The sequence below is a fragment of the Nelumbo nucifera genome, chromosome 4 (assembly GCF_055504915.1).
Source record: "Nelumbo nucifera cultivar China Antique chromosome 4, China Antique-T2T, whole genome shotgun sequence".
Taxonomy (NCBI): Eukaryota; Viridiplantae; Streptophyta; class Magnoliopsida; order Proteales; family Nelumbonaceae; genus Nelumbo; species Nelumbo nucifera.
Genome location: NC_142652.1, coordinates 6,240,463 through 6,358,215, shown reverse-complemented (window position 1 = coordinate 6,358,215; position 117,753 = coordinate 6,240,463). Strand labels below are relative to the sequence as shown.

Sequence of the window (117,753 nt, the reverse complement as noted above, 5' to 3'; positions counted from 1 at the left end):
TTATAATTTTTATTAAAGATGACAAACAATCCAAAAGTAGTCAATATACAATTTTGTTAAACTAGGCATGGGTACGCCTTTGTATTGATGTGTATCGGACCGTATCCACTAATACAGAGGCATATCAGATTGATACACACAACTTGTGAAATGAAGTATCTTGTATTTATGACCATAGAAACTAATACGATACATCCCATATCGAGAATAATATATCGATACCTTAATCCTTGATTGCAACTCTCTACCAACAAGATCTCACACCACACATCCCATACATGATGAATCCCAATTTCATGGTGAGATGTGTGGTGTTACATCAAAGTTGGTAGTGGGTTGGAAGGTGTTTTATTGGCAAAAGATCCAAACTCCATTGGGAGATGTTTATAATACACGGTTGATATGTTATGTCTTACGTGGGGCGTGTTCTTTGGGACTTTAATATTAACTTTAAATCTTGGGGGACAATTCAATAAACGTTTCTGGAACTATCATTAGAGATATTCCGAATACACGGTTGAAATGTGCTGTGGGACGTTTTTGAGGTGGGGGCGCATATGTGCCACAATTCGGCCATGCCATTTGCCTAGAGAACCGCACAACGCTCCATGATGGATGTTTGGTGCCTTGGGGCTTGTGGCTTAGATTTCTGAAGTGGACTGAACTATAAAAACCCCAACTTTATAATCCAAGCCTACGGCGGAATAGATTCTCTCTATACGTCTAGACCCTTACACTGTTGGATTGTAATATTTGTTCCAGTCACCGAAGATCTCCGATCCACTTATGAATTTCTTTGTGTCCAAACTATGGAATTCCAACGTATCGGATTCGGAGGATGGATCCGGAATGGCTTGAAATAGACGCCCGAGAGCGCCTCCCAAGTATTGTGGGACGCGCTCTGGGGAGAGCCAATGCGAACTCATGGATGAGATGGTCTGTCCATTCGACGACGAAAATGAGGTGGCAGCATTTTGAAGCTATTCTTCTGAAAGATTCCTAGGTCTCTCAGCGGAGCACAAATCACGAGCGACGAGCCGTCAGTCATGTAACAAACTCGGAGGACACTAATGATGGCACCGACACGCATTAACTATCAACGTGTCTTAATTTTGAGACTACAGCAGATCCAGTCTCCAGCACCTGATTGAGTCCCATCTAATCAACTAAACATCAGGATAATCGGCCAATGATATGCTACGTCATCTGTAAAGTTGGCTTTTGAAATTTTCTATGGAGAAATACGAATACATTCGATGCAGAATTCTATAAACCACGTCCTGCCCGCTAATTTGACATCAATTCACGGTCTCCGATCTAAATGTGCTGTATGATTGCATATATTAATTGATGCTGCGAAACGGGTGCACCAAATAAAACCACTTGCTTATTTAGGGACGTTATTTAAGGCAAATGCGAGCTGGAAACGCTGCAAACTTAAATTGCCATGTAATTTCTAGTGGCTGAGTTTTTCATTTGTCGTGTGAGAGTGACACACTTTTTCCTTTAATGAGCGAGTAGGCAGGAATGCCAAATTTTGCTCCCCGGCTGGGTATTTATCCTTCTCCTAGAAGATTCCGAACTGATTTAATTTTAGGGTAAATCTTTTAAATTACCCTTATGATTTAATTAATTGAATTAGTGTCCCTTTATAGTTCAAAAAGTGACTGATGCTATTTTTATAGTTTCTGACAATTGATTAATTCTATTCTTATCATTACATCCGTCAATTTTTAAAACTCAATTTTACCCTTATCATCTTCTTCCTTTCATGAGCAGCAAAACCGAATTAGTTAATCCTTAGCTAGTGGGGGCGATTACCCTCTCCACCTCCAGCCCCTTCATTTGAGTTGTAACGATGATGGTGGAACAACGACGTACCATGAAATAGTAGCGGACTTCGGATCATCCGAATACTCCCCGGAATAATCTCCATGTGAATGCTCACAAGATTATTCGTCTTGGATGGTTGTTTGGATTGGTGGTCACTCTGGTGAGGGCGGTTCTTTCCCATTAGAACACAATACCTGATCGCAGAGAATCCATTCAAGGCTGTGAAGTTAGTGCGGTATTTGATAACAATAGCGCTGATGTTCAGAACGCCATGGAATCTGACGAAGGAGGGGCGGCAAATCTGGAGAGCGAAGAAGGAGGGAACGTTGGAGGAGAGACAATTGGCAATGAGAAAATGGATGATGCCAATGAGAGTATCTTTTAGGTAGCCAACGGCGTAAGTGTCAATACAAACGACAAAGGTGTCGATGGAGAGGAAAGCGGAGGAGACGCAAAAGATGAACTTGTCATTCCAGGTGGGGTTTTCGCAACACGGTCCACATGGGTGTGGAGCTTGGTGGCGGAGTCAACCCTGGCAATAATGTAAGTCCGCATGCGTCAGATGTTAGCAATGGGGGCTTGAGGCCTTGAGCGGAGATCAAGTTAATCTCTAGGAGATGAGTTTCTGATTCTGTAATTTGGCCCGACCTCATGACAGGGGGACATGTGGGCGTGACCCCGCATAAGCAACAATTCGACATGCTCAGATCGACACGTGGGCATGACTCTGGTACCCTAAACTAAAGCCACTTCGAGCTAAGGTCGTCTCGGAACCAGATCGCGATAAGCGAAACCAAGTTCGTTGTAAATCATGCCCGGAACGATGAATCACCTCGGTCCAAGGGCATTTCATCATTCGTGTCAAGGCAGACCTAAGGAGCGCAAGCTCGAGGAGCTCGCTACCAGTCAGCCCACCATCGAACAGCTCGGTATCCTATGGGCGACTTGCCTACCGTTCAGACCTCCAAATGGCAACCTCGAGGAGCACACCACAGTACTCTGTATCTTATAGGACCGTACCTCGTACGGTCACATTAGTTCACCAACTCCCCGGTTCTGACGGGAAGGGACAATATTACCGTTTGACGGCGTATGACAGTATTACCGTTTGACAACGCGTGACAGTATTACCGTTGGACGGCGTTTCGCCCACCTAACACAAAAACAAATCCCGTCACAGTTGGGGTCTGGTACTGTTCCACCGACCCGCATGAACCCTAGTATATAAAGACTCCGCCCCCCCCGGGGCGAGGTACATTCTATTCTCATAGTTGTGTGTGTAATCTCTAGCTCTCTCATTGTTATCATCTTCAAGCTCTCCCAACTATTTCTGTGCTCTAACTTAGGCTTCGGAGTATCCTCATCGGGTGAGCCATTCCGGATCTCTGACTCATTTCTTTCAAGAAACCGAGTTTTCATCGTTGTTGGCAGCCATACCATATCCAGCAGGGAGCAGCTGGATTACGCCACATCACATGGCATGCTGCTCTTCTCTTTCTGGACCTTCTCTTCTTCTTTATTTCTATATTTCTATCTCTCCTCTCTTCTGATGATGAAAGTGAGATTTAGACAAATGTTGGTAAGGAACTAAGGATTGGGTTCAATAAAGAAGAAATCAAGAAACGGAGAAGGGCATGACGTAGAAGAAAATGCAGAACGAAAGAAGAACGTAGTGGTGGCGACTGTGTGTCCTTGGAATAGGTGATAACAGTAACAACGGTACAAGGGAAGCCCTAGATCTTCGAATTTGATTTAAGGTTAAAATGGGTATTTTAGCCCTTCTATTAATATTTTAACAATGATAGTAATTTTTTAAAATAGTAGGGGTAGCACCAGTCAATTTTTGAACAGTAAGGATACACTTAGTCAATTAACTAAACTATAAGGGTAGTTTAAGTAATTCACCCTTAATTTTAATGGGATGGGGACGGGGAGTGAAATCTTTGCCCTCATCCAATAACAACATTAATATATTAAATATTTTAAAATATTATATATATATATATATACATAAAGCAATCTTTTAATTAAAAATAAAAAAGAATTTGGGAAATCCATCACCATCAAAGATTGAGGATTGGGGTTCATTTCTCTCCCCAACAAATGATCAGGGTTGTAGATGAGGAATTGCTTTATAAATCTTTTATTTGTATTGCACATATATGTATTTGCACTCTTCCCAAACTAAGCATTAAGCTGTGTTAGTTACTATTATTGCTCCTATGTGGAATATTTTGGGTTGATCAATACAAATTGGTGAGAAATATGTATTGTTACATCATATATGAGTCATTTTATCTAAAAAATGCAAGTTGAACTGATCATTGGCATTTATAGTTGAAACCCCAAATTATACTAGACAATGCAATAGCTTAATTTTTTTAACTCTCAATTTTGTTCAAGACAAACTTTGTTAGGACAAATATTTGACAAGTCTTTCTAGGTAGATCTTTCAACAACCCAATAGACGAGAAGACACAGTAAGCTTTTGGGGTCTTGTCTTAAAAATCAGATCTGTTTTGCAACTGTCCTGGTCTACCAGGCTGTTAAAAAGTATATGAGAAGGCCATTTTCAGCGTGGAAAGACCAAAAACTTCAGTTTAAACATCTCAATTTTTGTCTTTTTTGGTCTTTCCGCATGCTTGTTTTTGGGTCTTTCGGTCTATTCGATACGAAATGGAAAAAGGTCCATTTTTAGTTTTATAAGCTTCTTAGAGACCAACATATATGCCAAACACCTCCTATATGGTCCAATATGAGTCCATTACAAATGGACCAGGTCCAATCCAATCCAATGAATACTCCGCACCATTTTGGACTTGTCCAATTCAATGCCTGAACTGTCTAATATGTTTGATTTGGTTTTAATTTATATTTATTCCAATCCAAACCTGATTCATTGTCTCCTGGTATTTTTATCTTTTAACAATGGACCGAATATTGGTTGAATTCAACCCATCCAATATAAACCCATTACAGATGAACCTGGTCCAATTCAATATGTCCTATTCATGAACCAGACACTGCAACAACATGACACGCTTGTTTGTCACAAGAACAATCCTTTGGTAGGGCACAGGGAAATGGTCTTCATAGTAATCTGACCAAGAAAATTTTGAAGGCTCCTTGAAAATTTCTGTGCAACCAAAATGTCTACTTTCTTCTGCTAGGAACAGGATCATCTGTCCGGTTGCTTCTCGCTCTTCATACTCCCTAATTATACCATCTGCATGTATGGCCCGAGGATTTCTAATTCTTTCAAAGGTGGCCTTATTACTTAAGAGTTAAGACATCTAAACATCTGGAACAACTTCACCAATTCCGTCTACTGTCAATAAGAAAAACTCTAATGCCCCCCACTCACTGGCAGTACTACAAATCCTACAAAAGCTCGTCCAAGACCACGGGCGATCCCTAGAAGACCATACTGTCGGACACTCTCCACAGGTTTTGTCACAACACCAGACACTCCAAAAGCTACGCCTTGTGCTAGAGCTTCAGTTCCTTGAGGAATTCCATCACTTACCGCAGTGATTCTCCTTGATGACACCTGCTTTAAACGTAACTGCAGGAACTGTCCATCTGTCGAGAGTTCAGCAAATCCTTTACTAAGAGAAACCAATGTTGACCTTGTCATATACCAAGGACATCTACTAAGAGTATCAAATGTAAAGGATTATGGGTCAAATCTCTCCAGATACGGTTCACAATATATAGCAGGAATAACAGCACTTTTCCTCATAAATCTGTTCTTGTGCATGACCTTCCTCAGATGAACCTGGATTTTGAATGCATTTTCGACAGCAGACAATATGGGGCTCCAAACACCTAGAACCCCGTGGGGCCTCTGAGTTGGTGCTGTCTCCAGTGACAACTTTAACCTTACTTCTGAAACATCTATTAGGTCTACTCCTATCTCTGGATTAATTCCGGTGATGCTAGAGGTTTTGGGGATCCTATCCATCTGAAGATTATTATAGAAATCCACAAAGGCCCAAATAATTGGTTCATGAATAATGCTAATCTTCCAACACTTTTCAGTTACCCGTATATAAACATATGGGTAAAATTGGGTGCCATCACTGCTCTGGTTCCTCATTGTAATAGTTGTTTTGAAAACTGGATGATGCATTTCAGTTGCTTGTTCAGGTGCCAAAAGTACAGGCATCAACGTTTGAGGGAGCTGGTTGTCAAGCTGCAAATGACCAATAATGATCTTGAACCAGCTGGTAGTCCCACCAGGCCACCATCATAACCAGTTGAATATATGAAATAAAAACTCTCTCCAAATATAGATACAAAAGCTCTCATGGTCGGTAGTCTATTACAGAAACCCCAACAGTTCCCAATTCAATTATAATTTCTATAGGTGCAACATTGCTCTCCTCTGTTCTCTGAGTGCCCCAATTTCCAGAGGATGCTAAGGTTTTACTTTCATCAGGTGAACTTGATGACTTGTCATCATTGAACCTAACAACCTTGATATTACCTATTCCCAATATCTGAAACTTTACTCCTGGTGTTGACGTGTTGTTTCATGTATGGAATATTCAACAATCTTATCCAAATTGAACTTATGGACAGTAATGTTATTCCCACTGTTGATTTCAGCATCAATAAATCTTGAAACATATGGATGCTCCCAAGAGAAATTTGTAGTTGACAGAGGTTCTAACTGGATCCAGGCGTCATCATCAAAGCCAGATTGCCGAATTCCGATCATCTTGCTCATTGTTCGGTTCTCAATCCTTATAGGGCCACTTGTGGATCCTAAATGGAATACAACTACAAATCGTGATCCCTCTTCATAGCCTCGAATTTCAGTCCTTATAAAGCTCAGTTTGGAAGGAGTACAAACACAAATATGTACTGTGCAAATATATACAAAATACAAGGTTTGCACTCTATATATCTGTCTTTGTACTCCTTCCAAATGGAGCCTAAGAATCTCCTTGCACCAATTTCTTTATTAATTTTTCTCGTAAGCAGTCTTTTTTAATTTTTATCCAATTAAATTAATGTATACAACACGCGGCCCAAGCCCAAGTGTCTCAACGTTGGCAACCAGTGAGGCTGTCACCCAAGCTGCCACATGTAAGATGCCATGAGAAAGCGTGAAGAGACGATGAGATGGGCCTCCAATCTCCATCTGAGAGAGATTCTAGATGTAAGCGAGACAGTATGGTCACTGTAGTAAAGCCATAGTCTAAGTGTAGTCAAAGTAGACTTAGACTGCAGCTTTTTCCCGCTGAGGCGACAAGAGAACAATTGTGATCTTGATTATCGTAATGTATATCCTCATCTCCATTTTTAGATTGAAGCCTAGAAGATAGAGCTTTCCCTCAATAATACGAGTCCTCGAGTTCAATAAGAATCTGCCAAGCGGCCACATCAAAGCCATCGTACCCTAAATTGCTTTGATTAATCCTACCAAGGCTGCTGGACGAAGCTAGTACATGCCACACGCGTCATCTCTAGTGTCAAAGAGAGGCGGGGAAAAAAAGAAGAGAAAGCATCAAAACAAGGAGGTATTATTCCTGAAATGGGTTAGGTTTCTCGTTTTAAGCCGAGGGAACTGGGAGTTTGCCTTTAAGACCTACCAAAAGAGAAATCTGACCCATTAAAAGCCGGATTATGGGAGAAGTTTTATTTTATTTTATTTTACTGAGCAAAAAACCCGACCCCAAGGAAATCACATTGCCTTAAATTGGTTAAAAAGAAAAGGATCCAACATCCAAGAGACAAGGGACGGAGAACGAGAATTTTCCATCTTGGTGGTAGTTTTTTTTGATTGAAATAAAAGATAAGATACCGAATTAAAGGTCCGTTTCACGCCAATGACAATGGCGTCAGTTGCTGGTACAACTGTACGAATCGCCCGCGTGTTTATTTTGGATTAAAAGTATTATCTTGTGTTAGTTTCTTTCAGAGTGGGAGACTGCGAAAGAGAGAGAGAGAGTCTTTTGTGGTGACTGTGACTGTTCTATTTCATACTTTCATTCTACTATTTATATAATACGATTTAATGGGGTACAGCCGTGCAGGATCCATGCGCCCTGCAATAAAAATGTTGGGATTTTTTTTTAATATAGGGAATATGTTACTATGTTAGAGAGAGAGATTATTTAGTAGTCTATATCACTCAAACAGGAATACGATGGGCCCATATTATTTAGGGTCAACTGCTGAACGTGGATTGTAATAGGCTGATGATATACTCTTCTGGGCCTTATTGAGGGCCTAAGATAATTTTCCTTTCGTAACTCTACTGCAGTTTAAAAACCCTTAGGCTCGGTTTTGAAAAAGTATAAATACAAATATGTACAGTATAAGTATATACAAAATAATATAAATTATAAGCTTTATACTCTACATATTTATATTTATATTCTTTTCAAATTTAACCTTAATTACATCAGTCCATCACCCTGCCACAGGCCCATCGGATTCATGCCCATGCATAAAGTGTAATTTGGGATGCCGGTTGGGCCAACCTTATCCCATACGCAACAATCCAATCGTGTTCCGACCAACGTCAAAACCAGTACCTAAAAAATTCAAATGGGGTGGGGTTTGGTCAACCTTGGCGTGAAAGGGTTAAACATTTGATCTACACTGATAAAAAGATAGAAACTTGCAACATCCTGTGTGTGCGGAAAATTTGGATCTACACTAAATTGATCACAACCGAGAGGTCACGGTAATGGAATTTTCTGAAAAAAAAAATCGGACAAATACGGATACACACAATGCAGAATTCTGAATTCCAACCCCCCCTACTACTAACCCTCTCCCCCCTATAAACCACTGCCCGTGAATTTGACATCAATTCACAGTCAGGATGCATTCCCCCTGTACTTTGGGGCTATAAAATTCTGATCTGGGCTGATTGATCATTTTCCCAAAAGAAATACAAATTTCAGAGACTCAGATGATTGATCTCATCATTCGTTTAGAATATCTAAATGATACCAGCATCTTTTTTCGCTTCCTGGGGCTACAGAACAGGGGGTAGCGCATCCCCAATACTCACAGCCACCCTAACCTGGGTGAAGGCTGGAATTAATCTTTAAGTCCCACCGCTAAAACCAGGAATAGACCTTACTGGTCTTCTGTATAAATAGGAGTGATGGCAAAGACAGGCCGCCTTGGATTGCTCAATGTTCATGGCTTCATGCGCCCTGCACCCAAGGCACTCAGTTCCGACAACGAAACTTAAAGTTAAAAGGCCACTTCATTAATTCATCAAGTGGATCTGCTACAAATACGTGTACAACGGGCTGGGTAACCATTCAAGAGTGAACACACAAGTGTTGGGATGCACACAAGATGTCAAGGGCATGTTAGACGCTGTTTACAGTCCTTAACGCCATCAACTGCAGCCAATCTGTATACAGGGGGGGTTAGCGTGTAGTCTAGTTTAATCTATCAATTCCACAACTGAAATTTTCCAATTAAACAGTTTAGGCCCGTCTTAAGACACTTGCCATCTGATGTTGCTGACCTGTAACGCTTATTGCTTTGTCTTTTAGTTCTTAAAATAATTGAATAATAAAATTTTCAAGGATACTAGTCTATAAACTTCAGTTTCAGCCATTAAGTGGATGTTTGGCATCAATGCCGTTTTCTGAGAAAACAGCACCACACAGACACTACATCAGAGAAAGCGGTGCTTTAAACAAATGTTGCTCTAGACCACACTTTGAAAATCGAAAAAGCGTAGTTTGGAACAACACCAAATTTAATGTTTTCTGAGAAAACGGCATGTTGTTACCAGCAGTGCAATGGCGTTGCATCAATGTGACATCATCCTGGATGTTGGATAATATAGATCAATGTCTGAAACATTACTGTCAACACTAGTACCAAATAAAACCAGTGCTGTTTTCTCAGAAAACGCCTATACAACAGCACTGATTCCAAACAAAAAATAAGTGCTCATAACTCCACATGCCCAGCACCATTTTTATGAGAAAACACTGCAATGTTCTCAGCACCAATGGGTTTGATGCCAAACACCTACTAAGAAATTAACAACCTCAAAATCTTATTCACAAAGGCAATGTTTGGTTTGAAGGAAAAGGTAGGGAAATGAAGGAAAAGACAGGGAAATCTATACAAGATTTGTAAAGATTTTTCTACCTTTCCCTTTCTTTCCCTACCTTTTCCTTCAAACCAAACACTGCCTAAAAGATAAAACAATAAGCTTTTCAGCTCAACATTTTCAGCTGCTTTCAAATGGCCCCATAGTAGTTACTATTTGAAAATTGAGGTTTCGGCATCCGGTAACTTTCCTTGTACTCAATGCTGGATAGACTCCAGATACAGTTGACCATAAAACACTTAGTGTTCATTTGGTTAATATAGTCAGAACCAGAATCGGAATCATAGTCCCTCAGGAATCAGAATCAGAATGGTCCATTCTCATAGTATGATTCAATCAAGAATTAAAATGAGAATTAGAATCAGTCGAAATCGGATTTCATTCCCAAGGGAGGGAGAGGGAATAGCCATTCACTCAAGTGGGAGAATGTCATTCCACCAGGAATAGGAATGAGATCTGATTCTGTTCAACCAAAGAGTTGGAATCGAAATTGCCCATTCTGGATTCCGATTTTAGACCCCTATTCCGACGAACCAAATGGACCGTTCGTGTTTTTATCATATCCCGTATCTCAGCTGCTATCAGACACCGGTAGGGCAACCCATCCTCCTATGGCGGAGGCAATCATGAAAATTTAAAACTCTCCAGTGACCAGTTGATGTTCTTTCTCATTTTGAAGCACTGCTGTTCTGAACAAGAAAGCTACGCGACCAACACGTCTACCTACATTTACCAACAAAAAAAATGTCTTCCTACACTAAACCCACCAGAATGTTGCCATGTTGACAATCAAATTATAAATAGGATATTTAATCCAACATGACAGCCACTTGAACATGAAAAATTCAGGCAACAAGAAGATGATAAATATATATTTCTTAACTACGGATTATTAAATGCTACATTTGGAGTTGATGTACAAGGGAAAGGGAAACCTGGTCCACCAAGCAAAAGGTTCAAAATCAGATACTCTTTTGGATGCTCTTCTTGGAGTTGTTCTTCCGACGGGTCTTTACAAGGGCTCTTTCCAAATCCTGAATAACCAAAACAAGTTTGACAGAAGCTCAATATAACATAACCATCTAGTTTTTACATAGGTGCAAGTGATACTGCCACACAATGCTACAACTTGTGTGGACTGAAAAGGTCCACCTTGTCAGCCACTCAGCTGGACTCATCTTTTATTCAAAATACTAACTCCATCTGACTCTGCAGACTTCATAGATCTCAGAAATACCTTGTGAGAGGTTGTGGTTGTAAAACGAGTCCAGATCTTCTAGTGACAAACAACGGTAGGCACAAAATGCAGACTTGTAAAATATGTACATATTATTTGAAATCCTATAAAATGCATATAGGACAAGATTTGGACGGCTGAGTAAGCTTCTAGGCATAGCCGACCTGTGACCTCATCCTCACCCAGCTGGTGCAAAGCTTACACCCTTAACAACACATACTGCCAAGTGTCTGGATAAACTGATAGCATCATAAAACAGCACAAGCCAACCATAGCTCACTCATGAAATGGTGAGAGGAAATTACAGACAATTTCAAGATACCATTCCTTTTCTTTCCTTCCTTTTTTTTGGCTGGAAGATTTGCAGCTTTCATGTGACCAGGTGGGGTGGGGCTTTGTTGAGTATGTCAGAAAATTAAAAGGATTTGATTCCACCAAAGAAAAAAGGTTTTCTGAAATTGCATATTGTACTCTTTTGGAGAGAGAGAGAGAGAGAGAGAGAGAGAGAGAGATTTTGGCAACAGGAACACCAAATGGTATGAATATTTCATATGATGTTTTGTAAGAAGTATATGTTGAACCCTATAAAAAAATATTATAAATCTTAGTATTATTACACAAGCTTCAAGTAATATCCTTAAACTAAGATGAACTGACAGGGCTAAGTACAGACAACAGCCAAGTCATATGCATGATGGTCAACTACTGCTTGGATTCTGATACTGTTAGTGCATGTGCTAACCGGTTGAATCATACACCAAGGCAAAAATAACTTCAGCTTCAACTGCTCGTGTTCTCAACTTTAATAGACATTTTGCTCTATATTATCATTCTAGCCTTGCTCAACAAAACCTAGAGCAGAAGCCAGATCCAGTGGCAGACATATCATGGCTAAATCAGATGGATATTAGCCACTTACACCTTGAGACCAAATGTAGTTAATAGATGCCCTAGACAGATGAATCACTCACCTAGGCAATACTTCAACTCAATTGCTCAGATCCTTAACATGTAATGGGCATTTCCAGTGTTTTCATCTGGTATGAACTTTATCATTCTAACCTTGCTCTACCCACAGTGCTGGCCTATCTTCACCCATTAACATATAAACTTTCAACCAGCTTGCCCACAATGCCCAGCCCTTACGCTGCTCAGATCCTTAACATGTAATGGACATTTCCAGTGTTTTCATCTGGTATGAATTTTATCATTCTAACCTTGCTCTACCCACAGTGCTGGCCTATCTTCACCCATTAACATATAAACTTTCAACCAGCTTGCCCACAATGCCCAGCCCTTACGCTGCATCCTACTTCCTACCTTTTCTTTCATGTTGTTACCATTTCATGCATAACATAGCATGAAAATTATAGACAGGGGGTTTAGTTTTGCAGTCTAAACCTAAGTTACCAGATTGTATGGTAGAGTGGAAGCAAATCCTTGGAGCATCAAATTTGATCTCCAAATACAGCTTAATTAATATATTATATAGAATCAGTGTTTTAAAAGGTGTGGGAAGCGTACGCCTGGAGGCACACCGCACACCCCCAAAACGCCCTGAGGTGTACACGCCTCAGGTGCAAAGAGGCATACACCTTTTTCATGAGGTGTGCTAGAGGCATATGCCTCGTGCGCACACAAAAAAACCAAAAAAAAAAAGAAAAAGGAAAGAGGAAAGAGGAAGAGGAACATAAGAGTTACACAAGTGTGTACATGTATAATTTCCAATTTTATATTGCAACATGAATAAAGGAGAGCGTTAAAGAAAAATCTGCAGCAACCAGCATGTCAGGGTGTTTGTCTCTCTCCTTGCATTTTAATGACATTCTGTATAAATCCAAATTCCTTTTTTATGGCATTTCCACCCTAAAACACAAATTGTAGTTAGTTCAGGAATGTTTCCACATCACAGCACTTCTGGTGACTACAGTCTAAACTCTATTGTTTGTTGACCTTGAAGACTTTTTTGTTCCTTTAGGTTTTATTCAGTTGCATTAAGCTGCTTATTTACCAGACCCTTAGTTGGTGGGTTAGTCGATGTTAGTAGTGACTTTAGGGTGAGGACAATGCAGAGTGCACATAAGACCCATTGGCCATACCATGAAGAACCTACAGTTCCACAGGGTCAAAACTGCACCTCCCCTTTGGAAGTGATGTTGAATTATCATCTCAATTACCAGATCAAAAACAAGGTCAAAAGTTCAGATGTTGGCCAAGCCCACCCCCCCCCCCCAAAAAAAAAAAAAGAATATTGGGGTAAGCAATGGGTATTATTTAATACAAGGGATCTTATCACTCAGACTTACAAGGACCTTCCTTCAATTATATGGCTCCAGAAAGCTTAATCTTCAGAATCATTCCTAAGAGAAATCTGACACAAGATGCCTCTCTACCATGAAAATGTCTTAAATTTATACCCTTGCAGAACTTTAACCAAAAATGGCACTCTAGCACTCTAGGTCCTGGAACCCTTTCTTTTCACCAATTATCGGGCTTTGCTGATGATTTGGCGGTCACTAGAGTCAGAAAACTTTCAAACAAATAATTTTTACCTAATGTCACAAGAGGCTCTCTACCATGAAAATGTCAACCCTCAGAATTTTAACAAAGAACAGCACTAAAACTCTAAGCTCCAGAACCCTTTCTTTTCACTGATTGTCAGGCTTTAATGATAATTTGGCAGTTACTATAGTCAGCAAACTTTCAAACGAGCAATTTTTTACCTAATGTTCACGGAAGAACATAAAAAACTTCCATCTCAGTGCCAAAAATGCATAGTGCACAATTTTTAAGAAGCAAGAGAGACTGCAAAGTCCTTCCTTCTAGATCCCTCCCCTAGAGTGCTTTGATCAACTTGTGTTAACAACCACATGTTACCCACCTAGGTAAATTTTAAAAAAATGACAATTCCCACAATAATATTTTACTTACCCATCGCAAAAAAATAAATAAATAAATCCTTTACTTGAAAAGCAATCTAGCACACTTTTTTTTCTTCTCAAGCCTCCTTGTGTGGGATCTATTTGTTCAGATAGGTAGTGTGTACTCATTAATGTGCCTATTTAGCTCTTGCAAGTTTACCCCTATTCCCCCTTTTGAAGAAACCTCAGCATATAAAAGAAGAGGAACAAGAAAATCTTCCAACAGAAAAAGAAATGTCTTAAACCTCCACACAACTAGGGGGAACAGCTGAAGTGGCTGAACTGAATGACTTAGTACTTTATCTTTAATAATAATTAAATATTCAAATTTATGGTAATCAACCCAACTTTAGTTTCATCAATTGAGGAGTTCACAATCTCCTTAATAACTTATTCACTATAAGACAAAGCAATAAGCCCATGCAGTTCAGCCACTTCAGCTGTTATCAAATAGCCCTTAAGTTATCCCATTTCTCTGCATCCATAGATCAGTACAACCTTCGTTGAGCAAAACATGGAACTGATCAAGACATCCTTCTACCCTAAAGCAGAGGTTCCTAAAACCTCATAACCCCAGTATCCCGTATAGTGTCTACACACATGATCATAAACCTTGTCTTCAAGGTACAATCCATGGTGTAAGTTAATCTTCTTTGATCCTTGGGATAAGTTTCTTGGACACAATATCATAAATCAGGTCCCTTTACAAGGTTTTCTAATCAAGTTGTACTCCTATAGTATCAATATGAATATGAAGAAAAGCTTAGGATCTCCAATTACTGCATGTAGATTGTCCCTTTTACAAGGCCGGTCAAAAGAATTACCCCCTTTATAATGGTCTAAAGTTTCTTTACAATGTTTGATACAAGTTGTACTGCTACCTTATATCTATTGTCTTATATTCTTATTGATGGAATAATAAAATCTTCAAGGTATTACCACTGGCTGCTATTTTATATACATGGTTAATTTATAATATTCCCATATCAACTAAACAAAAAAAAAGCCTTTTAAGGTAAGCTCTGACGTTTTTATGGGTTCAGAATGAAAAGCTGACTAAATTTCAAACTAAAACACTAACCTGATTGGGTCCCTTTGGGGATATTTCTGTCGTCCAAAGGCTTTCCAAATTGTAGTAAGCTCTTGCTTTCTCATCGAGGGCATGAACTATAACCGTGCCTAAAGAAAACCAATAGCAAGAAGAACGTGGCTCATGGTTATTGGTAAGTCAAGGAATAAAGCAGCAACTGAAAACTAAAAACAATTGGCAGCTGCTCAAGATGTGGTTTTCCAAGTGCATTACAAACCAGAATCGATGACAATCCATTTGCCTCCTTCACGCCCTTCTACACTGGGCAACAGCAACCGCTGAGCACCTTTCTGCTTCTGCTTCGTCTATTCACCAAAAACAGAGTTGTTTATTTAACATTAATGAATAACGTTAAGTACTAGTTTTATGAGTTCGAATTTGGGATGAAGAAAACATATTCCGTGTGAGTGGATCTGTATAAATAGAAGCGAGACACTGAACCAGGTGTGCTACATTTAGGGTTACGATCAAACCAGCAAACTTGCCTTGTAAACTAGGGCTTCGGCGATGTTCCTCACGTGCCAGGTTGACCTACCGGTCGCAATCACCATGAAATCAGTCCAATCGCAGTGCTGTCGAACGGGAATCACCTTCACGTCGTCTGCCTTTATGTCGCTGAGAACCTTCTCCACCTCTTGCAGGTCTAGAAACCCTTGGTTATTCTCCGAGGACGAGGATAGGGAACGATGGGTGCCCCATAACCCTAACTTCCGTGGCCGCAAAGCATGGAAGGAAGAACGAGCTTGAGATCTCCAAGCCGCCAACATATCACACATTCACACGTTCAATCTCGAGGAAATGATATTGCTCCCTTAGTCCTATACTGGATTCCGCAGTGACTCCATATTCCATGACGAAAGGGAATGGAACGCAACAGTCTGAGACGAATCGGAATTTGCTCCTCACAGAGCGCACCTCGCACCGACCTCACAGCCCTATGGGAAATATTTTCCATTAATAAAAAGTACGGGAGATGTTCTCGATGTACGACTGGACTCGTTGTGAGGTTGGTGATGCAGAACCGTCAAACAGGTATTGTCGGTTGTATGGTCCGACCCGAAAATGCCGCTTCCTTCGGGTCAGCAGATCCTCTCTCCCCTTCCGTAGCCGCGCTGTTTCAAAGAGGGCATTGGACTGTGGAGCAGATTCATTGGACTGGATATCACATTGTTTAACGAAAAAAATTTTGGCTGTTGTGTCGTCCAAAGGACACGGGATCGAGTGAAAGGTGGGGCAAGGCAATCATTCTGCTGTTTAAATGGCCTTTGATGGCTGGTGATCCGAGTCTGATTCGGATCGGATCCATCCGGTTATTATGTTATATGCCGAATTTGGATTTAATCTCAATCATCTTGTTATTTGAAATGACCAAATAATTTAAAAAATTTTGACAAAACTTAATCATTTTTAACTTATAATATATATAATATTAAACTTAACAATTATAAATTTTATATAATTATATTATATATATAATAAAATAATATTTTTATTAAATACCAAATAATAATATTATTATTAATAATTTTTATTAGACTCAAATTTTAATCGAATCGGGTGGGATTAAATTGCATCCCATATGATTATTAATTAAATGCAATTTGTAACTTCCAAATTCAGAATAATCGAATCAGGCATGGACTTTCAGAGTCCATTGACAGCCATAATCAATCGTAATCCGAGTCTAATTCGACAATTCCTTGTGAACATGGATCTTCTTTGTTCGCTCTAAAGGGCATCTTGAACAACATCCAACGGGCTACCAGATGCATTGGGCAAATCCATTATCGTCATGGTCTCCACCATGCCTAATTCCGTGGCCCATAAACTGCGTAGCAGACTAGCAGGCCCAGCTTAGCCTTAATTTTTCTGGCGCGAGAGTTTATCAACATGCTTCCATGCCATATGCTATGATTCATGAAGGTTGTATATCCCCCTTGATCTATTTTCATATATCTGTTTTACAGTAATAAAGCTTCCTTTAATAAAAAAACAGTGCATTGGGTAAAAAATAAATTGAAAATTAATTGTATGAAATTTGAACCTGTGACAGTTAATACTATGTTTGACACAATATAATTGATTTTATTTTTAAAAATAAAAGCTACTGCCACATTAACAAAAACAATATGTAGCAGTTGTTTTTGTTTTCAAAAACAAAACCAATTGTATTGTCGAACACCCCTTTAGTTGAAACATTTTTCAAACCATATATATAATCAGGTTTTATTTAATCAGATAGGGATCAATTCATATTATAAGTGGGTTGAATTCAGACCACCTTTAATGCGATTGATTTCAAACTCAAATGCTGATGATCAAATATTTTGCAGTCCTAATATGAACTCTATGCTGAAGCAATTGGGTAAGATGATAGGGGGTGTCAATGAGCCTGGTGAATAGGAATATCAATTTTTTGCATTCCCACTGGGCACCTGATTTTTATGGCCCGATGGGGCTGGAATGGGGATTGTTTTGACAAGGTGGGGACAGAGATGGGGATTAGTAGGGATAACCGACTGGAATATATATATATATATATATCAAAATAAATTTTAAATATTATAAATATTTCAATATTTTATTTTGTTTTAAGTAAATTAATACTGTTACTTGACAAGTTTAAGAGATTTGGGTCCTCATAAGGAACTCATCTCCATCTGGGGTTGGGGATGGAGGACAATTTTTATCCCACCGGGGATTCTGGAATGGTGAGATTTTTTTCAAAATCAGGAATCGATGATGGAGAATATGATCCCCACTCTGAACTTGCCCCGTTTTCATTCTAATCGGTGAACTGAATTAAATCGACTCTGATGGATTAGGTGACTGGTTGCAATTGGGTCACCAGGCTCATACATTTCAGTTGTTCCGAAACGTTTAATGCCCAAATCAACCATATTCTATAAAAGACACCCCCTGATATGTATATTTCTTATGATATACCCACAACATTATCATTATTAAGATTCTATTAAAATTGAAATTGATCTCTACTTTTAACCTATAATTTAACAATTTTTTTGGTATTACGTATTATACATCACAGTTAAATTAAGGATTGGGATTAGAACAGGATGTACATGAAAACTACTAATCTTTACCATGGAGAGAGAGAGCCTGGGTTTGATTTCATGTTTTGATATTTGAAGGGATGCCAAGTAACTATATCATAGGGTCATTGTCCATTTTTGAGTTTGTTATTATATACCCTATAACATCTAGTTTAGAATTGATTTAACATATCATATCCATATATAATATATTGGTTTGGGAGCAGGTCTATTGTGACTCAGATTAAATGAGATCTAGCCTGTTAACAGCACTGTATTGGGGACACATGACAATTTAACGCTATGGTCACTATAATTTTCCATTTGTCCTATATTTTGTGTCATGCGGAGGAAGCTCTAAATTAAATAAGGATGTTTTTTTTTTTCCAACAGCCTAAGTTTCTCTCACAGTCCAACCCCTGAGATGTAAACCTAGGGTCTTTCATTCTGTCGATTCAGTTCAGTTTGAAAATCGAACCTAAGTACCTAACAGATATTTTGATAAGGCCATTTCCATTTAACTTAATTGAACTGAATTCAAATCGGTTTGGTTTGATATTAAATTACTTATTTAAATTAACTAAAATATAGCATATGCTATATTAAGATTTATAATTAAAAAACATATTAATATTAATATATTTTGATTAATTTGATTTTCAGTTAAATTGAGAGATTTTCTCAAACCAAACCAAAGCAAAGAATAAATAAATAAATAAACCTAACCAAATTGCTGGCTTAGGCTGCATTTGGCATTCCTTATTTTAAGGATTAATCTCTTTTTTTAGTTAAAAATGCTCCTATAAATACTGAGTTTTTCACTGCAACAAAAAATGATAGGGAATGCCAAATGCAGCTTTATTCAATCTGGTTTTTCGTTCAGTAACCAAATTTGAACACCTGTACCCAAACTTAACTAAATAGTAAATCATGCTCGTCATGCTTTTTTTAGGTTTTACTAGTGGGGAGTGGGGACTTGTGCAATGCATGGGATTTGTTAAGTGAAACTAAACAATCCAAACAAATAAGAGTATACAATTGTTTTATATTATTTTATTTTTAAATAATTAATAACTATTTATATTTTATATACTACTTTTAATAGGCTTTTACTATACAAAAATAACATTAGTTATTTTCATCTATGGTTATTCATCAAATTTTAAACAAACCAAATTATTTATATATATATATATATATATAATTGTGATTTTATATCATGAATTTATTTTTTAAAATTTATTTTGTTAATAATTCCACTATGATTTTTTATTTAAATTTGATTTTTAAGTTTAAATATTTTGAACCGAACAACCAAACCGAAAATTGATCCAAATCGATACAACCCGAACTACCCAGTTTTCACTAATGGTCAATCGGTTTTGGGTGACCAACTCTTTAACCTAACCAGGTCAATTTGGTTGGCCAAACAACCTATAAACAAACCGAACCAACCAGTGAACACTCCTAGTTTCATCAAAATTAATAATCTAGCCTAATAAATAACAATATTTTAATATCCAACACTTATTGAAAATTTATAGTGAAAATAGACAATTATTGAAAATATATTGATAATAAAAATATAATAAATACTAAAATATACATTAAATTAGTCAATAAATAGTGTAATATCAATAAATTATAACAAAAATACAATAAGTACAATAAATTAAATTTTAAAAGTTAAATAATGGTAGTTTAATCTCCAATAATTATTTAAATTTTTCTTAACAACAAAACAAAGTGGATTTATATATAATTATTGATATATTTATCACAAAAAACAATAAATGACCCTATCGAGGCAGGGTGGGGACCATAATCCCTGTCCCTGCCTTTGCCCTGCCAAAACAATTCCCGTCCCCCGCCCCCATCGGGTTGGGGAAGTCGGGTCCCTCTTGGGGATGAGGAAAATTGCCATCCCTAAAGGTGTGTTCTAGTAAATGACCCTAATAGATACACATAAGAGTATACCATTGTTTTATATTTTAAACTTCTTAAATAATTAATAATTATTCATATTTTATATACTACTTTTAATACAATTTTTATAATACAAAAATATCAATAATTGATTTCAGTTAGGTTTATTCATCAAACTGATGAAACTGACCAACTCGATTAACTTGACCCGAGTTGGTAAGTTTTCCAGTATTTTAAATTGGTTTTGGTTCAAAATTTTCCTAATTTGACCAAGTTGGATCAGTTTCACTTTGGCTATTTGTAAATTGACCAAAATCGGATGACTTAACGATGGATATATATTAATATTTTATATTTTAAATATAATTTTTAATATAAAAAAGTGGGAAATTTCCCATATTTAATAGTATAAAATGTTTTATATCATAAATGTAATTTGTAAATCTATTTTTTAACTATTGCACTATAATTTTTAAGTGGGTTGGATTTCACAAAATGTCAGTCGGTTTCAGCTAACCAACTCCCTAACCTGACCAGGTCAATTTGGTTAGCCAAATAGCCTACGATCGAACCGAACCAACTTATGAACACTCATAATTTCTACTAAATTAATAGTCTCATCTCTGATACATAACAATAGTTCAATCTTCAATAATTATTGAAAATTTATAGTGAAAATACACAATTATTGAAAATATATTGATAATAAAAAATACAATAATTTTAGGAATTACATAAATACAATAAGTACTCAAAATATATTAACTTAGTCAATAAATAGTATAATCTCAAATAATAGTTTAATATCTAATAAATATTAATCAATAACTTATAACAAAAATACAATAAATACAATAAGTACAATAAATTAAATTTAAAATTTTCAATAATTATTGAAAGTTTTTAGTTAAATAACAAAACAACATAAATTTATACATAATCATTGCAAATACATTTATCACGAAAAACAATAAATAATTAATGAAATACAATAAATATTAATTTAGTATATGTAATTATATAATAAATACATATTAAGAGTTTAAAATTATTATTAATAAATATTATTTTTTTGAAAGTTATTTTCTTAAATTATTACTTGATATAAGTGAAATTAATTATTTACAATTAATATTCATTTTTTAATATATTTTAAAGTTATTATATAATTTGGTTATAATATTTAAATAATTCTTAAATTTTTTAATCCAAACTTTCTTTAGATGGATTTAGATAAAAAGTAGGGGTGAGGATAAATAGGAATTAGAGGTAATTTATGAGAGAAAGTCTCTACTAAATTGGAGATAATTTTGGAGATAAATAGAAATTAGAGATAATTTAAAAGATAAATATGAATTAGAGATAATTTTGGAAAAAAGTTGAGGATAGTGGGGGAGGTAGCTAGTGGTGGCAATTGGGTGGGTTGGGCTGGGTTTGGTTTGGGTTGAGTTTCAACCCAACCCATTTAACCCGCCAACCCGTTAATGACCCAATTATATAAAATAAAATGGGTTGGGTTCAACCCAAACCCGCTTTAACCCAACCCAACCCGTCCAAACCCATTAATATTATATTTATGTACTTCAAATAAAAAACTAACTCATTTTTAACAAATAAGTTAGTCATAGTTTAGTGGTAATAGTAGTTGTTATTTATACAAGTGGTGAATGTTCAAATCACATTACATGCATGTTATTTTTATACAAGCAACAAAGCCATTTAACTATGTTGGGGTTTCAGATTTGACAAAAAACATAGGTTCAAACTGGTCAAACCAACTTGAACTATCTAATTGGAATGTCTTTGAGGTAATCGCATGAAGTTCAAGAGTGGTTGAACCGTTTAGATCTAGATCAGTCCGGTTGGACTAGACCCTGACCGAACTGGTTCAGTTCGGTCGGACAAAACCGATTGGACCAGACCCCGAAAAGACCGGTTTAGTTCGATTGGGCTAGACCCCGACTAGGCCGATTCAATCTAGTTGGATTAGACTAGACCGGTTCAGTCAAATGGTGGATTGACTTGGGTTGGCTCATATAAGGTTTGTGCATAGGTTTGGGCCCAAACCGATTGGCCTGAAGTGGGTCAAAAGAAGTAAATCGGACCGGATTGGATTCGGGTCGTGTTGTACGGATATGGGCCAAACTGGACGATCCAAACCGGGCAAGCAAGTAGGGCGGTTTAGGGTTCGGACCCACCCGGTCTGACCTGCTTCGGATTCGATTCGACCCAGATCAGCTTGTGCCGGATCGAGTCGGGCTGTGTGACTAATGGTTGGATCCAAACGGGGCAAAGCAAGTGGTATCGAACCACATTGTTTGAGGTCTATTTTGGATTCGGGTCAACCCAGATTGGTATATGTTGGATCAGGTCAGACCGTGTTGAACTGGTCTGGACTTGAGTCAAATTTATTTGGATTTATGTTGGGTAGGGCTGTTCATAAGAAGGCCCAACCCGACCAAACCGACCAACCCAGACCGACCCAACCCGAGTCGGCCGGGTTTTCATCAGCACCGGTCGGTTTCAGGTTGTACAAACTCATAAACCGATGGTTTGGGTCGGTTTTCGGTTTTCTTGTGTGAAAACTGAAACCGACTCGAACCGAACCGACTTAGTTCCTACTTAACTAAAAACTGAAATATCTGAAAATATATATTCCAATATCTATATCTAAAAAATATATATTATGAAATATGTCTGATATATATTTCCAGAAAATATATATTCCAATATATTTGTATGTATATTTTTGTTTATATATATAATACATATTTCAGTTTTAAATATATTTCTAGAAAACTAGGTGGCCATGGGGGGCATGGATGAACTTAGAGCCGAAACCGCCTCAAGTCGCCCCAACCCGACTCAAACCGACCAGGTCGGTTTTGCTTAACACTGGGTTGGTTTCGGTTTCCATCTCAGGTAACCCGACCAGGTCAGGTCGGTTGGAAAAACCTCAGTAAACCGACCCAACTCGACTCGTGAACAACCCTAATGTTGGGTGAAGTGTGTTGATTAAGACAAAACTAAATTTAGTCAATAATTAAAAGCTAAGGAATTAATATTAATGTCTGTAATGGTTATACGAATGGTTATCTACAACCCAACCCAACCCATTTAAATGGGCAGATTGGGTGACGGGTTGATCACACAACCCACCAAGTAAATGGGCGGGTTAGATACTAGGTGGGTTGGGTGGGTTCAACGAATTGAGTGAAAAATTGCCACCCATAAAGATAGTTTAAGAGAAATTTTAGGAGAAGAAATTATTTAATTTATTGAGAAAGTAAATCTCGTTGATTCTTTAAAAATGATATAAAATAAAAGAATAAAAATTCAAAAGAAAGAAAGTTTCTTGACCGCTTTATTTTATATATATAAAATCTCTCTCTAGACCTTCCTCAAATAAGACCCTCATCATTAAATTTACCAATAAAAAAAAAAGTCTCGTTGTCATACATGGCTGAACCGAAGCTAGCTAGCTAGCTAGCTATAAATAGGTCAATTAAGATCAATGGTATTTGAGTCCAAGCATTCATGCTAGCTGGATTGCCAAATACCAACCCCTAGCTAAAAATGTCTAACCTTACTATTGCGTGTCGTTATTGCCCTTAATAAGACAAAGTGTTAATATTTCTAAATACAATATATTTTGTATACATTTGATTGACTGATACCACAATAAGAGAGAGGTAGGGGTGATTAGATTAGGCGTCTGTTTGGCAATGATGCTGTTGTTTCAGAAAACGGTGATATATCAACATTACATCGGAAAAAATAGTGTTCTAGAAAAGTGCTGAAAATAGACAGAACACTAGTATCAAAAGAAAGTATTAATATTGGAAAACAACAACTTTTCCAAATACAAAAAAGATATTATTTTTTCAAAAAATGATATTTTCAATCCACATATCAATAACACAGTTTTCTAATATATGTATCTGCAGCATTTGCAGAAAATGATGTTATATCTGTAGCATCAATGCTAAACATATATTAGATGAGATAAGATTCCACGTGAATAAGCTTCCAGCCTTCTAAGCTGGTTAACCTTACATTCAAAACAAAGTTTATAATACAGGCTTGGAAGTATCAGTGTTATTTCCCTTTCATAACATTTGGTATTTGTTGCTTCAAAGATGAAGGATGCAATCTAATTTCAATCTTTTAGTCCAAGCACATGGGCCATCGGATATTGATTTATAAAGCTGGACACTTAAACGACGGGACCCACAACTTTCTGTTGGTGGTAGTCCCTACTCCTTATAAAAAACCTGGCTTGATCCACAATCAAGAGAATTTAATCTCCTTTGGCGACGGATTAAAGTTGATCGCTACGTCCATTCTAAATTATGCTTCTGTTAGAGGGAAAGAGAGAGATGACGAATTAGGTCGAGTCATACAGCGAAAAGGTATAAAATCGTAGCCCCACTTGAGTTTGGCCGATTTGGAGGTGAGCGGTGAGCCCATCCGATTCTGAAAAAAGAGGTTTGGTGTGTGGGTCGTGTCAACGCTTGCCATCCTTACAAGTATATCGCATTATATATATATATATATATATATATATGGTACATTGGAACTTCTCGTCCTATTTTAATACAATATGATAAGAATATTTAGGAATCCAAGTGTGAAGGAACGTTATCTTTGTTCATATTGAGGCGTGCTTTGTTCACCGTTAGATTTGGATCGGATGGAAGAAGGCAATCTTCACGATGTAACCCAAATCCATACTTTTAATTTCTTGTTTCTTTTTTTTTTTTTTTTTCGTTTTCGAAAGGGAGAGAAAACAGCAGTCAGCAGGGCATGATTCGCTCGTGCAACTAATGTAAGTTCTTAGAGATAATTTCCTGATTCAGTTTGTCCCCACATGTTCCCCTCTTTGGCGATTACGGACTTACACAGTTAGGGTCAGCTAGCTGCTATATGGCTGGAAATTTTGATTCATCCCAATCTATCCCGTCGCTCATCCATTCCGTAGTTGTTTCAATTCAACTTTCTATTAGCGCTAGGTGGATAAAGCAAAAACAGGTTCAAAGAATAAAGTGGATGCATTACGTGGTTGTAATGTAATGCCTACCAAAGTGTTCTTTTAGAAGCACCTAACAGAGTTGATGTATGAATTTTAAGTGACTTGGCGATGTGACAACGGTCGAGTCTTAGTTTCCACCTACTTTAGACACTGAACTCAAGATTATCATCAATGAGTTTGGTGATGTAAATATAATTCCAACCTGTCTACCAAATCCTATCTCCATTGAATAATGACTTGGTTGTTGGTATGTATAAAACTAAACCAATTCCAGTGAGCTCACAAGGAAGCAACTTGGGCTGGGTCAGCCCAAATTAGAGATGTAAAACCGTAAACAAGTCAAACCCACTCATGAATTATTTGAGCTCAGTTCCTTAAATAGCAGATAATGGTGTTGGAGTTGAACTCGAAGTAAGTTAAATAATTAGACAAGTCAAGTTGGAGCGGCTTGCAAGTATGGTCAGGAGTATAATAAAATATTATTTTATTTGTAATATAAATAAATATTTTTTTTGATATTATAATTTATAATCAAATTGGCTCGATTAGCCTAATACTCAAGTCGACTTGGCTCGAATACACCCTTGGGACAACCCTTCAAAAAAATGAAAAGAAAAAGAAATTGAGATAGAAAAAGATAGGTTGGGTTAGGATTAAAAAATATAAATCTAACTTAATTTTGACTAAGGTTTAGATATTGGCAAATGCAATCCAATCAAAACCTAACAAGTGACATCTCTTTGTTTATGTATAAATATGTATGTATGCATGCATTAACAATTTTAAATTTGAAGGAAAAAATCTAATATGGTATAATTAATTAGTATGATACTCCCAAAATAATATAACTTTGCCCCTCTTATACAAGATGGTGCTAAATCGTTGAACCTCAATCTATCAAATTTAAGCATAAAAAGCATGAATAGTTTATCAGAAATTAAGTAAAAAATAAACAAAATGGAATTCAAGCATATAAAAAAAAAGTTAAATTGAGTTAGGACTGCCCTCATCACTATTAACCTTGTACCTTTAAGTTACAAACCATTGTTATTGGATTGTAAAGTAGATAAAGGAAAAAAACATTTTAGGGTCCATTTGGTTTGTAGTTGGAATCGGAATAGAAATGGGAATTGAATCAGTTGAATGAGATTTCACTCTCAAAGGAGAAGGGGGAACTGACCATTCCTCAAATAATGGGAATGCCTGCTATTCCTCAAAAAATGAGTATGGAATTCTGATTCTGCTTAATTAAACAGTTAAAATTGGAATGATCCATTAAAATTCTAATTTCAGATCGATAATCCCGTAAACCAAACAGGCCTACATCATACAAAATTTCATTATAATAATGGTAGATTTTACATAACACAATCATAACTACATGGCGCGTTTATAAAAACCAATAAAAAAAAAATTATGAGAGTGGAAATATAAATTTCCCTAAACCTGCTTGTATTTATCCACGTGGACATTACAATTATATCATCAAACATCACACCACCGAAACGAATTAGGCTTTGGAATCCAACGCTCCTCATCTCTCGATATGCACGTTCATGTAGTCGTATAATTTCACGTGTACAAAAGGAGAAAAAAGGGAGACTTTCGCATCCGCCGATGATCAACTGACACTCAACATCTTATCTGTAGCCTTACCATTCTTTCCTCTTTCCCTCCATCAAAACTTGAGAGAGGGGAAAAGATAGTTTATCCAATCAGATGGTGAGGTGTATCACCATCTTTACTGCTCCCAGCACCACATTATCATTCCAGCGTCGGGATCCAAAAAGGAGCACTTCACCGCCTCACCCTCACGTGTAAAAGCGAAAACGCAGGGGGGAAAGAACAGACATATATAAAGAGAGAGAAAGTGAGAGGGGGAGAGAGCTTACTCAGTTCTCTCCAGTCTCCTCCAGTAAAAGTCAGCTCAGGTGGTTCGGACTCCATCAATCCCGAGCCTTATTACCAAGTACCAAGAAAACACACAAGCATAATTACAACTCTTACCGTTAATAAACAAAGTTTTTGATAATTATCGTCATTACACAATAGAATCTCAGTGGCATTTGTGTAAATTTCTGCTTAAATTATCGGACAAACTAAAGAAAAAAACGGAAAAAGGGGAGAAAAAAAATACTATCGCACAGCAGAGAAGCTGGGAGAGAATGAAAGCTTGCTCTAGAGGAAACCGGCAAGTCTCAAAAGGCCAGTTGTTCTGACACAAGTTCGTTCTTTCTTTATTTATCTGGTCTATGGGAGGAGAATTCTTTTAAGAATTAGGGTTTTTTGCAACTTCTTCCATTTCCTCTCTCCGATCTAATTGTTGTTGCTTATCGATCAATTCACCAAATGCTGTAGATCCGAGTATTTGAATCTGCATTTTCCGCGTAATAGACTAATAGTTGAGAGCTTGGATTATTTCTGCTAGAAATACAGTCGAAATTCGGGATCTTAATTAATCGTACAGGACGAGATGGAGAATATGTTCAATGATCTTTGACTTCGGCAGCGGTAAGTCGACGAGACCGCCGGTGCTTTCAGGAAGAAAAACCGTTGTCGAGCTATCTCTAGACACGCTCTCAGTCAGTATTTCTGGTTTTTCTGGGTTTCAGAAGAATTGTGAGATAATGCGCCTGCATTTACGGTTTTACATTATGGAGTTTCAAGGTTTCGAGTCTATGTGCAAGCAACTGCTGCTGTTTTCTTTTTCTTCACTAAATTGGATTGCAATTTGACGTTTAAGAGGTTGTTGAATTTAGATATAGTAGGGTTTGTCTTCACGCTGTGAGGCGGTATTGGGATCTCTGCGGGCGAAATTCTAGGGTTTTCTCAATGCGGAGCTAGCAGGAGCTAGGGTTTTGTTACAGCAACGAAGGTACGTAATTATTTGCTCCTTAGAGCTTACTATCCGGCATTATTGTTCTGCGGCTTCTGCCTTTCCAACCCAAGCAAGAGGGAAGTTTCGTATCGTTATTTTCCCACCGAGACTCAGGCTTTGGTTCCATTTGACAAAATGGAACCTTGCGATCCTTGAGAGAAAAAAGAGAAACGCATTGAGTTCATTTTGCCAACCATGCTTGCAAGGAAGTACGCTATTTTGCGGTTGGATGTTTTTAATTGGTGGACTGTACGAGGATACTATCGAGGTCACTCAAAGAGGAATTAATAATTAGGAAATTTCCGAACGGATTTGATCCTAATCCGTGCTTTTATCATCTATTCTACTTTATCTGTAAGAAGGGTTGTGCTCTAAGCTAAGACGAATTTGAGCAGGATGTGCATGAACCGGGATTTGATATTTTGTATTATGGAAAAGTCAGATTGGAGCATTTCTGTCTAAGTTTGGGTGGTGAAAATGCCTCCTTCTCCAGCATTGAGATTCTCTCCTGGAAGGGAGCTCAGAGCAGAGACTCACAAGCGAGGACGCAGCTTTGAGAGCGGATTATTTCTGAGGGAAAAGGATGACGACCTTGCTCTGTTCACTGAGATGCAAGCCAGAGAAAGGGACAATTTTTTGCTTCAGTCATCTGATGATCTTGATGAATCCTTGTGTAATTTCAGCACCTAACCTCCATCTTAGTTTCAGTGTTTGGCCCATCTATTTAGTATGAATTCTCTAGTTGGTTTAAAAGGACAGATTTAATATCATGTGTTTATTCTTATTCTGGATTTATTTTTAACAGCAACAAAATTGAGATCCTTCTCAGATTTCAAGCTAGGAATCTCAATTCCAGCTCTAGGAGAGAGCAGTGACCTCCTTAATGCAGATGGTGATAAAAATGACTATGACTGGTAGGTTGTTCTCCCCTACTTTGATTTTTGCTCTTTTAATCAAGAAACATCATCATAATTGAATTCTTGTCCACTTATCAAAAAAAAAAAAACATGAATCTTGTTTTACCATTCCATTTTGTTAAGCGCCATAGCCATTGTTTTTAATCCTTTTAATCATATTGTTAATTTGCCTTCTCTTATAAAATATTTCACAAAACTTGCCTGTGGTTCCCAATTCAACAGAGCAGAAAGTAGAGAATTGTACCCAATATTTTTTAAGTTATATCTGGAATTGTGTGCTGGCAATCTTCCACAATTTTGTTTGAACTCACTATTCGTGGTACTGATGTGATTTTTGGTGTTATTGATTGAACTATAGGCTATTAACTCCTCCAGATACTCCTCTTTTTCCTTCATTGGATGATGAGACTCCTCCACCAGTTAATCTTGCCTCGAGGGGCAGACCACGAAGTCAGCCCATTACCATATCAAGATCAACCACGGTGCGCTGTTAAATGTCTTAACTTGAAAACATTCACACCTTCCCCCTTCTCTCGTTTATGTCCTTGAAAGTTATATTTCCAAATTAATTTTTTTTTGATAAATATTTCCAAATTAAATTTCTTTATTAGTTTTCTGTTGATCTTGATGATATATGTCTCCTTGCAGATGGAGAAGAGTTACAAGAGCAATAGAAGTAGTGCAAGCCCTAATCGGTTAAGCCCATCACCTCGGTCTGGAAGTGGCACATTTCAGTCAAGAGGAAGGCCTTCTTCAGCTCCTCATTCTAGTCCAACTCCTCTTCTACGGCCAACTACACCATCGCAAAGACCATCCACTCCCCCAAATAAGCCATCAACGGCTGCTCCAAGGTCTTCAACTCCCACTCCTCGGAGGTCTTCTACTCCTACTCCCGGGAGGATGAGCACAGGATCAAGTGGTAATATGGTTTCATCCGGGAGAAGGGGAACCTCCCCTGTAAAGTCTAGTCGTGGGAGTTCTGTCTCACCAAAACTACGGGCGTGGCAATCAAATATGCCAGGTTTCTCCACGGATGCACCTCCAAATCTTCGAACTTCTCTAGCCGACCGGCCAGCATCATATGTGAGAGGATCTTCTCCAGCATCTAGGAATGGGAGGGATGGATCGTTGAAGCTTGGAAGGCAATCAATGTCACCAACAGCTTCAAGAAGTATAAGTTCATCACATAGTCATGATCGGGATAGACTCAGCTCGCAGAGTAAGGGTTCTGTGGCATCATCTGGTGATGATGATATAGACTCTCTGCACTCTGTCCCTCTGAGTATCTCTGACCACTCAACTGTTAAGAAGGTTGGAACCTTTCCAAGTAGCAGAGCTCTGGCATTTTCAAATAAGCCTGCCAGAACAGTTTCCTCGAGTTCTGTGCCAAAAAGATCATTTGATTCTGCACTTCGGCAAATGGTATTTTTCTTCTCTACGAACAGAGCTTTATGCTAACTTTTTGTTTTCAATTACAGGAATATTTTCCTTCTCAGTATGATTAAGTTAATTTAATTTGGACTCTAATTTTATGCATCCTTTTTCCTTTTAAAATTATTAAAATTAAGCTCAATTCAATATATGTTGGGAAAGGAACAAGGTAACCCATACAAGTCAAATGTTATGTATATTTCTGGGCTATTGATTTCTGAATGCTCTATTTATTTATCAGCTAAGTTTGGTCAACTTCCTAATGCTAGAATAATTAAGGGTAGTTCAGTGCTTAATCAAGTATAGGTCCTGTAGCTTAGTGTTTTCTCTTTGAACTTCAAAAATCTGGGAAAGTCCACATTTTTACTGCATGCATGTAAATATGGTTTGGCATTCTGTTACCAATATGCTTCACTTAAGCCTTTTCTTTTTCTTATTCTTTTTGTTTGTTTTCTACTTGGTTTGTGATAAGTTTGATGCTTGTTGCGATACAACCTACTGTTTTGACTGAATATTATTGGCCACAAAACTTTATTTGCAGAGTGGAATCTTTAATGAATCAAAGAAACACCAACATAGGATTACTTAGATATAGAAAATTATATTTTTGCTTCACATTCGACAATTTTAAGTTATAATGCAGAATCTTTGAAAAATTATGTAATGTTTTGCTCCAAGTTAATTTTGTCAGCTACTGGTGCCATTCTGGTCCTTCTTTCCATTTTTGGAAGAGGTCATGTATATTTCAGTTTTTTAATGCAATTTTTTATATTGTTACTGATCCAAAAAAGAAAAATGTAGGATCATCGGAAAAGTCCTCAAAATATGTTCAGGCCACTCTTATCCAGTGTTCCCAGTACCACTTTCTATATTGGGAAATCAAACACTGCAAGTCGACCTATGATCTCTAGAAACTCTTCGGTTACAACTAGTAGTAATGCAAGCTCTGAACGAGGTGCAAGTATTGTACATGATACTGAGGGTAGTGACCATGAGCAGGATGAGATGACAAGTGAATGTGAAAAATCCCCGTATCCTGATGGCCAAGATGAAGTATTTATCTTTGATAAGGTGGATGAGGTAAAAGAAGATGTTGAACATGGGACCCATGATGGAAGAATTGTTGATTTTGATAGAGGTACTTCTATTGGAGTTGAGTCAGGTGAATCTGAAACTTTTAGCAGTCTTAATGCTGATATTGCAGTTGCCCCAACTGTTTCTGGACCTTTTTATGCAGAAATTGACCCCACAAAAGTTTATTTTGAAGAAAATTTGGTATCATGTTCTATCTGTGGAAACAAATTTCACTGCATTGAGCCTATGGAGGTGAAAGATGATCATTGTCCAGATTGCCGTGAGAGGGCTATATCTCTCACTCTGGCTGTTACAGAGAGCACAAAATTTGTGTCTCAGAACAGCACAGTTCACTCTGAGATGAATTTGGAAGAAAATAATTTCTTAAATGAAGTTAGGTCTAAGATGGAAGTATCTGAATTGCCAGAAAGTCCTAGCAGGAGAGAAGCCATGGCTGTTCAGAGTGAAAAGAATGTTGTGCAAGATGAGAGTTGCAATATTTATCAATCTCAAAGTTTATTGCAAGGTAATTCTCTTCCAGGATCAGTTGTGGAGGAAGGGAAGCAGCATTCTGTGGATCAGGAAGTGGTTGGTCAGACAACAGGTGCTTTCAGTCAATCTAACAATGACACTGCAGACCAGCAATTGCAGCATTTTAATAATCATCTAGAAATGGTTGGCCAGACAACAGTTGGTTTCAACCAATCTAACAGTGACATTGCAGACCAGCAATTGCAGCACCCTAATAACCATCCAAGCTTAAAATTTGATGTTTCAGAAGGTGCAGGTATCTCTGTACTTTTGAAAAGCTCAAGTAGTAGTAAGTGGCCTGTTGTTCAAGGGAGGACTTTCTCTGCTTCCAGCATACCTTATGATGATCCCTCATATGCAAGGGAGAGTGCCAATAGTATGAGAAGCTCAATTGGGCATGGAAGTGCTTCAGCATCTTCATCTGTTGATTGGAGTTCTTCCAGACAGACAGAGGCTCGTGTGCATAGGCAGCTAAGTGGCAGGAAAACTGACTTGGAGAATTTAAGGCATGATTTGAACACAAAATCTCAAAGCACTGGATCCTCTTCCTCTGGAATCTCAAATCATGTACATCAAATTGTTGCCAAGGGAACAAGTGAAGAAAGTTTTGATGTGTCTGGTGGAAATATGGAATGGAAGGCTTTGGAGGGGATGAAACTGGTTGCTAATGAGGAATGTATAGCTTCACAAGTTGCTGAACTGGTTGTTGTGGATTCATCTTTTGTCAAACCTGCTGTTTTTGAAGACATTATGATCAAGGGCACAGAGGGTTGCAGAACAGACAATCCTTCTGTCTCAGAATTATCAAGCCATAGATTAAGCATTCAATTAGAGGACGCTTCATTAGCAACATTTCCAACTGATGAGGACTGTGTTTCATCTGGGATTGCTGAGGACTTCCCAAACAAAACAAGGGGTGTCTCAGAGATAGATGTACAAGCTCACACTCTAGAATCCTCCTTCAGAGAGGAAAATGATAACAGTGTCTGTGGCTTTGATGATCCTGGTCATGACTCTTCAGTAAGCATATCTGGAGAATTAGAAAACGGCCACGAGTGTACTCCTGGTCCACAAAATGATTATGCCCTCTCCTCAAATGCAAAGAATATCATGGATGAATTCTTGGAGTCCTCAGTTCTTGTAAACCCAGATGAGGATAAATCCAATATCTCTGATCATGGTCATGGCATTCTTGGTATGTCTTTCCTACATGATGAACCTTTTCCTATTTTGTTTTCTCTTAATTAATTTGGTATCTCTATCTTGCTGTGCTGTTTTATTTTTCTGAATAAACCAGGATGCAAGGTTCAAAGTATGGGAAACACAAGGTGTATCAGAAAGACAATTTTAAGAGACGTATTGGGATACACTTTGGATACACATGGATGCGGATGAAAAATCAAGATATGCATGGATACACTAGGAAACTCAAATAAATCTTAATAATTATATTTATAACAATAAATAAAAGTTTTATATAACTATAAATAAGTTATTTAAACATAGAGAACCATACTTTAATGGTTTATATAAAGTGTGAGATATTGGGATACAATTAGTAACTGTTGAAAAATGATGGAAGAACTAAAATGTCAATGTATATACCTTAGTTTTCAGAAAACCAATATAATTTATCTTAATCATTATTAATATATAAATTTTAATAATTAATTTTAGCATTTATTGACAAACATCTGCTAAGAAAAGAGAAAGTTTTACCTAAGAATAAAACTCATATGATTATGACAAGCAAATGGGGCATGCCTTAGTGGTGGACTTATGACTGTTACATTCTACTAATCAAGGTTCAAATCTTCTTATTGCTAAAATTTATAGTTTTTAAAAGTGCTTTAAGGAGTAATTACCGAAATTAATAAGAGAGAGTGATTAATGGCTTGTAGTTAAGGATTAATTACCTAAATTAATGAGAGAGAGTATTAATGGCTTGTAATTAAGGATTAATTTCCTAAACTAATGAGAGAGAATGATTAATGGCTTGTAGTTGAGGAGTAATTATTGAAATTAGTGAGAGAGAGAGAAACGAAATTAAAAATAGGAATTCAAGTTCAAATTTGAAAACATGAAACCAACTGATACACTTGTAGTATCGGCTGATACAGACCCAAAATGATCCAATATGGGCCCGTATTGGCCTGATACACACAAAAAATAGTGAAACATGTGAGTTCTACATGTTCCGTGTATCAGACCTCGTTGGGTATTTATTGGGCCGTATCAGCCCAATACATACACCCCCACAAAAAAAGGAAAAAAAAAAGAAGAAAAAGAAACTATAAGTTTTAGCTGTAAAAGGTGCCTATTACACATATTAATATAATTACATATATGTAATAATTAATGCCATGGAAGTTTGATGAAATGTTAGAATTTCAGATAACTTTGTTTCATTTGTCACTTTGAAGCATTGAAATTTAGTGGAAAAAGCTAGTTACACAATCAGGTTGCGCTTGATCTTTTAAGGAGCTAAGGCTGACATGTGAGAAAATATTATGCAAGGACGTCCAATGCAAACTGAATTCATCTTCCTCAGTTTTATATTTTCTCATTAAAGATTTGACTTTGCTTGAATTGAAAGGGGCAGTTGAATGCATTGACCTCTCCTTTTTCATTTTCAGTTTGGTAGTAGGATGCTACCCCTGCCCTTATCCATGCCCCTCTTTTGTATTCCAGTTTTGTGCACAATTCTCTTATTTGTTTCTCACCAAGTTGCAAACAATCATTACAAAGTCTTTTGTGCTTCAGTAGTGTTTGAGAAATAATGGTGTATTTCTACATTCATGAAGTCATTCTACTGTCATCTTTTCACCAAGTTGCAAACAATCATTACAAAAGTCTCTTATCTTAACATCCAAGAGTGTGGGTTCATCAGGTCCCCTTAGGGTAAGGGTTTTGATAACAAAGAGATCCAGTATAGCCTTGGGTTTACCTGATTGCCATATTTTCTGATTATTTAACTAAAGAATACATTTATGGGCTGCAGGTATAATTGAATTAAAATAATATGGATTATAAAATGTATTATGTGGTATGTCCTGGGTGGTGGGATCCATAAAATTTCATAAAGCTAGTTGGTTATACTGGCATGATCATAATGTTTATGGGCTTTGGAAATACATTAGCCTAATTTGCTTGCACATAGATGTACCTGTTTCCTACTTGTTATTGAAAAATAAAATAGTATGCATATTTAATTTCTTGCACAAATAAAATATTTATTTTGCATAACAGGCAGATTTAGTTTTGGTATTTTTGTCTATTGGAAGGACATTACGCAATGTTGGTCCCAGCTATCTGAGGTCTTGGGAGGGGTAGACTGGATATAGATCTAACCTTTGGCATTTATTTTGCGCAAGGGGTCACTCTCAGACAAATCCATATTCTCACTATTGTCAAATGGTAAAATCTCAGGCTGACAATAGTGAGAATATGGATTTGAGTCTAGATGCATTGAAATTATCCACTTAATCGATAGAAAATTACCTTTCTCTTTTTTAAATTAGAGATGAAAGTTTTTTTATATCTATTAAATCACTCCATATGTTATATGCGGGGAGAAGGGAAAAGGGCTATTTATTTTTCTTTTTATTTTTTATTCGTGTTTTGTGAAGATGGTTTTTTGGGTAGTAGCAGTAGTGGTAGGTTGATATCTTTCTTTGGGTCCATAGGTCAGCAAACAGCATGGCTGACTCATATCGTAATTGACAAGTATGGGGCATGTAGCAGTAGCTAGGATAACAAAAGGGGTCAATCTTCACTACATAGCATTCTTTTATTATTATCGTCAATAAAATTTCCAATGTTAATGACAAAAAAGATGGTTTTTAGGATACTTCACAAGAGCTTAGATAAGCTATTAACTGGTTATTGTTAATTGCATAAATGTAACCTGCCTCATAATATAGGATTCTGGAAATGACCAAAAAATTTTGAACCAGATTGTGAAAAAAATTGGTTAAGGATATAGTATTTCATTATTTCATTAGTCAGTGAAGAGTAATTTGTTGCCATGCCACTGAAGGTTTTGAAAAGACAGGAAGAAACAGATGAATAAGAAAAGACAACGCAAAGGGCAGAAAGGGACTTGAGTTTGGTTATTTTGATAGTTCCTTGCCTCATTACTTAAATGGTCAATGGTAGAGCAGAACATAGAAACAAGATTCATGCAGTCAACCTCATATAGGTGGGTCAGGATTCGTAAGGCAGACAGTGACGTTGATAATGATGATAACATCAGGTGTAATACCTGGAACAGAGTAGGAAATTGTTACAGCCAATTTTTCATATTGAAGAAACTTCCTGTGGGATTTGATTGTACAGGATCACCCTTTCCTAACGTTGATCTTTCCCAAAAAAATCACTGTGAATATCCTTCTTGGGCATCTTGAGCTGTCCTCCATAAATGAGAAATATTATGCATTTGATATTGATATCTAGGACTCAGCCTATGCAGGTGCTGGACTTGGACCTCAATCTGCTAAGTTTGCCATTAACAATTAAATAGTCCAATTCTCTGGTTGGGGGAAAGGGAAAGGAAAAGGCCGCCTCCCTCCACCTATGCTGTTCTATGGTGTCCTATTTTGATTTTGAAATCACTGTGGTTAAGTGCATTCTCCCTCTCCTATAAAAAGGTCATTACCCAGTTTTGGTCCCAACTATCTGGGGTCTTAAGAGGGGTGGATTGGACATAGACCTAGCTTTTTTTTTTCTTTCTTTATTGGTAAAAAGTTGCTGCTTTCATACTCAAACTCATCTTCTCACACTTGTCAGTCCAAGATTTTACCATCAAACCAGTAGAAAGGTGCTGAAATAAAGATCTATAACAGAAAAGAATATTTCTTGAAGAAGAAGAGAAGAAAGGAGAAAAGGAAGAGAAGAGATTTGAGAGAGAAAAGAGAGCAATAGCTCAATAATGCTGGCCGCCCTCTTCACTATTATTTATAGTCTAAAATAATAGAGTACAAAGACCAATATGCCCTTATAGGGCGGCTAACACATAAAACAGCATAAAACAATTAAAATAACTGCTCAAAAAGGACCCAACAAGAGTGCTGTGGTCCCCACTTCCTATCTAAACAATAAATAATAAAAAACTACCACTATAGACTACACAATTTGTCTAAAACCTCAACAACATCAAGGCCCCATTTGTGTGTATGTGTATATAATGCCAATACTTAGCTTCATGTCCTGACCACCATGTTAAAAATCAAATCCATTTATTTTCCTCTTTCCCCACTCTCTTGCTCTCTTGCATGTGCATTTGCATCTCTTCTCTCTCTCTCTCTCTATCTATCTATATGGATAGAGAGAGAGAGGGGGGGGATAAATAGATAGATATGTAATTGATATACGTATGCATGTATCCATCTGTTTACCCACATGTATACATGCATATGTACATGCACATACATAATATGTGCTCGATCAATGCTCCAATACTGTGAAGTTTCTCAAATTTGGCATTTTCTTCTTTGAGTCCACTTCAGCTCTATTTCATGATCTGGTCATATAAGGTTAGATCAAATGCAGACATGGGAGTGAATAAGAACTAACATAGATGATGCATGGCTTGGTGTAATTCAAGAGTTTGATTATGAAAGGGTAAGTTGAAATTACTTCAACTATCTATGATATTGGAGATGACATTGAAGGAATTCTGGGTGTGGCAACATCTTTTTATTACCAGTAATGCATCTTTGCACCAACTTGAGGGAATGAAGAGATGCACACTGGTATTGTTATAGTTAAAATTTTACACCAGTGGTACCTCTGCTGCATCCACAATTTGACCTGCCAAGAAGGCACTCTTGCTCCAATAAAGGGGTTGGTGAAAGGCAACCATTAGGAAGCAAGCCATTTAAGTTGTTTCAAAATCTAATGGTTAACTTTGAAGTTTGGAATAATGGAATAGTTGACAAGTTAAGGAAGCTTAAAGGGGCTTTTATAAGTTTCTACTTTTAGGAGGAATAGCTTCAAGAGTTTTTTTTTTTTCCTTGGAATTCTTAACAAGAGACGGATTAAAATTTCTTGTCGTTTCTATCCATGAAAAACAGCAAGTACAATGATGAAGGCATAAAAGGGCGATTACAATGATGGACATAGTCATTTCTCTCGTTAATACAGGAAGGAGAAGTCATTTCTGATTGTATTGAAGGATTTCCATCAATCTGGTATATAGGTTCATAATTCAACCGTTACCATTGAAATTGAGTTGTGCATAACTGATTGATTTCCTGGACATGCTAATATGGTCTTCATATTAAAATAAAAATTAAGTATATTGGGTTCCCCTCTGTAGACCAATAGATGCTTAACTGATGCCAGTGCAGGGAAATTCCTCCAATTGATGATCTTGCATTCAATGTATCCATAACAAAGAATGTGAAGATCAGATAAGCAAGCATCTATTTTCCCGTATCTTTTGGACAATCCCTTTTCCTTCACAAATCAAATGGTCTCATATAACTGCAAGTGATTTAAATAAGCTTTTCTATTTGAACTCTTGAGCCATGTTGTATTTCCTATTGCAGCTTCATAGTTTGTTTGTACTTTTTATTACCATTGCAATATTGATTTGGCTATAGGATCTTTCATATGGAGAGAGAGGTTATATAAATATATTGCTTGACGGATCCTTTACTTTTGACAGAAGAATCGACTGTCACAGTGGAGGGCCAAGGAGGACATAAAACAAGAAGTCTCACATTGGAAGAAGCAACTGACACCATACTATTCTGCAGCTCTATCGTTCATGATCTGGCTTATCGGGCTGCAACTGTCGCAATGGAAAAGGAGGACAAAGTTCCTCTAGAGGGTTCCCGCCCAACTGTCACCATCTTGGGAAAATCCAGTTCTGGCAGGAAAGATCCTCGTGGTAGGACTGGTAACAAACGCACACCAAAATCTCAGAAAGCCAGACAGAGGCGGGTGGAATCTGACATTCAGACCCCATCAGCCAAAGTTGAAATTGATGTCAAAGCCCATGAATCCTGGGCGCATGACGCAGGGGCTCCGAACAAGGTTGACAGCACAAAGCCTCCAAAGCTAGAATCCAAGTGCAACTGTGCAGTGATGTAAGGGATTGACCATCTGTTGCGTGCGGGGAGGTGGGGGGAACTAAGCAACTATTTCTTCCCCTTCCCCTCTCTCTAATTTCTATCCTCGGGCATATCCAAGGATGCTGAGTGTTTGTATTTTATAGGTTTTTACGTTTTGCAGGGCAGATGATGCCCTATCAATTTCAGTTCGTTCCATTTATTTGTAAGAAACACCACGTCATGTTGGTGACATAATCTTGTAAAGTTTTTGTTGTCTTTGGGGTGATATCACGAGAGGAATAGAGGTTTGTTTTTTATCATATCACCAGATTCTTTTTGGTCCCTCATTATTCTTTCAATTTTTCTTAAGAGAGTAACATGGAAACTAGGTCATTCATTTAGAATTAGCGTTGAGCGTTGTTCTAGAACATCATTTTCTTCGAAAAGTATACTGCACCTCACTGTATAATTCTGAATTCCACTGTAAACCTATAACAATTCAAAATGTCAAACACCCCCCACCTTAAATAAGGATGGCAAATTTTTCCATTTCTTCAATCCCCGTGGGGATTTGCCTTGAATGGGGTAGGGATGGGGATGATTCTCCCTCCTCTTTACAGGGACGGGGATGGGGAAATTTTCATTCCCGTTAGTGGGGACAGGGAGAGCACTCCCCGCCCCACGGGGACCCCGATCCTTGCCCCATGGGATCCCATGTATATATATATTAAATATGGTTGAATATGTTTATTTCTTTTTTAAGAGGATTGTAAATTTTAATTATATTTTTTATTTATTTTTAAATAAAAAAAAATAAAAACAAAATAGTTAATATTATAAAAAATCACGAGGAATGGGGATCCTTGTGGGGATGGAGATAACCTTGTCCCCGTTAGTAGGGATAGGGATTTTCGCGGGACAGGGATGGGAAGAGGCTCTTTGTCCCTGCCCTGCCCCGTTGCCATTCCTAACCTTAAACATCACCTGTCCGTGTTTGATATCAATTCCAAGTTGGCACCTACTCTAATTGTACAGTGGGGTTAATAATTTTGGCGATGGACTGAACAATTATTCTTCTTTTTTTTTCTTTGTTTATTTTTGAAATTATCGTATCAACAAAAAGAAAAATTTGAAATGTATTCTTGAATTGAGTAAGGTTTAACCGTTCAATGGGCTGTGTAACCAATGATAAGGTCCATGTCTATTAAATACATGGAGCCCACAAGTTCGGTTTTGTTTCAAAATAATTTATGTTTTTAAATCATCAAAATAACGGTTTTTAAAAGGGTAAAGAACACTTAATACATACCCTGAGGTTTCTAAATGAGCTCCTCATATGGGCGCCTCACAGGCACATCCACCGTGCATTAGGAATGTCTGTGAGATGTTTCCAATGCATGATAGGATGTGCGTGTGAGGCATCTGTGAGGCGCCAGTTGTGTGAAGCAGATTCGGTCTCTGTATGCTGACCCATTGGATTTAAATAGGTTAGTTAAGCGTTACCTTGCCATTGGAATATCTCCTCTATCTTTATAGCGAGATATTCCCAATGCACGGCTGTAAAGACTGTTGTAACTGGTTGTTGGGACCCTACGTTGGGGACCAGATCCGAACTCATCTGTTCTATCAGATACATGCTTTTAGCGTTAAAATCAATTGCTTATGTCGCGCTGGAGTTTCAACTTCAAACGAGACATTGCCAAACAACCCCTGTATCAAAAATATATAAAAATCTTCGTGCACATTATTTGGCGGGAAAAGCGTCACGCCGCGCTGTTGGTACCTCCCATCTTTCCCCAGAACAACGATGGAATCCGATTCGGACTCCGATGGTTCTCACATCTCTGCAACTCCGCCTAGAGGAGATCCAAAAGCTTCACAAGCTCATCATCTTTCTCCTCTCAAAAAATCTACTATTAATCGGCACGGGATTTCGTCTTGCACAAACTCTATTTCAAGACAGAAGCCCGTCTCCTCAAGGCAGAAACCCCTGAAAACCAAAGCCAAAACCAAAACCAAAGCCGAAACCAAAACTAAAGAACCTGATGATGATCCGCCACCAAGGGTTTTCCCTTCCGCTGATTTCTCAACGCTGCCCGGTGTACCTATTCAGATTCGTCGCCCTTCTGATCGAGACCTGGGTCCCTCGGCGTCCAATTCCACGGAAACTCTTCGGCAAGGTCATTTTGCAAATTGGGCAACTTTCTCTTTCTCGAAGGTGCGACGGGTCAATATAGAAACTACCGAAGAAGATGAAGTGCAGCCTTCTCTATCAATTTCACGGCCTGAGACTGGAAACAATGGTGATCGCAATGAGCGTGGGGAGAGCTCTGCTGAAGCCGTTCCTTTGGACATTAATAACGAATCTGCTCATCTCAGTAATTCTACTAAACCTTTAAGAAAACATCCTAATTCTATAGGAGGCAATGTACCACTACCTCTGAAACGGCGGAAATGCGGTGGCGAAGGGAATTTTGTTAGACTTAATATAAACGGCCGCGGGCGCAAGTTCACCAGCAAGGGAGGGAAAAGACGGATATCAAATTACTCCACGAATCGGAGATATTGTTCGAGAAGTAAGAGAAAACCCAGAAAAGAAGGCGAAGCTGAAGTGGATGGGCTTTATGACGAAGGTGGTTTAGTTTCGGAGACTCTAAGACAGAAGCAGGAGCAGTGCAAGCACGGGCGGTTCAGTTACGAATTAATTGAACAAGCCGTCTCAGATGCTCGAGATGAACCATCGGATGAGAACCTTAGGAAGCTGTTGAAGCTAACCCATGGTTATGATTCCTTCCGCGAGGGACAGCTGGAGGCAATCAAGCAGGTGATTGCAGGTCAATCAACAATGCTGGTTTTGCCAACTGGGGCCGGAAAATCACTGTGCTATCAGTTGCCCGCACTGATTTTACCTGGGTTAACTCTTGTTGTGAGTCCACTGGTAGCTTTGATGGTCGATCAACTAAAGCAGTTACCTTCAATGGTTCAGGGTGCCCTCCTATGTAGCAGTCAGGTGGTTGGCAAATCATTGCTTCTCCCCTTATTACTATCTAATGCTGGTCTTTGAAGATGTTTGTATTGATACTGCATTTTTGTTTCAGTCAAGTGAAGTGACTTCTGAAACACTACAGCAGCTTCGGGAAGGACGCATTAAGGTTGTATGTGCACTTTGTGTATAGGAGCACATAATAGGACGATATGTCTTATAATTTTCATGTAATTGGACACAAGTTTCTAGGTTGCCTTTCAATGCAGTTACGCTCTCATAGAGTTTATATGTGCTTGTCTTGATTTGTGTTCTAGATAAACTCAGAAATGGACAAGGTTTTAATGATGATATCTGATTTTTTTCATCCCTGGCAATTACAACCAATTGTTAATGTATACGTGTTTTATGTATCAGGTTCTTTTTGTTTCTCCTGAGAGGTTTCTAAATGCAGAATTTGTATCAATTTTTGGGACTACTCTACTTGTATCACTTGTGGTGGTAGATGAAGCTCACTGCATTTCTGAGTGGTGAGTGGTTGCGTGGTTGCGTTACTTCTTTGACTTTTCTCTTTCATGTCTTTTAGTTTTGAATTTGTCAAACGTTTTAGTCTGGAGGAATTTTCCTTGTAGTTTTAGCCATGGAAGATGCTAGCATCACAGTCCTGGCTGTCATGGGCCAAGATGTAACACCCTATAACCTCTTGTATTTGCACAAAAATTTCTATTCGTGATTTGTCTCTTGTGGTTTGGCATTTCCATGACAGAGAAGGCCTGTGATATTATTGCTCTTTGCCAACAGTAATTCTCTTTTGCACATTTTCTTGCTTAAGCTTATCATGTTTTTGGAACAAATTAATAGGTCTCATAATTTTCGACCATCATATCTGAGGCTTAGGGCGTCATTACTTCAGGCCAAGCTCAGTGTTAAGTGCATTCTTGCAATGACTGCAACAGCAACTTGTAAAACTTTGCATGCTGTTATGAGTGCTCTAGAAATTCCTCCAACCAGTCTCATTCAGACATCTCAGATAAGAGAAAATTTACAGTTGTCCATAACTTTGAGTGGAAATAGGCAAGTAGCTTTATTTTTCTTAGTTTATTGTTGAAGTTCACTTATTTATTCAATTGCACCACTTTGGTGCTTGATTAATTTATTGATGATTGTCATTGAGTTAAACTTTGTAGGATGAAAGATTTGATGATGTTGATAAAGTCTGCTCTTCTGGCCGAAGTTCGGAGTATCATTATCTACTGTAAATTTCAGGTTTGCCTAGAACTAAGCTCAGTTGATTGGGATTGTGCAAGAGAGATTATGGTGGAGAGGGAAGGGTAGATTTACCATTTTCAAGAGATAATAATAAAAAACTGCACTTTCTAGTTAAGTAGTTAAGCCTTAGTGCCAAGGATAAAATGGAAATACCATAGTCCAGAACCTGTATGATTACCAAAAAACTGGTCAGACAGCAAGGCTGGGGTAAACTTCCTGCTCACTGATTCGTCTGCTTTCCGGATACTACTTAAATATCTTTTAATGATGTTTTTTTGCTAATTATATCTATTGATGGTCTGAGACAATGGAATATTTACCTTTCCAAATTGCTTATGTATGAGTTTTGAATATTTTATAGCATAAACGTTTGAATGCTTTGTAACACTAAGAGAAGACATAGCATAAATTTAAATAAAAAAAGGCACATATGTACATTTTTTTTTAATTATTAGGTAGCTGTAGGACTAACTTCTGTCCGTGTATTCTTTCTTTTCTTTTTTTGGCAGTCTGAAACTGATCTACTTAGTAAACACCTTTGTGACAACAATATCTTTGCTAAGGTTAGAATTTCATTTTGAAGCTGCATGTTATATTAAATTTATTGCTTACTTTTTATTGGATGCACAATAGTTCTTGTTCTGGATAGTTAAATGATATGAAGTGAGTTCATTGCTCTGCAGAGCTACCACAGTGGTATCTCAGCAAAGGAGAGGATCCGTACACAAGAAATGTTCTGTTCCAACAAAATAAGAGTTGTAAGGACTAATGACATTATTTCAGCTATTAATTGGGAAATTTTTCTACATAATTGAACACAAATTACTAGTGTGATTGCATATCACCTCTGTGTGTATGTTTATTCTAATTATATTTTCCTTGTCTCCTTTGATGATGGTAGGTTGTGGCAACTGTGGCATTTGGAATGGGGCTTGACAAGGGTGATGTAGGAGCTGTATGAACAAACCATGCTTATTATTTAATTTTGTCAGAATCATTTGTCATGCTAACTCTTGAATAAATCTTAGGGTGCCACCCAGGTATATCTGAAGCCAATAATTGTCATACCAGTACTGGTTGAGTTTCAAATTGATTGCCATACCGATAATTTTCAAATTGATTTCTGACATTGCAGTGACTCCAGGCCAATAATGTTGTAAAAGTTGCCTTTCAATAAAAATGTTGTGACGGTTGCATGTTTTTTTTTTTTGATAAATCACTTCATTAGCATTACTTTTAGGAAATACATGTTCTTGACAAATAAGTGATTCCCCAAACCCCTCAAAATTGCCGATTCTTGAGGAAACAATTTTGATAAATCGATTTCTCCAACCAAACATGCACTCAATGGTTCCAACCTTGGATCATCTATGTATGAATTTATGCCTGTCAGTGATACATGTTCCTTTGGATTCTCATCTGAAGAGCAATGCTAAAGATTATAGACCCATCTTGCAGAAAATAGCTGGAATATTGTGCGGTGGGGCTTACAGACAGGGACCCACCTACTATGTGTGCCTGTCAGTGATACATATTCTTGCTAAAGCTCAGCCTCATTCCTTGAGGCTTGCCTATACTATGAAAAGATGGCTCATATCATTGGCAATGAATTATCTATCAACTGACTATTTATTAATAATTTTCCCTTGTTTCTTTAAAAAGTTATCTTTTTCATTGTCTATCAACATGAAACGGTGAAATTGTATAGGTGATCATTCAGGTGGACCCTTCGAATCTGGTTTATGGATCACAGTTCATATTAAAGATGTGGATAATATTCATGGACTATTGTTGATACCATAGCTCAACTGATGTACATTCATGTATAATAGTATGTTTATGCATATTTGTTTTTGGATGGATTATGTTTATGCATATGTTGTGTTTGATCTCTCTGTTTAATAATTCACTATCACATATATTTGCATTTGGTAACCTATAAAAAAATTGAATTGTGGCATTCAGTGCATTATTATATGTAGCAAGAATATTCCAGTTTTCTGAACTGTGCTTTTACTTCGCAGGTCATTCATTATAGCTTGCCAGAAAGTGTGGAAGAATATGTTCAGGTGATTATAATAGTAATATCCAAAGCACTGGGAATTCCGGTTTGTGCTTTTGTTTGGATACAATACAAACTTAATTTCAAATCAAAGCGAAGATTACAACTTACAAGAACAAAGAGAAAAGTGCAAAACATGTATGCACAATAGCCCTGAAAACCCAGAAAACTGGTTGAGATTGAACATTGAAGCCTTGAGAATGGGTAATCTCATTCTTATTTTCCATCCTTTTTTTGTTAAGGATCCTTCTAGAAGAAACAATTATAACAGGAGGAAAGAGACCACTATGTTGTTAGTGTTATATGTTAATTTAACAGAACCTATCCATAGGCATTATTCTTGTTTTCCATCCTTGTAACCAGATGAGATAGGTTAGCTAAGGAACAATAATAGTAGAGTCATGCGGCAACACTGAATTTCTGAAATGCTATGAGGGAAATGCAAGAGTTAGGAAGGGGGAGGAATTATTAACTGTAATTAGGTCCATAGATCAGCCGTCTGGTTGGATGATGCATTATCAAGACAAGGGATTAATGGATATCAGCTATTTTGGGGACAGCTAAGTGACAATCAGTTGTAATGGAGTAGTAAGTAAAAGAGGTTGGGCTAAGGCAACAGGGGCTTGCCTAATGTTGAGGGACTAAAGGTTTTATATATGCTACACTACAATCTTTTTCATTTCTAATGAAATTTTAGTTATCTATAAAAAATGAGATATTTATGCTTTATAGATGACAATACCATTTGAAGTTGATTGAGGATGAGAGGTTGCCTCCAAGAGCTTTCTATCCTACTTGATTCCATGTGTCTATGTATGATAAGAAGAAAGTTCTGATTTCAGTTCTGGTGCAAACTTCAGAAACCCATTGGAATGGCATTCACAAATTAAATCAGGAAAACATTGTGGAAAATTCTAAAAAAATGGAAATCTAGAATAAAACTTTTTTTGGATGACTAACAGTCTAGAACAAAACATCAGGGAATTGAATAATATTCATTGAGGATAAACTTCCATTTAATGTCTAGGGCTATAAACAAGTCAGATTCGTAGCACTAACCCTATCCAGATTTGATATGATTACGTGGTTATCATATCCAGGTTGATCTGAATCATCTGATTATGTCTGGTTGGATTCTGATTTGGTCAGGCTCAGTTTTTTTTTTTTTTTTTAAAGGTAAGATAAAATTGCATTTATATAGTAAAAAAATATAGAAGTGTGATAGTTCACTGTATAAAAAGGTTCTGTACATATGAACACCATTAAGAGCCCCCAAAAAAGAGTCAACATTAAAAAAAGAAGATAATGGTCATCCTTGAAGGAGTTCAGATCTGCTACCAACAATATGCTTTCAACATGTCCCAACTGGCCACTGCAGCCGCACATTGGGAACATCTCCCCATGAATGACAAGGGAGATGTTCCCAATGTACAGTTGCAGTGGCCTGTTGGGAGCGTTTTGTTGATAGCAGATCCCTGCCTTCTTTGAAGTGCGGATTGATGCTCAACAATTCTCTTAGGCTTCCAATGATCTGATTTATTAGCACCTATTCTTGATTTATTTTTCCTCAATAAGTAAATGAATTCTAGAATGAAACAATTAATAGAAAACATAACCAAATATTTTTGAATTCAGCTATTCTTTCAGGGGAGTGGTTTGGGAACATCCCATTTTTGATAAAGGGGGCACACCCCTAATCAGTGGTAACACAGTTCAAGTTTTAAAAGACAAAGAAGCCTCTTTGTATTGATGTTGATCATTACAAAAAGTGGTTTCTTTTTCATTTCTCTAAGGTTGTGCCTGGTTTTTTCAAAAATGGGATATGCCCAATTTTTTTTAATTCATATTATATTTACTGTTTATATTTGAGTGCTATTATTGAGCCATTGCTTGGTTTAATGGTAAAATCTCGGGCTGATAAGTATGAGAATGTGGGTTGAAGTCCGAGAGCATCCACTTTGTGCAAAAAAGTGACAAAGCTTGGGTCCGTACCCAGACTTCCCCTCTCAAAACCCCAGATTGGGACCAACTCTGGATAATGACCTTTTAAGTACTATTAACAAAGCAAAAAAAAAAAAAAATCTATAAAAGAGAAATACCAACTCCAAGCAGAAAATAATCTGAAGATAGTAAGAACAAGAGCACCAAACCGATATTAAAGCATGTAGTCCAAACAATGAGTGTGGCAAAAATGTGAATGTTGAGATGGATGAGTGGGAAACTAGAAAGGATGGTATTCAAAGGAACCTAAGAGTAACTCCAATAGGTAATAAAATGAGGGAAATTATACTAAGATGGTTTGGGTTACGTACAGAGAAGACCATCTATGACACCAATAAGAATAAGTGATCTGTTACAAGCTGAAGGGGTAGATGAGCCAGGGGCAGACCAAAAAGGACATGGGTTGAAGTAGTAAGAAATGATTTATGGGCCCATAGTTTAACAATGGATGTAGCACTAAATAGAGCAAAATGGCAGAACAGGATTCCTGTAGTCAACCCCATATGATAATGATGATAATGATGATGACAGGACATGTAAAATAGTTAGCCTTCCTTGTACTGTGATTTTCATACGGTTAATTATATTGTGTAATATTTAGACATTCTTAAAAATATTTTTAGCAAAAACTAAAATCCTTTGGTTTTATTTCTTTTTTTCCCCTTGCTGAGAAGAACATTTTCTGATTTCTCCTATTTGTCTTTAACCTAAGACTTTGTTATGTTTGCATTCTAAGAAGGTTTCTTTTGGGTGCTTCCTTTCTAGTATCGTTCTCTCTTTGTATTGTACTATTTCACAAAAAATAAATAAATAAATAAATAAAAAGAACAAGAAATGAGGTACTTTTAGAAATTTATAACCAGGTTAATAGTAACAGATTATATGTATTAATGTAGGAGATTGGACGTGCTGGACGGGATGGAAGGTTGTCCTATTGTCATCTCCTTTTTGATGAAACAACTTATTTCAAGCTACGCAGTCTTTTATACAGGTGCTAATTTTTTTCTCAGCTTCTCTTTGTATGATTACTAGTATCTTTCACTCCATTTCATTCTCTTTTTTTTTTTTTGTTTGTTTGTTTGTTTTGTGTGTAAAATGTGTATAACCTGCTTACTATCATATGTTGTCAGTGATGGTGTAGATGAATATGCAGTAAACAGATTCCTATCTCAAGTTTTCAGCAGCAACATGGGTTCTACTGGAAAAGTTTGCTCCTTGGTCAAAGAATCTGCATCCAGGAAATTTGACATGAAAGAAGAGGTTTCTTTGCTTGTGCCCTATACAGCTACACTTGTATTAATGATTCAGTATAACTAATCCCTCTGGTATTCTTCCTTTGATCCATTGGATGCTTTATCTACACATGCTATGGTCCTTTGCAAATAGTCATGCCATCTGTAAATCCTAACTGCAGAGCCTACTAGCTCTTTCTCAGCTCTCTACAAACAAGTTAAAGAAGTCAGTCTCAAGGAACAAAAACCCCTTTTGGTGGTCCCAACCTAACTGCTTATAAAAAACTAGGTTAATTACCTGAGCATCAAGGACACAGCTTCCTTGAAGTCAAGCCTTTTGTCCATATTGATATGTTGTGTGCTGCAGGTGGGGTCTTATTGTCTGGTTAGATGTCATATAGATTGCATCAGCTGGTGATTTTGGTGTTTGCATAAACAATTGAGAGTGAATCTAGGATATCCCCTTTACCTGTCTCTGAAATGGCGTTTAATGTGCTTGTTTTATGTGAAATACTTGCATTAGTGGTAGAAAGAATCATCAATAGTTATGCATGTTTTCTAACCAAGAAAAGGTTATTGCATAATATTTTTATTGTTCTATATTGGGTTTTCTTTGGCATGTATTGATATGTGAAGAAGGCATTTTATTGATTGACTGGGTGGCAGGTTATGCTGACACTTCTAACATACCTGGAGTTGGGTGAAGTACAGTACTTGAACCTACTTCCACAGCTAAACGTGACCTGCACTTTGTATTTCCATAAAGTGAGTAATCTTTGCAAATTTATTCTGTTGATCTTATATGCTCAAATGTCACTATTGTTCTTTATGCCTTGTAGTTTCTGGGACATAAGTTTTAGGGTTTTACTGGTAACTGCAATCAAGGTATGGTGTGATGGCAAGAAATTGTAGATTGCATGTCACGTGAATCTGCTATTGATATGGTTCACTTCAGTTACTCATAGTATTGCATGGGGATCGGGTCTGTCACCACCTATTTTTTGTCAGTATACCTGATATGGCCACCAATGGTCCAGTGTCAAGTCTTTATTTTACCTACTTAATGTGTTAAGATTGTAGAAATTTGTGATGCTGCAGACATCTCCAGATTTGCTTGCTGTCAAGGATATATTGGTTGCAGCGATTCTGAAGAAGTGGGTTGTATATTTTCAACTTTTTAATTCAATGGCATGAATAAATACATGTACTTGCACTTGTAAAGTTAACATATAACTCAATGATGTTTTTCAGGTCTGAAACCAAACAGGGGTATTATATTTTTGACATGCCTACTGTGGCAAATAGCACTGGGATGACAATAGCCAACCTCTCAAATCATTTGCAAAAATTGAAGGTATGGTGGATCAAGTACCAGCCATGCATGAATAACTGTGATGATTTATCTATTTGCCACCTTATCTTTTGTAAATGGTGTCTTCCATATTTCTGTCACATGTTGATGATGTGCTTTCATCATCTTGCAATGCAAGAGCAATATTTTACTATGTTTTGGGTGGAGGATTGTTGGATCGGAGAGAAGTAGGAGCTTTAATAGCAAGACCAAGCTATATATTGCACTTGAGCTAGAGCTTGGTTCTAAGTGGTTAGCTTAAAAAATGAACCAAAATCACAGATACTGATTATTATAGAAGTGAATTCCTACAAATTTACATGGCTGAGGTACATGCCATGTCAGTTAGGTACTTCAAGTGACAATGCTGATATTGAAATTTGTCAAAGATAACAATTGGCAGCTGAGTAAGACTTGGACAAAACATACCACCACTAGTTTTCCAGGTCTATCTGATAGTGGTGTTGCCTTTTGGTCTTTTTTATACAGTGTGTGTATAATCAACTTCATTTAATCAAAAGTTTTTATAGGAATTGAAATATCGGAAAAGGGGATGAACCTGCAATCTCTGTTATTGCCAGGAGTTGGTAGATAATTGCAACTTGCAAGAGTTTATAAAATGTTGGACTGGAAATCTTTGATCATCAACTTTTGATATATTTTCATTACATGGAATGTGGTTTATTTGTTCTTATCAAGTTGGGGATTCAAAATTGGGAGGTCTGGCAACTTTTTGTTTGGAGATTATCTGATATTGTGGAATCTCCAAGCCCAATTATTTATTTCAAAATTTCAAATATGTGGAGAATATCCATTGTACTTTTTTTTTGTTTCTTTGTGCTTTTCTTAAAGTTCCGTTTAATATTGCTACATGTTAGATCTCATTATCAATGTAAATGCTGCTTCATATGTCTGCTTTGAGGGTTCTGCAGTTCTTTTTTCATATTATTCCTTTTATGAAGTAATTGGAATGTGCAAATTATGACAATTAGCTTGTTGCTGTTTTCCATTTCATGTTTAATTGTATCAGTGTTAATTTGTATAAATAAATGATTTCATTAGTCATTACTGTTGTAGTTGACTCATGCTGTGTATTTCTATTTCGTGGGAAAAAACTTAGTCTAGTGGAGAGATAACATATGAGTTGAAGGACCCAGCCTTTTGCTATACAATTTTGAAGAATCCAGGAGATTATTGTTCCCTTGCTGCACAACTCACAAAATGGCTATCAGAGGTTGAAAATTGTAAGGTGATCAGTTTTAACACTCTTAATCCAAAGTGTGGTTTTATTGACTAACAGGGATAAACTTTTGTTTTAATTTTTTTATTTAAATTATATTTTACTACAACAAGGACTACAAATGAATGACTTAAATGTTAATGTTGTATGTATATACACATTTTTAATGGTGATTTATTGACATTGGGTTTTGATTCCCTGCTATAGGATGCTACAACTGTTTAAGTGTTGCCTAAAATGGAGATATGAGATATTAGTGAAATGTTAAGCATACAAATTTGATTTCTCTTGTGTGTGACAAATGCATCATACACCATAAAGCTGGAAGATTGTGCCATATTGCATGGGTCCAAAACTGTCAGTACAAGTGGCTCTCACATACAATATTCAATACTTTTGGTGTAAGATGGATTTGTAAGGCTTAGAAAGGAAAATATTAGAATTAATTTCATTTTTCTAGACAATGCGTCTTAGGATTTGGCCCATGCAATGCAACTAGTATGTCCTTATGGGACAAAGTTTTTCTTCACTGGAAACTGAATACAGGGTCCATTTTTAAATTTTTGCACTATTTATTCACCAGGCTGTCTATTGGATGGACAATGTATAAATGTTCAACATCTTGGTGTTTTAACCTTGCTTTTTCTGTTTGGATGGCTAAGATGCATCTCTCCTCTAAAATTTTCCTTATGCCAGTCACACAACACAACAGATGTACCTCTCAACCTCAACTACCTTGATCTAATTCTATGCGATGTATCCCCTTCAATTTCTCGTTCTTATGGATGATTGGTTCATGCCTTCATGGTATAGTAAACGGTTTGGGGTATCTCATGATCATTAATTTTTAACTGTGCCAACATTTTTGCCACTATTTTTACTGAAATTGTGATACATGTATTTCTTCAGGATACCATTAAGTCTTCAAGATACCATTACTGAAATTGTAATATTCCCTCTTGGGGAGCTTCAGGGGGGATAATTTGAAGGGATGAGAGATCCATCATATGGATAGCCGAACCCTGCAGGTGGGTAGGGCAAAGTTTCAAAAATTTCTCTCTCCCATGTGGGAATCACATTCCCTGTTTTAGAAAATCTACATTTTTAAGGATCAATCTTGAACTTAAACCGAACCAGATCTGAAACCAAAAGGTGGGAGAGGGATATACCTGATACAGAGTAGCAGTAACTCCCAATGAAGGTGTTCACGTCCAAAGAAATCTCCAAAGATTGCTCCCACTGAAGATGACACAGTATAGGGTAGAGCAGAATCAACAATGTTCTTCCTAAGAACCGAATCCTTCAGCAAGAACTCGATGGAGGCTGTGAGCACGACTTCAGATCAGTCTTTCCCCAAAGACTGATATCAATAACATTTCTTGATCGCTCCTACAAGAATGGAGATCGAACTGGCAATGGCGGCAGTAGGAGGAGGGTGCAAGAGCAGAAGATGGCGCAGTCTACTGATCCAAATCCCAGATTCGCCCTTGTTTAACTAATCATATTAGACCAGTTCGAAATGGGCTTTTGGCCCAATAAGTCCATGTGCTCAGTAACCCTCCAAACTGCTGCCCAGTTGGGCTTCTTTGTATGGCGTGGGACCCAAACATTGATCTACACATCAACCACATGGGTTCAGCTCAGCCTTTGTTACAAGGCCTGGCCGAATACACTGTTATGGACAGTGAACCCCTGAGCCCATCACCATGGGCTCTTAATGGGCCCAACACTTACACTAAGTGGTCCCTGGGCCAAGCCACCTTATAAAAACCCAAGGACTGTGGGCAGATGCAAGATTAGCCCATCAGGTATTACCCTCAATGGTCTTATACTTAACCTCTCAGCCCATAATGATTAAACACCGTCCGACAAGAGAGGACCTCTCCCTCGGCTGCAAGGAACAGTGCTGCACTCTTTACTCACATGGATCCCGGGAATTAAAACCTTTTGCAAACATTTTGAAACCGTAATATATATATGTATATCTTTATATAAATATATTTTGCAAAAACAAATTTCAACTATTGAAATCGGCTGTCGACAGTTTTGGTTTCCATCAGAGAGTGCATCCCCGATCATTACCTTTGTCCGACAAAGGGGCTGATCCTGTCACTATGATCACCCACTCAGACGAATTCTCGGACTGTCCCAACATACCCAGGTTTTGACCCCCTCTAAGGATCTCACTGATTGGCATATCAAAGACAGCCCAATCCGACACCTAGTGCAGTATCATAATCGAGTTTAGGGGTCAGGTGTAACATTCCAGTTTTGCCCACTAATCACCAAGGTCCAGGGTAATACTAAAATTCTGGTCCGGTTCAGGGTTTCAAGTAAACCTACACTGCATGTACCTCGGGTTTCACCCTGGCAGCTGAGACAATCTACCCCAACCAACTTGGCGGCACATCAGTGTCAGCTTTAGCAAGATAAATCTCCCTAGACTTATCCAACGGCTGTGAACATTTTAAACTAAGACGAGTCTCATATGTGTCCAGTTAAGGGTATTACACAGAAAACACACCATAATAACATGAATCAAATATGTACTTTATTCATTTACAATAAATGTAATAATGTACCTCATTCCGATTGGAGCTAACGGCATACACTGTCTTACAGCTCCCACTTGCACTTAGGTCCAATCTGGTATAAGCCGGAGTCCCATACTTTCCACGTGTTTCTCAAACACTTTCTATGTCAATGGCTTAGTCAATGGGTCTGCTACATTCTCCGCTAATGTTATCTTCTGAATCAGGACGTCCCCTCTTCCAACTATCTTCCGCAGTACATGGTACTTCATCTCGATGTGCTTCGACTTCGAGTGGGCTCGTGGCTCTTTAGTGAGCTACCATCGAATATCAGACAAAACACTTTTGTCTTTCGAAGTTACTTAAGTATGTTTTTCACAATAGTCCAGTGCTTCTGCCCTAGGTTGGCCTGGAATCTGCTTACCACACTCACTGCTTGAGCAATGTCAGGACGAGTAAACATTATGGCATACATGATGCTCCCTATGACTGAGGCATAGGGAACGTCCTTCATGCCCTCAATCTCCTCGGGAGTCTTGGGAGACATCCCCTTGGAGAGAGTGACTCCGTGCCTGAAAGGAACATTTCCTTTCTTGGAGTTCTCCATGCTGTATCTTTTGACTATTTTGTCAATGTAAGCAGATTGGATAATTCTATTATCCGCTTCGATCTATCTCTATAGAGTCGAAGACCCAGTATATAGGAGGCTTCTTCAAGATCTTTCATGGAGAATTGCTGTGAAAGCCATACTTTCACCGTAGTCAACATTCCTACATCATTCCCAATGAGAAGAATGTCATCTACATACAGAACCAAGAACGTAACCTTATCCCCACTGAATTTCCTATAAACACAGGGCTCGTCCGGGTTCTACTCAAAGTCAAACTTTTTGACAATAGAGTCAAACCGGATGTTCCAACTCCTAGAAGTTTGCTTAAGTCTATATATGGATCTATTTAATTTACATACCATGTGTTCCTGACCCGCAACTATGAAACCTTGCGGTTGCTGCATATAGATATATTCACTAAGATCTCCATTCAGGAACGTAGTTTTGACATCTATTTGCCAAATCTCGTAGTCATGGTATGTTGCTACAACTAGCAGGATCCTAATGGATTTAAGCATGGCCACCGGCGAAAAGGTTCCCTCATAATCGATGCCCTCTTTCTGAGTATACCCTTTCGCCACCAGACGAGCTTTGTAGGTCTCAACCTTACCATCGGGGCCCTTCTTCTTCTTATAGATCCATTTGCAACCAATTGCTTTTACCCCGGGGAGCGGATCTACTAGAGTTCAGACTCCATTGGTCTCCCATTGAGTCCATTTCAGCTCTCATGGCATCTACCCACTTTAAGGAATCTATGTCCAACGTAGTTTCCGTATAAGTCGCGGGATCCTCCTCACTGGTCGTAGCTTCCACCAGGTAACTATCCTGGTCATAGCCGAAACGGACTGAAGGCCTGGATACCCGGGTAAATCTTCTAGGTTGGTCACTACCTGGAGCTTGTGGGACACCTCCCACTGACCCTGAGCTCTCTTCATCAAGAACAACTTCTTGATGATGATTGTTCAGGATATAGTCTTCCTCTAAGAAATGGGCATTTCGGCTACAGAACACCTTCTGTTCACCTAGGTCATAGAATAGGTAACCCACAGAGCCCTTGGGGTAGCCTGCGAATAGGCAACGACTAGTCTTGGATTCCAATTTGTCCGCACTCGTTCTTTTAACGTGTGCCGGACAACCCCAAATCTTCAGTGTCTGACACTTGGTTTCTTCCCGGTCCAAAGTTCATATGGAGTATTCGGAACCGATTTGGTTGGAACCCGATTCAGCACGTATATCGCAGTCTCCAATGCGTAACCCCAAAAGGATGTGGGTAACTCTGAGTGCACGAGAAGTGACCGGACCATATCCAATAAGGTCCTATTCCTCCTCTCTGAAACACCGTTAAGCTGTGGTATAGCAGGAGGAGCTAACAGTGATACTATCCCGTTGACCTTCAAGTAGTCCCTGAATTCGTCAGAGAGATACTTGCCACCTCGATCCGATCAAAGGGTCTTAATTTCTCTCCCTAACTGTTTCTCGACCTCTTGTCTGAACTCTTTGAATTTTTCAAATGATTCAGATTTGTCTCATTAGGTACACGTAACCATACCGAGAATAATCATCAGTGAATGTAATAAAATACACGTGCTGGTTATGAGTCCTAACACTCAGGGGACCACATACATCAGTATGTATAAGGTCAAGCGTGCCTGTACATCTTCTAGGCTTACCATTAAATGGTCGTTTCGTCATCTTACCCTGAAGGCAAGGCTCACAAGTGGGAAGATCTTCTACAGCTAGAAAATCCAAAGGACCATCCTTTACCAACCTTGTGATACGACCAATGTTGATATGGCCAAGTCGGTAATGCCACAGGTACGTCGGATTAATTGTATCACGGATTCTTTTCTTGGGGATATCAACCGACGTAGTTGCGATTATGTTAGTTTCCAGAGAAGGATGGAGAACATAGAGACCATTGTCAAGTTCTCTGTATGCGATGAATTTGTTATTTATTTTAATAGTAATCGTATTACCAAAAAGAATAGAATATCCATCCACACACAATTTTGAAACAGAAATCAAGTTTCTTCTCAAATTTTGTACATAAAGACAATCTTTCAGTACAATTATTCCTTCTCTGAAAATTAACTCTATGGTTCTTATAGTCGTAGCTGCAACACTTGCAAAAGTCCCCAAGTAAAGAGTTACTTCTCCGTCACTCGGTCTTCTGCTTATCTTGAACCCCTACAGTGAGTTACACGCATGAGTCGATGCCCCAGAGTCACTACACCAGGAAGCAGAAGTTACCAACAAATTGGTTTCTATGACACAGGATTCGAAATTACTTTTCTTGGATTCCAGGTACTGAGGACAATTCCTCTTCTAGTGGCCGGTCTGTTTGCAGAAGTGACAAGCATCTGATGCTTTGTCCTTCTTCTGCTTCTTGGACTTGGTGGCTTTCTTCTGGGGCTTTTTCTTTGCCTTCCTCTTTTTCTTGTCTGACTTGCTAGCTTCAACAAGCATAGCAATAGGCTCATCCTTCTTAATCAGTTCCTCGGCCCTTTGCAACATATTGCCGAGTTCCTGAATGGTGGCACTTAGCTTGTTCATGTTGTAATTCATGATGAACGGATTGAAGGAAAGAGGCAAAGAATTCAGGATGGCGTCTACCTTAGTGACATGGTCCAACCTGGATCTAAGAGCCTCAAGTTCATTGATATACCCCATCATCCGAAGACAATGGTCATGAACTTGCTGGCCCTTGGACATTTGTGCGGTCATGAACTGTTTCAGGACCTTTTGCCGAGTAGAATGATTCTGTTCTTCATACATTGTCTTTAGACTGGCCAATATGTCATTGGCCAGCTCGATCTGATCGAACTACCTCTGTATCGGATTGTCCAGGGAGGCAATGATATAGCACCGGGCCAGGGATTTTTTCTCTTCCCACTCTTGGTAGTCCCTCCTAAGGGCCTCAGAAGCCCTATCACCCGGACGCTCCGGGGCAGGGTTTTTAGCCACCTTGTCCAACTTCTCAAAAGTCAGGACTAGCATAAGGTTACGGTACCAGTCAGCATAGTTTGGTCCTTTAAGTTTGTTGTCGTCCAACAACTTTGCAAATTGTTCGTTTGCCATTTCTGATAAAAAGCAAACATTAGTCCACAACCTAATTTGATTCATGTTGTTTACATAGATATGACTTTTAATCTATGTTCCATTTCCATTTTTTCATCTCCAAGATTTCCCTCCTTAGTGACGGTGACTGCGAATTGTCTTTGGAAATGTGGGAAATCACACAGGGTGCATGGAGCCAACTGTTTCAGCTGCATAACCCCACCACCTTTCTGTGAAAGATCATATCCACTCATCGTATGAGCTTTCCCTTTGGCCTCTGTCAGACAAGGTTCATTGCCATTTTAGGTTAAACCAATCATATTCGTGAACGCCAAGGTACCATGAGAGAGTCTTCCATTTTAAGATAGGCCCCTCCTACATCGGTCTATGACGCCCCTATTATTATCTTATGAAACATTTCGACAAATCCAGCAGCAAATGGATAGTCCAATTTTATGGTGCGTTTCCTCATTACTGAAGGACCCATCTTCATGCTAATGATGGAAGGCCTTTAGAGAGTTCATCATATGAATCTCCCTATCACATGCACTCATATTTCAGGAGGGAACAAAAGTTACGCCCTAGTTTAATTTAGGTCAAGCCAAAGTGGCTCCTCTTGACAGTATGGCCAGCCAGAAATAAGAGGAAGAGAAGAGAAGAGAAGAGGAGAAGAGAAGAGAAGAGAGGAGGGAAGAAAGAAGGGTTTTGCAATGTAACAGTGCTGGCGGCGCCAACCTTTATTTTAATATATATAGGGCGGTAGAAATAACAAGGGAAAAGACCCTTGTGCCCTTGAGTACAATAACAGACATAACAGAAAGAAAAAACGAAATAAAAAACACTTTAATTAGCCAAACAGGCCCTAACATCAACAACTAAATTATTTTAACATTATTTTAACACTCCCCCTCAAGTTGGAGCATAAATGTCAATCATGCCCAACTTGTCACACAAATCTTTGTGCCGCACATGATGGAGACCTTTGGTGAAGATATCTGCAAGTTGTTCTTCTGAGCTGACATATGGTGTACACACTTCTCCACTTTCAAGTTTCTCTCTAATAAAATGCTTGTCCACTTCAATGTGTTTCGTCCTATCATGCAGAATTGGATTAGCAGCAATATTGATGGCAGCCTTATTGTCGCAGTAGAGTGACATTGGATTGCTTACTGTGAAACCCAATTCACCTAACATATTTCTTATCCACATGATTTCCGCAACCCCATGAGCCATTGCTCTATACTCTGCTTCAGCATTGGATCTAGCCACCACACTTTGTTTTTTGCTTCTCCATGTGACAAGGTTTCCTCCTACAAAGGCACAATACCCACTGGTAGACTTTCGGTCATTGACTGCTCCTGCCCAATCTGCATTAGTATATACTTCCACTTTTAAGTGATTGTGTTTCTGGAACAACAAACCAGCTCCAGGAAACTTCTTGAGATATCTCAAGATCCTCTCTGCAGCCTCAAAGTGAGTTGTCCTAGGGCTGTGCATGAATTGACTAAGGACACCCACTGCATAGGCAATATCCGGCCTGGTCATAGACAAATACAAAAGTCTCCCCACGAGTTTCTGGAACATCTTTACATCTTTCAAAAACTCTCCCTGACTGTCTCCCAGATGGTGATTAGGTTCAATAGGTGAATCAAATGGTTTTACCCCCAACTTGCCTGTATCTTCTAATAGATCTAGTACATACTTCCGTTTGGAAATAAAGATGCCATTGTGACAACAGGCAACTTCAATTCCAAGGAAGTATCGTAGGGGGCCTAGATCCTTTACCTCAAATTTAGTGGCTAAGAATTTTTTCAGTCTCCGGATTTCAGCCTCCCAATCTCCTGTGATCACTATGTCATCCACATACACAATAAGGGTTGCAATTTTACCTTCACCTCTTTTCACAAATAGAGTATGATCTGATTGGCATTGTTTGAACCCCATCTGTTGAACTGCTAAATGAAACTTATTGAACCAAGCACGAGGTGATTGTTTCAACCCATATAGAAATTTTTTTAACCTGCACACCTTTTGTTCACTGCCTTTGGCACAGAACCCTTGGGGTTGGGTCATGTACACTTTCTCTTCCAAGTCACCATTCAAGAAAGCATTTTTGATTTCCAATTGATGAAGATCCCAGTCAAGATTTGCTGGCAAGGAAAGAAGAATCCTAATAGAGTTCATCTTGGCTACTGGAGCAAAAGTCTCTGCATAGTTCACTCCATATACCTGTGTGAAGCCTCTTGCTACCAGTCTAGCCTTGTACCTTTCAACAGTTCCATCAGTCTTGTGTTTCACTGTGAACACCCACTTGCACCCCACTGGTTCCTTCCCTTCAGGAAGGTCTACCAACTCCCAAGTGCCATTTTTGTGTAAAGCATCAATTTCTTCCTGCACTGCATCTGTCCATTCAGGTTTTGACAAAGCTTCTGCCACAGTCTTAGGAACGGGGACACTATCCACAGAAGAGAGAAAGGCACGCTATGAAGGCGAAACATGCTCATAGGACACAAAATTAGAGATAGGATGATTAGTGGTACAAGACCTAACACCCTTCCTCCTAGCAATAGGAATATTAAGATCATTGGTGACAGGTGAATCAACATTTAAAGGAGCAGATATATCAATGGGAGCAAGTGTACCTGACTGATGAGACGGATCTGCCTCGGGTGAATCCGATGATGTTGGTTGCATAGTGTCAGGCTCCACGGCTCTTGAACTCTGCTGGCTCTTATGGCGACGATGAAAGACTCGGAATGGAGGAGGATCGGGTAAAGGAGGTAGTTGAATTTGAGTCGTCGCCTGTTTCTCCTCAACCCTACTCTCCCCCTGAGGAGAAACCGAGAAAAAAGGTTGATTCTCAAAGAATGAGACATTAATGGAAACATAGTACTTGCGAGCAATGGGATCATAGCAACGATACCCTTTTTGAGATAAAGGGTATCCAAGAAAAACACAAGGAGTAGCCCGAGGATCAAGCTTACCACGAGTAGGGGACAGGTTATGGACAAAACAACGACACCCAAAAACACGCATCGGAATAGTGGACAGCGGGGCTGTAGGGAACAAGAGTTGATGTGGGGCCTTATACTCTAGTAGCCGAGAGGGCATGCGATTGATGATATATGTCGCACACAAGACTGCATCCATCTAGAACTGTTTTGGTACATTCATATGAATCAACAAGCCATGAGCGACTTCGAGAAGGTGACGGTTCTTCCGTTCAGCCACACTATTTTGTTGGGGTGTCCTGGCACAAGAGCTTTGCTGAAGTGACCCACTCGAAGCAAAAAACTTCGTGAGATTATTATGGAAATATTCCTTCGCATTGTCCGACTGGAAGATATGGATTTCCGTTTGGAACTGAGTGAACACCATGTGTTGAAAATCTTTCACAATTTGTGGCACTTCATCTCGAGATCGCATAGGGTAAACCCAAGTGTATCTAGAATAATCATCAATCAAGGTAATGAAGTACTTATAGCCAGCCGCAGTAGGTAGAGTAACAGGGCCCCAAACATTAGAATAAACAATATGAAATGGAAATTCAGATCTTTTATTTCGTAAAGGTAAAGAACTTCTACAATGCTTACTCAACTGACAAGTTTGACACTGTAACTGACTCACTGACAAGGACTCAAACAACTTTGGAAACATAACATTTAACGACTCAAAAGAAAGATGACCTAAACGACTATGCCATAAATAGGCTTGACTCTTGCTTGACGAACTCGTGGACTCTGTCGCCACTAGACCAGCATTATTCTCCAACACGTAGAGACCATCCACCATGCTTCTTCTACCAATCGTCTTCCCCGAGGTCAAATCCTGAAACACACATGAAGACGGAAAAAAGTGACTGAGCAGTTCAAGGAGTGAGTCAGATTACTAATAGACAACAAATTAATAGGTAATTTCGGAATGTGCAATGCATTAGGAAGAGTAAGGCCAAGTGGGAGAGGTATGGTGCCTCGGCCAGCTATGGTAGAAAAAGAACCATCAGCCAATCTTACCTTATCTCTCCCAGAGAGAAGGTTATATGTCTGAAACAAATTAGACTTACCGGTCATGTGATTTGAGGCTCCAGAGTCAATAATCCAAGGAGAATCAGTAGTATGAGATGACACATGGAAGGCTGTGGCATTACCTGATGTAGACGCAAACGAGGTAGAGGGAGTAGGCCCAGAATCCATCTGGCGGAGAGTCCTACCATACAATTCCAAATGTTCACGGAAGGAGTTGATAATATCTTCCTTAGGGTCAGAATTGGGATGCCTCTCCTGAGTTACTGAAGGACTAGTCTCTGTCGATGCCATATTAGCCGAGTTATACCTTTTTTGATTCTGCTGGCCTGGTTTCTTGCCCTGATAAGGTGCTGATTTCTTACCCAAATCCTGTGCCCATTTAGGTTTTCCATGGAGATCCCAACATGTATCTTTCGTGTGTCGTGTCTTCTGGCAGTAAGTACACCAAAGCTTGTTCTTATCATCTGATTTTTTCTGAGTGTCACCCTTTTTAAAACCACCTTCGACATTTGTATCTGAATTTCCTCGGAAAGCTAGGGCAATTGGCTCCCCTTCTACACCATTCATCACACTTCTTCTGCTTTCTTCTGACTGCACCAAGGCATACACCTCCTGAACTGATGACAAGTCTTTACCACCCAAGATCTGCACCCTGATGGACTCATACGACGGATTCAGCCCTAGGAGGAAGGCAAACACTCGTTGCTGAGATACAAGTGACTTATAGGCCTTTGCATCTTCATCACACTTCCAATTCACATTCTGATAGTGATCAAGTTCTTTCCATATTGATGTCAAATCAGAATAGTACATCGAGAGACTCCTCTCCCCCTGCTTGCAAGTAGAGGATTTAGCTTGCAGTTGATATATCTTGGCATAGTGTCTCTGCTCTGAATAGGTGGACTTTGCTTGTTCCCATATCTCACAAGCAGTTTCAGCCCACATAAAAGTCTTCCTTGTGGCAGCATTGAAATCAAGAGCCAAGACATCACCATACTGTTCTCTTGGTTCCACCTATCATGCTCAGCACTTCCATACTTCGGTTCCTTCACTCTCCCATTGATGTATCCTATTTTCCCCTAGCAGTGATGTAGAGTTTTATTCTCCTAGACCACTCAAGGTAATTCAGACCATCAAAGGGAATAACAGCCATGGGGAAGCTCATATCCATTCCCCCACTCACTCCATTGTGGCTCCCTGAAATCTCTGAAGTAGCAGGTTGAGCACAAAACAATGCTCCACTCAGTTCACACCCACACACTTGGGTTTAACAACCAGGTTGAGCACAAACAGTACCAAATTCCGGACAAAACAGAGGTAATATTCGGCAGATTTCAGACCTGTATAGTTTTAACAGTCCCAACCTACCAGAATTCCAGAATGTCTAACAGCCACTAATCAGCAGGAGAGATCCTTCTTACTTATAGTCAAATCAAACCATTGAGAAGACAGGTCATCCTTGACCTACAGTTGTCTTAACACATGAACAGGATCACACGATCCAAAAAAAACAGGGGGTACACAGGTTCGACAGCATTCAGCCGCCCAGACTCATAGGGTTTTCACTCGGCACATGACCAAGGAGAGTAAAGAAGAGAAAAACAGGGAGAACTGTACCAGTTGTAGCTGTTTTTTCAGTCCAGAATCAGATTTCTGTTCCGCCCAGGTTCTGCTAGTCTGTTCGATTTGTTCTCTCAGTAGGGTTGTTCGATCTGCTCTCTTTAATCAGTATTCCTGCTCTGATACCATCTTGACAGTATGGCCGGCCAAAAATAAGAGGAAGAGAAGAGAAGAGAAGAGGAGAAGAAGAGAAGAGAAGAGAGGAGGGAAGAAACAAGGGTTTTGCAATGTAACAGTGCTGGCGGCGCCAGCCTTTATTTTAATATATATAGGGCAGCAGAAATAACAAGGGAAAAGACCCTTGTGCCCCTGAGTACAATAACAGACATAACAGAAAGAAAAAACGAAATAAAAAACACTTTAATTAGCCAAATAGGCCCTAACATCAACAACTAAATTATTTTAACATTATTTTAACAGCTCCCACTGACTTTCATAAAGCCAGATTTAGGTGGGCCCTAAACGGCTAGGGTTCCGCATGAATCCTCTTAGGGGAGGTGTGGGGCCCACCACGAAGGGAGATCATCCAATGACCTTTAGGACACCATGACAATGATGTGCATTCAGCCATGGTGTGCGCAAGAGCCACTATCGTATCGGCATGGGCCAAGTACTTATGGCCCATGAACGTTGCACATCGCATATCCATACATCACATGCAAGGATAGAATTGATCCAATCAATTAATATCTGTAAAGCCCATTTTAATCCATAATATTACTGATTAATATTATCTAGGTATATGGGCTGAATAAGCTTAAGCAGTTCGGCCCATATAGCTTTTCTGCAATTAGTGGGCTTTAGCAGTTTTAACTCTTTAAAACTGGGCCTTACAGGTGTGGGCCAAATTAAATCTCATAATTAGCCATCAACCCCTTGAGCCAAAAGTGGGAAATTAAGGCTGACATCAACCTCCATCGAACCACAGATTCGGTCCAACCAGTTTGGACCAATCTGGTTCGAAGGGGTCTAGGGTTTGATTTTTAATTAAAGAATTAATTCAAGAAAAACGATCTGAAATTAAATTTACTGATTAAAGAATAAACAAGAATCAATAACATGGTTGTTCGCACATCTCAAAACCTGCAAAACAGATGTTAGATCACAGTTTGCAGTTTCATAAACCGCAAATCGCAGATAGCGATTTCTCCATCTGCGAAATCTCCTTCTCCTGCGCGTCCAGCTTCGATCTTGAAATAAAATAAATAGAAAAACCCTAATTTTCTATTCATATTACATCATATTGAATTCCTATACATTCAGTCTAGAAATTAAAAAAAATTAATTACAGACCAAAATTAATAGAACTGCAAAATCGCAGATATCCTACGCTAATAAAGAATTCGATCTCCTTTGTACGAACAACCCATAAATCAAGAAAATTATATAGAACAATTCTAAATAAATTTCAGATTTATAAAGAATTAATTTCAGATCATTCACCCTTGATCTGGGAAACAATTTTCCAGAAAAACCTCAATCTGTGCAAATCGTGTAGAACGCCTTCTGCCCGTTTGCGCAGGTTCAGATCTGATTTATTTTGGTTCAAGATTTGAACAATGGCTCTGATACCACTAAAGGGATGAGAGATCCATCATATGGATAGCCGAACCCTGCAGGTAGGTAGGGCGAATTTTCAAAAATTTCTCTCTCTCCCATATGGGAATCACATTCCCTGTTTTAGAAAATCTGCATTTTCAAGGATCAATCTTGAACCTAAACCGAACTAGATCTGAAACCAAAAGGTGGGAGAGGGATATACCTGATACAGAGTAGCAGTAACTCCCAATGAAGGTGTTCACGCCCAAAGAAATCTCCAAAGACTACTCCCACTGAAGATGACACAGTGCAGGGTGGAGCAGAATCAGCAGTGTTCTTCCCAAGAACCGAATCCTTCAGCAAGAACTCGATGGAGGCTGTGAGCACGACTTCAAATCAGTCTTTCTCCAAAGACTGATATCAAGAACCTTTCTTGATCGCTCCTACAAGAATGGAGATCGAACTGGCAATGGCGGCAGCAGGAGGAGGGTGCAAGAGCAGAAGATGGCGCAGTCTTACTGTAGCTGTCTTCTCTCTTTTTGTGATCTGAAATCTAATCTGATGTTTGGGGTTTTGAGATGTTCTGAATGGTTCATCCCCTCCTCCTTTTATCGACTTAAAGAGATCAGCTCCTAATCCCATTAGGAATTTCCTGATTCAAATCCTTATTTGAATTTGAACTCTCTTTAAGTGATAAGGGTAGATCCTTATCTTATCTGCAGATTAGGTCAGCTCTCCTAATCTCATTAGGAGGTTTCCAGATCCAAATCTCTATTTGGATATAGACTCTCTGAGTGGATAGGGATAACTCCCTATCCTATCTACTGATCCAAATCCCAGATTCGCCCTTGTTTAACTAATCATATTAGACCAGTTCGAAATGGGCTTTTGGCCCAATAAGTCCATGTGCTCAGTAACCCTCCAAACTGTTGCCCAGTTGGGCTTCTTTGTATGGCGTGGGACCCAAACATTGATCTACACATCAGCCACATGGGTTCAGCCCAGTCTTTGTTACAAGGCTTGGCCGAATACACTGTTATGGACAGTGAACCCCTGAGCCCATCACCATGGGCTCTTAATGGGCCCAACACTTACACTAAGTGGTCCCTGGGCCAAGCCACCTTATAAAAACCCAAGGACTGTGGGCAGATGCAAGATTAGCCCATCAGGTATTACCCTCAATGGTCTTATACTTAACCTCTCAGCCCATAATGATCAAACACCGTCCGACAAGAGAGGACCTCTCCCTCGGCTGCAAGGAACAGTGCTGCACTCTTTACTCACATGGATCCCGGGAATTTAAACCTTTTGCAAACATTTTGAAACCGTAATATATATGTATATCTTTATATAAATATATTTTGCAAAAACAAATTTCAACTATTGAAATCGGCTGTCGACAGTTTTGGTTTCCATCAGAGAGTGCATCCCCGATCATTACCTTTGTCCGACAAAGGGGCTGATCCTGTCACTATGATCACCCACTCAGACGAATTCTCGGACTGTCCCAACATACCCAGGTTTTGACCCCCTCTAAGGATCTCACTGATTGGCATATCAAAGACAGCCCAATCCGACACCTAGTGCAGTATCATAATCGAGTTTAGGGGTCAGGTGTAACATTCCAGTTTTGCCCACTAATCACCAAGGTCCAGGGCAATACTAAAATTCTGGTCCGGTTCAGGGTTTCAAGTAAACCTACATTGCATGTACCTCGGGTTTCACCCTGGCAGCTGAGACAATCTACCCCAACCAACTTGGTGGCACATCAGTGTCAGCTTTAGCAAGATAAATCTCCCTAGACTTATCCAACGGCTGTGAACATTTTAAACTAAGACGAGTCTCATATGTGTCCAGTTAAGGGTATTACACAGAAAACACACCATAATAACATGAATCAAATATGTACTTTATTCATTTACAATAAATGTAATAATGTACCTCATTCCGATTGGAGCTAACGGCATACACTGTCTTACATAATTACCTTGTGGAAAGAAGATGTGGTAGAAGTAGTTGAGGAATTAGTAGGTAACTTCTCAGTGTCTCTGAAATTCAAAATGGTGGAGGGTGATTTTACTTGGTTCTAACCAATGTGTATGGGCCCAATATTTATAGAGAGGAATGAATTGTGGGAGGAGTTGTATGGCATTCAAGGGTTATGGGAAGGTCCTTGGTGCTTAGGTGGAGATTTCAATGTTATTCGGTTCACAATAGAGTCAAATAACCCTCATCAATCCATCACTACTAGCATGAGGAAATTCAATGATTTTATTAACTCTTGTGAGCTGAAGGAGATTCCTCTTTTGCAAGCCAATTTTACCTGGTACAACTTTCAAGAAAACCCAACATGTTCGAAGCTAGATAGATTCTTGTTTAATGAAGCCTGGGAGAATCAATGGAGGGGGTTGATGGCTAAAGGGTTACCTAGAGTTTCTTCGGATCACTACCCTATTTAGTTAGGAGAGGAACCATTAGACTCTGGACCTAGACCCTTTAGATTTGAGAATATGTGGCTGACTCACCTAGACTTTGTAAAAAATATTGAGAGCTGGTGGAGTGAAGAGCTAAGGGGGGTGAAGTGGAAAGGAGTTAGTTTTCATAGAAAACTAAGAAACTTGAGGATAAAATTGAAAGCCTGGAACAGGGACCATTTTGGGAGGTTATAGGATTTAAAATCTTCCTTGTTGACTCAGATTGAAGAATTGGACAAAAAGGAATACCAAAGGACTATGAATGCACAGGAACGGGAGTTGAGATGGAATTTAAAGAAGGAATTAGAAGAGGTCCTGCTGCAAGAAGAGATTTCATGGAGGCAAGAATCAAGGTTTAAATGGATCAAGGAAGGAGATGGGAACACAATTTTTTCATGCAATGGCCAATGGGAGAAGGAGGAAAAATTTTGTAGCACAACTTGAGATTGATGGAGAGGAAATCTCCTCTCAAGAAGAGATAGCTAGATGCCTTGTAGATCATTTTAAGTCAATTCTGAGAAGACCTATTGATTGTAGGGTGGAAGTGGATGGTCTAGACTAGCTACGTCTTTCTGAGAGGGAGAGAGTGGCTGGAAAGAAATTTTGAGGAGGAAGAGATCAGACAAGTAGTTTTCCTAATGGATAGATCTAAGGCTCCTGGGCTAGATGGATTCACAGTGGCCTTTTATCAAGATTGTTGGGACATAGTTAAAAATGATTTATTTGAGGTCTTCAAGGAGTTTGAGGATAATCATGTTGTTAGCCCTGGAGTCAATGCTACTTTTGTATCTCTTGCTCCCAAGGAGGCTGTCGCTAAGCATCCTAAGGACTTCAGACCAATTAGTTTGGTGACTAGTGTTTACAAAATTTTGTCTAAGGTCTTATCCTTGAGGATTAAAGTGGTACTTCCCTCTCTAATTAGTCAAGCTCAAGGTGCGTTTGTACAAGGCATACAAATAGTATATCGGATTTTGATAGCTAATGAATGTGTGGAGGAGATGAAGAGATCAGGTAAGAAGGGCTTTGTTTGCAAATTGGATCTTGAAAAAGCCTACGATATGGTGGACTGGAGCTTCCTCTTAGAGGTGCTAAGTAAGTGTGGATTTGGGAAAAGATGGTGCAAGTGGATCAAGGGTTGTCTCACTTCTTGCCATTATTCTATCCTTGTCAATGGAGTAGTTAAGGATTTCTTCCCAACTTATAGAGGCCTAAGACAAGGTGATCCACTCTCCCCCTTTTTATTCACTCTTGTTGCTGATGTGTTAAGTAGATTGATATCAAAAGCAGACAGGGAGGAGGTTGTGAGTGGTTGGAGAATAGGAAGAAATAGTGTGCCTGTGACTCACCTTCAGTTTGCAGATGATACTATAATCTTTTGTGAAGGAAGCGATTTGAGGAAGGTAGGGAATCTGAAGAATTTAATTAATTTTTTTGAAAAGGCCTCAAATCTAAAAATCAACTTTGGAAAAAGTTGTGTGGTGGGAGTCAATATGGATGCTCAAGAAATAGATGCTATTGCAGGTTGCTTAGAGTGCTCCACCTCTTCCTGACCCTTAACTTATCTAGGTTTTCCTCTAGGAGCTAACCCAAAGGAAAGCCGCTTTTGGATCCCTATTGTGGAAAAGTTTGGAAAGAAGTTGGCAAGCTGGAAAAAGAATTATATCTCTGCGGGGGTAGAGTGACTTTAATCAAATCCACACTTACTAATCTACCGGTCTACTTTTTGTCTGTCTTTAAGATTCTTGCTAGGGAAGCTAAGAGGTTAGAGAAAATGATGAGGGACTTCTTGTGGAAGCTAGGGCAAGAGAAGAATGATCATTTGGTTAGATGGGAGATAGTTAGTCGAAGTAAGGAGAAAGGAGGATTAGGAATAGGAAATATCACTTTGAAGAATGTAGCCCTTCTAGGTAAGTGGTTGTGGAGGTGGCCTTTAGAGAGGGAGAGGTTATGGCATGAAGTGGTGCAAGTATCCATGGTTATTCTAGAAATGGTTGGGATGCAGGGGTATCCAGATGGGCAACTCTTGCAACACCTTGGAAGGCAATTCATGGTATCCTCCCACAGTTCCTACGCTTTGTAAGGTATGATGCTTGCTTTGGGACTCGTGTTCTTTTTTGGGAAGACACTTGGGTGGGAAATTTGCCCCTTAAGGACCTGTTCCCTTCTCTCTTCTCTATTTCCCTTTATAAAAAAGAACCTATGTCTTCCTTTCTTTTGCCCCTATATACCCCTTTGTCGACAAATTGGGACCTCGGATTCCGTAGAGGGTTGAGGGATGAGGAATCCTTATCAGTTTCTGAGCTCCTATTGTTACTTGATTCTGCTTGCCTGGACCCACTAAATCTTGATAGGAGGATTTGGACTTTGACTCCGAAAGGGCTGTTTACTTGTGCATCTTTCTTTAATTCCCTCTGCTCTAGTTCTTCTCCTCGGGCTTTCCCAGTTAAGGAAGTTTGGTCTAGGCCTATTCCCCCAAAAATTGTTGTATTTTGTTGGGAAGTTTACTTGGGTAAAATCAATACGCTGGATAACTTGCAGAAGAAAAGACATTTTTTGTGTTTATCTCCTAACTGGTGTATTTTGTGCAAAGCGCAGAATGAGGATTGTTACCACTTATTGATTTTTTGTCCTTTTGCTGCAGCCATTTGGAATTAGGTATTTGATTTGTTTGAGTGCAGGTAGAACTTGCCAGCTGAGGTAAATTTGCTGTTTTCCCCTTCTACCTTTGTGTGGACCACAAGAAGAGGGAGAGTCATGTTGAAGTGTATAAGAGCAGCTCTCCTTTGGACTATTTGGGAAGAGAGAAATTCTAGAATTTTTCAGGAGAAGGAAAGAAGCATTCTTGAGGTCAAGGAGTGTATTGTTACAAGGACTATTTTGTGGCTGAAATCCTTAAAGCTCTTTGAAGATTATTCCTTTGAGGATTTAATGAGGAATTGGCCTGCAGTTGCCCTCACTTCCTCTAGGAAGCCTGTCTATGGAGGGTTTTATTAAGCTGAACTTTGACGGAAGTAGTCAGGGTAACCCAGGACCGTATGGGATTGGTGGTGTACTGAGAGATGAGAACAGAAACATCATTGCCTTTTTTTGGGACCGGTGGGAATAGGAGACTCTGTGAGGGCTGAACTCCTAGCTGCGGCACAGGGGGTACAGATTGCCTATTAACTCGGAGTGCAAAACTTAATAATTGAAGGAGACTCCAAGGTGGTAGTAGGATGGTTGGCTGATCCCGGTACTGTCACTTGGAACTTTAAGGATATTTTAAAAAAGGTTAAATGGATATTCAGGGGCATGACAGTTAGAGTTCAGTGGCTGGGTAGATCGGCTAATGCCTTGGCTGATTATCTTTCTTAAACAAGGGGCTACTCGGGTTTCATTGTATTGGGCTTCATTGTAATTTTCTTTTTCCTTTGTTATGTTCTTTAACTAAAGGGTTGATGGTTTCTTCCATCTCCCCTCTTTAAAGGGGAGGTAGCATCTCGTGCCTCTCCCTAAGTTGTACTATCTTTGACTTTGATTTAATAAATCTGAATATTCACTGATAAAAAAAACAATGATCCAAGCACCCCTAAAAGGTGGATGGCCATGACCTTAAAAGATCTCAAGGCCTTTCCTACCTTCATTTTCCTCAGGGCTTCTTTGATTCCTAAAACCCTAATTCTATGAATATATCTATGTTATCTTAATCTCAATAGAGCTCCCATGACCTTCAAAATTTGTGCTGTAAACATATTTTTTATTTAGTCATATTTGAAAATAACTTAACTAGCAAAAAAATAAAAATAACTTCTTGATGAGGATCAACTTAAGGTGTATCAAAAGAGAACCAAAGTTGCTCCTATGCTTATTTGGCATCATTACGACGATGTGGGGCCCACTTGGGATCTGGGCTAGTAGTGGATCAACTTAGGAAAATCCTAGAGTCTTCAATCCACCTTAAGATGCTCTTTGTGTGGTTGAGTTTGCTGCTGGACAGGACTTATTTGATTTTCTTACATTTTTTTATAGCAAGCGTATTTTTGTAATTTTGCATGTTGGTGGGTATGTTTTGGGACAGGTCTGAGCCTAGTAATTTCCCTTTGTTTTGGCTCTATGTTTGTGATTGTTTGGGGCAAGCTTAGTCTAAATTAGCTTTTTTTTTACAAGTGACTTGTTGGACAAGCTAACTTTTGGGGCAAGTTTCTTCCTTTGGAAGCTTCTTTCTTATTAAGCTTGTAAGGCTCATTTGAAGAATAGTTTTTGGCTAATGAACAGAGAAAGTTTCTCTACAGAATTTGGTGTGATTGCCCTTACCCTTAGGTCTGATTGTCTAGGGTTTTTCTCTTATTCCCATCTCTTCTCTTCTCTTCTTTCTTTTGTTAGCTCTTTGTTTCTATGCTACACATCTAGGCCTCACTTTAGTTTCTGTGCTACACAAGGCACGAGAAATAGCACAAGGGTATTTTTGTGTCCAAGGTGCAAGACACAAATTAAAAAAAATAATATTAGTTAAAAGCCTATTTGTTCAAGTTAAAATACATTAACATTTTTTTGATAAGTAAGCAGGATTTCATTAATAGAAAGAATAATTACAAGCTTCCCATGGAAAGGCACAAGCTGCGTCCTCTCCTAACTACAAGAATGATTCAAAAAGATAGAAAACAGATTCAAAGTACAGTTGGGCCCAATACAATCGTTCCCTGTTTGTCCCTTGCTTTGCAAGACCATCAGCCATAGCATTTACTGATCTCCCCACCCATTGTATTCTCACAACAAGACTCCTTGTCAGCCAATTGAACTTTTTAATTCATTCTTAAAGCACCATACTATAGAGTCTGGGTTTTGTAGCCAGCCCACTACCACCTTGGAGTCCCCTTCTATTAGCAGCTGTTCCACACCTATCTGAATTGCTAGTTGTACACCCTGGATAGCAGCTAGGAGTTCTGCCCTAGTAGAGTTTCTAACTCCTAGGGGATCTGAATAAATGAGAACCACATTACCATTCTTATTCTTCAGCACCCCTCCCACCCCTGAGGGGCTTGGATTACCAACACAACTGCCATCAAAATTCAGCTTTAAGAATCTTTCAGGAGGATATTTACTATAGCCTTTAAAGATGAACAGTTTGCCACTGCAAACCAATTCCTCCAAATATCATTAAATGAGAATTGGTGGAATATGTCCAGTGATTTTAGCCACAAGATCACCCTATTTAGAATGCACTCCTTCAGCTGTTCTAGGCTTATCTCCTTCCCTTAGAAGATTCTGGCATTTCTCTCTTCCTACACTGCCCAAATAAGTGTTGCTACACCTCTGCATAATTCTTCCTCTTCTATGATGCCAAGGGAAGAAAGAAGGATAAAAAATCAAACTTACATCAGCTGGCCTAAGCAACCTGCATCTAAACAACGAGAAGATCCACTCCCATAACTCTGCAGTAAAGGAACAAGATATTGGTAAATGGTGACAATCCTTACCATGAGACTTGCAACGAATACACCAAGTAGGTGAGAGATAGAGAAAAGGCCTTCTCTTTTGTAGAATATCCAAGGTGTTTATTTTCCCATAATACACCTCCCAACAAAAAGCCATAACATTAGAGAGGATAGGCCTGCACCATATTTCCTTAACAGGAAAAGGTTGGTTGGGGGAGATTGAGTAAGGGACTTAAAAAATGAAGCACAAGAGAAAGACCCATTCGGCCAGGGTGTCCAAATCTGTTTATCAGGTTCAGAAGGGTCCAAACAAACTTTATCAAGTAAGCTTAGCAAATTTGTTAGACACTCAATTTCCTCTTCCCTTAAACCTCTATGGAACCCAAAATCCCAGTTAGGTGCCAATGGATTTGCCAAAGGGGAGAAAAATTTTGAAACAAATTCATTTTTATACTGTGAGACAGAGAATAAAGAAGGGAAGAGGTCCTTCAACGAAACCTCTCCAACCCAAGTATCCTCCCAGAAGAAGACAAAGTTACCATCACAAACATCATACCTGACAAAATTGAGAAACTGAGGAAGAATACTATGAATTGCTTTCCAGTGTTGCCAAACCCAATAAGTCCATGCCAGGGTCTTAAATTCTTAACCTGTATATAAAAGGATTAGTTTGTAATTATAGTTGTAGTTCTTACCTTCTGAAAAATATCTTGCATCAAGGATGAGAGAATATTAGCAGAAGGCGCCGGGGGGGGGGGGGGGGTGTTCTACTCAGCCTTGACTTGCATTAATTATAGTTCTTACCTTCTGAAAAATATCTTGCATTAATTATAGTTGTAGTTCTTACCCTCTTTTGCTAGTTTTTTTGTCCTTCTTAATGCAAGATATTTTCTCAGAAGATAAGAATTACAATTAAATTTTAAAAAAAATAATATTTTATATATAGGTTAAAATTTTGAGACCTTGGCATGGACTTATTTCGGTTTGCCTCAAGGAGCTTGGTTGGGAGTCCAGGGGCAGAGCACCTCCATCTAGCCTCTATGCTTGAAATTTCAAAAAGTGCAAAACTAAGGCAAGGCACGAGGTGCATGCCTAGGCACACCAATCCCACACCTTTTCAAAAGGGTTGTGCATGGGCCTAGGTGAAGCACATGACTTCAAATGCAGCTCACATGTGTGCCTAGGTGTGTCTGAGGCACACCTTTCGATGCAGTATTGAGAATAACAAGGAAATAGGTAATAGAACAGACCTTATAAGAGGATAATGGTTACTAAGTCCATCCCTTAGCAATTTATTTTGCATTCAGTCTTTACTTTTAATAATTTAATTTGAGAGTTTATCCACATGGACCTTTTCTAAATGATTTATGTGCTGCTCTTGAATAGGTAAGGAAATTAGATGCTATGTTCAATGCTGCAACCTTTGCCTCAAAACTGTGCCCCAAAATGGATGGTTGCTCTGGATCTCTGCATACTGCATGCTTGCAGAGGAGGATTTTTTATTATTTCAGCAAAGATGATGACAGAAGTTCCAATATCGCAAATAACATGGGCCATGGAAGGTTGAGACAATTCTTTATATTCTTTATTTTTTATGACTCATACACTGACAGGGAAATGTAGAACCTAAACCTGATTACCACCCATTGAGAGTCAAATTTGTTTTGGAATGTAAAATTAACAGGGCTAACACTTTGTCTGGATGGGAGGTTCTGGAGAAATTCACTCATCTGCCTCAACTCTGCACATGGAATATATGTTAGGAGCAAGGATAGCAGTTTTACACACTTGGCTAACCTAACTGAATTTTTGTGGGTTTGTGGTGGTTAACCCCAATTGACTCCATGCCTAGTTGTTTGCTTGTTTCTCAACATGCCACTCGCCCCCTTCCTCAAAGAAGGAAAAAGAACAGAATTCAAGTGCAAATCAGAAGCCCACATGATAAGGGAATAATACTAGAAGTGCTATCCTATTATTGCATTTGCAACATATCACACCATCAACATCCCTTTGTTGAGCTTACAACACTATAGTATCTTTCTTTACCATGTGACTTTCATATAGTAACATTTGTGAAGAAAAAAAAGAGAAAAAAAGGGTATCTTTCTTTTTCAAACAAGAAAACTGGCTAATCTCTTCAAAAGTGTCTGTTTGGGTTTGCTTTGGCTAATCCCTGACCAGCTTAAATCTGGCATAAGGTCATCACCTAGTATTCCCTTTATGAAACCAACTTGGATTTGATCAGACCTCACATAGTGCACGGCAACCCCAGGACCAGGATACTTGGAAGTTGATGTGTGTGGACTAAGGAGATGCTTTAAGTAGAGCAACTCATTTGGGTAAATTTTGGTCTAGGAGATTTAGCCAGGATCCATATGCCATGTGTTATCCTCCCATCTTGACACAAGAATTTCCTTGTTATAGGCACTTTAAATTTTTAATGATTGTACTGATGCAATTGTTATTCTATTTGCAGCCCATTCTTGCGAGCAGATATAAAGGTGAAGTTTAATTACTGCTTTTTTTTAACATTCAAACACAAGGAACTCCGCATTCAGGGTGTTATGTCTTATTTTGAAATTGTTCCTTTTCTTGGTGACACAGGTGTTTCTGCAGAGCAGTTCACATGAAAAATTCACACCGAGAGCAGTTGCAAGGATAATGCATGGCATTGCAAGCCCAGCATATCCTTCTACTACTTGGTCCAGAACTCATTTCTGGTATCTTCTAACTAAATTTTGTTTTCATTTTTAAGTACATAGGGTGAACTTTTATTTCTACATCTTGTCATCTTGGAGAGAAGCTAAGAAGCTATATAGAAGGGATATACAATTTTACTGTCTATTCACCATTCAACTTAGAAACAATACTGGGATACCTTGGAACATCCACTATCAAAATGACCTACCCCATTTACTGATTGAAGCAGGATTTTGGACCTCTTGTGATGAATCCTACATGGGAATCAAAACCAAGAGTTGGATGGATTACTTCTGGAGTTCATCATTCTCTTGCCAACTTTCCAAATAGATGCAATAGATTGGATGGATGGGCAGTGTTATCAGAGTGTCGACTAGTCATTAACTAGTCAACCAACTAGTCAATTAGCAATGAAAAAGCTGAGATATCTTAGGTTGGAGTTGTATCCTTTGTTTTATTGGTCTTTAAGTGGTAAGGTGAAATTTGTAAAGTTTCGTGTGATTAATTTCTTTGGGAGGGCAGAGGTTATGGGTCTGGCTTTGCTTGGGTCAGTTGCCTAGGACAGCTAAGCATCAACTATGTTGTCTAGTCAGTTAACAACTAATCAACCACAAAGTCATTCTAAAGCTTTATTTGTTTGCTTGTATCTCTAATTATTTAGAATAATATAGAATATATCTGCATTTTGTTATATTCATGCTGTTGTATTAAATATTTGTGATGGAACATGATTAGGTGATGGTAAATAAGATAGATAGAAGGCAGTGGAGTTCTTTTTAAGTTTTCTTCCAATCAATGGTTATTGATAGGGAATTGCCAAAAACAAAAGACACATTGAATAATCAAAGTTGCTCTCTTAACTTTGGAAACTTTTTCTTTGTTTGAAAAACAAAGTTCCAAACAAAGACTAAACTAAATGTTGGTTGTCATTCTTTTCTTTCATAAAATGTAGCTTATATAAACTTATTTCTGAGATTGCATTAATATCTTTTATTTTTTGATAGGAAATGGTAACTTTCATTAATATAGATTAAGAGAGTACATAGGTCCAGTTCCCAGAAGAAAGGAAACTGATCCCCCAAAATATTTCATTTTGCAATTCAACCCAAAACAATTTACCCCTACTGGTCACTTGTTTGGCTAGTGTATCAACCAAACCATTTGCTGATCTTCTTACCCATCTAACAGTTGCACCTCACTCCCTTGATATGCTTTCTAATCTCCCTCATGACCTGCCTGTGGATCCAAATTCCCATGCTACCTGTTTGTACCCACCCTATCACCAGTTTGGAGTCCCTCTCCACTTCATTTTGTTGGGGGTCCAGTTGTTTCACCAATCTCACCCCTTGGAGGAGAGATAGAACTTCAGCTCTTAGAGAATCACCCTCTCCTATTAGCCCTGAATATAATGCCACCACTCTTCTCCATCTCTTATTATTCCACCAATGCCAGATGGACCTGGGTTACCAAAAGGGCTCCCATCAAAGCTTAGCTACAGTTTTTTGACTTACCAAAAGAGCTCCCATCAACTAGTCAGTGCTTGTGCCTAGACACTAATTAGTCATCACAACAATTAAAGGGGGCTAAACAACTAGTCATTGCTACGCTGCATTGATGACACTGGTATGAGATGGATTTTTGAGTAGGATCAGTGGGGTTGCACCCTTGGCAATGGTTGCAGTGCAACTTTCTTGAGTGCATGTAAATTACACTTCTATGAGTTCAACTTTGTCGATGACTAATTATAGTAGGCAAGATAGCAACTTAAAATAATCTTTTACATGCAGCCATATCTATTTTCATGACTGTTTAATTTTGATTTCCAAAACTGGAAAAATCATACCTCCTTTTAATGGTTTGTGATGTGATGCTATTTTCTTTTGACAGGGGAAGGTATATGCACATAGACTTCCCAGCTGTAATGGAAGCAGCAAAGATGGAGCTCATGAATTTTGTCGGGAAGGATGTACTATAAACAAGGTGTACTGTAATCTTTTGCAGCAACAAATCAGGAGAGTGATTGTACTTGAGGTGCTAATTTGTAATGGTTTGTAAGGAAACAGATCGGGAGGTAGGTCTCTTGAGTTTGTGACTGGGAAGAAGGGTCACTACTCAGTAGCCAATGTAAAGTGGTGGCCCCTCCCGTTTTTTCAAATATAATGTTTAATTTCTATGTGAAAATGTGAAGAAAATAATTAGAGTTTATGTAGCCCCAAAAAATATTATTTTTTCCTTCTTATTTGCTGAGTGGTGGCCTGGATACACGTGGTTATATTAAAACAAGTACAGTGATGGATCAAGTCTGAATCAATTTCTTGTGATTTGGTTTTTGAGAGATGGACCGTCCTTTGTTTTAAGTTGGGGACGGTTGGTGTGGTGGCTTATTTTAATGTTTCAAGTGGAGCCATCGGAAAGTGCTGCATAGTGCACACACAAAAAGAATGTCTTGATCTTCTGCAGCTCCTGATTTGTCTATGTGGGAGTGGGACATTCATTCTGTGACTCTGTCAAAGGGTGTATTTGATTTGATGGTTGCAAAGTCGCATAGAAAGGAGGTGAGGAGGGGAGGATCATCTCAGGTTGCGTTGCAGTTGTTTGTCTATGTAATGCAATGCATGGATTAGGTTTACTTTAAGCTCAGTTTAGAAGTACAAATACAAATTTGAAAGTGCAAAACATTGCATTTTCTATTATTCTGTGTGTATTTGCACTGTACATATTTGTATTTATACTCCTTCCAAACTGAGCCATACTGAATCAAATGCTTCCAAAATTGCACTGGTCATTTCTCATGTAATCGTGGGAAAATCTATGACGTTCAGATGGTGAAGGAAAATGATAAATGCTTGGATGAAAAAGAACAAAGTCTTCTTATGATTTCAAAAAATAAATAAATAAATTGATAATGATAGGAATCATGCGGTTTTTATAGGATGTATCGTGCTAATGGACGGGATCACCGATCACGTCCAAGAGGCGAAGATAAGTACATAACAATGGAGTAGGTGAAATATTGCTTGCTTCCAATAAACTTACTTAATGGTTCGACCATTTAATTTAAATGGACAATTCATTTCAATTTAAAATTAAAAACATTAAAAGATTAAAATAAAAAATGACCAAAGATTATTGAGCGGATCGATGATTTGATTGTCTAGATCAATATATTATTGACCAAATCAAACGGTTAAATAAAACCAATTGACCGGATGGTTTTCAAGCTGAATGGTCTAACAGTCCAGTCAATTGCGATTCAAAAACACTAGATGTACATACAAGGCTACAAGCTCCCAGATGCAATCGAAGAGGGGGCCTCCCTTCAATTCAATATTTAACATGTTCTTCTCGGCCACGCTCATGTAAAACCATGTATATATCGTCATATTCATCAATGGCTTGGAGTTTAGACATAAACTGTTCAACTTCACCATTCTATAATGAATCCAGAATCTAGATGTTTCCCCTCCCTCCCCTTGTATTCCTCCATATATATATATATGGAATTTGACTTAGGGGTATCCCGTAGCCATATACGGTACCATATCTATTATATCTCTAGTTCTCTACTCTATTCCATTCCTTGGTGGGCTGTTGAATTGAATCGACCATGATGGTGATGGTGTGTAGCCAGACTTCATGTTTCAATTTACTAGAACACCCTCGCTCTGAATCCTTTTCACCAGGACGTTGGTTGGATCGTGGGGTTTCTTGTGGTAAATTGAACTTTGGTTGCGTGTAGCCTACGCGAGTCTTGCTAGCATTCTCCCTTGGCATAAAAATTATATATAAATATAGGGTGGGGGGTAAGGGGTCGGCATATTCTAGTGATCCATGAACGAATGAAGGCATATTCACTGATGTGTGCCAACTGTCCAACGAGGGAAAGAATACTTAAAAATTAGTATGATTTATGAATGAATAAAGCGGTAAGAACCTGAAAGAGAGAATAAGCGTCTTGCGTGGAGCAAGGGGCGAACTGAGAACTGAGAACTGAGAGGAGGGACGAGACAAACAAGAGAAAAGTCCGTTTATTGTTGTTTTCAAGTAAACGGGAGCTTTCTTGCTTGCTTTCTGCCCTTGGAACTACAACGGACCTTCGTTGCCCACCGATAGCCTTGTAGATCTTCTTCACACAACCATGTCTCTTAGTTAATCTTCGTTTTTCCTCTTTCTCTCTCTCTCTCTCTCTCTGCGTTTGTACAAGTAAGAGATCACAACGAGATTGCTGAAGAAAAGGAAGGAATAAACAAGCAAGATCGAACAAGAAAGCAGAGAAAAATACAACATAGACGGAATTAGATTGATAAGGATTACTGGTTTGAGCTTCGACAACGACAAATAGAGCATGGATGACATAACAGCTTCATTAGTCTCGCTTCTCCAAAATACTGTCCCCTCTCCTCCTCCATCTTCTTATTCCTCCTCTTCCTCCACTGTTTTTACCAATTACCCTTTCATTTCTGCCATCATTGCCTTCGCTCTCGCGCAATCCAGCAAGTTCTTCATCACCTGGTACTCTCTCTCGCTCTCTCATTCTTGTTTTGATGCTCAGCTTGACGAAGAAATTGGTATCCTTTTACCACGAGTTGTTGATGTAATATTCAGATGATGTTAGGCGTTGAAATTTTAGCTTTTCACAATTCTTAGTTTCCCACTTTTCTTTGCACCAACTCGCTTTACATTTGCTTAGTTTAGTTTTTCTGTAGAAAATTGTCAGTATTTTATGGAACAGAGAGTTCAGAATTCATTGGAAATTTCTTCTTATACTTGCTATTTGATACTTTGTGTCTTTAATAGGATTAAAAGCATAATGTAGTGCTTCCTTATAATGTTTGGATAGGGTTGGTCTATGCTGTCCTCATTAGGGATGCACTGATCGTGGTATATTGACGCAACTTCTAAATTTGTTCCTGCGTAGACATGGTTTATACTCATGGCTGTATCTCTGTCGTGAAAGTGTGTCTTTAGATGAAGATTGGATAAGTATTTCGTACAAGTTGCTAATCTCTCTGTGCACTGTTACCACATCCATATTAGAATTAATTGAGTTTTATAAATATAATGTTAGTCACTGTTGAAAGTGATCATCCCATTGACAACTCCCATGAGGTCGTCAAGTAAGCTATTCTGTTCTATTTCATTTTCTTTTTTTTTTCTTTTTTAATAATTATCTAGTTAAATATTGCTTTTCTAAGTTTAGAATTGATCGAGGACAGAGGACACCATCGGTGGAATTGTTCTTGGTTCAGGTTCTTAGGTGTAAGGACCTTCATAGTTAATTTCAATAATGACTTGCAAAGTTTATGGTGGTGAATTCTACCTAAATTGTGAATGTAAAGATGCAATAAACGAAAATAAAAACCAAAATCTTCTGTAGTTTGTAACTTTTGTTTCCTACAAAATAAGAGGTGTGCCACTTTGCAAAGGAGAACCAGATAAACATTCAATAGCTTTTGAATTTTACAGGTTGATTGTTAGTCTTGTTTCATACCTAAATTTATTGAATGAAAGCATTGTGCATGTTACTTGAATGTAATTTACATCCTATATGCTTATTCAAAAATTTACATCTTATATGCATTTGCATGCGTCAGTGCTATGTTCTAGCTATCTCTCCTTAGCCTTCTTATATCAGTATGTGTAAATAAATTTCTCCTAAGAGTTATGAACTTTCATTAGATCTTCAGGTACAAGGAGAGACGATGGGATTTTAAGCAGCTCATAAGTTCTGGTGGGATGCCATCATCGCATTCTGCAACAGTCACTGCTCTTGCTATTGCTATTGGATTCCAAGATGGATTTGGAGGATCAGTGTTTGCAATTGCAATGATCTTAGCATGTGTGGTATGGCCTTTACTCTGTCTAGAGGAGATATTTTAATTTTCAAAAACAAAAAAGTGTATCATCCATTATATAAACTGAGGCTTACTAGATTACTTATTTGTTTATTATCTAGTTTACTTGTTACTGCAACTTAATGCCAGCTGTTTTTTTCCTGATTCGTGATAAATTGTGTACTACAAGTTACCTCTTTGCTTTCCAATTTAGTTCCATTTCCACCATAATGCATTATAGACTAGTTTTCTATTTTTGCATTCCTGGAAAATAAGTCATTTGACCTTTTCCATTATGAGCAATAGTTGTTAGCAAGTCCCATATTTCATGCATGGTGGAGCAACTACCAAGTTTTAGATCTCAGTTTTTGCATCAATTTTGGAAAAGGCCAAATTGTAATGAAAGATTGAAATTCTTCTACATTTTCCTGTACCCTACTTAGTTGAACTTGGTAATCGTTTTCAAAATTGACCAGAATTGAAATATTGTCCCAAGATTTCTGAAATTCCAATTCCAAGTGCACCTAATTTTATACATTGGTTGAACTCAATAATTTATAAAATACTCTTTTTTAATTGATTCGCAGTTCTGGTCCTTGAACAATCTAATTTATAAAATTCTTAAGGCTTACTCTTCACTGTTAAATGAGCCAACCTCCTTTGCTCTGCATTATATCTTTTTAATTTGTATATTCCGCATAGTATTTTTCCCTGTACCATAAAGTTGCTGAAAAGGGCAAAAAAAAGTACTGTGTACCAACCATGTAACATGTGCAGTGCAGCATAATCATTGCATATTATGGTTTTCATATTGTTACTCCATTACTGCAGTCCATTGGTGCTACTGTACAAATATCTTTGTGCTCCATGCCTATAGTTCATTGGTATTCCTTGGCTGTATACTCTGCATTGAGAGAATGAGAATTGTTTTCTTGGATAAAAGTTGATCAAGTAACTTTTAAATATGTTGACCTTTTTACATTTTTGGGGGGTGATATGATTCTTTCCACGTATTATTATTGTGCTCATTTGAGATGTTAACAAATTAACAACATCCTTATGGTAATCTTTTAATAGGCCATGTTCTTAGTGCCTAACCAATTGAGGCTTCATATGTAAGTCATTTTTTGGCAGGTGATGCATGATGCATTTGGTGTTAGATTGCATGCTGGGCGCCAAGCTGAGGTATGATACTTCACTAGTTTCAGGCAACGTGTAGATGCATGAATACAACTTAGTTTCTGATAGGACCAACGTGTTCCCCACTTTGAGCGTGAGGTGAGCTCCAGAAAAATTGAGAGAGAGAGAAGAGAGATTGGGTAAATTTCTTCTTGTTTCCATCCTTCCCCTGCACCTTCTACTTATAACAGAGCCTCAACCAGATTTGGTTACAACTAACAAAAAGGACAAAAGATAATAAACTCCTAACAGACTATAACAAACTTATAACAGACCACTAAGAGATTATTCTCTGAATCGTGCAGGTTTGATGATTGCTCTCTTGGGTCGTTGAAATATTGACTGACCAGCCGCTGAATTCTTATCAGTTTCTTTTTTATTTTAATTGGGACTTGGTGCCTTGTTACTGTATAAACTCTGGAATGTAACTCCAGGATGTATGGATTAATATGTTGTCATCATATTCAAACTGGGTATCCTGCAGGTGCTGAACCAAATTGTATTTGAACTTCCAGCTGAACATCCTCTGGCAGAAACCAGACCATTGCGTGAACTTCTTGGTCATACTCCCTCTCAGGTTTGATTGAAAAAGAACTATTTGTTGTAGCATCAACCTGTTTTGATTTTGTCACTATTTGAAAAAATATATCATGTAGTTATACTGTTATATAGACCATAGGGTATCCTAATGCAGTTGTGCATGTCTAGCATTATGCATTTGTTTTAAGTAATACTAGACTCCATCTTCAAAACCATGTGATAAATGGTAAAGATTTTCCTTTTGAGCATAACTCATCTTTGTCTCTGTGTGAACTTTTTTATTCAAGCTATAAAGTTATGCTCTTGCTCCAGGTCTACAATGAAGTGTATAGAAAGCAAATGGTATTTCATGAACTTTTCCTAAAAAGGGGAAATTTGAAAGACTTGTAATCATTAAAGATAACTTCCTCATCATGATATTCTCAAAAGGATGATAAATGATTGTACCTAAAATATAAAGTGATTGCAGGTGTAATTCGAGCTGTCACTTTGCATACTGCATATTAGCATGATGAATATTAGAAGTTACAAAACTAGTTTTGAAAAAATGAGTACATAATTCTATACCATCTCTAAAAATATCAGCAATACATGATTACTTTATTTTGCAGATGCAAACTACCATTGAATACCTCCCCCCCAGAAAAAACAAAACATAACAAACATATCCTGTAAACACTACATATTATTATTGCTATGCAACAATAGAAGAGCCTAATATTTCCAAATTTACATATTATTGCAGGTTATTGTTGGTGCATTGCTGGGATTTGTCACAGCAGTTATTGCTCACTTGATCAGGAAAGCCACTACTCAAGCTTGACATGGATGCCAGGGGGCAAACCTTGGTCACCGTTTTCTCTGTAATTCTGCCATAAGTACTTTGGATCCTACTATTCTGAACTGTTGGTTTCCATTGTATTACATTATGTGAAAATGCATTTAGTTGATTGTCATGGCTTGCTGGAATGAAAATATTTTCTGTTTACCAATGACTTGTAGCAACAAGACTTGTGCCAGTTTGAATTGGAGAATCCTGACCACCATGATATCATTAACTGTATTTTCATCTTTAGGAGACGAACATTGCTTTTTACTGTTTTCATTTTATTTCTTTTCTCCAAAATCTTAGTGGCCTTTTGGTATCAAATCGTTTTGGAACCCCCAGTCTTCAGCTTGAGCTTGAGAAATGACATTAGTTCAGTATATACATAATTGCCATACAGCTAGAAAAAAAGAGATGATGGCCTGTAGCATTATTGGCCTGGTATTGCATCTTAAAATATCCTGATTTCCCTCAAGTAACATATTGGTCAAGGGCCTTTGGAAGATAAAACATATGTTTGCAATGTACCTGCAGTTTGTCATGCATGACCAAACCAAATATCGATGCAACCATGCCAGAAATTATTCTGTCCATGCTTTCCATCTTACATTTGCGAAGAATATTCACAATTTTCTTTCTGATAGACTCTTCAGTTGAATAAAGGTCATTTGTGGGCTAACTAGGTAAAAAGCCTCCTGTATCCAGCGTTGTGGATCCAAATTGCATTGGTATAGTGGTATTGCACCATCCCATTTTGTACAGGTATCATACACAGTTTTTGAGTTGGTTCTTTGAAATAATAGCCCTGTTTCTGTGCCCTTTTTGTCACATGGATGGACATGTCCTGGTTATTACAGAATTTTGTTTCTAGGAGTTGTAGAATTAGTGTTAACAATATGATCTAAACCAAGTCTTTAAATTAGGTTCTGTGCACATCGTGGCCTAACAGTTTACTGTTGCATACATTCAGGACAGGGGGAATTGTTCAAATGGTTCTTGGCTATTCTTTTTACAACCCTATAGATAGAGAGTAACATGTGAATTTAGATCACTGATGATACCATACAAACAATTAAAGTTATTATTACAGGTAGTATGATTGACTACTGTGACACAAGACATACCTGAAGATGATGATCACAACAGAAGATAATAACAGCAAACTCTGAAATATGAGGAATATTATAAACATAGGCTTCTAGATAGTTTTGTGTTCAGAGCATTAGAGAGACCTCAAGATCATATAGTCATTGTTTTGGATAATTTGATCACCAAACAATAGACCCTAATAGGCTTCTCTACATGATGAGATTTTAGAGCCTAGGGGATCCGTTGGGGTGATGGATGACAATATGGTTATATGCATCTAACGTCAGGAATTCATCCAGGGTAGGAGCTGTGCATTGCCGATTGAAGATCTTACAAGCTTCCTTGTACTTGCCGTGCTTGAACTTTTCCTCACCTACCTCTTTCTCAATCTTGGCCATTTCTTCTTCTACCACCCTAGCAAAGAGGTCCAAGCTCACCTTCACCCCAAGCCCGTCTCCGTCCAAAACTACCCCATACTTCAACCATTGCCAGTTCTGAACTCTGCTAATCTCAGCAGTGGCAGCATCCTCCATGAGGTTGTAAAGAGGCACTGACCCGGTTCCGGTGAGCCATGCTGCTAGGTATTGGATTCCAACCCGGGTATTCAGTCGGAGGCCTTCCATTGTCCGGACACCACTGGGTCTTTGTAAGAGGTCTTCTTCAGTCACAATGGCTGCATCCTCTCGCTTCATGGTTTCTATCTGGTTGGGAGTGGCACCCATGTAATTTGTGAAGACTTCCATGATGACGGAGATGAGACCAGGGTGGGCTGCCCAGGTCCCATCATGGCCTGCCCGTACTTCTCTTAGTTTGTCTTTTCTCACCAACTCCAATGCTGCCTCATTCGCCACTTGATCATCTCTGATTGGAATTTGAGCTGCCTGTTAAAGATTTATGGATGGAGCTGTCACAACTAATTAATCTTTTATGTGTATTTACATATACATAACTACTAGAGTAGTAGGATAAAAATACCCCACTCCCACATACCATTCCGCCCATGGCGTGCACACCACGTCTATGGCAAGTGTGAATGAGAAGATCAGAGTAGCTTCTCATAAAGTGCTGAGTCATTCCAACCTGAACCCGGTCTGGGAGCAAGCGATCAGGGTGAGCCTGGAAAGTCTTGACATAGCTGAAAATGTAGTCCCATCTTCCACAATTCAAACCAATTGAGTGATCCCTTAGCTCATAGAGAATTTCATCCATTTGAAAAACAGCTGGCAGAGTCTCAATGAGAACTGTAGCCCTAATGCTTCCACTGCCTAGCCCTGCCATTGTCTCTGCCCTTTCAAACACAGAATTCCATATGCGGGCTTCCCTGCCGATCACATTACTTCCATTGTTGGTACAGTGATGTCTCCATGGCAATGAAGGAATTGATTATCAATGTTTTAAAAACCAACTGAAACCGGAACCTGGCCACCGGTTTCCATGTTGATGATGGTTCAACTGTTCAGTTCGAACTGACAGCTCATTCTGACAAAAAAAAAAAGTTAAAATAAAAAATGACCAAAAACCATTGAATAGGTCAACCGTTTCATTGCCTAGATCAACGGATTGTTGACCAATTCAACAGTTTCTGGTCAAGAACTAGGTTTAAGGTAAAACGGAACTAGTTGCCTGGACGGTTCTCAGGCTACACGGTCTAACCATCCAGTTCAACAGCCATTCGAAAACACTCTTAATTATTGTATAAAGCTAATATTAGAAGTGAAGCTACTAACCTCGCATGCTCCATTTTTGGGAGATAGAAGAAAGGGCCATAGCCTGCACCTCGTGTCCGGCGGAAGGTGGCATGATTATGGTAAAAGTAGAGGCCAAAGTCCACCAGGCAGCCAGTTGCAGGTTCACCGTCTACGAGAATGTGGGCTTCAGGCAGGTGCCACCCTCTAGGGCGGACAAAGAGTTTGGCCGTGTGAGGATGATTGAGTTTGTAAAGCCTGTTTCTCGCCTGGTCATAGAAGGTTATGGTCCCATCTACTGCGTCCTTCAAGTTAACTTGACCCCTCATAAGCTTCTCCCAAGTCAGCGAAAGTGAATCTTCAAAGTCGGCCTGTGAAAACAATATAAAGACACATCAGGAAGAGTTCTTTTTTGTAGAACATTGAAAATTTTGGCTGTTTGGGAGCTAATTGCTACACGTTACCATCGTTGTTGTGTGTAAAAGAATAATTACAGACTTTACAGTCAATAATTCTCTTTTTAGTCAAAAAGACCGTTAAGTAGTAGGGGGTGTTCACGGCATGGTTTTCAAAACCGGACCGGACCAGGAACTGGTCAGGTGACCAGTTTTGTTTTTCCTCAAAATCGGATTTTTGCCAAAAAAACATTGATTTGGTAGTAAACCGTTGATCCAAGTGGTTGAACCATTCAAACCATTCAACGATTTTGACCTTCTTTTTAATTTTTTATTTTATTGTCAGAATGGACTGATCATTCGATTCAAATAGTCGGACCGTTCAACCTGGGAACCGGACCCTAACCGTTTTGTTGTCCAAATTGGTTTTAAAAGCCTTGGTTCACGGTATGTTTGATTTGATTTGGAAAACATCTCATATCAAATTAATAAGTTAAGGTTTGAGATTTTATCAAAAAGAAATTTAATGTTGGAGAAATTCTCTAACCAAACCATCTTAATATAAATATAAAATCAGATCAAACAGTTCTATTATCATTTGATCCTATTTTTAATACAATTATAACCATTATATTGAGTTTGACCCAATTAGAAAGACCAAATAATGTGCATATCCACATAAATAACAAATATGATTTAAATATCAAATTAAAAAAAAAAAATAATTTAAAAATTAAAACATACAACAATATACATCTATATTGTTTGGATACATATATACCGCCAATTTCCATTTGAGCATATAGAACACCAGCCAATAGTAAGTAAAGTGAGTGGGGTAAGGGGTACAGCAGGCTACACACGGTAGTGGATTGTACATTAGCCAATTACACAGATTGATGACGTGTTTACTTCTAATTGGATTTTATAGATCCAAGGTCCTTTGGGGGACTATGATGTAAACATGTGTCATCTAATATTTTTCGGGCACCGTTGCAGTGGTCAACCAATTTAAAATTGCAATGCACACATGAGAAATTGAGAATTGAGAGTTTGAGATGCATGCATGCACACGTTATCGTGCATGAGATGAATGTAGTTAGTATGTATGCTGTCGTGATTCGTGAATGAGATGCTTTGCTTGGTAATATAAAAGGAAATCAAAAACTAACGTAACCCTGTCCGCCCTCACCATGAACACTTTGGCTCCGGAGTTGAGGGCATTGATAATCATCTTTCGTTCCACAGGCCCCGTGATCTCCACCCTCCGATCGGCGACGGCCGGCGGTACCGACGCACATACCCACTCCCCTTCCCGTATGCACCTCGTCGCCGGATCAAAACCAGGCAAACATCCTGCGTTGTACTTCCTTTGTGCCTCCTTGCGGCACTCCAAGGCGTACTTGATGTGGCTTCGGAACTCCCTCTGTAACTCTGATACAAATTGCAACGCATCTTTAGTCAGAATCTTCGCGAACTCATCATCGTATCGACCTCTGACGTCCACACCATTCGGTACATCGTAGCAGTTCAACGACGTTGTGCGAGAGTAGGGCGCCACGTTCGTCATCGTATATTAATTTTTAATAATATAAATAATCTCGACGTAGTTGTTGTTTTCAGTTGTGGTGAGACTTGAGAGAGGCTGCTGCGAGCGAGAGAAAAAGAGAAGAGGGAGGGGGGGATTTATAGGATATAGGGGGAAGGGAAGACAAGTGTGATATTGGTACTGGATAGACACAGACTGTGTCAGCGTCATGATAATTGGGAAAAAGAGTTGGTTCTTATCTATCTATCTATCTAAAGGTGTCCGATGGGAATGGCGAGAACTGAGAAAGAGAAGGATAATTAGATAACTCAGTTTCTTTGTTTGAAGTTTGTGCCTTCCTCGGGTTGCGTATTTGTTCCAGATAGGACGAGCGGTAGATACGTGGCAACACCTCACACTGCTGGCCTGAATAGATCTAGAGTTTTCAATAATGAATTTGTATAATATGTATATATCACATATTTGGTCACCTGTTTTGCTGGGGTGAGATATCGATGGGGGAGGATCAATGTATGAAGGATTAGGAAACTTTTTAGGCATTAATGGTGAACGAGGTTCTCTCTCAGGCTGTTTTCTGGAAAACATTTAACCTGAAATTATATTTATTATGTTTTTTTATTTTTTTTAATTAAATAAAATAATGATTGTTATAGTCATAAAAATTTTATTATTAAAAAAATATTTTTATCTTATTAAAATATTGACACTTTTTTCTATATAGAATAACTTTTTTGATAAATCTGAAAAAAAAACATGGTTTTTAGATCAATTCTTAACCATAGGAGATGAATAAGTGATTTGGAATGCAGACCGATTCATTTCGATCACAAACTGTTAGATCTAGGGCTAAATCTCACCTCATGGATCAATTCTCACGCATCAATTCACGCTATACTGGATTGAATGATGACCACATCGATCACAAACTGTTAGATCTAGGGCTAAATCTCACCTCATGGATCAATTCTCATGCATCAATTCACGCCAGTAAATTCAAGCACATCACATAAGATGACCACAGTACCAAATACCCCCTACTGCCCTACATCTACCATCGGACCCAGCGCTTAGAAATCTTATGTAATTGCAAATTAAAAGGCTTCTGAAGTAAGAGTGATAGGACTTGTATTGAGGCCTTATTTTTCATTTCTCTGCACCCCGACATTTCATGATTTCATCTGTCTCTCATGACGGATCCTCTCTAAGTACAAAAACTAAGGATCAATAGTTTTCAATCTTGAAAGTTACACATATTATTGTGTTGCTCCAAGATTTGTACCGTCAATGTTGCTGCCACCCCATGAACTAGAATAGCTAACTAAGAGGTGGGTCACTTGCTACGTTAGCTGGTTTGTTCTAACAGAGATGCGGATTCAATTCCCACTATTATGGACTTTGTGGAGGGGGCTATTAGTGTGGTGCTGTGTTATTCAAGGGCCGTTCACAAAAAAAAAAAAAACCTCTATAATAGGCAAAATTCTTGTCATGGGCTAGATTCTGTTTAGAATGAAAAATCAGTCCCATAGCATAAAATTGCTTTTATAAAAGTAATTTTATGAAAGCACTTTAATAAAAAACACTTTTACAAAAGTACTTTTATAAAGCATTTTTATAGAAGTACTTTTACAAAAACACTTTTACAAAAAATACTTATATAAAAGCACTTTTAAGAAAGTATTTTTACAAAACATCTATGCCAACTCGTAAACATTAAATGTTGGAGACCTAGGCTAGCAATTTATGAATACCGGCATTTTTTTTTTTTGAAAAATAAAAATGAGCAACATAGGACACTTGTTAGTCTGAAAAGAATTCATTTTTAGGAAAAAAAGTGTTTGCTTCATAGCAATATTTTCTCATTCTGCCTATTTTTACCCATTCTTATCCATTTTAAAATTTCATCTTGAGTAAGAATGGGAAAGAATGAGAATTGAACCAAACATGGCATAAAGTAATTTTTAATGGCTAGGGAATGAGGATAGAAGATGCAGTTATGTTCTTGTTGAGCAAGGTCTCTTTGGTGTGATTTAGAGGTGTAAAATGGGTTGTGTCGGCCCGTGGACTGTCCTAGGCCATGCCGCTCTCCCCAGGGATAATTTGGGCAGTTGGCCCGACATGGCCCAAGCCTGTGCGGGCCCGTGCCGTGCCGCGGGCCTAGACCGGGTGGGCTATAGGCCATGCCATGGGCTTGGGCCATGTCGGGCTAGGCCACAAGCCAGGCCTTAGGCGTGGGCCAAACTGAGTCGGACTATTTTTTTGTTTTTTTTGCTTTTTTTATATTTTTTATATTTTTATTTCTTTGCTAAGTAAAACTAAAATATAACTTTCTTTGGGAACTGTTTGAAAAAAAATAAGAAATCTAACAAAGAAATGAAAAAAATACTTAACCAAATAAGAAGTCAAAGAGATAAAGACTCAAATAACAAATTGGAAGAAAAATAGAAATTTTATTTCATTTAAATTTGAATGGTACAAAGCATACAATGTTTGGATGAATGAAATATGAAAATTAGAAAATGGAATAAATTAATAAAAGGGTAAATTACAAAGACCCCCCATGTATTATGGGGTCAGTGACAAAGTCCCCTTGTACTTTTTTTTTGCGACAAAGACCCCCTTGGCTGTTAAGTCAGATGACGGAAAGCGTTAAATTATCAAAATACCCCACTAAACTTTTTCTATTTTCTTTTTCTTGCCCTTTTTCTATTAAAACCTATTTAACCTAGGAAATGGATATCTGATCCTACAGAGTGGTTTTGTTTGTTTTGATTGCTAGTTATTTTCCCTTCCTACAGAGTGGTAATGTACAAGAAGATTTACAAGGGTGAGTTATGGTGCCCTTATTGGTTCACCCCAAAGCTTATTTGGCTTCTTTCTCGTCTCTAGTTAAGTCTTCTAATTCATCCTTTTTCCCATCTTCGTCATAAAAGGGGTCCCCTTTATTTTGTTAATGTTCTCCATTAAATGTTTCAAAATCGTTGTTTTTATTGTAGCCATTTCACCTAACTCCAATGGAGAAGACAATGAACAGTATAAAAAGGGTAGCTTGGACATTTAAAAAACTTTAAACAGTCAAATGAAAAATTTTTCGAAGTTAACTGACAGAACATTAACAGAAGGGGGTCTTTGTTTAACGGCTAAAGTTTAGAGGGTCTTTGTCGCAAAAAAAATGTAAAAGGGGGACTTTGTCACTGACCCCATAGTACAAGGGGGTCTTTGTAATTTACCCTTAATAAAATATAAAAAATACAATATAGTTACAAATTGAAAATAAAAAACTACGTTATTAAAAAAATATCAAATAAATTAAATAAAAATAAAACAAAATTTACAATAATTTGAAAAAATGTTATACAACTATTGAGTATACAAAAAATATTGACTTCATCATTTTCTCCTATTGTTCTTGACTTTGATCATCTACTTCAGGTGAAACATCAAGTGTAGTGTCATGCCCTCCTTAGTCTCGTAATCTATCTTCAGCATCCAACCAATCTTTAAAGCATATGCACATCTCTAGACTTTCATCATTCATACAACTTCTCTTGTCGTCCAACACCCTAGTACCTGTACTAAAACAAGACTCTGATTGAACTGTAGACACCAGAGGGGTTAGTAGATCAAGTGCCATGGCGGCAAAAACTAGATAATTTTTTGCTTGTTCACTCCACCAAGCTAAAATATTAAAATTATTTGTTCCCTCTGAGGTGAAAGAAGAATCACCTAAAGTAGAAAAATTTGCTTGTAAATAAAAATTAGGTTCAGTAAATGAACTTGTTGTTGAGGCAGTGGATTTTTGCCTCTTACTTATTAAATAAAAAAGTTTTTCTCTTTCACTACTGCCCTGAAGTTCAGAAGTGGAAGATGTAGATGTATAAGTTGTAGAATTTTTATTATTCCTTGTTACTTCAAATTCATATAAAACTATACATTTCAAATAATAAACTATTAATTTCTTATTTTTTATTTCTAATTTCAATATTCATATTTTCACAATATATTTCAACTAAAATGTCTAAACCATCTTTTCTAATCCTATGATCTAATATTGTAGCTAAGAAATTAAGAGGATAAATGTTTTCCTAATATTTTTAAATTTATTTTCCATTATTTCAACAATACTTTTAAATTGTGGATTCTTTCTATATTTTGTAAAACAATCACTAATCATCATTAATTGATAAGCTAAATTACAACTAGTTAGATAATAAATACCCGATAATTCATTAGTTGCATCATAAAAATGTTTTAAAAAATCTCTTATGTAAATTGTCATTTCCCGATCTTCCTCAAATATAATATCAGTAAGCATTTTTGCATTATAAAAATCACTAAGAATTTGTTTGTGAGAAATACAACTTTCTAACATAGAATAGGTAGAATTCCATCTATGTTTAACATCTAGTATAAAATGTTTATATTTTAAACCATAATTTTGACAAAAATATTTAAATTCTTGCTTTCTTGCTCCAAGACTTTTAAAATATATATAATACAATTTCTAATTTTAGAAATATGAGTGAAATAATATTTAAAACATCTTGGATACATAAATTTAAGATGTGACATGCACATATGATATAAAATAATTTACCATTTAAACATGGTTTTAATTGAGATTTTAAAATATTTATTGATGAATCATTATTATTAGCATTATCAAAACTAATAGAAAATAATTTATTATCAATTCCATAAGCATGTAAAGTATTTAAAATACTTGCAGCAATAGTTGGGCCAATATGTGGCCATACAAGCCTAGTAAAACTTGAAATTCTTTTATTTAAAAGTCAATTTTCATCAATAGAATGACCGGTAACACAAATATAACTTATGTTAAATTTAAAAGTCCAAATATCAAAAGTAATTACAACTTTAGAATTAAGATTTGATAACATATAAATTAAAATTTGTTTATATGAATAAAAAAATTTTAAAGCATCTGATCTAATAGTATTCCTAAAATCTTTTTAAAATTGTGGATTTACATAATTGTGTAACCATTTTTCAAGTTTAGTATCTTCAACTAACAAAAATGGTTGTTCATCATGTATAATGTATTTTGCTAATTCTTGCCTCTCTTTTTTTTTTGAGAATATTTAAAAATACCAACCCCCTCCACCCAATTTGTGTTTGTGTTGTTTCTCTCCCATCTTCTTCTTCTTTCTCATGGGTGAGCAAATGTCTGCCCAAATGGCTAGTACCACCTTTGCTATAATAGCTAAAGTCTTTCCTACATTCTTGGCAAACAACTTTTTTTTTCCTTTCCCTGAACCTCCTCTTCTTTAAAGATTTTCCAAATCGAGCTAATCAACTTAGTAGCCTTCTTTTTCTTTCCCCTAGTATCAGTACTAAGGGTGGAAGTTTCATCAATATCAATATCATCCATATCGGTGCTAACACTACCATGGTGCAACTAAATATTGTCAACATTGAACATGTTGGGGAATTGGTTTCAAGAGGAGCCTGCCATTTTTTTTTAATTCTAAAAAATAAAAATTAATTTAATTGCACTTACCCGAATTGTCGGTTCGGAATCCCAACTTGATTTCAATGGTTGAAGCATTTCAACTCCAAGAGTCCAAGCCTCCCAAATTGCTAACTTGAGATACTTGAGTTATTGAGCAAGCCTTCTTCTTGTTGAAACTTCGATAAAGTTGAGAATCAGAGAATCTATGAGAGATTTAGAGATTAAAACTTGAGAGTATGAAAAATAGAGAAGAGATTAAGAGAATTGTTGAATTGGTATGATGAGAATGGTGGAGGATATGGTTATTTATAGGAATTTAAAGTAATTCAATTGCCCAAAATAACCTAAAAACTAGTCATTTTTTAGTTGTTAGGAGGGGTATTTTGGTCATTGTAAAGTTATTTATCACTTTACCCAAAATGCCCTCCCCTAAACTAGTTGTTATATAGCTGTTGGGGGCATTTGTGTCTTTCTTTCTCCCCCCAAAACCAAATACATAAATACCCCCCTATATAGTTGTTAGGGGTATTTTTGTAAAAAAGCTGAGGCAATCCGAGCGCAGCCCACTACGGTCTCGTGGGCGTTACGGCACGCACAATCGTATCGTGCCATGCTGGCCCATGGATCTGAAACCCTAGGCCTAGCATAGTCCACGTACTGTCGTGTCGTGTCGAGCCGAGCCGATCCAAATTACCTATAACACATTATTCTTGCTTCTCAGCCAAATTATGTATGCAAACATTCTCTTTACAAATAGGAATGAAATACAAAGGTAGGTTTACAAAAGTTACTAGCATGAATGCAATGATGTTTTAGCGAAATCTAGAATTTTGTTGCCTATCAAAAAACAATATGAAATGTTGTAATATTCACCATTATAATATTACAAGGCTAAAGTTAGCTTTCTTAAACATACTCCTCTAATGTTCCACAAACGTTCTAAATTTTCAGAAAAAAAATCCAATCAGATAATCGATATTATCCAAGATGATGCATTAAAAATATAGAAATAAAAATCAAGAAAAATAAATGCACCAGGTGCTCACAGTTTAGAGCCTAAAATTTGCGTTCTAGCAGAAGCCATTTGAGTCAATTTCTTTTGGTTTAGTTGTTTGGCAAAGGAATTAAAATTCTGACAAAAATAAGCAGGAATAAGAGGTATCTGAAGATCAAAGTAAATTCTCTCACACATTTAGGATTGAAAGACATGTAGTGGCTAGGGATGAGCAAAAAAAACCGAAAAACCGAACCAATCAAAAAAAAATTGACCGAAATCGAACCAAAAAATTAATTAATTAAACTGATCGATTCGATTTTGGTTAACCATTTAAAAAAACCGGCGGTTAACCGAACCGACTGATATATATAATATGTTTTTTTCTTGAAAATCTAATAAAAAAGTTCAACAGTCTGAGAGTGTTTAAACTGCCAAACTGAGACTTTTTGGTAGACTAGCGAACAGCCTGTCTGACAGATTGACACCCGCGCCTTTCCCTCTCACTCTCTCTCAGTCCCAGATCTGAGTTCTCTTCTTCGTTCTTCCCCAATGGACCGACGGCCTTCGGCGCTCCGCCCTCCGACCGAATCACCGACAGCCTCCGACACCTATGATCCCTCCTGCTTCAGCAACACCGACGATCCCTCCTGCTTCCACAACATCCTGTCTGACAACCGCCGCGTCTTTCCCTTTTCCCTTTTTTCCCTCTCTCTCTCACAGTCCCAGATCTGAGTTCTCTTCTTCGTTCTTCCCCAAAGGACCGACGGCCTTCGACGCTCCGCCCTCCGACCGAATCACCGACAGCCTCCGACACCTGTGATCCCTCCTGCTTCAGCAACACCGACGATCCCTCCTGCTTCCACAACATCCTGTCTGACACCCGCCGCGTCTTTCCCTTTTCCCTTTTTTTCCCTCTCTCTCTCTCTGACTCCCAATTCTCTTCTTCGTTCTTCCCCAACGGACCGACGGCCTCCGACACTGCAATCCCTCTTGCTTCGGCGACAATCTCTCAAACTCCCACTCTCCTAGTTTCCTTTTTTTTTAATTTTGAGGGCGTGAGAAAAAAAAAAAAAAACAAAAAATCGAGCCGCAATTAACCAATCAACCAGTTAAACGAATGCATCAGTTCAGTTTCGGTTCGATTAAATATAAAAACCGAAAAAATCGATTTGGTCCAAAAAATCACCCCACGGTTCGATGTGGACACCCCTAGCTAGTGACTCACATTACAAGTAACTTCATTCCAAAATATAGGGTATCAGTGGATCAGGTCAAAGGCAACAATTACCCCAGATGTGTTATAATACATCAAGTCCAATACATGGAATGGCAGCGGATTCAATACCCAACCAGGAAGAAAGTGTAGGTTCACAGTTTACCTCATACTTGGCCATTTGAAATAAAAGAGTAATGAGACTTGGGTTCATGTAAATGGAAAATTAGAAAATCAATTTTTCAATAAATATTACTATTTTATCATCATCGAATATAGAATTATTATCATTCATTATTATTACTGTTTTACCGGATCCAAATATCAAAACCCACAATGTGAGACGTATAGGTATAGCTTCCTAAATGAGACAAGGTATTATAGATAATCAGGTGAGAGGTCAGTGAATAAATGAATAAAAAAAAGAGAGAAAAGACACATGAGACCGGTATATCCCAATAGGAGAAATATCATGCATAGGATATGATTTATGGATCAGAACCCACACCAATAGTGCCACGGTGCCACCAGCAGTCCTGCGGAGATGTCTTGATCAGAAACAAGCTATAAAATCGCAGCAAAAAGAAAAGAAACTATAAAATCATAACTCATGCTATTGGACAAATAAGACAAACTTGTTAGCAAATTAAAGAAATTAAAAGAAAAAGGAAGGTGAACAAACTATTTGAAACGATGATGATCCATCTGATCAGGTAATCTGGTAACGGGAGGCAGCCAAGCCTGACAGACAATATTGACCCAGATTACCCTCAGCAGGACCAATCGTTTGTTACACTTAGAAGGTAAGGAGAGAGAGAGAGAGAGAGAGAGAGAGATTTTAACAAATTTATTGTATGACATTCTTGTACTATAAATATCCAACAGGAAAACCCAGAGACATTGTGTTATTTGAAAATTGCTAAAATTTCATATTTCATAGTCACTCCAATAAGCCAAAAGTAACCAAAATTGGATGATCTTATCCATTAAATATATTATCTTATGTTCAGCAGTAAGGATCAAAGAATGAAGAAAATCTAGATAAAATGTTCAGTAATCGGTAAATCCAGGACCATCAAGCAGAATGGCTCAATCTGTTGCATCCGTACTCTTATGCAGCAACATAAGAAAGATAGCTTCTTGGTATCTTGGTGCAAGAATCTGTCATCAGTATCACCAGTACCTTCCTATACACGAGTTTTTTTAATTGCTAATACTAAAGAAAAGACCTTCTCCATCTCCAAAACATGATCACCAAGGACTTCTGACTTTGCCCGCCAGGCAATGTGTTCATCAGGCCTAACCAAAATGGCTCCTCTGTCAGTCACCTGACAGATTCCCCACCATGAAAGTGAAGATGATGACCTCCAAACTTCCTCAACATCTATATAATTCGTGTTGGGTATTAATGCAGCTCTACTTCCATCCATTTTCTCAGCAACACGATGCGGCCAAATGACACACACCTTAAGAGAAACTTTGAATTCCTTCGCCACCTTGAAGGCCGCTCTAGCAAGATCATAGGATTGCTTCTTTGGTGCTACAATGAGAAGGAACTCAATTTTATTTCCAGATACCAGATCCAATGTAGAAAATGTCTCCTGCAAAGATAAAAGATGACTAGATGAAAAGAGAGAAGAATCAAAGAAAACTACCACAATAAGGTCTAAAGTACCAATACTGAGGACCCCATTTTAGACATAGTATAAAGAAAAACATGGTCCACTCATGTAGGACCATCATTTTATGGATCATGATTAGGTGATATCACAAGTAAAATAACAGATGGGATGGTCATAACCACCTTGATCCGTAAATCACACACTGATGTTCATTGCATCAGACTTCATATTAGTAGTACCTGCCCCGGGAGACCCCAATATTTCTATGTACAAGTCAAAGTAAACAGACCTTATTTGATAACTTCTGCAACACTTTCACAGTCATATGTGGCAGCCGTGACCCTGGCTCTGCAGATGGAATAAAGTTCCTCCGAAGACCAGTAGGTGTTTCTTTCAGTGCATTTGGTACCTTATCACTGTCAGGAACAAGTGCTCCTTGGAGGTACCTAATATCAACATGGAAGTTAAGAAAGTCAATTCATTCAAACTGAACCAGTGTTCATAAGCTATCACAATCTCAAGGAAAGTTTTCAGACTTCTGGAAAGCCACAAAATTTAACCATCAATTGTAGTGGAATTCTGAGCTAGGTTGAACAAACCATAGGGGCTGTTAAGCTGTTCGATGATGACTGAATTGCCTGAATTGAATGGCTTATTGCTTTGTCTTTTAGTAGAAATCAACCAAGCATGCCATTCAACCATTTAAGAAGCTTACACCCTACTTAATGGTTTACTCACTAAAAAACAAAGCATTAAGTTATTCAGTCCAACCACTTCAGCCGATTAAACCTTCTTAAAACCATATCTTATTGCTTTTGCAACTTGGATCCATATATGTTGGACTAATCAAAGTCAGTTTGGTCAGGATTTTTTTTTATAGGAAATGGTAACTTTCATTAGATAAAACCAGAAGAACAACTGTAACCTTCTAAAGTGAAAGGTGGCCCCTGAACAAAAAATAACTTAAACATTTCCCAAAACAAAACCTCCCGATTCACCCCTTGTTTTGCTAGGTTGTCAGTTAAAGCATTTGCTGACCTCCTAGACCAATAAACTTGTGCACCCAGCTCCCTTGTGAAGCTCAATAATTCCCTTACAGGTTGTCTAAGGGACCATGTTCCCAAACTATTTGATTGCAGCCAACCTACTACTAATTTTGAATCTCCCTCCACTTCTAACTGTTGAAAGCCCAGTTGTTTGGCCCATCTGAGCCCATGGAGGAGAGCCAACACTTCAGCTCTAAGCAAGTCCGCCAAACCTATTGGACCAGAATACATAGCTAGGATTTTTCCTTCAGCATCTCTAAACACACCCCCTATTCCAGAAGGTCCAGGGTTCCCAAGAGAGCTGCCATCAAAATTCAGTTTAACATTACACTGCAAAGGAGGGGACCAAACTGCTTGTATGGTAAGTGATGAAGTAGAAGACCTTGCTAAAATACTCCAGCCTCTAGTCAAATCATCTATGGAGACATCCTTGAACAAGTCAAGAGTTTTCAGCCAATGTACTGCCTTGATGGTGATCACTTCAATAACTTCAGGAGCTGATTTTTCTTTCCCTTGGAAAATCCTATTATTTCTCTCTTCCCACACTGCCCACAAGATAGCTGCCCTCGTTCTCCATATCACCCTTCATTTCTTCTTTGGTTGTCGGAAAAATCTAGGGTCAGTTTGGTCAGGATAGTAAGCAAGTTAGGAGAAAAATCTAGGTTTATGGAAATTAAGGGCCCCTTTGGTTCACGGGAATATGGGTCTGGAATCGGAATCAGAATGGGTTATTCCAATTCTAACTGTTCGGTTGGGCGGAATCAGAATGCCATTGCTATTTCTGCTGGAATGGCATTCCCCCATTTGAGGGAATGGTCATTCCCTCCCCCTCCCTTAGGAATGAAATCCCATTCCAGCTTATTCCAAATCCGGTTCCGGTTCCTGTCTGAACCAAAGAGACTATGGGAATAAACCATTCCAATTCTGATTCCAAGGGATTTTGATTCCAATTCTGAATGCAAACCAAGCAGACCCTAAGTTAAACAGCATAAAATATGGACTATCACAAGAGAACATTTTTATTGATCTGAATCACAAATGATACCTGAAACCAAGATCCTCAGTAGGAAACTGAAGCTGAAGGCTCTTTCCTTCATCAAATATTCGCTGTAGTTTAACAAGCCTTGAAGATCCAAGAGGATTTCTTTCACTCAAAATATATTCTGAGAGTTGTGCACGACCAATCGTGAAAATCCCATTTAAAAGTGCTCTTTGTAGTCCAGAGGGTAAAATAGAACCAACTTCACTATTAATTATTTGATGTACTGTTAAACCAGCATAAAAGCACAGATTATATATTCTGTGACGGATGCAAGAAAAACCTAGCCAGAACCAGAATACAGTCTTACAGATTACATGAGAAACTGAAAGTCTGAAATCAAAGATATAAATAGTTCTAGTCCACCTTTGTTTGCAACAGTTGGGTCAAGACCAAGTGCCGAAGGAACTGACATAGCAGCTTTAAAGTTCTGAACACTAAGTGCTGTATTGAAAATGGCGATCTGAAAGCAATAAGAGATGGGTGTTAAGGACCCCTAGATATTTGGAAAAGTATCAACATTACAATAACACGAAAGTTGCATAGGAAAAAAAGGAAGCTATACCGGCCTACGTTCCATTTCATAAGTGCGAAGAATTGAAGGGGGAGCTATACCCTTTACTAGACAAGCTATTTTCCAGGCAAGGTTATGAGCATCCTGAATGCCAGTGTTCATTCCTGCATCAATCAAAGTGAGAAGGAAGAAGTGATGAAACATGTACAATAAAAGAACAAAGAAAATAGTATCTTCTTAACCTCTCCAATCACAATGCGATGTGGGGGTAGTGGTAGGAAAGAAACAAAAATGCATCTAAAATCAAGCCATCACCCCTTGCTGCTATCAATACAGGAAGTTTGGTCCCCACCGACACAACAAAGGGTGAAACTGAACTTTGATGGAAGCTCTATAGGTAATCCAGGCCCATCTGGTATAGGAGGTGTTTTCAGAGATAATGAAGGCAAGATAATGGCTCTGTTTTCAGGTCCAATAGGAATTGGAGATTCCTTAAGAGCGGAAATCTTGGCACTACATCAAGGTGTAAAACTGGCCAAACACTTGGGGCTACAGCAGATTGAGATAGAGGGAGACTCCAAGTTGGTAATTGGGTGGATGCAATCAGGGAAGCTGGGAATTTGGCAATATAGACAGCTGATAAGGGAAATTCTTAGCGTAACAAGGGAGGTGGGTGTTTGGTTCAAGTGGGTAAGGACATCAGCAAATGGTTTTGCTGACGCCCTAGCAAAACAAGGGACTGCAAGGGAGAGTCTTTTTTGGGCAGTGATGTAATGTTTGATGTTTATTGGATCAACCTTTTCTAATAAGGGTTGAATTCTGTATTTCAGGTTAATTTATCTCTAATGAAAGTTATCGTTTCTGATAAAAAAAATCCTTTATTGGACACTGGATTTAAAAAAAAAAAAAAAAAAAAAACACTCACAGGAATCAGCCCTCTACCGCTAGACCTAACATGGTTGCTGCCCTTAGTTGTATTAGCTCCAACTCCAGTCCATTTGAAAACAATGATCCTCATATTCATTAGGAGCACATTGGAAAGTTCCTAAGTCACAGTCCAGACAAGTAGGACTTGCAGGATATTCCATGGAACAACATGATCTGGGTGTTCAGCAGCCTGATAAGCGAGAGTGAATTAATAATAACAAAAGAGTGCATTTTTTTGGATCGAGGATAGCCAAAGAGAGGGGATTTTCCCTTGAAGATTGAAGGGGACCAAGCTTTAATTTGAGGAAAGGGTCCTGGCAAGGGCCTCTTGGAGGATTGCACAATTGCTAAAACAAGATCATATTGACACCATCATCTAAATCCAAGATCAGGTCGATAGAGTAAACTGAATACTCCTATTGATAGATTAGCAAAATCAAGGGTGCCACACACTAGCATGTATAGCAATTATAGCTAATCCAGCTAGGGATGATGACTTATTTCCTGTGGATTTTGCCTCTTTACAATTTTAACAAAATACATGTCACCTGATTTCTTTTCTTTTCTTAGTGCCTATTTATTTTATTTCTCACATTTCAAGTGTATGAGATAGACTGGAAGGTTATGGCAGTAATTTCAATTTTTTGGATGATTAGTCCATATCCCCTTCACGTGTTCCATTAATTCCAGAGAACTAGGGACAACCGAAACCTTCCAAGCGGAGTATTCCTCACTGGGTGACACCTAACTTGCTTGTCTTTTTTTCCTTTTTTAACAGAACTGATAGCTACTTCCAGGTGAGAAGAAACAATTTGTCAATCAGGAACAGGAAAAAAAAAAGAATATGGTGAAGGGAAATGGGCTTCCCAATATTGACATGAAAGAAATGTCACTCACCAAAACCACCAGCTGGAGGAAAACGATGAGCCGCATCACCAGCAAGTATTATTCGGTTGCCACCAGAAACAAACTCCTCAGCAACTTCAGCATGCATCACCCATGGCTTTATATCAACCACATCTATGTCAACAAGATTTTGGCCCACCAATTTGAGAATTAGTTCTTTGCATACCTACAACAGGATGGGTAGTCATGTGTGAAATGGAAACCTGCCAGATTATTAGTTATGTCTAGAGTGATTACATGAGTGCCACAATTACTGCAAAGGTGGGCAAATATTTTTTCCAGCCTCTTATCCTAATCAAATTATTTGTCCTTCATATGTTCTCATGAAAATGAAATCACAAAAGAATAGAACACTAGTACAATGTTGCATAAGTATTTTGCAAGGAATAGGTATACCTCGAAACTGAAGTCCTTGATGTTTTGCTGAGGAGGATAGAAGGGTACCTGTGGAAAAAAGCAAGCATAACAATCATTAGTTAAGAACAGGACGTATCAAGGCATTGTCAATGAAATCATGGCAATTCTATAGTCAGTCTGGGTATTGTAGTACCTGCAACACAAATTCACCTTGGTTGAGATCATGTGCAACAAGAACACCTATAGCATCTGTATTGAATATGAAGAACAGCATCCCTGGTCTATCATGAAGTAGGTAGTGCCCAAGGTTTTGGCTAAAGAAATGGATACTGACAAGGTTCTGCAAGTCTCTTTCACCTCTCATTTCTATCCCCATGAGCTTTCTCACTGTGCTGCCAGCACCATCAGAACCAATGAGGATAGTACAGTTGATATTTCTCTCAATCTTCTTCCCTTCTTTGACAAAGCAAGCACCCACTGTAATACAACTATCATTGTATTTGATAGATACGCATTCATGCCCCATTAATATCTCCCCTGCCCTGAGGGTCCCATAGTCAATGGTTTCTAACCCATCACTATCACAAACACAAAAACCAAGTTTCTCCAGCTGCTTAACTAGTAACCTCGTTAGTTTGTACTGTGAGAAATGTGCAACAGAAACAGGACTAACTACCTGTTCAAAGTCTGTAAAGAAGAAAATGTTAGAGTGAACCTCTTGATGTTCAATCTTAGCAGAAAATAGAGTATGCTTATTAAAATGTAGGTCGTAGGGATGATTCTGAGGATTCTAAACTAATATATTCACTGGTAAATATGAATATGGGGCACATGCAAGGGAACCTCTTACCAGAATCTAACTTAAATTAATGAATGCAACTGTCATTATCAGTTTTCTGAAATAGTCAAAAGAAGAATAAGGAATGGACCAGACGCAAAGTCAGTCATCAAATGCCTCACCAATTACTCAATGATCCCTTGGACAATAATTGCACAGTTCATGCCAAAGTCTTATATGGCATGCAACATGTTATGGGCCCGGGCATAGGATCTCGTCACGGGTCGGTCCACGGGGAGAACCTCTAGCTTCCCCCTTGCCCCTCCCTTTGCGTGCAGACCCTATTGTGGCAACCTGATGGGTGATTTGTCCAAGAGATCACCCGAACTCTCCTCACTCTTCCCTTGACTGAAAAACTGAATGCCTTTATTCCCAATTCACAGCTCCTTAAATAGGAGATTACAAGAGGTGACTCCTTATTGAATTCGACTAGGCTAGGATAATCCAACTTTAAATCAAACTCCTACTTCTAATAGGTAAACAAACTCCTACTAAGAACAGAACTTAACTCCTATTTCTAATAGATAAAGTAAGAATAGATGGGATAAGGTAAGCTGGTGGAGAGATGGCAGGATAAGTTGTCGTGTGGGCCCCTCCTCATTGCTGCTGCCGGCAGCGGTATGTCTTCCCCACAAATGCATCCATAATATCACACCCCTCCTGGGCAACGAGCTTGTCCCCAAGCTCGAGATCCGGATAGGCGTTGTGAAGATCAGACCAGGGGATCCAGGTGGCCTCAGCTGATGGTAGTTCGTCCCACTCCACTAGGACTTCTAAGGTACCCCGATTGACACGGGACCGGACAAGAGCCCGAGGTTGGAGAATGGGTCTGCCATCCTTTAAGGGTGGTAGGGGAGGTACCTTATCAGGAGAAGTCCCTATAAATGGCTTGAGTAAGGACACATGGAAGGTATCATGGAGTCTGCTGTGTTCTAGTAGCTCGAGTTGATATGCAACCTTCTCGATCTGCCATAAAATCTTGAAGGGCCCGTAGAATTTGAGAGCCAATTTAGGGAAAGCTCTACATCTGAGGGAGTGTTGCCGATAGGGTTGGAGCTTCAGCCATACAAACTGTCTGGGTTCAAAGGTTAATTCTCTGTGGTGCTAATCATAGGCGTTCTTCATGCGTGCCTGAGCCTGTTGTAAGCGTAGGGAGACTTCGGCTAGGAGGGCATCGCGGTCCTGTAGGCTTCGGTCCACTTCTTCCAAACGTGTTGAACCGGGTTCGTAAGACAATAGACGGGGAGGGTCACGACCATAAACAACCCGGAAGAAAGTCATGCCAAGAGAGGAGTGGTAAGACGTGTTGTAACAATATTCGGCCCATGGAAGGTACTCCACCCAACGTCGTGGCTGGTCTCCCACAAAACAGCAGAGGTACATCTCTATTGTCTGGTTTACCACCTCCGTTTGGCCGTCAGTCTGCGGATGGTAGGCGGAGGAGAAGGCTAGGGCTGTTCCCTGCAGTCGAAATAGCTCATTCCAGAAGGTGCTAGTAAAAATCGGGTCCCTGTCACTGACGATGGATTCGGGTAGCCCATGCAATCAGAAAATATGGGTGAAGAAGGCGTGGGCAACTGAAACCGCGCTATATGGGTGGGATAAGGGAAGGAAATGAGCATACTTGGAAAAACGATCCACCACCACGAATAAGACCGATTTCCCACCAACCTTGGGTAGGCCCTCAATGAAGTCCATGGAAATATCGACCCAGATCTGAGTTGGGAGTGAAAGTGGTTGGAGAAGGCCTGCTGGGTGCAAGTTTTCCCACTTTTGTTGTTGGCACATAGAGCAATTCTGAATGAAGTCCCGCACCGAAGCCTTCATACCCTGCCAGTGGAAATCAGCGTGGATGCGGTGCAATGTTTCTTGGACACCTTCATGTGTGGAGTTGTGTATGTTGGAGATGACGGAGGGGATTAAGGGACAGTCGGCTGGGAGATATATCCGTCCCTTGTATAGTGCCAACCCGTCATGCATGGACCAGTTTGGGTTGGTCGTTCCGGACTGTATTTTCTAGACAAGATCGTTCCACTCTGGTGATTGCGGCAATGTGTTCTGGATGTCTTCCAGCAGGGTAGCTCAGGGTTGGGAGATCGCATGGAGGAGCATATTGTCTTCTTCTCGGCGAGACAAGGCATTTGCTGCACGGTTCAAGGTTCCCGCCTTGTATTCCACCCGAAAATCGAAACCAAGTAGTTTGCTGACCCAATGTTGTTGCGGCGAAGTGGTAAGCCATTGTTCCAACAAGTATTTGAGGTTGTAGTGGTCCGTCTTGACGACGAAGGACCTTCCCCATAAGTATGGCCTCCAGTGCTGCACTGCCTTAACCAGCCCAATCAGTTCACGTTCGTAGGCGGGTAATTTAAGGTGGCGGTCAGCCAGTTTGCGGCTGAAGAAGGCGACCGGATGCCCTTGCTGCTGTAGTATGGCGCCGACGCCGGTGCCGGATGCATCGCATTCGACTGTGAACTCGAGCTCAAAGTTTGGCAGCTGTAAAACCGACGTGGAGGAGAGGGCTTCTCTTAAACTTGCAAAGGCTACATCGGCTATATTATCCCAGTGGAAGGCATTTTTCTTGAGCAAATTGGTTAGTGGGGCCGCCAAAAGTCCGTAATTTTGTACGAACTTGCGGTAGTAACCCGTCAACCCTAGGAACCCGCGGAGAGCCTTGGTGGATTGTGGTCTAGGCCATTCCTTGATCGCCTGAATCTTGGAGTCATCCACAGTGACCCCTTGCCCGCTGATCACATGTCCTAAGTAAAGGACCCGACATTCCCCAAAGGAGCATTTGGATCGCTTAAGGAAGAGTTGGTGTTGTCGCAGGAGTTCAAAAACGGTCTGTAGATGCTACACGTGTTCTACCCACGACTTGCTACAGACTAGGATGTCGTCAAAAAATACCAAGACAAATCTACGGAGGTGGGAGTGAAATACCTCGTTCATCAGGGACTGGAACGTGGAAGGTGTGTTGCTGAGGCCGAACGGCATAACTAGGAATTCAAAATGGCCATGATGTGTTCTGAAGGCCGTTTTCTCTATATCTTCGGGAGTCATCCGGACCTGGAAGTAACCCGACCGGAGGTCTAATTTTGAGAAGTATTGGACGCCATGGAGTTCGTCCAATAGCTCATCTACGATGGGGATAGGAAATTTATCCTTGACCGTCTGGTTGTTAAGCTCTCTGTAGTCCACACAAAATCTCCAAGTCCCATCTTGCTTGGGTACCAACAGAACCGGAGAGGAGAAGGGGGAGTGGCTGGGACGGATGATCCCTTGTTGTAACATATCCGCACACTGCCTTTCTATTTCATCCTTCTGTCGGTGTGGGTAGCGATAGGGTCGGACGACGACGGGATCTGATCTGGCTATCAGAGGGATCCGATGATCGCAGGCTCTGGACGGTGGAAGCCCCTTGGGTTCTTGGAATACTGTAGAGAAATCCGTGAGAAGCCTCTCCATATCTGTTGCGCGCAAGTTCTCACCTTGAAGTGTATGCAACTACGTCTTTGTTCTTATCCTGGTTCCCTGCCATGTAACCGGTTTTCCATCCAGATGGAATGTCATTGTCAGGGCGTTGAAATCCCATAGGACTGGCCCTAGAGTGATCAGCCACTTGACTCCCAGGACGATGTCGAATTCATCCAAGGAGAGTACGAATAAATCAGCAAGGAAAGATTCTAATCCGACCTAAATTTTGGTGTCCTTGCAGATACCGGGGCTGTGAACTCTTTCCCCGTTTGCCACGGCTACCTGTAATTGCAGCCTGATTTCCATCGGTAATTCTAACTGGCGGGCAGCCTGTTCACTGACAAAGTTGTGGGTGCTTCCGGAGTCTACGAGAATGCGTACTGGTCTCCTTGCTACCAGCACCCTTAGTTGCATGGTTTGTGAGGTTTTGATCCCCATGATTGTGTGGAGGGAGATCTCGGGATCTGATGTTGCAGGTTCATCCTCGTCCTCTTCGGGTTCGTCTACCAGAAGACAGAATAGCTTCTTGCACCTGTGCCCAGAGGAGTACAGATCATCGCAGTTGAAGCACTGCCCTCTTGCGCGTCGTTCTGCCATCTCGGCTCGGGACAGTCATCTAATGGGGGGCGTTGTCCTGCTACTCCCTATACTTGATGCCGATCTGGAAGGGTTACTGGTAGGAGGCCTCTATTCCCTACTGGCGGTCGAAGAAGGAGACACTCCTGCTGTCTTCGAAGGCGCCCAGGTCGTTGTTGGCCGACCTATACTGAGGGTTTCGTGGGTGAGCTGCAGTTTCCGTTCGAAGGCGCGTGCGAGGTTCATTGCTGTGACCAGGTTGGGAGGGTGTTGCATCTCCACGTCCACCCTTAGGGGTTCTGCTAACCCCGCGGTGAACACATCTACTTGCTGATCTGGGCGTACCGAGGCTGCCCTGGCGAGAAGGGTTTGGAACTAGCGTTGGTATTCTGCCACGGTTCCAGTTTGCTTGAGGTTAATTAACTTGCCCAGCGGGTTGCTTGTCAACGGGGGTCCAAACCTGAGGAGGCAATAGGATTTAAATTGTTCCCAACTGAGCCCGGGTTCTTCCTGCTCCAGACGGTAGAACCAGAGCTGTGCCTCTTCCGTTAGGTGGAAGGTGGCTAGACTGACCTTGTCTCTGTCATCAGTGCGCTGGTTACGGAAGAACTGTTCGCAGCGATATAACCATCCTAATGGGTCTCCGGTGCCGTTGTAAGACGGAAATTCTAGCCGACTATACTTGGGAATAACTGTGGTTGTCGGGGCGGCGATCAGATGTTCGTCGGACGTCTCTGCCCAGTCCGGCCAACGACTGTTGGTGGTGGCGGTTCCCTCGGAGTTCCTTTCTTTGTTAGAGAAAAACGTTTCCAGCAAGCGTCGTAGCTCCCGGACATTGTCTTTGACCTCACGAACCTCCATGCTGGTTTCTGCGAGCCTATGCTCCAGTTCGTGGACCCTGGATGATAGCGGCTCCAAATCTCCCATGACGGTAGGCTCTAATACCAAGATGTTATGGGCCCGGGCGTAGGATCTCGTCATGGGTCGGTCCACGGGGAGAACCTCTAGCTTCCCCTTGCCCCTCCCTTTGCGTGCAGACCCTATTGTGGCAACCTAATGGGTGATTTGTCCAAGAGATCACCCGAACTCTCCTCACTCTTCCCTTGACTAAAAAACCGAATGCCTTTATTCCCAATTCACAGCTCCTTAAATAGGAGATTACAAGGGGTGACTCCTTATTGAATTCGACTAGGCTAGGATAATCCAACTTTAAATCAAACTCCTACTTCTAATAGGTAAACAAACTCCTACTAAGAACAGAACTTAACTCCTATTTCTAATAGATAAAGTAAGAATAGATGAGATAAGGTAAGCTGGTGGAGAGCTGGCAGGATAAGTTGTCGTGTGGGCCCCTCCTCATTGCTGCTGCCGGCGGCGGTATGTCTTCCCCACGAATGCATCCATAACACAACATGTATCAAATAGCCCTGTTCCAATATGTTAAGGCACACCGTACTATGTGCCTTTAGGAACAATCATGGGTAACCTGGCTTTTAAGATTAACTGAAACCATTTAGTTTCCATACCTTCAGGTTGCATATGGTCCACTGATCCAAGAACAGAACCAGAGAGAGAGGTGCAGTATATGAACTTTCTCCACAAATCAACAGGTGGTTGCAATCTTTGGATCTCCTCTGCCAGACCATCCAATTTGCGGAACACCTGACAAAGAGTTTTAAATTATAACAGGATTATACAACTAAACAAAGGTTTACTTCTGATAGGAAAACCAGTTATATTCCTTCCTTAACTAACCTCCATTGATCGGTTGTTTATAAAGTGGGCTTGTGGATGCTGAGAAAAGGTCCTGTTTTTCTCCAAAATGGCACATTTGACTCCTAGAAAAGAAAAGAAAACTTTCTGCTCTTAGTTCTGCCACCTTGGAAAGAAAAATAAGACAAAAAATAAAGCACATTATATATTCAATGGTAGAAAAGCAAGAAAAACTTGAGTACTGCCATTTTTTCCAAAAGAAAAAAGAATGGGGAAAGAAAGGGTCAAAAAAATCTAATGAAAAGATTTGAGTGCATCTATCTGAGAGAACTTTGCACATGCACATACAAGTTGGGAGTACATACAAGAGAGACCATCCGGTCTACTAAGAGATAGTAATGTTCAGGTTGGAGTGCATCAAATTGGGAGTACACACACATACATCATTCTAGGGATCCAATAAACATCACCCGGCCAACCCCAGGCCCTGTAGGAAATAGCATTCTTCAGTTCCAAATATATTTTGAACATGCAAATTCTAAGGCAAGAATGGTCTCAGTTCCCAAATATAATTCAAATAGCTAATCAGTGAGTTGGACAAGGCACTAGCACATTTCTATGAGTTCATTAAGATGGCTATAATGTATAGAGGTCCACTTATGTCTTCCCATCAAAAAGGGTGGGGGAAGTTTCCATGTATATCTGACCGGCATTGGTCCTCCACAACACCAAGCTCAAATAATCAAGTGTCTGAACATTCAATAAGTTTCGTGAATAGTTTGACAAGAATCAACACTCCCCCCTCACCCTCCCCCCCCCGGTCCCCTTTGTTCATTCCGATGAATGCAAACAGTAACGTCCAGTTGGGTAACAGTAGAAACGCGCACGCGGTGTTTGGCCCCATTCCCACCCCACAACAAGAAAGCTTAGACATATTATCTAAATGAAACTTTCTAATCAGATAGTTTTTGTCTATGAAGAGAAGGCAGATGATAATGAAGACAGAAGCTCAGGATTGTGCAATTTTCGATCTTTGTCCAAAATCAAATATTTCATTTCATAATCAGCATAGCCGGTCGTTTGAGCTTATTGGGGTTAAAATGCAGCAAAGCATGTAAAACGGTGGAACGTTGCGTCGTGCCATAAAAAAATGTTGTTATTCTATTGACCATTTTGGATTTTTCGCGTGGAGGAAATTTGATAAGGAAGACGAAAACATGGAATTTGCAAGCGGAAATTAGATATCAAACAGAAAGAGGCACAGAGAAGCACTAAACCACTAATGAAATTAGCCGATTTCAAATTTTAATCAATCCCAACAGAAATAAAATAAAATAAAAAAACACTTAGAGATACCTAATTTGGTGAGGAGAATAGAGAGAACAAGACCAACAGGACCTGCACCCACGATCAAAACTGGCAAAACTTCACTGTCGCCATTGATGTTCTTATTCGAGTCCGACAAATTTCTTCTGGTCACATGCTCATATGGGCAGATTCTGGTTCTGGTCCTGAAGCTGTAGAACCCATATAACCTCCCGAAAGATCTCAAAATGGCCATGGCGCAAGGAGAAAAGCTTTCAGAGAACGGCCATTGAGTTTGAAAGAACCCAGAGCTTCAGACAAATGAAAGTATCCATGAGTGGAGTTCCTGCATCTGTCGCTCGTTGACTCGTTTTTATGTCCCAAACAGAATTGTATGAAGGGAAAACTACATAGCTTCTGCCTTCTTGGTCAATAGACTCAGGAAATAGGGGTGCAAGTCGGGTCGGATTAGGTCGGGTTGGTTAGGGTTGGCTCAAGTTTATTCAATTATAACATCATTATAATGAACTTGTTTATTTTTTATAGACATTTACCATACATGTCTGAGTTGAAAATAATTAGTTATTTTTTATTTTTTTGTCATTTTAAGCACAATAAATTGCATTCGGATTAAATCCAAATTCGACTCAATCCCAAGATATTGGATCGGATGTGAATGCAGCAGATCTAATCTGATTACAGCCTTATGGGTGGGATGATGCCTGACAGTGGTTAATTAGTTGGAATTTCAAGGGGAGATGGAACTTGGAAGCCACGCTAAGACCAAACCCCAAAATTCAAATGCTGATGATGACACAATCTTAATTGATCCTACAGTCCTACTTTCCAAAGGAGAGAGATCATTCTAGTAGTGGTGAGAGGGGAAGAAGATGAAAACTTGGATCCTGCAAATATGATCCAAGATGAAGAGGAGACAAAAAAAATGGATTGTAGTGAGTCACCTTGGCAAATCAGTTAAGTCTGCTGAAGATTCAGCATCAGGTATTCGATGGTTTTGTATAAGAGACATGGGAACAAAGATTTATCGGTTGAGACTTGAGACAGCTAATGGACCTCATTCTCTCTTAAAAAAAACACCTATCCACATGCATTTTCATTTTATCTATTATCATTTCTAGTTAACAATTGACTTGCTTAAATTCGACCATCTCCTATTTTGAATAAGTTAGGGCCCGTTTGGCATATTTTTCTATACGGTCTTTCGGCTGTTTACAAGTTGAGAATATTAGAAATTGGTCTATTCTTGTTTGGCACGCAGAAGATCTAGCCGCCAAAAGACGAGGTGCTGAAAAGACATGAAAAACCCATTTTGGGCTGATTTCGAGAAGCTCCAAATGAAGCTTCTCGTGTCTCTCGCACAGAAAGACCTGAAATGATGCACGGAAAGACACACGTGTCGTCGGGCTGCCTAAATCTTATGTCAAAAGCTCAATGCGTCTTTTGACTGCCAGAGCTACAAGAATACATTCTAAAAAAGACTTACCAAACAGGCCCTTAGTGGTGCTAGTTGATTATTCCTTTCTCTTTCTCTCTCACAAACACACATGTGCATCTATTGGGAATCTGAATCCGGATCTCTTATCCACACCTACCGACCTACCACTATATTGGGATCAGCCCACAATATCGCCCACAGGTGTATTGGGAACATCTCCCCATGATAAGTAAGGGAGATGTTCCCAATGCATGCTGAGATGTGCATGTGAGGCACTTGTGGAGTGCCAATGTGATCTCCATATTTATATGTTGCCATTTATGGGGAGATGTTCCCAATGTACAAATGTAGTGTCCTTGGGTTGGCGTGAGGAGGATCCTTATGGGTAGGAGATTTGAGCTCATCTCTTATATCAAAGTCTCCCCTCTCCCACCCCATTGTTGGCCTTGTGAATTTGGATGAGAACGAAACTAAGGCTAGCAATCTTGACCCCACCCAACCCTCCCATTATAATGGTGGGTCAATATGGGTCGAATGATCCATTGGGGTTAGGGGAAAAGGATCAGGGTGGAGTTGGGTTAAGGATTACCCACTTGGGTCATTAATTAATTCAAGCTACTCTCTCTCTCTCTCTCTCTCTATCTCTTAGGTTTGTAAAAGAGGGTCGAATGACCCTTTAGGGTTGTAAAAGAGGCTTCGAAACAAGTTATGCTCATCTGCCGTTGAACAAAGTGCAACAGCGACTAAAGCGCAAAGAACACTAGCAACCAGAGTGTAGATTTCATCTACTGTTGAATGAAACAAGCCATGCCTCTCTCCCCCCTTTCATTCTCATCTCCTCATTGCGTCATCTTCCTCCCTTCCTCCTTGATTCAACGAACCAGAGAAAATCAGTATTTTTTCTTCTTCTTCTTCTCTCTATTCCGTCTCCCTCTATTCTTTTCCTCCTCAATGTCTCCACCTTCTCTTTGACATTCATCTCCACCCAAGGACCACCAAATACTGAATGAAGCAAAGACGTCGAAGCTCTCAAAATGCAGCTAATATTTTGAAACCTATGTTATTTTTCTACAAAATTTGTTTATTTTTCTATGATTGTTATATTTTATTATCTACATTTTTCTGTATTTTTATCATTTATTTGCATTTCCATGCTTTCCTATATATTATTGTGTTTTTTTTTGCATTTTTTTGTTTTTATACAAATTTTTATATTTTTCAAGTTTTTTCGTCTCCAGTTTTCTTGGTTTTTTGTATTTTTAGTGTTTTAGTATAATTTTCAATGTTTTTTATAATCTCTGTTTTTTCTGCAATATTCTATTTTCAACAATCTATATATTTTTTTGTATTTTCTATTATTTATTTGATTTTTTTTGTGTTTTTTTCATAATTTTTGTTATTTCCTACAAATTTTGTTTTCTGAAATCTTTTCCTTTTTTTTTAATTTTTGCAATTTTCCATATTTTTTAAATTTATGCTCTTTATTTGAATTGTATACTTTCATTTAGTTTTTTATTATTTTTATATTATTTGCGATTTCTGGTGTTTTACATGAAATATATATTTATCATTTTTTGTGTATTTATGTATTTTATAATTGAAAAAAAATGTTGATCTTTTTGTTATCTTTTTTCATGTATTTTTAGTTGAAATGTATATTTTACAGTTTTTTTGTAATTTTCTGCATAATTTTGCATTTTTTAATAATCATGCAATTTTTTTGTATTTTCTACATTTTTTTGATGTTTTGCATGAAATATATATTTTTTCCATTTTTGTGTTTTTTTATGATTTTTATTTTTCTAAATTGGATCTTTTATGTTTTTTAGTTGGAAATTGAAATATATAGTTCTATGTTTTTATTTAATTAGAATAAAAAAAAATTAATTGGAATCAAGGGTCAAATGGGTGGGTTAGGGTGGGTCAAGGTCAGAGTGGGTTGTAACCCTCTTTGACCCCATTTGCCACCCCTAGATGGGATTGGAAGCAGATAAGGAGTTCACCTATGGATTTTTTTTTTTTTTTCATAAAATGGCATCATACTAGAACTCGCATTCTCGTGTTTGTGACTAATCTTAGCATTTTCAAATAATATATGCATGTAAATGCATGTGCAGGTCAGGTGAAGATAAAGTAGAATGAGCATTTCCAAGAAAAATAAATGGATTGGATTTCTTGCATGGTAGTTTAAACATGAGATTAAAGTAAGTATCGGCATTATATAATAAGTGCACATTAAATTTATGGCGTATCTATAAATAAAGTGACTTTTTTTTAAAGCTCTTAACAATGGTGGTGGAGCCAGAATTTTCTCCTGGGGGCCAAGATAAATAAATAAATATATATATATATATATATATATGAGATGGAGTAGAAGAGGTAAGGTTTGGAGAAAAAATGACCTGAGAATATTTTGATATATTACACATTTTAAATGAGTTTGGAAAAAGTGTAATTTTACCCTGTAAATCGGTGTAAAACTCCACCTTGAATTCTCCTTACACCGACAATCGATGTAAAATGTACATCAAAATTATCGATGTAAAACTCATCAGCTTCTATAATCATTTGCACCGTTTCTTCTTTGTCGAATATCTGGTACAAGATACCCTCTCTTCCACTCTCTCTCTCTCTCTCTCTCTCCCTCCCTCTTCCAGTATCTCTCAAATCTCTCTCTCACTCTATATTCTCTCTCTTGCAGGTTCGAAGGTCTACTCATACCAAAGACATTGTGCATCATCATCCCTATCTCGCCACAAACATGGTATAAACACTATTCTGACCAAATGAAGCCAAATCTATATGTCTGGATTGTAATCCATCTTAGATCTGTTGACAAATAATCTAAATAGAGGTTCAACATACAGATTTGGTGATACTTTATCAATCTTATAATGTTTGGATTGTAATGCTCGATATGACTTGAACATCACTCCGCCTCTTCGTCGCCTCGGAGTTTCAAACATTTTGTTCATTATCCATTTTGAGCATTACATTCCCAAAACTAGTTTTCCATCTATGACAAATAATTCCATCTAATTTACACCTTAGACAACCAAACATGGGCGGTGTAAATTTGTAAAATCAACTGGTCCCAATCTCCATCAATCATTAAACTGGTTCACATTTTCCATCGTGTAAAATTTGCAAAATCAACAGGCCCAATTTCCTTTATTTTTTTTCTGCTCGGGTATTACTCCTAGTTGTACCTCCAATATTATCTCTAAGGATAGTTCTTTTTCCCCAATCTTTGCAAACCAAAATTAATTGGTGAAATGGAATTGCCCCTTAAGGCTACGTTTGGTTTGAAGAAAAATGTAGAAAAAGGTAGGAAAACCTTTACAACCCTTGTATTGGTTTTTTTGTCTTTTCCTTCTTTTCGCTTTCCTATAGACATAGCCCTAGGTCCTAAGGGTGGGGGGAGGGGGTGGATCTGACTTATAACGAATGGTTTTTCTACATGTGGAAGATCGTCTTTGTTCTTCTTTACCATTTGTTACGAGAAAGGTGATAGGAAAACCCTAATTATTTGTTTCGCAAGTTAAACTTCAACGCCGTATTAGAGGTCCAACTTGAGTGGGCTAGCATAGATCTATATTTTTTTTCATGGTGGGACCAAGCCTTTTATGCTTGATCCAATTGTTCTCAATCTTAGTCCAAATCAAACCACATCCAAACATACACCAAGGTTTAAATGGTATTGATTTCAAGGCTACCAACATGTACAATACTAAGTTGGGGGATTTTGCTAATACCCATCATAACAAACATGTTTATAAATGAGAAACTGAAAAAAAAAAATAAAGAGTATCAAGCAATTGACATGCAAACAAGCTCATTTTTTTGGTATAGTCGTATCAATATTTTGAATGTTGTTATACTTGTTACACTCACACACATGTATAAATATACATATAGATAGATAAGTGCTTACGTAAATGCATATAAATGCATACATACATTAATACATATATTTATGTTGTTTAGATGTAAGATGATTTACTAGTGAACTATGTATGAGCCCATCATGAATGTTAAATTTTAATACAAGTTATGCCCGGGTTAGATGGATTGAGGTCAAGGCTAGGGCCTTAGGCAATTCTTAGGGATGGGCTGGATCGATCTTAAACTTGACTCAACCCACCTGAACCTCTATGCCATACGCTATTGCTAGTTTGCTACCAATCAACTGGCATCATAAAAGGTGATGGAGGTAGAAGTGACATGCAATAGAATTCAAATACGTGTCAACCCCAATAGCACCTACACCTCCACCTGTGAACTTCCATCTAGGTCCACCGATGCCACATCGGCCGTCGAGGTCCCACCTTATTCTAGCACAGCTCGCTTTGGGAGAGCTGGTCTCTTATTGGGTGATCGGGCCTCTGCTCTAATTGAATCGTTGAGCTGCTAAGGGTAAATATGCAACTCAGTGTATGATCCGATTTGTATGCGTGAGAAAGCACACTTCACCGAGGCAAGTTGTATCAGAAGAAGCACCCCAAGCTTTACCACGTGTATGCAGAAGTGGTTACCTGGCGGCCTCGCTTATAACATCATCATCATTGTGCATGGCTGCCCTATCAATCAGCGGGCGGGCTTCCTCCACGCATGAATAACGTGGCACATGAGTCACCTGTATGTGTCCCACTTTAGTTATAGGTGTCCTGTCTGGCTTTCAGGTATCCGTTTAGCACGAGTGTTTGAAGTCTATTTAAAGGTTAATTTTGCATTTATAATACACTTTTAGCCTCATTAATTATCAACTTTAGCACCTCGAACAACTTGGCCCATTCTAACTTGTTTGTCGGATATCACCCCAAGCCATCTGACCTCATTTTTTTCTTGCAAGTACTTTGTCAACCTTTGGGTTGCCTCCAAGTCACACAACGTCTATTGATTCTTATGAGAAGGGATAACCAATCAACTACTATGCATTGGGGTTTTGATCGGTGAATTTTGTTTTGGTACCAAAACCCATGCAACATTAGAGAAATTGCTTTTTTTTTTTCCCCGGATAAACTAGAAAGACCCCCTTGTACCTGAGGCTCAATTTAGAAGGAGTACATTACACTCTACAAATTTGCATTTATACTCCTTCTAAATTGAGCCGAATGGATTTTCATTTGTGACAAAAGACCCCTTAGACCTTCACTTGCGAAAATATACATTAAGTCGAATGATACGATGTGTTTAAAATTTCAAACTATCCACCATAAACTTTCCTTATTTTGTTTTTATCATCATTTTCTCTTAAACCACAGTTGACCCAAAAAACACATCTAATTTTTTCGAACAAAACCAGCTAAAATAGCAAGAATTATCTCACTAACATAGAAAAAATAAGTTTTTTTTTTTTTTTTTTTAAATTACTGTTTTGTTTTCACTAACATGAAATGCCTTTCTTCATCTTTTTTTTTGGTTGATAAAATGTCTTTCTTCATCTTTTTTTTTGGTTGATAAAATGTCTTTCTTCATCTTAAGATATACAAATTTATCCACACTTTTTTTTTCCTAATAAACCAAGAAAACCAAATGAAACCTTAAATTTATATATATTAGAAAGAAAATCTCTACCATTTTACATGAACGTTGAAACCAACAAAAAATTTGCAAAGATCTATTAGAGCAATTGAAAGGACTTCAACATTATATTTAGAAAACCGATCGAATCATAAGTTGTTCAAGAAATGACTATTTTGGGGACTTAAAAAATTTTAAACAGCCAAACTAGAATCTTATCTAAAGATAACTTACATAATTCTAACAGAAGGGGTGGTGTTTTATAGCAAAGTGAAAATTCAGAGGGATCTTTTGTCGCATATGAATGTTAAGGGCAATTGTCACTGACGATCCCATATTACAGAGGTATTTGTAATTTATCCTTGCCCTTTTATCTACATGTTAAGAGACCGGATCTGTTTCCACAATATGCACATCCCATTATATACACTATGGTTTAGAAAGAGTTTGGCTTCTGTTAGGGTAAATTGGTGCTCGCACATTTCGAGCA

General features: G+C 38.7%; 6 protein-coding genes across 13 annotated transcripts; 3 read left to right on the top strand and 3 right to left on the bottom strand.

Annotated features, from left to right (window-relative positions):
- Positions 1 to 8,739: 8,739 nt before the first annotated feature.
- On the bottom strand, positions 8,740 to 16,105 carry LOC104591650 (Lojap-related protein). 2 transcript variants are annotated; one of them, XM_088902671.1, is made up of 4 exons: positions 15,671 to 16,105; positions 15,403 to 15,490; positions 15,177 to 15,274; positions 8,740 to 9,220 (listed from the first exon to the last, which is right to left on the bottom strand). In XM_088902671.1, the coding sequence occupies exons 1-4, from the start codon at positions 15,959 to 15,961 to the stop codon at positions 9,206 to 9,208; spliced, it is 492 nt and encodes a 163-aa protein (XP_088758797.1). In that variant the 5' UTR covers positions 15,962 to 16,105; the 3' UTR covers positions 8,740 to 9,205. The 2 variants fall into 2 exon arrangements, with proteins under 2 accessions (XP_088758797.1, XP_010248887.1); XM_010250585.3 differs by lacking the exon at positions 8,740 to 9,220 and adding an exon at positions 10,710 to 10,971 and having other exon boundaries at positions 15,671 to 16,101.
- Positions 16,106 to 27,043: 10,938 nt separating this feature from the next.
- On the top strand, positions 27,044 to 39,405 carry LOC104591651 (uncharacterized). Its single transcript, XM_010250586.3, has 6 exons — positions 27,044 to 28,747; positions 28,880 to 28,988; positions 29,350 to 29,473; positions 29,640 to 30,413; positions 31,224 to 33,222; positions 38,698 to 39,405. Exons 1-6 carry the CDS (start codon positions 28,552 to 28,554, stop codon positions 39,123 to 39,125), a joined length of 3,630 nt encoding a protein of 1,209 aa, XP_010248888.1. The 5' UTR covers positions 27,044 to 28,551; the 3' UTR covers positions 39,126 to 39,405.
- Positions 39,406 to 40,820: 1,415 nt separating this feature from the next.
- Positions 40,821 to 77,486, top strand: LOC104591653 (DEAD/DEAH box RNA helicase family protein). Of its 2 annotated transcripts, XM_010250588.3 has the most exons (19): positions 40,821 to 42,095; positions 42,184 to 42,237; positions 42,486 to 42,598; positions 42,930 to 43,142; positions 43,256 to 43,334; positions 43,847 to 43,900; positions 44,021 to 44,095; positions 44,239 to 44,292; positions 45,362 to 45,406; positions 48,297 to 48,391; positions 48,531 to 48,660; positions 49,299 to 49,397; positions 49,731 to 49,786; positions 49,884 to 49,986; positions 51,104 to 51,232; positions 73,880 to 74,055; positions 74,970 to 74,994; positions 75,098 to 75,213; positions 77,081 to 77,485. In XM_010250588.3, the coding sequence occupies exons 1-19, from the start codon at positions 40,893 to 40,895 to the stop codon at positions 77,166 to 77,168; spliced, it is 2,907 nt and encodes a 968-aa protein (XP_010248890.1). In that variant the 5' UTR covers positions 40,821 to 40,892; the 3' UTR covers positions 77,169 to 77,485. The 2 variants fall into 2 exon arrangements, with proteins under 2 accessions (XP_010248890.1, XP_010248891.1); XM_010250589.3 differs by lacking the exon at positions 51,104 to 51,232 and having other exon boundaries at positions 77,081 to 77,486.
- Positions 77,487 to 79,031: 1,545 nt separating this feature from the next.
- On the top strand, positions 79,032 to 83,809 carry LOC104591652 (uncharacterized). Of its 2 annotated transcripts, XM_010250587.3 has the most exons (5): positions 79,037 to 79,705; positions 80,881 to 81,037; positions 82,162 to 82,212; positions 82,691 to 82,783; positions 83,492 to 83,809. In XM_010250587.3, the coding sequence occupies exons 1-5, from the start codon at positions 79,539 to 79,541 to the stop codon at positions 83,567 to 83,569; spliced, it is 546 nt and encodes a 181-aa protein (XP_010248889.1). In that variant the 5' UTR covers positions 79,037 to 79,538; the 3' UTR covers positions 83,570 to 83,809. The 2 variants fall into 2 exon arrangements, with proteins under 2 accessions (XP_088760643.1, XP_010248889.1); XM_088904517.1 differs by lacking the exon at positions 82,162 to 82,212 and having other exon boundaries at positions 79,032 to 79,705.
- A 787-nt stretch (positions 83,810 to 84,596) lies between these two features.
- On the bottom strand, positions 84,597 to 88,413 carry MLS (malate synthase). The gene is made up of 4 exons (XM_010250590.3): positions 87,934 to 88,413; positions 86,389 to 86,717; positions 85,652 to 85,982; positions 84,597 to 85,542 (listed from the first exon to the last, which is right to left on the bottom strand). The coding sequence occupies exons 1-4, from the start codon at positions 88,309 to 88,311 to the stop codon at positions 84,886 to 84,888; spliced, it is 1,695 nt and encodes a 564-aa protein (XP_010248892.1). The 5' UTR covers positions 88,312 to 88,413; the 3' UTR covers positions 84,597 to 84,885.
- An 8,462-nt stretch (positions 88,414 to 96,875) lies between these two features.
- On the bottom strand, positions 96,876 to 110,759 carry EMB2421 (FAD/NAD(P)-binding oxidoreductase family protein). Of its 5 annotated transcripts, XM_088904310.1 has the most exons (12): positions 110,336 to 110,449; positions 109,345 to 109,466; positions 109,022 to 109,104; positions 108,793 to 108,928; positions 102,575 to 103,068; positions 102,421 to 102,468; positions 102,016 to 102,190; positions 100,243 to 100,355; positions 100,044 to 100,140; positions 99,684 to 99,960; positions 97,882 to 98,038; positions 96,876 to 97,571 (listed from the first exon to the last, which is right to left on the bottom strand). In XM_088904310.1, exons 3-12 carry the CDS (start codon positions 109,025 to 109,027, stop codon positions 97,158 to 97,160), a joined length of 1,917 nt encoding a protein of 638 aa, XP_088760436.1. In that variant the 5' UTR covers positions 109,028 to 109,104; positions 109,345 to 109,466; positions 110,336 to 110,449; the 3' UTR covers positions 96,876 to 97,157. The 5 variants fall into 5 exon arrangements, with proteins under 5 accessions (XP_088760436.1, XP_010248894.1, XP_010248895.1 ...); XM_010250592.3 differs by lacking the exon at positions 109,345 to 109,466 and having other exon boundaries at positions 110,336 to 110,759; XM_010250593.3 differs by lacking the exon at positions 109,345 to 109,466 and having other exon boundaries at positions 99,684 to 99,903; positions 110,336 to 110,759.
- Between the last annotated feature and the right edge of the window lie 6,994 nt (positions 110,760 to 117,753).

Bases quoted from the DNA above. Each gene is read 5' to 3' on its own strand.
- EMB2421 (XM_010250592.3), bottom strand. From the start codon at position 110,540: ATGGCCATTTTGAGATCTTTCGGGAGGTTATATGGGTTCTACAGCTTC. The intron at 109,105-110,335 runs GTATCTCTAAGT...TTTCTTTTCTAG, and splicing joins TATTCTCCTCACCAAATTAG to GAGTCAAATGTGCCATTTTG. The intron at 108,929-109,021 runs GTTAGTTAAGGA...ACTCTTTGTCAG, and splicing joins TAAACAACCGATCAATGGAG to GTGTTCCGCAAATTGGATGG.
- LOC104591651 (XM_010250586.3), top strand. From the start codon at position 28,552: ATGCCTCCTTCTCCAGCATTGAGATTCTCTCCTGGAAGGGAGCTCAGA. The intron at 28,748-28,879 runs GTAATTTCAGCA...TATTTTTAACAG, and splicing joins TGATCTTGATGAATCCTTGT to CAACAAAATTGAGATCCTTC. The intron at 28,989-29,349 runs GTAGGTTGTTCT...ATTGAACTATAG, and splicing joins GATAAAAATGACTATGACTG to GCTATTAACTCCTCCAGATA.
- MLS (XM_010250590.3), bottom strand. From the start codon at position 88,311: ATGACGAACGTGGCGCCCTACTCTCGCACAACGTCGTTGAACTGCTAC. The intron at 86,718-87,933 runs GTGAGGGCGGAC...TTGTTTTCACAG, and splicing joins CCGGAGCCAAAGTGTTCATG to GCCGACTTTGAAGATTCACT. The intron at 85,983-86,388 runs GTTAGTAGCTTC...TGTGATCGGCAG, and splicing joins CCAAAAATGGAGCATGCGAG to GGAAGCCCGCATATGGAATT.
- LOC104591652 (XM_010250587.3), top strand. From the start codon at position 79,539: ATGGATGACATAACAGCTTCATTAGTCTCGCTTCTCCAAAATACTGTC. The intron at 79,706-80,880 runs GTACTCTCTCTC...TTAGATCTTCAG, and splicing joins AGCAAGTTCTTCATCACCTG to GTACAAGGAGAGACGATGGG. The intron at 81,038-82,161 runs GTATGGCCTTTA...ATTTTTTGGCAG, and splicing joins CAATGATCTTAGCATGTGTG to GTGATGCATGATGCATTTGG.
- LOC104591650 (XM_010250585.3), bottom strand. From the start codon at position 15,961: ATGTGTGATATGTTGGCGGCTTGGAGATCTCAAGCTCGTTCTTCCTTC. The intron at 15,491-15,670 runs GCAAGTTTGCTG...TTTGGTGAATAG, and splicing joins CCGAAGCCCTAGTTTACAAG to ACGAAGCAGAAGCAGAAAGG. The intron at 15,275-15,402 runs GTTTGTAATGCA...GGTTTTCTTTAG, and splicing joins ATGGATTGTCATCGATTCTG to GCACGGTTATAGTTCATGCC.
- LOC104591653 (XM_010250588.3), top strand. From the start codon at position 40,893: ATGGAATCCGATTCGGACTCCGATGGTTCTCACATCTCTGCAACTCCG. The intron at 42,599-42,929 runs GTGAGTGGTTGC...ACAAATTAATAG, and splicing joins GCTCACTGCATTTCTGAGTG to GTCTCATAATTTTCGACCAT. The intron at 45,407-48,296 runs GTGATTATAATA...GTATTAATGTAG, and splicing joins GTGTGGAAGAATATGTTCAG to GAGATTGGACGTGCTGGACG.